This window comes from Schistocerca gregaria, chromosome 2, assembly GCF_023897955.1.
Source record: "Schistocerca gregaria isolate iqSchGreg1 chromosome 2, iqSchGreg1.2, whole genome shotgun sequence".
In the NCBI taxonomy this organism is placed as follows: domain Eukaryota; kingdom Metazoa; phylum Arthropoda; class Insecta; order Orthoptera; family Acrididae; genus Schistocerca; species Schistocerca gregaria.
Genome location: NC_064921.1, coordinates 822,274,811 through 822,418,989, shown reverse-complemented (window position 1 = coordinate 822,418,989; position 144,179 = coordinate 822,274,811). Strand labels below are relative to the sequence as shown.

The 144,179-nt window shown below is 40.1% G+C and overlaps 1 protein-coding gene across 1 annotated transcript; it reads left to right on the top strand.

Annotated features, from left to right (window-relative positions):
• The first annotated feature begins 53,967 nt into the window (after positions 1-53,967).
• LOC126335163 (juvenile hormone acid O-methyltransferase-like) lies at positions 53,968-98,264 on the top strand. The gene is made up of 6 exons (XM_049998137.1): positions 53,968-54,005; positions 56,853-57,051; positions 61,436-61,656; positions 65,556-65,688; positions 80,153-80,300; positions 98,030-98,264. The coding sequence occupies exons 2-6, from the start codon at positions 56,899-56,901 to the stop codon at positions 98,212-98,214; spliced, it is 840 nt and encodes a 279-aa protein (XP_049854094.1). The 5' UTR covers positions 53,968-54,005; positions 56,853-56,898; the 3' UTR covers positions 98,215-98,264.
• Positions 98,265-144,179: the final 45,915 nt, after the last annotated feature.

Below are 144,179 nucleotides of genomic sequence, written 5' to 3'. Positions count from 1 at the left end.
ACCTTTAGTCGTTCTTCATGTCGACAAGGGTGGCGAAAGAGGATATATATTGTTAAGAAGAGTTGTAATTTATGCCTTCACTGGTATTCACTGAGAGATGCAGCTCAGATTATTACTAAAGGGGTTACTATTGCATAATTTATTCTCATGGCAAATTTTGTGAACCTTGCAATACCAGCAATTCCACAAGCAGAAAGTTTACCCCGCAAATAGTGTGAACTAATAGGGCGTACGAAAAAGTAATGTCTCCGATTTTCTATGTGAAAACTCTTTACAACTTTTTAAATAATCCAACCTTATGAAGATAATGCATCTTCATTTCTCATGCCTACACATTTATTTCTGAACGTAGGCAGCGCGGCGAATAGCACATTTCTTCCAACGAGATACATATTTGTTAATATCGTCACTACAGAACATTTTACTTAGTTGACGGAGCCACGCTCTCACCTCTGGTGGCACCGCTTCATCCCTATCAAATTGAAGTCCTCAAAGGTGTTCTTTAAGGTTTTGAAACAGCTGAAAATTGGATGGAGCCAAGTCGACATTGCATCGAGGATGGTCGATAACGGCGAACCAAAGACGTGGTATTCTTGCAGATGTCGCAGGGCTCGTGTGTGGTCTGGCATTGTCGTGCTGAAGGACAGGGTGTTCCATATGCGGACAAACTCTTGGAATTCGCGCTTTCAGGTTTCTGAGTGTCTCGCAGTACACTGACACTGTTACGTTACACATCGCTATGCTCCATACTATAATTAGGATCCCTCTAGCGGCAGAGGGTTGCAACTTGCGTTAGCGATGCGGAAACGTCTACCGGTTAATATCGGTGTAACGTAACAGCCGATACTGAAAACAAAATAAAAGAAATTTCGGAGGCATTACTTTTCAACGCGCCCTCGTAATCGAACAGTGCGATATTTGAAGTTAAGAGCCGATCAGAAATGCAATCTTCAGCGAAGCTCTTTGTTGCACAACATTTGATATCTATGCATATCTAAATGTTTTCAGAGTCGGCAGTAGTGGCATGAATTTATTTAGGTTTGTGAAGAAAGTGCCACTAGAAATCTTAAAGTGTTTACATTTCTAAGCAGAATAAGCTGGAGAAGTGCCACAAAGGAAAATGACGTCAAACCTGTGCATTTACATTACCGCAAATAATGTAAGGTACGAGGGCGAAAGAAATACTTTACTGAAACTTACTGGCAGATTAATTATGTGTTCCGCACCGAGAGTCGAACTTGGGGCCTTTGCCTTTCGCGGGTAAGTGCTCTACCAATTGAGCTACCCAAGTACGACTGATGACCCGTCCTCAAAGCTTCAGTTCTGCCAGTACCTCGTATCCTACCTTCCAAACTTCACAGAAGCCCTTGTGTGAACCCTTCAGAACTAGCACTCCTGGTGGTGGCGGTGGTGGTTAGTGTTGAACGTCCCGTCGACAACGAGGTCATTAGAGACGAGTGCAAGCTCGGTTTAGGGAAGTATAGGGAAGGAAATCGGCGGCGCCCTTTCAAAGGAACCATCCCACCATTTGCCTGAAACGATTTAGGGAAATCACGGAAAACCTAAATCAGGATGGCCGGAGACGGGATTGAACCGTCGTCCTCGCAAATGCGAGTCCAGTGTGCTAACCACTACGCAACCTCGCTCGGTAGCTCTGCTGGAAGAAAGGATATTGCGGAGACATGTCTCAGCAACAGCCTAGGGAATGTTTCCAGAATGATATTTTCAATCTGCTAAAACAGGTTTTTATAAAATGAATTAATGTGATTAAATGGTCTTTATCAAACACCGAACGTGGAGAGTCACTACATCTACATCTACATGGATACTCTGTAAATTACATTTAAGTCTCTATTATTCCAATCTCGTACAGCGCGTGGCAAGAGCGAACATATATATCTCTGTATACGAGCTCTGATGTCCGTTATGTTATCATGGTGTTTGTTTCTCGATATCTAGGTCGGCGTCAACAAAATATTTTCGCCTTCGGAAGAGAAAGCTGGTGATTCGAATTTCGTGAGAAGATTGCTACGCAACGAAGACGCCTTTGTTTTAAGGTCTCCATTCTAAATCCTGTCTCATTTCAGTGACGCTCTCTCCCGTATTTCGCGTTAGTATAAAAAATGCTGCTCTGCTTTGAACTTTTTTATGTACACCGTCAGTCCTATCTGGTAAGGATCTCACACCTCACAGCAGTAGTCTAGTAGGATGGACAAGCAAATCTGTTACATTTTCTAAGTGTCCTGCCAATAAAACGCAATCTTTGGTTAGCCTTCCGCATAACGTTTACTATGTGTTCTTTCCAATTTATGTTGTTTGTAATTGTAATTCCCAGGTACTTAGTTGAATTTAATCCATTTAGATTTGACTGATTTATCGTGTAACCGAAGTTAAACGAATTGCTTTTAGCACTCATATGGATGACCTACGTACCCCTGGTCTAGGGGTAGCTTCTTTGATTCATAATCAAAACGTCTACTGTCCCGGGTTCGATCCCCGCCACTGGCTAAATTTTGATAAATAATCAGCATTGGTGGCCGAAGACTTCCGGCATAAGAAGTGATCCTCATTCTTCCAACGGCCTTGTCAAAGAGGGCGGAGGAACGGATAGAGGTTTAGGGCACTCTCTTGTCCTAGGGGTGGGAAATTGCCCCTAAAAGGCGTAAGAATCAGCAATGATCAACGACATGAGGATGCAGAAGGCAATGGAAACCACTGCGTTAAAGACACGTAACGTGTATCCACAGGACATGTGGCCTGCAGTTGAAGAAGTGTCATGAGGATCTCTCCATTGGCCAAAGATTCCGGAATAGTCCCCCATTCGGATCTCCGGGAGTGGACTGCCAAGGGGGAGGTTACCATGAGAAAAGGATTGAATAATCATCGAAAGGATAATGTTATACGAGTCGGTGCGTGGAATGTCAGAAGCTTGAACGTGATAGGGAAATGGTATAACCGGTGTAGGAGCGGATAGAGGTTTAGGGCACTCTCTTGTCCTAGGGGTGGGAAATTGCCCCTAAAAGGCGTAAGAATCAGCAATGATCAACGACATGAGGATGCAGAAGGCAATGGAAACCACTGCGTTAAAGACACGTAACGTGTATCCACAGGACATGTGGCCTGCAGTTGAAGAAGTGTCATGAGGATCTCTCCATTGGCCAAAGATTCCGGAATAGTCCCCCATTCGGATCTCCGGGAGTGGACTGCCAAGGGGGAGGTTACCATGAGAAAAGGATTGAATAATCATCGAAAGGATAATGTTATACGAGTCGGTGCGTGGAATGTCAGAAGCTTGAACGTGATAGGGAAATGGTATAACCGGTGTAGGATTCGTTATGAATAGGAAGGTATGGCAGAGGGTGAGTTACTGTGAACAGTTCAGTGACCAGGTTGTTCTAATCAGAATCGACAGCAGACAAACAACGGCAACGATAGTTCAGGTATACATGCCGACGTCGCAAGCTGAAGATGAACAGGTGGAGAAAGTGTATGAGGATATTGAAAGGGTAATGGAGCAAGTAAAGGGGGACGAAAATCTGATAGTCATGGGCGACTGGAATGCAGTTGTAGGGGAAGGAGTAGAAGAAAAGGTTACAGGATAATATGGGCTTGGGACAAGGAATGAAAGAGGAGAAAGACTAATTGAGTTCTGTAACAAGTTTCAGCTAGTAAGAGCGAATACCCTGTTCAAGAATCACAAGAGGAGGAGGTATACTTGGAAGAGGCCGGGAGATACGGGAAGATTTCAATTAGATTTCATCATGGTCAGACAGAGATTCCGAAATCAGATACTGGATTGTAAGGCGTACCCAGGAGCAGATATAGACTCAGATCACAATATAGTAGTGATGAAGAGTAGGCTGAAGTTCAAGACATTAGTCAGGAAGAATCAATGAGCTGATAAGTGGGATACGGAAGTTCTAAAGAATGACGAGATACGTTTGAAGTTCTCTAACGCTATAGATATAGCAATAAGGAATAGCGCAGTAGGCAGCACAGTTGAAGAGGAATGGACATCTCTAAAAAGGGCCATCACAGAAGTTGGGAAGGAAAACATAGGTACAAAGAAGGTAGCTGCGAAGAAACCATGGGTAACAGAAGAAATACTTCAGTTGATTGATGAAAGGAGGAAGTACAAACATGTTCCAGGAGAATCAGGAATTAAGAAATACAAGTCGCTGAGGAATGAAATAAATAGGAAGTGCAGGGAAGCTAAGACGAAATGGCTGCAGGAAAAATGTGAAGACATCGAAAAAGATATGATTGTCGGAAGGACAGACTCAGCATACAGGAAAGTCAAAACATCCTTTGGTGACATTACAAGCAACGGTGGTAACTTTAAGAGTGCAACGCGAATTCCACTGTTAAATGCAGAGGAGAGAGCAGATAGGTGGAAAGAATACATTGAAAGCCTCTATGAGGGTGAGGATTTGTCTGATGTGATAGAAGAAGAAACAGGAGTCGATTTAGAAGAGACATGGATCCAGTATTAGAATCGGAATTTACAAGAGCTTTGGAGGTATATAAGGCAGAAGGGATAGATAACATTCCATCAGAATTTCTAAAATCATTAGGGGAAGTGGCAACAAAACGACTATTCACGTTGGTGTGTAGAATATATGAGTCTGGCGACATACCATCTGACTTTCGAAAAAGCATCATCCACACAATTCCGAAGACGGCAAGAGTTGACAAGTGCGAGAATTATCGCACAATCAGCTTAACAGCTCATGCATCGAAGCTGCTTACAAGAATAATATACAGAAGAATAGAAAAGAAAATTGAGAATGCGCTAGGCGACGATCAGTTTGGCTTTAGGAAAAGTAAAGGCACGAAAGGGGCAATTCTGATGTTACGGCTAATAATGGAAGCAAGGCTAAAGAAAAATCAAGACACGTTCATAGGATTTGTCTACCTGGAAAAAACGTTCGACAATATAAAATGGTGCCAGCTGTTCAAGATTCTGAAAAAACTAGGGGTTAGCTATAGGGAGAGACGTCTCATATACAATATGTACAATAACCAAGAGGGAATAATAAGAGTGGACAATCAAGAACGAAGTGCTCGATCAAGAAGGGAGTAAGACAAGGCTGCAGCCTTTCGCCCCTACTTTTCAATCTGTACATCGAGGAACCAATGATGGAAATAAAAGAAAGGTTCAGGAGTGGAATTAAAATACAAGGTGAAATGATATCAATGATACGATTCGCTGATGACATTGCTATCCTGAGTGAAAGTGAAGAAGATTTAAATGATCTGCTGAACTGAATGAACAGTCTAAAGAGTACACAATATGGTTTGAGAGTAAATCGGAGAAAGACGAAGGTAATGAGAAGTAGTAGAAATGAGAACAGCGAGAAACTTAACATCAGGATTGATGGTCACGAAGTCAATGAAATTAAGGAATTCTGCTACCTAGGCAGTAAAATAACTAAAGACGGACGGAGCAAAGACGACTTCAAAAGCTGACTTGCTATGGCAAAAATGGCATTTCTGGCCAAGAGAAGTCTACTAATATCAAATACCGGCCTTAATTTGAGAAAGAAATTTCTGAGGATGTACGTCTGGAGTACAGCATTGTATGGTAGTGAAACATGGACTGTGGGAAAACCGGAACAGAAGAGAATCGAAGCATTTGATATGTGATGCTATAGACAAATGCTGAAAATTAGGTGGACTGATAAGGCAAGGAACGAGGAGGTTCTACGAAAAGTCGGAGAGGAAAGGAATATAGGGAAAACACTGATAAGGAGAAGGGACAGGATGATAGGACATCTGCTAAGATATGAGGGAATGACTTCCATAGTACTAGAAGGAGCTGTAGAGGGCAACAACTGTAGAGGAAGACAGAAATTGGAATACGTCAAGCAAATAATTCAGGACGTAAGTTGCAAGTGCTACTCAGAGATGAAGAGGTTAGCACAGGAAAGGAATTCGTGGCGGGCTGCATCAAACCAGTCAGTAGACTGATGACCAAAAAAAAAAAAAAAAAATGCATGACCACACACTTTTCATTATTTAGGGTGAATTGTCAATTTATGCATCATTTAGATATCTTTTCTAAATCGTTTTGCAGTTTGTTTTGACCCTCTGATGAGTTTGCTAGTCGATAAACGACAGCGTCATCTGCAATATTAATTTAAGGTATCTGTCATCGATTCTGTATCGCATAACTGTGGTTTTCCTCTTTAGTCGCTTTTCGGCTATTTAAGCACACGACGCTGTGGGGAGAGATGTCATCTCCTCCAGTTGGCTGATGGCACCGCCTTCCTAGCCCTTTATCCTAACCTTCAATGGCCCCAACGTACCCTCCAAATTGACCAATTCACTGCTGGTGGTACCTCCTTATCAACCCCTCAAAGACCCAGGCGATCATCATAGGTCGAACCAACCGCTATTTCCATCTCCATGATCTCTACCTGATCATTTATGGCCGTCCTATCCCGTCCTACCATAAAATACCCTGGCCTCATCCTCGACCGCCCCCTCACCTGGACTCCCCATCTCCTTACCATCCAACTTAAAGCTCTCAACAGACTCCGCCTCCTGAAACTGCTCTCCAGCTGGACATGGCGTCTGCATCCTTCCACCATCCATCACACCTACAAATCCTTGATCCACCCCATCCTCTGTTACGCCAGCGTGGCTTGGATTTCCGCCCCTCCCAGGTTCTATAAATCCATTCAAATATCCGAACACCATGCGCTCCACCTTGCCTTCTGCATCGGCATTCCATTCCCCATGCACATCCTCTACGACCTCATCCCCTTCCCCCACATTCTCCTTTTCCTTGAACACACCTGCACACTTTATATTGTCTACCACATTGATCCCCCTCACCTCCTCGTTTCTCCCTTCCTCTCCATCCCCAGCCTGTTGCTGTGCCTTTACCGCCATGTCCCACCCTCTGTCCATCTGCACACACTCTGCCTCCTTTCCCAACCGCAACTTCAACCATCTACCCCTTCCGGATGATGAGCTTCGACCTGATATGTACCCTTCCTACCAACTCTAACCCCATCTTCCTCCTGGCTCCTCCTCAGGGCTCCCTCTTCTCCCTCTCCATTCTTGTGTGTTTCCCCTCCTACATCCCCTCCCTCTCTTGTGCTACACCTTCAGTGCCTGCATTCCCTCCTGCCTTATCTTCCTCTCTTCATCTCCTGCCCCACCAGTTTCCTGCCTCTTGGTGTAGCCGCTGACACCCCTACTCTTCTCATCCCGCCCCCTCCCCTGCTGCCCCTTGCACTCCCCTCCTTTTCCATGCTCTCTGGCCTCTCCCTCGACAGGTCCCACCTGTCAGTTTTATTCTTCATCGTATGTGCTCCAGGTGGATTTAAGGTGTTTTGTTCTGGAGTGTTTTTAACACTGTGGCTGACTTTTAACCTGTGCGTTTGCCTTCAGTGTCTTCTTAATGTTTTGAGAATTGCCAACAGTGTTTTTTAACTTTATGTCGACTTTTTTAATTCTCCCCCCATGTACGTCTCCATGTCAGTGTAATTTTACCTCCATTATCTTCCCTTACTCTGTCCCCCTCTTTTATCGCCTTATATGTAACATTTTATTCTCGTATTATTGTCATGTCACTCGGCTGAAAAGCGGATTGTGCCACTGACAGCCCTCCCCTGGCCATATGGCACAGGGGAATAAAATCACAATAAAGAAAAAAATGGGGAGATGGCTGGTTTTGGCCAGTTGGTTGCCGCTCCGGTGTGCAGTCTGGTTATCGACGGTCGCTCTCCGCGCATTCTCTGCCTGTTCGTGTCACGTGGGCAGTGGGGCTCTGGATAGAGACTTGGGTGCGGTCAGAGTGTGTGCATTGGGTCTTGTGAGAGGGCGATGTTCTCGTCTGTGCTGCTAAACAATGTGAAGATTTGAAAGTGCCTTTCGTACACATCAGCCTACAACCAGATACGCTAAAGAATCAAACGGTGGGAATTATTCAGGTTCTTAGAGTTCTGCTGTATACATGTTTATTGAGTTTCGTGCTGTTTGCAGTTAAGGGATCTTACAGTGTTTGGACTCCCTTGTGGTCTGTTTCGTATTGACCATTGGTGCACAACGTTTTGAACAGTGGTTATCTGTCTGAATGAGGTTTGCCTGTTTTGGTTTTATGTTGGTGTTTCCGTGGTGCGCGTCCTCTGTTGTAGCTGATCGTTTAACTGGGAGACGATGCCTTGACGGCATCCAGTTTGAATTGTAACCAATAGCGCGGTCGCCGTGTTTGCTAGTAGACACCAGTTCTTCGTTGAATGTAAGTTGAGTATTTCATTATTTGTTCCCGGTGACGCCGAGGCATCCGTCTTTCCTTCTTCTCCGTTCGTTTCAGCTTTCATTCAGGCTCGATCTGAGTTGTAGTTTCCGCAAACCCCTGAAATGGTACTACTTGTCACTGAAATTTTGTAATATCTAAAAGATGCCTTTCATTCTCCTGTGTTTTTAATGTCTTACTGCAGTTATATCTTAGAAAGGTGTCTTGCTTCTGTGGGAGTGTTTGTCAGTAAACCATTTATTGTTTGTATAGTTCTTAAGATTTATCTAAAGAGGGTTCAGAAATAATTTGTTTGGGATGGGCTTTGACGCCCGTAGACATTTTGTCTGTTTAGTACTGTTTCAATTTCTAGGATAATTATGTATATTATTCTGGGGTAACAGCAGTCTGCTGTTTCCATGCAATTGTTAAACAAAATATGTTGGAAATTATAAGCCAGGGTGTGTGATTCATTGATAATTAATGCCTTGTCTTTATTGGGTTGAAGTATGTTTGAGCGGGTGTCCTACGTCACAATGACGTTGATGGTAGAATCAAAAATTTAAGATAGCGTTGGTGGAAAACTAAAAATTAGAAGATGTGAAATTAACCAAGTTGTGCTATTGGGCAATTAAAAACAATTAAATCAGAAAAATTAAAAAATCCAAAAACGTAGAAAGTATGCCAGTTATACGTTGCAAGTCTGCTGACACTACAGTCGAGGACGGCGCTATGCTCAAAAGTATCTGAACGATTTGGATTTTGTGCCGCATTCAAATGCACTCGATTATACAAGCCACTATGATTTTTCATTATGTGAAATTTTCACTGTTCATGGAGAACGTTTTAGTACTGATTTCGGATCTGTTATTAATTTTTTTGTATCGTGTACAGCTTTTTCACAAGCGAAGGAAACTCATTTTTCATTTAGATTTATGTTTCACCAGAAGAAATTTTGTTGCAAGTAAGGAAAGTTGTATTTTAATAACATGGAGTAGCTCGCTACACTTGTGACAACCATCTGACTGTTAGTGGGGAAGCATTAATTGATTGTGGACATGGTACAGTGTCGTGAGACTACACTTGTATTGTTATATGTACTTTTCCAGTTTCTTAGAAATGAGTTTCAACAAGTGTTTGCATAACAGAAACGTATTCTGTTATGTCTGTGTTAACTATGTAATTGGTAAGAAAAGACTGGTCATTAATAGTTTTGTGAACAATATCTGCTAAACTAACTTTTTTTCGTATAAGGCTTGGCAATCAAGACAAAAACTGAGCACAACACAAGATGCGCCGTATATATGTTGAGGGACTGAGATTGTGGAATAATGTGAAGAGGAAATCAGTGCTTTTTGCAATTCGCATAGTGTAGAGGGAGCTGCAAAAACATATATATCGTTGTTGTTGTTAATGTATGGTTATTGTTGGACAGAAAGAGAAAGAAGGATATAAAATATCCTAATATTTCTTCGCCCTTACGGCCAGTTATGCACTGTGAATCTCTCCCTATTCGAAACCTACATACGATTCTTAAGCACTTGCGAGAGGAGAGCAGATCCAAGAATGAATGCGATGATGGTGATAATTACAAGCTATGAAAAGATTATGTATCATAATTATTTAGTTACTACGATCTAAGTGATTTAACTCGTGACTTCACTCTGAAAAGAGATCTTGCCAAACTGTACAGGCTTAGACTCGAAGCCAAACACCTCTTACCTGGAGACTCATTCTCTTTGTACGGGAACAGAGAAACAGAATAAGTTAAATTATTTATAGAAGAACATATGGCTCTTTGTTGTGACACTGAACGTTTATGATCGAAATCAGTGGAGGTTATTTATAGTCTTGTCAAAACATAGCTGAAAGATGTACTTTCATGTAATGGAAATTTGTTTTGCTCAGTAAGAAGATGTACTGTTCCGTATGCGGCAGTATTGCCTAGGTTTGCATTAGCAGCCCAAGGCCATCGGGTACCTATACTGCCTACTGTTTTCTGCTCTTTCCTCTCTGGTGGCAGAGGTGGTTAGTCTCAGCAGCCAAGACACAGACGAGATCAGTCGTCTGGATCTTGGTCGGAACCACTTGTTAGCTCAAGAAGAGCTTTCCCACAAGCTCTCAATGTGGTTGTCTATGGGCCCACCGCACACACTGAGTGATTGCTGCCCTGGTGTAGTGTGACTTCTGGGAATGGAGCCGCCTGAATTTAACGGCAGCTATTATAGCGCGTTTACTCAAGTTCGTAGTAAGGAATGAATCCATGTATGCTTCTGTTTGAATCAGATACTTTGTCTTGGAGTGGCCATATCGCCATTTTCTAGTTACTATTTAAACGGATTGTGCACTGATAGAGTTTGAAAGTTGGACGTTCATAGCGTCATTTGGAGAGTTGGCTATTGATTCTGCTGCTGTGTGCATACAGCAACTTTGAGATATTGTTATTGCGAGTGGTAGCGCACGAACAGCTAGCTGTTGGTAGCAGTGGGACGCAGCCTGGCGTGGGGAGAAGCCGCGCGTCAGGAGAGGCTGCAGCCCGCCCTGACCGTGATGGTGGCGCCGGGGAGAGATCTGTATTAATCGAGGATTTCCGGTAATTTGCAATTTGGTGTGCCTAGTTGAGCGCTGAAGGGATTTTCTCAATTTTGTGTGTGCATACATTGAAAGTAATATTCATATCTTTGTTGTCAGCAGATACATAATTATTCTTCAAGGAAAAGAAAGGTCTGATTGAGGTTTGTCGGTGTGTGAATCGTCAGTTTTCGGAATACAGCGAATTGAACGTTTTTATTGATTCTTTTAATTTTTTTCACCACTTAAGGGTTTTTGACTAAACCACTCCTTACATTTCATTTCTATGAAAAAAGGGGAGTGGTTGCATCATTAGTTGTGAACTCTTCATGGGTCGTCGTATTTCTTTTGAATTATTTTAGCATGTTGCTGGATGCAGAATATTCAAGCAGTTGCAGCGGAAAGACGAGGTAAGTTGTCTGTTGCGTGCAGGAACATTACAATATAACTGAATATTTTAAAAATTGCGGTCACATACAAATGACTTGATTTTTCCTGGTGTAGCGGGAACGGCATCAGTCTCGAGTTCGAAAACTGCCACAGCTTAAATATTGATTGATAATGACCATTGACAGCTGAATATTTTGCAGCATAGGATGTCACCCTCATTCTTCCAGCAGCCATTTCAAAGAGGACGTGGGAAGACACAGAGAGTCAGGGCACTCTCTTGTCCTTAGGATGGGAATCTGCACCTAAGGGTGCAAGTATCAGCAAAGAACAACGGCAAGAGGATACAGAAGGCAATGGAAACCATGCATTAAAGACACATAACGTGTATCCACAGGACGTTTGACCTGTAATGGAAAAGGTGTCATGATGATCTCGCTATTGGAAATGATTCCTGAATAGTCTCGATTCTGGAATAGTCTCGTATCTCCGGGAGCGGACTGCCAAAGAGTACGGGACAATGAGGAAAAGATTGAATAACCAACGAAAAAATAACATTCTCGAGTTGGGGCGTGGAAAGTCAGAAGCTTGAACGAGGTAGGCAAGCTAGAACATCTGAAAAGGGAAATGTAAAGGCTCAATCTAGATATGGTAGGGGCCAGTGAAGAGAAGTGGAAAGAAGAAAAGGATTTCTGGTCAGATGAGCATACGGTAATATAAACAGCAGCAGAAAATGGTATAACGGGAGTAGGATTCGTTATGACTAGCAAGGTAGGGCAGAGAATGTGTTACTGTGAACAGTTCAGTGATAAGGTTGTTCTCATCACAACCGACGGCAAACCAACACCGATATCAATAGTTAAGGTATACATGCTGAGGTCACAAACTAAACATGAATAGACAGAGAAAGTGTATGGTAATATTGAACGGGTAATACAGTACGCAAAGGGAGATGAAAATCTAATAGTTATGGGGGAGTGAAATGCAGCTGTAAGGGAAGAAGTAGAAGCAAAGGTTACAGGAGAATGTTCTGTCATAAATTTCAGTTTGTAATAGCGAATAATCTGTTCGAGAACCACATGAGGAGGAGGTACACTTGGAAAAGGCCGGGTGATACGAGAAGATTTCAGTTTGATTACATCATGGTGAGACAGAGATTCCGAAATCAGATACTGGACTGTAAGACGTACCCAGGAGCAGATATAGACACAGATCACAATATAGCAGTGATGGAGAGTAGGCTGAAGTTTAAGACATTAGTCAGGAAGAATCAATACGCAAGGAAGTAGGATACAGAAGTACTAAGGAATGATGTGCTACGCTTGAATTTCTCTAAGGTTATAGGTACGGCCATAAGGCATAGCTCAGTAGGCAGTACTGTCGAAGAGGAGTGGGCATCTCCAAAAAGGGCAATCATAGAAGTTGGAAAGATAAACATAGGTGCAAGTAGGATATCTGTGAAAAAACCATGGGTAGCAGAAGAAGTACTTCAGTTGATCAATGACAGACGGAAGTATAAATACGTTCAGGTACATTCAGGAATACAGAAATACAATTTGCTGAGGTATGAGATACACAGGATATCAGAAATGGATGCAGAAAAAGAGTAAAGGAATCGAAAAAGAAAATAATTGACCGAAGGACTGACTCAGAATGTAGCAAAATCAAAATAAGCTTAAGTGAAATTAAAAGATGTTAAAAGTGAGACGGAAATTCGACTGTTAAATGCAGAGGAGAGAGCGGAAGGTGGAAAGTGTACATTGAAGGCTCTATGAAGGAGAACATTTGTCTGATGTGATAGAAGAAGAATCAGGAGTCGATTGAGAAGAGGTAGCGGATCCAGTATTAGAATCAAAATTTAAAAGAGCTTTGGGGGACTTGAGATCAAATAAAGCAGAAGGGATGGATAACATTCCATCAGAATTTCTATAACCATTATGGTAAGTGGTAACAAACCGACAATTCACGTGTAGAATGTATGAGTCTGGTGACATCAACACAATTCCGAGTACTGCAAGAGCTGAGAAGTGCGAGGATTATCGCACCATCAACTTAACAGTTCATACATTCCGTTAACTGAACAGAATAATATATATTTAAGAATGGAAAGGAAAATTGAGGATGTGTTAGATGACGATCAGTTTATGATAGAAACAGGACTAAAGAAAAAGCAAGACACCTTTGTAGGATTTGTAGACCTGAAAAAAACGTTAGTCTATGTAAAATGGTGCAAGAAATTCGAAATTCCGAGAAAAATAGAGGTAAGCTATAGGGAAAGACTGGTAATACCAAGTATGTACAAGAGCCAAGAGGGAATACTAACAGTGGACGACCAAGAACGAAGTGCTCGGATTAAAAAGCGTGTAAGGTAAGGATGTAGTTTTTCGGCCCTTCTGTTCAATCTGTACATCGGACAAGCTATGATGGAAGTAGAAGAAAGGTTCAGCAGTGGGATTAAAGTTCAAGGTGAAAGAACATAAATCATATGATTTGTTGATGACCTTGCTATCCTGATAGAAGGTGAAGAAGAGTTACATGTTCTGCTGAATGGAATGAACCATCTAATGAGAGTTTATGGTAACGATAATAAAGTTTCTCTAGATAGCCCAGCAACTGTAGGAGAAAAAGTGTAGATAACGATAATACTGTCAGAGAGAGCTTTACACATTTTCGTGTATGTGTTTCCATAATAATAATTTTTGATGTTGAAGCTATCACTAGCCCTACAACAGTAATAATTTTTGACAATGTCTTTCAAGTTATTTAAACTGTGTTAACAGATTCCGATGTAAGCTAAGATGATTTAAATATGATACAGAATGACAATATTTGTCTGTAGGCTTGAAAGAAAAAGAGTAATTCTTGCGAAAAATTGTAAATTTCAGAGAGTTTGCTTTAAAATAAATGTATTTAATTCTTTTAAGTTACAAATGCAGACTATAAAGAATAAAAACTGTGTATCACTTTCGTGGACTAAAATTCTTAGACATGGTACGTAGTTCCAATACATAATATAAATGTGATATGGGTATGTACACAGAAGATGAAAATTGATATCTTAAATATTAGTGAGAGAATCCACAAAATGGTACATAAATGCAAATGGTATATTCCTATGGGGCATATTTCTAGGAAATTTATGGCAAGAAATATATGTGAGACTTAAGTACAGAATGGTCTATTTCTTTTTCCTGTTTTAATGTGAGTACTATATAGTCAACCAGCAATGGATAGGAACTGTTTACAGTAGAACTGACTATACTGACAGTAATACAAAAATAGGATATTCTCAAAAGAAAATCACTGTTTTACATCAACAGGACCGTTAAACATGAAGCAGGTCCCTCGTATAACATGTTTACAACCCATGTAGGGACATTAGAAATCGCCAGTTTCCGTATCAAATCAGTTTTATTAATAAGAGATATTTATTTTACTCTTTGTATGCTGTAGACATATCTGTATCTGTATGCATTCATCTTTCCACGTCGAAATTTAGGCAAGATACAACGTCCTCCAACAATATGGTCTTGATCTGTCATTACAATAGGAGCCAGTGTGGATTCTCCAAATGGGTTGACATTATCTAAGCTGTCATCACTCTTGAAAGAGATGTCAGAAACAGAATAAGCCTCCTTAGTTTCTTTTATTTTTTGTGTACTTGTCGTAACTTTGGTCCAAACATAGCTTTCTATATTTCTTGACCAATTTTTTAAACTTCCTGGCAGATTAAAACTGTGTGCAGGACCGAGATTCTAGGTCCTCCACTGTTAGGAGGCATTTCTTTTTCAGCAATGAGTTTACTGCTTATGGAACGGCGACAGCTCACGGTACACCGCTGTAAGGCTGGGTGCTGTGTATTAGTTGACAGTGTATCACTTTTTGAAATGAACTGTGTCATACACCGAGATGACATAAGTCACAGGACACCTCCTAATATTGAGTCGGACCTGCCGTCACCTGGCGTAGTACAGCAACTCGGCGTGGTATGGACTCAACAAGTCGTTAGAAATACTCTACAGAAATACTGAACCGTACTGTCTCTACAGTCGCCTATAATTCCTAAAAGTTTGGCTCTGCAGAATTTTGTGCACGAACTGGCCTCTTGATTATGTCCCATAATATTCGATTGGATTCATGCCGGTTGATCTGGGTGGCCAAGTCATACGCTCGAACTGTTCAGAACGTTCTTAAAAACATTAAGGGACAATGTTGGCCCCGTGATATGGCGCTAAGTTATCCGTAAAAACTCCATCGTTGTTTGGGAACATGAAGTCGACGAATGGCTGCAAATGGTCTCCAAGCAGTTGGACAAGAGGACCCAATCCAATCCCTGTAAACACGCGTCTCACCTTTATAGAGCCACCAACAGCTTGCACTGTGCCTTGTTGATGATTTTGGTCCATGGCTTCGAGGGGTCTGTATCACACTCAAACCCTACCATCAGCTCTTACCGACTGAAATCGGGTCTCATCTGATCAGCCCACGGTTTTCCAGTTGTCTGGGATGCAACCATTATGGTCACGAGCCCAGGAGAGGCGATGTTGTGCTGCTACCAAAGAAACTGACGCCGGTCTTCTGCAGCCAAATTTCTTCGTACTGTCATAATGGATACGTTAGTCATTGGCCCCACATTGATTGTTAGCACTGACAACTCTACATAAACACTGCTGCTCTCGGTTGTTATGTGAAAGTTTCGGTGACACCATTGTTCCTGGTAAGAGGTAATGCCTGAAATCTAGTATTCTAGCCACACTCTTGGCACTGTGGATCATGGAATGTGGAAATCCCTAATGATTTGGAATGTCCCACAGTTTAAATCCTACTACCATTGCTTGTTCAAAGCCCCATAATTCCCACTGCGAGACAATAATCACATCCGAAACCTTTTCACATGAAACAGGTGGGTACAAATGATAGCTCCGCGCTTTTACACCTTGTGTAATTTATACTATCGTCATCTGTATACATGGATATGGCTATCCCATGACTTTTGTCACCTCCGTGTATTTTGGAATGAAGGGTATCATTTTTAAGTTTTATAGTGGTTGCTTGACAATTATCTCATTATAATAAATGTGTAAATAATGAATAATCCAACCTACACAGCACAATTTTTATGTAGCACAAATTTCATTAATTGCGTAAATCTGGCAAGTATTTTAGAACTGTGTGCATATTCATTTTCAGTATTTTAATTCAAAAGTGATGTTTCTGTTGGAAAAGCAAATTATGATTGCCTATACCTAAATTTTGGCTGTATAACTGACAATAGGAATGTTTGTATTAGGTATAGTTTTCTTATTAACAGACTCGATGGACCAGATAGTTGGAAAATTTTGGCTATATCATGTTTAGGGCACGTGACCCTACGTTGTGTCGTCTGGTTCTAATAGCGATAGACTTTGTGTGAGTGTGTGTTGTGGATAGACAGTTGTATGATTACCTATAGCCTTGTATGAATCGCACATATATTTTAAAGCTGTTCTGTAACTTTAGCCTTGTAGGACGGCACATTGTCCATGTGCAGCCAGATTGTGAAACTTGCACAAAGTGTTGTTATACTCTCTTCCGCGCCAAGAATTCCTAGTTTAGTTTTGGTACCACTCAGCTGTTTCTGGGTAGCCTTTGACATATCCTTATTTGTGTATTCACTAATGGACTGTGGCTACGGTACCAAGGCCTGTGTAACACGTTGATCTCCTCCCAATGAGAGCTTTGTGTTTATTGTAATTATTACCTCATTATTCTTAATTGAGTGATTATTAACAAAATGAAATCGAGTCCAGACCATTCTGAACCTTACAGAACCTTATTGCCTCGTATGCTATGACACTGAAATGTTTTAATTAAACGTTGTCATAAGAGTCTTGTTATATCTTGAATTTTGGAGCAAAACAATGTATTTAACTGATGTCCTAAGTTCGCATGGCCAACATTTTGTTTATTGCTACAATATTAAACGTGGTGCTAGAATTTAAATTAAATTCTTTTGTAGTTATAATTTTTGAGGCTAATATTTTCATAGGCTTAATGACTGTACCTTGTTGTAAGTCCATACATATTATAAAAGTGCAGTGTGTATGTGTGCGTGCGTGTGTGTGTGTGTGTGTGTGTGTGTGTGTGTGTGTTTGTGTGTATGTGTATGTGTATGTATGTAAGTTCCACATTTTTTCCAAGCCACTGGATCAGTCTAGTACGAGTAGCCCTTACTATCAGGCAACAATCGCTGTGGGGGTAAGAACTGACTATATATTATAGTTCAGGAAATAAGTAATGACGTCTTAAACACTGAGATGCGTGAGAAACTGCCATGTCGTGTGTGACGTATTGAATTCGCAATACGAGGCAGTATCCACGTATGCTGCTAAATGTACTTTAAATACTGCATCATGGAAACACGTATTTTTCAGCAGACATGACGTCATAAACACTGAGATTTATGAAAAACTGCAGCATTGCGCATGAAATTTAAATTTATTACTTCTTTTCTACTACTTCTTTGCGCAGCAGATTTTGTAGACAGTATCCAATATACCACTGAATGTATTTACGAAAGTTTATCATTATAGGACATATAGATCAGGAGATATGACCTCGTTAACACTGAGACGTGCAAAAACTACCGCATCGTGTTAAGACGTTTAAATTTTTTACGGTTTTGCTACTAACTCTGCCCACAACATATTTCGCTGTCAGTATCCACATATGCCGTTGAATGTGCCTACACAAATATATTACTATACGACATATAGTCCGAGAGATGTGACGTCAAAAACATTGAGATGTGTGAAAAAAAAAAAAAGCTACAACGCTCATGAAATTTTAAAACATTTACTCTTGACTGATAACAATGAGGCAGTCCAACAGTCAGTCAACTTAAAGAAATCCCTGACACCTTGAAACGCCTTTGACAGCTTTCAACTATGCAGCGCGAACGGTTGTAGGCGGTAACGACGGCCATCTATTGAGCTATGAAGAGCTGTTGCCATGGAGACGTTTACAGAACCGTTTTGTAGACACGCGAATAGCTGAGTCGAGTGTACAGAAACTATCCGTGATCACGTTTCTTAATCTGAATACTGTACTTATACATCGGTTCATCGTACACATTTCTTTGATACGACTGTTTCATAACTTCAAATTTGTTTTCACGAATACATGGAAATGTATGTTTTCGATACTTCACTACAAATACAGTTCATTTTTTGTTGCCATATGTACCAGAAAATTGGAAAAATGAGTACTCGGGTAATTCCAGGTTTGTCAGCTAGTCAAATTGTAATTTTAGTGTTTTCAGTAGACGGATATTATTTTACTGGTAACTCAACTTATAGATGTCAGCCTTTTATTTGTCCTTGGGCCTTCCTGCTTCCCAGAATATGAAAACCTCGAAGCTGTGTTGAAGTACAGGAACTATGAGAAATATTTTGGCACAATATGTGGGGATTTGAAAGCAGTTAGCACGGTACAACGTCAACAATCCGGCTTCACAAAAATGCCTTATGTCATTTGTGAATGGGACAGCCAAGCGAAAAACAGGCTTTTAGGGGCAACTAATGGGGGTGAAAGAAAAACCCTCCAACTGAATTCATAGAATGTAATAAATGAACTAGTTGTTCAACCATCCAAGGTACAATGACCTTTTCATATCACGCTTGGACTCACGAAAGAATTAACTAAAGCATTTCCAAGAAATGGTGACTGCTTCATGTAGCTGGTAACAAGATTTCCAAAAGTATCGTATGAGAAACATAAATAACGGCTTCTTGTGGGGCCACAGAAAAAAATTTAATGAAAGATAATTTGTCTCAAAGTACAATGCATCCAGTGGAGAAAAGGGCTTTGATTCTTTTTGAAGAAGTAGTGACCAATTTCGGGAGCAACAACAAACACCTAAATTGCAAAACCACGGTTAAAACAATGTTGCCAGATTTCATGAAATGTGAGTGTAGCATGAGTGTGAAGGTTCATTTTCTGCCTTGACATACTGATATTTTGCCTGAAAACCTGGGTACTGTTACTGAAGAACAAGTAGAACGGTTTCACCACGAAAGGTGAAACGCAAACATTATGCAAAACAGGATTTGCGAAGGCAGAGAATCAATGACGAGAAGTTTTGCCCCTTGTCAGAAGGAACCTAATGCAATGGAACCACCGAAGCGAAATTAAATTACCGCACATGTGTTGTGCTTTGTAACAATTATTAGCTGGTTCAGATGGCTCTGAGCACTGTGGGACTTAACATCTGAGGTCATCAGTCGCCTAATTATTAGCATTTTACGTTAACATATGCTGTTATCTATTCTAACGCAGTGTGTAATAATCATACACATGATACAAAATTAGTAATTTTAATGGAATAAAAGAATCTCCTTTTAGAATAAAACGTGATTTCACCTAAAACATTAGATGTCATATGTACGAAAAGCTGACGCGGTACAGAAAAACAAAAATCAGAATGGAAAATATTTCAAATAACACCTTACAGTCACAAAACATTCAGCTAAAAATGTTAAAGTCCAGTATAATGCTATTAATTAATAACAGATAAAAGTGTGAAAATACTGGGGTAACTAGGGATTAAGGATCTAACTTCCACGTTGAACAACTCATGTGAATAAGCTTATTCCGATTAATACACCACACACTTAATGTAAGATGAATTAAATTCACACACGCAAACACAGCATTTCAGTTTTAAACATTATTCAGGCAGTGTTACGAAGACCACACTTTGGATGTAGCTCAGTAATGCTACACCTTACAAAGCATCATTTTAGGGGGGAAGAAGATTAGTTCTGAACTAGAAAAACGTGATCCCACTTTAAAAAACACATGTGGCTAAAATAACTTCCTAAGCAGACTTAAACGAGCTTCTGCCCAAACACCAACTGACCAGGCCTGTAACAGTGCGAAACACATGTTGCTTACAATAGAAATCTCAGCATGCAAACATGCAAACAATAGGCAGTCCGAATCACTGTTCTGTAACTGTCAGCAAATGGAACAGTTCAATTAATGTGCGATGCCTGACACTTGACTGTTGACTCTAAAATTAACTGACAAATTGTTATTGCCATGCCTAATTGTCATATAACAACATATAGCACATATTTCTAAAAAAACGTGCTTAGCAATTTGTTGATACTTCGTTTTTGGGTATAGATAAGGCTGTGCACGAATATGATCTTTTAAGAAAGGCTGCGATATTTATTGATTGGAACTACGGTGCAGAGGGTTTCCAAAAACATTTCAGCGTGTTTTCCTTTTTCTTTCCCTAATCAACTGCCAATAATACCGAGATCTAATCGTGACGAGCAAAACCAAATATGTAAACACACAAAATGATCAAAGAAAATGTAGGACAAGGTTCCACACAGAGAGGAAAGTCTGTTCCATGTCTAAATTTTCTGTAATGTGTAGGCATACTTGGAGCTATTTTAGTTGTGGTACACAAATCCATTGCCTTGACTTTTCAGAAGTTTTTCAGTAACGCAAACATCACCTCACAAAGCACGATGAATAAGGTTCATGTTCTACACTAGAAATATATAATTGGTGTTACTGACTAGCTAATATAGATTTCGTCACATTTCAACTAGAGCCTACCTGTGGTGGCATGGTCAACCACCAAAGTTATATTTTCCGACACTTTAGCAGACGGATTCTTACTAAAAATGTTGCATTTTGTTTATATAGTTAACAAAGTGTATCACTTAACTACACATTTTCGTAGTACAGATATATGCCTTCTTAATGTTCCAGATATGAGCTGTAAACACACAAAATGCCCACAACACCAAAGGCATTGGTGGAACAAACTTCCACACTGAGGTGAAAGTTTGGTATCTGAAAAGACGATCTTTGCATCACTTGTCGACGAAAGTTCGATCTTGGTAGACAACTTCAATAAAACCAAAAGTGTGTGTATTGTTTATCGAAGTACATAGAAGTTTGTTCTATAACACGACAGAACACTTACAGGTAATACTACTGATGTAACGTATAGCTTAAAGTGCACTTGTCGACAAGAATAGTTTGACCTTTACACAACAGTCTAAGTCTAAACTGTCTGTATTATTTTGTCAAAAATATATTTTAATTCCTTTAAAATCTAAAAGTGAGTCAAAGAGTACAGTGACCGCAATGAATAATCATTATCGTTATCTTGTACAAAACCCCTGTCATCCTCTGCTAATAATGCTAACATTCTTTATCACACAGTGGAGACTAAAAGGCGCTTAAGTGAAACAGTGTAACGAACCAGTGTGATCTCACAATGGTAAGCCACATTTTCATATAGCTAGCTAGATCGCGTCATTTTTTAGTCATACCATCAGATTATCGTGAATTTTGCCTACGTTATGGGGGCTGTTACATTGTTTCTCCCCTGATATATGGCTGTCGAGGGGCATGAAAGGGAAGCAGTGGTTGGGAAAGGAGTGAGACAGGGTTGTAGCCTCTCCCCGATGTTATTCAGTCTGTATATTGAGCAAGCAGTAAAGGAAACAAAAGAAACATTTGGAGTAGGTATTAAAATTCATAGAGAGGAAATAAAAACTTTGAGGTTCGCCGATGACATTGTAATTCTGTCAGTGACGGCAGAGGACTTGGAAGAGCAGTTGAAACGGAAAGGACAGTGTCTTGAAAGGAGGATATAAGATGAACATCAACAAAAGCAAAACGAGGATAATGGAATGTAGTCAAATTAAATCGGGTGATGCTGTGGGAATTAGATTAGGAAATGAGACACTTAAAGTAGTAAAGGAGTTTTGCTATTTAGGAAGTAAAATAACTGATAATGGTCGAAGTAGAGAAGATATAAAATGTAGACTGGCAATGGCAAGGAAAGCGTTTCTGAAGAAGAGAAATTTGTTAACATCGAATATAGATTTATGTATCAGGAAGTCGTTTATGAAAGTATTTGTTTGGAGTGTAGCCATGTATGGAAGTGAAACATGGACGATAACTAGTTTGGACAAGAAGAGTATAGAAGCTTTCGAAATGTGGTGCTACAGAAGAATGCTGAAGATTAGATGGGTAGATCACGTAACTAATGAGGAGGCACAACTTGACTAGAAGAAGGGATCGGTTGGTAGGACATGTTTTGAGGCATCACGGGATCACAAATTTAGCATTGGAGGGCAGCGTGGAGGGTAAAAATCGTAGAGGGACACCAAGAGATGAATACAATTAGCAGATTCAGAAGAATGTAGGTTGCAGTAGGTACGGGGAGATGAAGCAGACTGCACAGGATAGAGTAGCATGGAGAGCTGCATCAAACCAGTCTCAGGACTGAAGACAACAACAACAACAACATATGGCTGTGCTGTTAAGTCACATTTTATAAAAATATTTAATAACCTTAACAACCTGAGTATCAGGTGATAAAAATAATTACTAACACATACCTCTTTCTTTTTTCTTCCCTGTGCAAAGATGAGCGTGTATCTTGAGATAGGTATTATCAGCTATAACGATTTGAAAGTGCAATAGACGGCCAGAGTGGCCGAGCGGTTCTAGGCGCTACAGTCAGGTTCGAATCCTGGTTCGGGCATGGATGTTTGTGATGTCCTTAGGTTAGTTAGGTTTAAGTAGTTTTAAGTTCTAGGGGACTGATGACCACAGCAGTCCTATAGTGCTCAGAGCCATTTGAACCGATTTTTAAAAGTGCAATATTGGTGCTGACTAACGGTCGCTAGATAGTATCATCATCAGTTCAAGAGCTGACAATATATGGGTCTGCCATCATCATGAAAAAATAACTTACATCACAGAATAATTTTCTTAAATGTAATATAAATGTTTTTTGCATTGAAATCTATACACAGTGAAGGCTGTAGTTATCATATCTGTGGGTTCTGTCGTGTTAATCGATTGCTGATCTTCTTTCACTAAATATTTCGTCTGGAGACTGATGGATGTTGTTCTTATTCAGAATGTGTTGCAAAAAAGTAATCTGTATTAGACATTCAACAAGATTGATTGGCTATTTATGGTAGCAACCAATTAATTATTTTTGTAATAGGAATTTATTTATTAAGCGAACTGTTTTATTCGTTCTGTGCAATGCCTATTGTCTGTACATAACTGGAAATGCGGTATGTGCTACCTAGCTCTCCATCAATAAGAAAAGGACACACAAGCATAGATTTCTTTCTTATTTGCAGATTTTCAGGATACTTAATTTATTCTGACTGAAAATACTTCAGAGATTAGTTATATTTATTACTTTTATTATCACACGACCGGTTTAAGGCTCTTACAAGCCCATTTTCAGGTGTCGTAACTTGGTGGTGTGACCCCGAGCGCCGCGGTGAAAGTGTACCACCTCGGCTCTTGGGTGTCACAGCACCAAGTTACGACACCTGAAAATGGGCTTATAAGAGCCTGAAGCCGGTCGTGTGATAATAAAAGAACTTTACAACTGTAGCGGGATTTTCAGCCTCTGGTATATTGCTCAGTTGGGAATGTTCCACCAAAAGAATTGTTTATAATTATTACCTTGTAATTGATATGAATCCTCGGAATTACTTTTGCATCAGATGCTAGTAAAATATTGTATGATTACTAAGCATAACCAAATTACCAGGGGAACATTTCATACTAGTGCCGTATTTGATCTAGTGTTCAATCAATAACATGATTTGCAGTCTGCATACTAACACTCTAAGTACGACATATGTCCATATGAAGTTTTTGGTTTCAAATGAGAATTCCTGTAATATTCCTAAATGTTGACTATTCCTCCTGTGACACCCTGTACTATGTTGCGAATAATGTGCTGAAATTCCTATTCTGTAAATTAATAGTAATAGGAGTTCATAATCGCTAAAGGGTTTTCGTTTTTGAATCGTGAATACAGAATTTGTTCAATAACTTGGAAAACAAAGGAAGTAATTCAACAAGGTTACAGAAGAACGTTTCCTTTCTAAAACCATAAGCTGTTAAAACTTAATGTTTGTGATTTTTGTATTTTGGTGGAACTCAAAATTACGAAAATACTACCTTTTAGTACTCCATTATATATTACTTCCTTTTTGTGTATGTTAAATGGCAATAATTCTAATGATGTGATATTGCACGATTGTTGGTCGCTAAGCATGGACTACATTCATACACAGGCTCCAGGTAGAGCAAACAGTATGAAAAAGACACTATACTAATTTGCAAATTAGAACCTGTAGCAAATTGGTAGATCATATACATATGCTCACTTTGTATCTTTTAACTTACAAACTCGATTGAGTGAACCTACTATTAGCTCAAAAATAATTCTCATACTTATGAGTGATTTTTTTTAGTGCTGAAAATAGTAGAAAATTTAAATGAAATTAATGAGAAGGCAAGGTTTGGGAACATGATTGATGTTGTGCACACATTCTTACTTGTTACTGGTAGATGTGCCTACAATTAAGCACACGCCTGTAGTAGTTTATGAACTTGCATAGATGTAATTACATGGCTTTGTACCTAGTGTTGACTAAAATCAATTCAGCTACGATGCTACATTTGTACAATTCTAATTACAGCTGAGGTAATTCATTCTCTGTAAGTGGCAAGTATGATTGTCTCCGCAGCAGAAATTGTTTCCCTGAGCTGCTGAAATCTGGCCCTTAGGCATGGTATGAAAGGAGTGGGACAAGCAGCATGATTGTGATTTCCCCTGCAACAAGCAGCGCAAACTTGGTTAGATGTAGTGTCCTGGTTGCAAGCATTTTGGGGGGCATTTGCAATTAGCAATATCAACGTCCAGCACCGCGTGCACATGTGATGGAGCCCAATTTCTGTTTCTCGAGCGTTCAGGGAGCTATGAGCTATGTCTATTGAAAAAATTATCACAGTGGTACAATAAAGGCCAGAAATTTGGCAGTCTAGTCACTGTCAATATAAAAATAGGTCGATTCTAAGCATTTAAGATTAATGTTAACAGTAAATAAACATTGTTATTGTGTCACACTGGTTTGACAAAAGTAATTCACAAACATTTCTTGCTATTAGTGACAAACTATTATTTCGTCTACCGAGATCGCTATGTAGAACATTACGAGACTGATGGATTATCTCAACCCAAAGCTTACTCATTGGCTTCTACAAAAAGGAAGCAATAAGACATGCTGGCATTCCAAAATCACAAACTTTTACTGATGGAGAAAAGTTCAAGTGAAAATAAACCACATTAGAAATTAAAACAAGATGAGGGTCATATGTTTCTCATGAGTATTTTGTCTTCTGTGAAGAAGTTATCTGCAATACAGAAATAGTGTTTTCAGGGGAAAATGGCGATGAGTGGTGGACTGAAGCTGCGAGTGAGAATCAGATTGGTTATTCTTTTCTTCCCAGACTATGACAGTATCAGACAAATTAGTCTTGATAATTTACACATCACACATTACTCAAATTACCTCTGTTGTGCTTGACTTTACACCATTAGATGTTATTAGTAATTTACATAATAGTTTTCTACGTATGGTGCCGCGTCATAAGGTATAAAACTACTACTGCTGCTGGAGAAAAACCAACGTTTCGGCCACGGTTGCAGCGGCCTTCTTCTGGGTTTACTGGTGCGTTCTAGCTATGTAGAGTCTCTTATATTGTATTGTTACTGTTCACTGGGCATGCCATTACGTCATAATTTTAAAAAGATAGTTCGTTACATTGGTCACTTAAGGAAGAAGGAGAGGGAACTTAATTTTAATAGGTTATTGCGGTGGAGGGAGAGCGTACCCTCTTTGGCTCTTGTGTTATGTACCATGATTGGTGGTCACCGTCCAATGAGATTGCCTGCTGTTTACCAAATGCTGGAAGCCGGCCGCATGGCGGCAGTTACTCGCCGGTGGTGCTCGTGCCTCGTGTTGGCAGTGCGGTCTGTTGGGCTCCGATTGCTGGCAGCCAAGATGTGGCAAGCCTGAGTCCATCCTCTCTATTCATGTTCTTAAGGTTTTATGTATTTCGATGGCCTAACTGATTTTGCGTTACCCTGTGTATTCATGGAATTTATTGGAATCTGATCGTAAACTCACGTACAATGTATTACACTCTCCAGACAATTCGTTCTGTTTCACTAGAATTCTTGGACTCTTCCTTATAGTGGATAAATTTTTCATGATAGCTCTGTTACTGTTTTCCTTGTAAGTCATAAGGATTCCTGAATGCTGGCCAGTCATGAGTCATTTTCGGCATCTGACATCAATACATACAGAATGAGAACTCTCAGACAACCGCAGTTAACTGTCGAGTTGAAACTGAATGTCACGCGCCCCCAACCGACCTGCTATCTGTCTCAATCGATTATAAGGACATTATTTGGTAAAAAAACGTGATTTTCACACATCTCACAGCTTAATAATTAGCTTCATGATGATCTGTCTACCGTTTCGCTAACTGTCATAGTTACTGTGATATATACAGATAAAATAAGCTACTGCATGAAGTTTTTAAATTTGCCATGAAAAATAGGTGACACTATGAATTTGCGTTTGGGCATGTTAAGTCATATTTGCTTGGTATGAAATGTATCTGACAACACTGAATTATTCTTTAAACTTGGAAGAGTATCGCTAACTGTCTCCACTCTCGAGAAGGTGGATGTATGTAAAGCACTTCATCTCAGACAAGCACGCCAACAAAAAGGCTAGAATTGAATATTCGCAGCATTCCTCATATCTCATGAACAGTCTGAGATATCGAAACAAGAGTTTGGAAAATTACAGTACACATTTTTCCATATGATGATATTGAGAAACTTACACATGTATAGCGACAGTCAAGCCGATACTGATTTTTTGTGTGAAATAATGCAATTTTTAAGAACCATCAATAGCTGTAGAAACGAAAACTGCTGTGAGTTTGGGATAACACATGTGAAGAAATTACAGTTTACTTTTATATGGAGAATGGCCATTTTCACATACTACTAACTTGTTTTTTGAAGGGAAAAATGTACATGAACTTTGGGGAAGAAGAACTACTACTTGTGTTGCAATTTCGGCGTAATTCTGCGCCCCAGAGTATTTTTGATAATGATCGACTGGTAACGAATCAGTGTCGCGAAATGTAAAATATTCAATAGTAACGTATTCAGCTTATGTTGGTAAGAAAGTTGAAAAATCGTTTCTTGAAGATAAGACGTGAAATATTTGTGTGACGTGTTAGATGCCGGTTTTATCAGCTAACAAGAAGTGGAACGTCCCTTCGCCAGCAGCGAGCTAAGCAGCTTGACCCTTGAACTGTAGCGGTACCAGCGTCGACAAGCATACGTCACAAAAGTATGGCGGATGTCATGCGGCAACTCCATGACGATCCCAATCGGCACAATCCTCAGTGAACACACGACACGGGTGGTGCAGTGTGCAACTGCTCCTTACAAATAGGCCAACCACCGACTGCAGGGGGAGAACAGATCGGTAGTTGTCTGGGGCACTACCTCTGTGTCGCTCGGGGCCGAGGGTTGTACATGTATTATTTGGAATAGGCAGTATTTAGAAAAATTCTAGAGGTTTAGCCGCAGTAGGACTTGTATTTGAATGGTTTATTTCAATAGTGGTACAAGTCCATTTTTGTTCAAGTTTGTGTACTTGAATATTTCTAGTATCTCAACTGCAGATTTTTGAGCGCTCATTTAACTTCAGTACTCTGTATCTCAGAATGAACAAAAGTGGACTTGTACCACTATTGAAATAAACCCTTCATTTGAAGACAAGAGTAGGACAGTCTAATATGGCCACTTCTGCATACTTGTAAATAGGGGAGGTGCCAGGGGAAACTTCCAGGGAATATATTCCTTCCTACCAATATTTTATTTACATCCAGTTCCCGACCGAATCCTACCGAGTTCCGTGCTCTGCACTACTCATCAGTCTACTTTCAGCCAAGATGGCGGCAACAGTAGGCGGCGCACAAGCAGTTCCTTATCAAAGTCTTCGTGCTTTGCGCGTGTCTTTCTAACTCCCTCTCAGGACACGGCAACAGGCCAGAGGATGTTATTTATGTATTTCAGTTATCTGAGAAATATAAAAACAACGAAAAAGCACATAGTATACGGTCTTTTAGTCACTATCCCTACACAGAGTAAAGAATTGTATTTTTTCACCACAAAAATCAAGGTTATTGACAATCCCGTTATACCTTAATGTGTAAAAAGCAAGTGTGTGCAAACTGAAATGTTTTCATATTTTTCAAAGAACTGAGATATACATATACAACCCATCATCCAGTTTCAGTACCAATCATTCATTAACAGAAATACACTGCATTATAAGATTATACCAAAATTTCAACAAAAGTGGCAATTTATTTTCGCCAGAGCTTTCTCCTTCATAGAAATGTCGTAAGTGACAAGTTTTGAGTTATACATAACTTCTCTTGTTACCATGTTTAAATCTATTTTTCTTGCCAAAACACAATATTGTTTAGAAATATTCATGTCATTAAACTTTTAATGAAGTCAAAATTATGACGGAGTCCTAAGAGAATGCATTATCAAACTAGCAGCTTAGGGTAAGATAGGTAAATAGCTTATGAAAAAACCCATAGTCTGTGTTAAAATAAACGTGACATGTCTTCACTTATATTGCAGCAAAACACACATCATTTCTAGCTATCGATGGTTTTAAAATTACATTATTTCATTGAAAAGCCTTTAGTTCCCTAAATATTGTGGAAGTTACAGATGTTTCACATATCAGTTATATACAAAATACTCTCCTCATTGCGTGATATCATTTACCAAAATCTTGTTTCGATCTCTCAAACCGTTTATTAGATACAAGGAATTTGTAAATATTACATTTGCCTTTTTCGCTGTCACGCGTGTTTGGAACACAGTGCTTTACGTATATTCCATTTTCTAGACACTGTAGACCGAAGGTGATATCCTCCAAAGTTTAAAGAATAATTCATTAGGTTAGCTACACTTCGTTTGTAGCGACATACGATCAAACATTGATCAAACTAAATGGCTTGCGACCCTTTTTTTTCATTGTAAATCTTTCGAATTTGTTGCAGTATCTTACTTATTCTCGAATTATCTCGACAACTATAATCATTGAAAGAACGATAGGCAGTTCACATGAGGCTGATGAATGAAACTATAAGATGATTAAGAATCAAATTTTCCTTACCGAATAGTTTCTTTCATAACTTTTGAGAAAGACTGTAGGTCGGCCACCTCGCGAGCGTTGATGTTCACACAGTCAACCGAGTCTGCTGGCCTACATGACAAATTTTACACCGTCTGAGAGGTTCAGCAAACGAGATAGCTATATCACCGCTCCCTGAGAGCCGGCAGTCAAGCGCACCATGTACCAAACTGACGGCTAACATGTAACCTCCCTCCTCCTAATCGGCCTGCTGGATTGCATTATAACTGACCGTGATCGCATATGCCTAATAAAGTTTTACAGTGAGTAACGTTATCGTTATCGAAGGAAAATGACACCGATTAGTTGGAGGAAATTGTACAACAGACCCTTCTGAAGGATGACTCTAGTCTAAACTTCAGCAAATTACTGATGATAATTTTGGAATGGGTGGAATTGCGCACGAACCACACAGTCGGATCCGGTGGGGGAGGGGGGGGGGGGGGAGGGTACAGCGTACCAAGTAATATTAAATACAAATAAATACTAATAACACAAAAAATACTGGTTAACTGAAAAGGGGATAATTAAACGGTCGCCAGCACTCAAGGGCAATGAGTCTCCAGAATCTTAAGAAAGGTAATAGCAAAGAAATGCCACTGTCGTAGAAACAGAAGACTTAACACGCCCGGGAAGAGAAGGTGGTAGATATGCAGTCCGAATAAAAGCTAGCCTTTAGCACTCGAGCCTGTACAACACACCCTAGACAGAGGAACGGGGCTGGATATTTAACGACCGTGTGCCTAAACCCACGTACACGGTCCTTCCCATGGCGGTTGATCTGCTGCTCTCTGCACTGCCTGCTGCGATGTGTCCTGTAATAATTGTTGTCTAGCATGGAGAGGAGACATTCACACCAACAATACCAAGTTGATCTGGTGGAATTCGTTGTATTCTGTTAAACATTCGCACAGCGTGTGGCTGCACTGTTCACAACTAACATTATTCCAGGATGGTCGTGATCAGTATTTGTACTCCAAGTAGGTGTCGGTTGTGATGTGTAAGGTTGCTGTCTAATTGATGGCATCCAATGCAAAAACACGGTGCACAGAACCAAAAGTAATCACTGTTCAAAGGATGTTTTATCAGTCGACGATTGGCACTGTTCTTCCTAGAGTGCTAAACAATTGAACAGCTAACAACACTACCATGAGCGTGACCGAATCGCTACGCGGATGCTCCGTAAATCTTCGCGTCCGATCTACGAACGAGAAAGTACCTGCTCTCGTGATATTCAGCCAGTCAAAAAGATGTGTGTTTCTTTCACTTAGAACTTGCAATTAGGATTATACCAGTCCACATTATTTTTTCGTAACCGTCGTGTCGCGGTTGATCGTTTTTGTTCCTACACGACACACGGAACCGAGAAACAGCACCTTTTGGGTTAGTATTGACACTGCGTCGTAAACACTGAAAGTAAACGCAAAATTTGTGTGGCAAACCTTTTCAATTATTTCACGGTAACTTCTAAGATACGTGTTGCAGCCACGGTATCAATACAACACTCCGACTACGCTCCAAGAAAGCTACGCCACACTCCCCACCCCTGCTCTGCGCTCGTCAGAGAGGCGACTATCGATAGTCAACGATTCAGTTCTATGCTTACAGGCTGTCACGCTTTTCCAAAGCAGAACACTTCACGTAAATATAAATGAATCAGAAAACACTGAGTTTGTAGTTATTTATTCTGAAATACTAAATTTTGAAAGTAAAGTAAAGGAATCTAGTTGTTAAATAAATGACTGGCTTAACTTCAACTTTACTATGTAAAAAAATGACTTTCAGTAACCTCAGTTCAACATAATGCAAAATTTAGAAAAATTCGAGCAATTTAGTTTTGATTATTGAAATATTTAATTGACCTTATCTTAAGCAAATGAGTAACTGATTTAAATCTAAAATAACAACAATAAAATACATACCAAGCCAGAAGAAGTCACTCGCTAAGCTAAATACTGAATAAACGAAATTGTGCTCTCTTAATTTGTGCTCTATCCGTAGTTACTACTTTTGCCAGTGAAAGTTTGCGTTTATTAAAATGAATGAAGTTATTACTCAAAATTGCAAGTTAGTTAAGCCTCTATTATGCAATACGAGAATGAACAGTTACTGAGGCACAAAATTTAGACTGAAACTGAGTACAATGACAATAGAGGTACCCTACAAGTTTTAGCTATTGCAGGTTATTATTCAGGTTAGCGATACTTTGTGACAGAAATGCCGATGGGTAATGCCTACATCTGTTTAAAATTGTAGCTGTGTAAACGACGGTGAATGCAGCCGACGACAATACTGAGCTGTCGCTGTTGCTGGTTGGTAACACCGAGTCGTCTCCAGAGCCACAGGTAATTATAGGAAAGGCAATAGATACAGTTGCAGCTTCCTCCGCCTGTCCGCTCCTACCGTACTGTCAATACTCGCGTATCAACGAAATTTGTGCGCATACACAGGCGCGATTATAGCGGAACACTGTGTCTGCGGGAGTGGCCAACAAACACTTCCGCACTCTTTCATGACTCAAGCTACTTTGCTTCCTCTTTCCTCCTAACGCTACAGAGACTCTCCATACGCAAAGATAAACAATGGGACAGCTACTACCACTTTGCCGATGCTATCGAATTAGTTAAATAAAATTCCCCTGGACACTACCCAGCAATTTACAGTATTTTTATTATAATTACAATCAATTATACATACATCAAAAAAAGTTTTGCATCACCCCAGTTCCAAGAACTCCTGAAGACAAACGTTGACTGTGGATATTGTATGACAGACACAGTCCCTTTGACTGTTCAGAGATGTCACCAAACCCGCCCAAAGATGTAAACAACTATGCACGAACATCGGATATTAGACGGAAGGGGTCCGACAGCCGATCAGTTCATCATTCCACAGCAAGGAGGTACACGGCTCGTGTTGTCTTTAGCTCAACCATGCGTAGACGGTAAATACCGCTGTTCCATAGCGTCTGCATTGTTATTTTGTGCAGGAATGGCTCTCAACAAGGGAAGTGTCCAGACTTTCTCGGAGTGAACCAAAGCGATGTTGTTCTGACATGGGGGAGATACAGAGAGATAGGAACTGTCAATGACATGCCTCGCTCAGGCCGTCCAAGGGCTACTACTGCAGGGGATGACTGCTACCTACGGATTATGGCTCGGAGGAGGCCCGATAGCAAAGCCACCATGATGAATAATCCTTTTCGTGCAGGCACAGGACGTGTTGTTACAACTCAAACTGTGCGCAATAGGCTGTATGATGCGCAACTTCACTCCCGACGTCCATGGCGAGGTCCATATTTGCAACCACGACACCACGCAGCACGGTACAGATGGGCCCATCAAAATGCCGAATTGACCGCTCAGGCTTGGCATCACGTTCTCTTCACCGATGAGTGTCGCATATGCCTTCAACCAGATAATCGTCATAGACGGGTTTGGAGTTGACTCGGTCAGGCTGAACGCCTTAGACACATGACCAGCGAGTGCAGCAAGCTGGACGTTCGCTGCTGTTTTTGGGTGGCATTACGTGGGGCCGATGATCGCCGCTGGAAGTCATGGAAGGCGCCGTAACGGTTGTACGGTACGTGAATGCCATCCTCCGACTGATAGTGCAACCATATTGACAGCATATTGGCGAGACATACGTCTTCGTCGCTCCGCTATCGTGGACATCTTGTGAATGACTTCTTTCAGGATAATGACATCGCTCGACTAGAGTGGTCAGCATGTTCTCCAGACATGAACCCTATAGCACAAGCAAGGGCTGTTTGTGGACAACGTGACCCACCAACCATCCTGAGGGATCCACGCCGAATCGCCGGTGAGGAGTGCCTTATTGAACTTGTGGATAGTATGACACGACGAATACAGGCATGCATCAATGCAAGAGGACATGCTGTAGGGTATTAGACGTACCAGTGTGTGCAGCAATCTGGATCACTACCTGTGCAAGTCTCGCTATATAGGTGATACAACACGCGATGTGCGGTTTTCATAAGCAATAAAAAAGGCGGAAATGATGTTTATGTTTATCTCTATGCCAATTTTCTGTACAGGTTACGAAACTCTCGGAACCTAGGTGATGCAAAACTTTTAAGATGTGTGTAGACGGTAAGAAATAAATACGCCTTAAATAGATTATGTATTAAATATAGTTTCTGTAATAAAGCATACACATTCAGAATCAGACATACAGCACATGTTATCAACGGATATTAAAAGGCCAAAAATTTTATATGGTACAGAAGGTATTTTATCTACATTTTTGGTGTTACATGTGCCGTACATTCCATGAGTTTTTTCCTAAGGGGAAAAAGAATCGGGGGAATGTCTGGAAAATAAAAAAGGAAACGCAGATGGGTAAATGCATTCAATTTTGTCTACATAAAATTTTCTAATCATTTATTAAGATTCTCATTAATTACCATAATTAAGTGTGGACATTTAAATAGCATGACAACACTGTGTCATTATAACTCTAATCATCATAGTATACCATAACATTTTAAAAAATCATTACATCTGAAACGAAAACTTCACTCAGTGCTGTACAAGAATACGTAAGGAACATAGTTAAAGGTATACAAAAAAAGACTGAAAGGATAAGAAGCAAAGTAAGAAATCTCTAATTACAATGTTTACTTTAAACAATTTTTCATAAATATCACAATTAGTAACAGATTTCGTTTCTCATTATGAGATTTTGTTTCAAGCAAGCGTCCTGAGAAAACTTAAATGTCTACAAGAAAGGTTTACAGAGGTTGTGCTGAAAAGGGAAACATTGCGTTCCACACGCCTATTTACAAAGGACGCCACAGCGTTTCAAGAGCCCGCAGCGTCTCAGTGGCGACCTGGCGTTGTTGCGTATGGCGCAGTGGCACGTTTGATTTCTCAGTTTGTTTTGTGACATTCGAGAACGTCCACCTGCTTTGCATGCTTCGGAAACTCACTCTAGAGTAATCTAGAAGAATCCTCATATTTCTGTCTATGTGGGTAACTCAACATTGTCCATATTCACACGTATACACAGACCTGAAACTCACATTTTCTGAGTGCAACGGTATTCGCTTACATAATAAATGGTATCAAAGAATTTTTACTACATATTATTCACAAACATTCAGATGATGCAAATACCAGGGTGACATTTACACAGATTGGTCACAGCTTGGGTTTCCCTTTTATTTCAGTTACTTCCAGAACATTTACTTTTTATGCTAAATTTCTCTATATACTTTTTTTAAAATTCGTTGATGACAGTCTGCTCCAAGAAATAAATTTGGAACAAATTTTGAAAATTGCAGTTTCAATTAGATCTTTACTGGAAATTATTTCTCAGATTAATCAGTTCTTGTCTGATACAACTTCAGGCCAACAAAGTTACGTACACTTAACAGCTTACCAGAATTACGAAAAGCTAAGCAGTAGGCGTTATTGTGAGGTATACTGACAATCATAAAAGGTCCACGTTAAATAAATTTAAATTTTTGAATCTCATCATCAGTCTCGCTTGATTTCTCGTTATCATTAACGAGAACTAGGCCATTTGCGAACTTAGCAAACTGCGATTTCGCGTCATGACGCCGTATTCGCGCGTCAGCTTTCTTTTTCATTCCCTCTCGTAAGCGTTCCTTCTTCACTCAATCTCACTACTACACTGAAGCGTCAAAGAAACTACTATAGGCATGGGTACATTAATACAGACATATGCAAAGAGACAGAATACGGCGCTACGGTCAGCAACGGCTATGCAAGACAACGAGTGTCTGGTGCAGTTGTTACACCGGCTACCGCTGCTACACTGGCAGGTCATCAAGATTTAAGTGAGTTTGAACGTGGTGTTGCAGTCAGCGCACGAGCGATGGGACACAGCATCCCCGAGATAGCGATGAAGTGGGGATTTTCCCATACGACCATTTCACGAGTGACGGTGAATATTAGGAATCCGGTAAAACATCAAATCTCCAACATCTCTGAGGCCGGAAAAAGATCCTGCAAGAACGGCACCAACGACAACTGAGGAAAATTGTTCAGCGCGACAGAAGTGCAACCCATCCGCAAATTTCGGTAGATTTCAATGCTGGGCCATCACAAGCGTCAGAATGCGAACCATTCAACGACATCAACAATACGGGCTTTCGGAGCAGAGAGCCCATTCGTGTACCCTTGATGACTGCACGACGCCAAGCTTTACGCCTCGCCTGGACCTGTCAACACCGACATTGGACTGTTGATAACTGGAAACGTGTTGGCTGGTCGGCCGGACGAGTCTCATTTCAAATTGAATTGAACGAATGGACGTGTACGGGTATGGAGATAACATTATGAATCCATGGGCCCTGCATGTCAGCAGGGAACTGTTCAAACTAGTGTAGGCTCTGTAATGGTGTGGGGTCTGTGCAGTTAGAGTGGTAAGAGACCCCTGATACGTTTTGGTACGACTCTGACCAGTGACACAAATGTAAGAATGGCCCGCCATGTTGATTTGCAGCGCTTCTACTAGTCCTACTTAGTTTCACGTGACCACCCGAGGCGCACCGCACTGCGTCCATGGCGACGAGGCGAACCCCAGATCTTGTCAAGTCTTCATGGTGACTTAGGACTTAAGTACCGCATTTTTAAAACCGTGACTACGCCTTTTGAGACTGCTTTAGTTTTATTTATAGATCATGACCTCCTAGACAAATTATAGATTTAGGTATATCTTCTGAAGAAGGCTCAATTATTTGGGCTGAAACCTAGATAAAGGTTGGATTCATTACCGCAGTCGAGGGTGATAGTTTCTTATATTTTTGCAAAACGATTCTGTTGGAGATGTAAGCATGTTTTAGTTCATCCTGCTAAAGATCATAACATCTTCGATTCAAATTGCATTACCGATGTTTCTTAGCAATATTGTTTGTAATCTCTAGTATTAACAACAAACCAACGCATCCTGCCTCGCCTATCACTCCTCCTTTTACACTCTTAAAGATCTACAATGAATGAACATGATCATCCCAGTTCAGTTATTTGGAATGCTAGGTGTCAGTTTTACGGAGGGTGACAATCCTTTCTTGAGTATTACTCCTAAGTACAAGACAGAATAGCACTAAGTCAGACCGTATTGTATCGTACCGTCCTTGAATGCACCCAGTCCTTCAAAACCACGTATTCTACAGATGCAATGCATGTGCTTATTTTTCTGTATGTGTATGTCTATGCAAGTGTCATGGATGGCTGCCATAAATCTTACCTCGTCCTTTAGCTGGTGGCTCCACATTCGAACCCTATCCCAGACACACTGGTTTGCCAAAAATCCTCTTGACACAACTCTGGATATAATGCGTGGTGGATCCACCAGCGGGAAGACCGGGTCGGGTTTATTGGAGTCATATGCAACAACCACACGGACACAGACATACAGAAAATAGAGGTAATACATAGCTTCTGTAGAATATTTGATAGTGAGTGGCCGCATTCGAGTACAGAGCTATACTACACCATTCGACTAATGTTCTGTTCTACCTTGTACATAAGAATAATACTCACGAAGGACTCTCCATCTATCCAGCGGACATCTAGCACAAAAATAGCGAAATTTGGTTGGTAAAGTGCCTTCATCGTGCATCTTTAAGAGCTGTGATAAGCGTAGCAGGATGCCTTTGTTATTACTGGAGAACATAGACAATATTGTTACGAAATCTTGGTAATATAATTTGCATTGAAGATGCTATGTTCATTAGCAGAATGAACTAGAACCGTTTTGCGAAGAGTTTTTCGCTATTTGCGGGACTGTAGCAGTGTCTAAAATAACGTACTTGCTGCTGAAACCGATACTCCCCAGTTGTTATCATGCATGCATGGATGGAGAGCTGTCAGCGGTGGATGGATGCAGTACAAAAGAATAACTTGCTGTTTGTATATAAATTACATTGCCAGGGTTGTGTACTCTGTAAGTACGAGGAAGGGAAATTCTCGCATTCCAGGATACTCAGTGCAGTTGACACACTGTCCGCTAACGGATAACATATTACTAGGATAAAAAAAACCAACTATACAGTTTGTAGAAGTCCTGACATGGTTGTCGGGACGTATCAACGGTAGAAGGAGTAAACAAAGGTAGCTAACCTCGTCTGGTAAGATATAAGAGCATATACTTATGGGAAAAGATATGAGAGCAGCAGCTGAAATCAATTCTGTGCACATGTCAGCTTCCTGTTTCATATCCCTACACGACAGAGGGAGGATCAGGTGAATGTGTACAGCATTGTCAGACTTTGAGTTTCCACCAAGTGCATCGCTACATGAGTCTGCAAGAAATCTCTCAGATGTTTCATGGCAGTACACTGATTTGTTCCCAAACTACGAGTTTCCAATCTATACCATTCGTTGAGTCTGATTTAGGTACGAGGCGAGTATTACCAAACTTTTCATGAACTTCGTATCCAAAAATGCATGCGCTTAGATCACTGGAAAGAGGGGAATTCTTAACATTTCTTAATAGGTTGGTGTACAGAACACATAAATATCCTCGTATAAATCAAGCGGCGCATGGATACGCCAGCAATATGACCAAATACATACGGAAAAATATGAAGCAGATGGCATAAAACTGCTAAAAATCGAGGTAAACTTTATATAATTATGACAAATAAATGAGGAAATAAGTAAAATATAGGGACATACGACGATATTTGTAAAATCGCGAAAAAAAGCTTTCAGAATTAGTTAAACAGACTGAAGATATACAAACTTACAGAAAAAATAACATGAAATGCAAGGAATTGAGGTGGGTTGGTAGTATCAGGACACTCAAGACTGAGAAAAGCTTAACAATTACGCTCTCGCTGCGTTCAGTTTCAACCCACCCCTCCCTCTGTAAGCTATGCGGATTTTCGTAGCACATACTTCAACAGAGGCGACGTAAGAATTACACAAATTCGTTATTTTAAAGCAGGCGAAACATATATATCCCAATCCATAGCTGTATTCTCACACATGCTGTCAAATGTAGATATTACTGAATTGTAGTTGGTTCCCACAATCAATGTTATTCCTTAAATATTGAGAAGAACAATCAATGCGTTCATCAGGCAGCCCATTCCCTAGAGTATTCTATAGGAGAGTGGACTGAAGCCACGTATACCACCCTCATTAGTGTGATAAGATTATACTCAAGATACGTGGTGTTAGGACGAAATTGCTATATTATCCCACATAAGCAAAACTACCTAACATCCGACCAGTTTTTCTTTGTGCAAGAGGAATGGTACCAGAGCTGTGGTGATGCTAATGTAAACAGCAATAAGACAGTTACATTTCCTTTGGTTACTGTTCGTGGTGCTTAGTCCCTCGTACGAAGCAGCTGCTTCTTCGTGTAGCAGGGTGTGGGTTGTACCACAATGTATCAGCTATCGAAAATATTCAAGTCGGTTTTCCACACTCTGTTTTCTAGTGAATTATACTAATAATAACCACAACTGAATGGACAAATCTCAATCAGGGTACATACTTTACCGTCTTAAGTCCAGTTAGGAGGAATTTTTTTTCATATTTTCAGATTTTTATCTCATTATAATATTTGCAAAGTTCCGAATAAAATAATATATATATATATATATATATATATATATATATATATATATATATAATCTACACCGATTGTGTTAAAATTTTTACGTGTATTGCTTCAAGATCTAATTAAGTCGATAATTTTGTATGTAGAAAGCTGTGGCTTTCTGTGTTATAAAGGTTAAATTACGTATTTGTAATGGTAGCACTGTCAAAAACAGTATTGTATCGTTTCATAGTATAAACACGCGTCGTGTATCGAAGTGCTAACGTATTTCCGAGGAAAAGTGACGAATATATTGGTAAATCTCTATAAAGTAAAGTATGATTCCAAAATGAAGTGTTTTTAAGAAACGTGGGTTTCATGATAATAGTAAAGTGAATGAACACCAAGTACGCCACCTTTGCCCTCCTGGACCTGAGTCATGGTGCAGTTACCGCAATGCCCACTACACAAACAGTTCATACAGCCATAATCTTTCCCTCCAAGCAGCAGTCATGGGTATCATAAAACATATTTACAGATACCTGGAAAATCCAGGATTACTGAAGTGTGCATGGTCAGACTCAAAATCCCAAGGAGTCGTTAAATAATCTTACATGGACTCCCTTACCAAAAAACTTTTTTGTTGGAATGAAGACACTAAAGTGGGGACTCAGCGCTGTTGTTATTGCTTTTAGTGATGGCAACATTGGTACGGTGAAAGTGCTACAGCATGTGAGAATTAATGCTGGAGGAAACTGCATCAGAGAACCTGAAAAGTGGCACGTTTTACATTGATAAGGCACTGTATGCAGCACACTTGGCCACTAAGGAGTCCAGAAAGAAGAAAAGAAGAAAAAACTCGCAAAAGATATCAAGAGTATGATACACTCTATGGTGCAGGATGCTTCTGAATGGCTAAAAATAAAAAAATTAGCATATATTAAGTGAGTTACAGTCTTTCGAAACTTCAGAAGCCGTTCATGAGAATTTACGTTTTCTGTTGCATTTTTCTCAAAAATCATTTTGAATGGAGTATTCAAATTTCAGGGAGTAATAACATGCGGCCAGGTTTACATTAGTAAGGCAGTGTATGCAGCACACTTGGGCTGTAGACTCAACGCTATAACGTAGCGTTATGTATAACTAAAATTGTTTGGGAAAACGTACAAAAAAGTACACAAAATTTTAACTGTGTAATTAAAAAATTTTATTTCCGAAAGCAGTGGCTGAAATGCAATTATTGTAGTTCAGAAAACTCAGAACATACAGTTTAATGTCCTCTAGATGTTTCAAGACAATGGCAACAGGGGTTCCGGAAACGCATTGAAGCCACGTGACTAAATTTTACGTTGTTCGGATATGGTCTAACTCCCTTTAAAGAGACATACAAAAACCATTAATTTCATAAGAGACAGGCAGCAGTGTCCTGTCTTCGCTCTAGTTGGTTTGTAAGCTGCTCGAGCAGTGGTTATACACTGACGATGCCTTCCTAGGTCACCAGAGTAGTGCAAAACGAAGTAGTTTTACCATTTTAAAGTTTGTCGAATTAGTGATTGAGACAGTAAACTTGCGGGGTAACTGTCCGATGTCACACAAATATATCGTGCATTGGAGTGTTAAGAGCGTTGCATTCCACATGATTAATACTTCAGAAACCATATGGCTTTAACAGTATAGCATTTTTAGGGGCAGAACGTTGTAGCTACAGAAATGAGTGTTTATGCCCTATAATCATTTCTCTCATACTGGTACCTTCCTGGTAATGACTCCAGACAGTGCAATAATACGTCAGAATTGATAGCACAGTTGATATACATGAAATGTTTCAAATTCCTCTGTCTGGAGCTCCATCGTGTATAAACTACACGTTTATTCTTAATCATCCGTTATATCATTGAAACACTGTCTGCTCTACTATACACCGATAAGAGGTGCTACGCTCCTCGATATGCACTGATCTGGAGACATCTTGTGCATTTGGATGGATGCCGTGTGTAAGACTGATGCGGAACAGTCTTTACTGAATGGCAGTTACTGACACAGCTCGCCCTGTTTCTTCACGAGAAGTGGAATGTAGTAGGTGTCAACTGCAGATTCACAGGATAAAATTAAAACCATGTGGTTAGTTGAGAACGAATTGTCTGGTCAGTACCACAAGGTCGACAATATCAAGTCAGTTCACAGTAAAAATATTTCTGTTACTGACAAATAAGATACATGTACAGTATTTAACAATTTTTCTGAGCACTGCTGGTGAATTAAATAAAAATTTAGTTTATACAGGAAATCATATAACTTTCTTGGCAAACGCATTTCCAAGATTTATGCCTGAAATACTCCTCTGTGATTGAGTCAATAATTAAATCACTGAAGACTAAGGACTCTCATGGTTATCATGGAGTGTCTAGCAGAATATTAAAGTAATGTGCTGCACATGTTAGCCCTGTATTTAGCCATCTTTGTAATTTTTCCTTTAGGAACTTTCCGTTTCCTGAGCGATTAAAGTACTCAGTAGTAAACCGCTTTATAAAAAGGTAGAAAGGAAAATGTAAATAATTTTAGACCTTTTTCCATGCCATCAGTGCCGGGATGTGAAGTCAAGCGGTTCTAGGCGCTTCAGGCTGGAACCGCGCGTCCGCTACGGTCACAGGTTCGAATCATGCCTGGGGCATGGTTGTGTGTGATGTCCTTAGGTTAGTTAGGTTTAAGTAGTTCTAAATTCTAGGCGACAGATGACCCTATGTTAGGTCCCATACTGTTCAGAGCCATTTGAACCATTTTTTTATGCCATCAGTGTTCGCAAAAGTTATTGAAAAGGCTTGTATGTAAGGATATGTGATCATTTTATATCACACAATTATGTATCAGATGTACAGTTCAGCATTAGAAGTCGTTTAACAACTGAAAATGGTATACTCTCTTTTCTCTGTGACGAACTGGATGGGCTAAACAAAAGGTTTCGAACGCTTGAAATATTTTTTGATCTAACTAAGGCATTTGATCGTGTTGATCACAAAATATTGCTCCAGAAATTGGACCAATTTGGCATACGAGGAGTAGCTCACAATTGGTTCACCCCTTACTTTAGCAACAGGCAGCAAAAGGTCACTATTCACAATGTTGATAACAGCTGTGATGTGGAGTCTAAGTGGGGTACTGTCAAGTGGGGGATGCCCCAGGGATCAGTGTTAAGGCCACTCCTGTTCCTTATTTATATAAATGATATGCCCACTAGTATTACATGTATCTCTAAAATCTTTCTGTCTGCTGATGACAGTAGCTTGGTAGTAAGGGATGTTGTGTGCAACATTGGCTCGGTTTCAAATAGTGCACTACATGACGTAAGTTCATGGCTAGTAGAAAATAAACTAATGCTTAGTCACAGTAAGATTCAGTCTTTACAGTTTCTAACACACAATTCAACAAAATCTGACGTCATAATTTCACAGAACGGGCATATGATTAGTGAAACTGAACAGTTCAAATTTCTAGGTTTCAGATAGACAGTAAGCTCTCGTGCAAAGCCCACGTTCAGGATCTTGTTGAAAGACTTAATACTGCCACTTTCACTATTCGAACAGTATCATAAGTGAGTGATCGTTCGACACGAAAATTAGTCCACTTCGCTTACTTTCATTCGCTTACGTCGCATGGTATTATATTTAAAAGGATGATTTTGGCTCAGAAACGTGCGGTTCGGGCAATAAGAGGAGTAAGTTAACGAACCTCATGTTTACCCCATCCACGAGTCTGGGTATTTTAACATTGGCCTCTCAATATATATATTCCTTACTGTCCTTTCTTGTTAACAATCTTACCAAGAATAAGCAGCTTTCACTCACTTAATACTCGGCATAAATCAAACCTGCATTTGGATAGAATTCTCTTAACTCTTGTGCAAAAAGGTGTGCAATATAACTGCTGCATCCATTTTCAATAAGCTACCACTCGAATTCAAAAATCTTAGCAGTAATCCAAGCTCTTTCAAATCGAAACTAAAGTGTTTCCTGATGGGAGACTCCTTCTGTCGAGAAGTTCCTTGAAAAATTAAGCTGATTCTTATTGTATTGTTGATTGCGTTTACTTAAACTTGTCGACTGATTTTTTTCGGGTTCATGACCATTTATTTTTATCTGTTATTAGTTTAAGTTGTTATTTGATGGACTAACACATTCCATGATGAGCAGTCGTAACTATAAATTCTGCACTATGATCGATGTGGTGGAATATATAAATAACCTACCTGGATCGGTATGGAACACTGTCTGATATACTTTGGTGCATATGACCGAATGAATGTACAGCACAGTCATCTACTTGAAGTCAAAATTCAGTATACGGTACTTGCATTGTAGTGGACGGGTGGTTTAGCGATGATACAGAATCTGGTAATCGTTGTACTGTGTGGCGTCGAAACTGTGGAACAAGTGGTATAGTCTGGTGTATGTGACTGAGTGGACATACTGTACAGTCATCTATTTACTTTCGCAATCTAGTATGTGGTGTATATGGCCGAGTGGACTTACTGGGTAGTCATATATCTGCATTCAATATCTGGTATAAGGTACTTACAAAGTATTGGAGGGCTGATATAGTGATGGTATAGAAACTGGGAAGCGTTATGTTGTGTCACTGGCTGGCATTGAAATTACGGAACGACTGGTGAAACTACCAAAATTCGCACACCGTCAACTGCAGGGTGTATTACAGTACATCATCCCATATTGAACGACTTTTGACAGTCCAATCCATCCACTGATAAGCTTTTCAGTGCCACATAATATTGCCTGACACCATTTGGTTGAGATGGAAAGAGCGTAGGCGGAACACTGGATATATGCTACTTGTCACTGTGGAGTATGGTATTAAACGTTGGGGTCATCACCTTCCCAGTTATTTGGATGCGTTCCTCAATTCTGCAGACTCATCCTATTTCTATATGCTGCAATGGCCTTCAGATGTTTTTTTCTACCAGTAAGATAACAGTACCTTTTTTATTATTACTTCCTCACATGTGCTGTGAAAACACCTTCCGGCGAGGGTCAACACTAGAACAGTAATCATGTACATGACTGAAAAATGAGGGAACAATGCTCTTCGATACAGAACGCTCAGATAGCCGTTATCCCATCACTGTGGAAGGTGATATTAACTGTACAGTGTACCACCTTCAGATAGCTGTTGGAAATGTTCTACAATGCCACCAGCTCTTCCAATTTCAACATGTTGCGATGTATTCCCGACTTTTGTCAGTGGGTAACATCACCTGTGCATTTTATTTCTACCAAACTGTATGTGGTGGTAGCTGCATAGTTACACCATGCTGTGTTCAGATTTCTGTAAGAGCCAATGGGTTGAAACGTAATAATGTCGGTTTAGCACGTGACACTGACCTTGAGGGCAAAGTAGCAAAAGTGACAGCGCACAAAGCTGTAGTTGTATACTGCTTGGAACTGTTAAACAACAAAAAAGACAAAACGATATACTAAATTGCTTATGAATGAATAAGAGAGAAACCCTCTCTTGTGGTTGATAGTCTGTTGGATATGGTCTTCCTCCAGTATAGTTGAAAAAATTTGTGCAGATCTGTGCAAGAGACTTCGACCACTGCCCATCAGCTCCAATGGAGTGATACGTTTATATGTAATGTGCTTGGTGTCAACACAAAGATAACATTTGTTTCTCGAAGCATAAGAAGACAGAGAGATGTGTTAAAATCTTATAGGAGGTTGTATTATAAGGAGTGGTAAAACTGATTAAAATTTGGATGCATATAGGTCTCTCAAAACTATACCATTTTTTCTCATAAAACTAACAGATCTCCACTGTATCTATTCTCATGGAACCACAACTGGCCGGCCGGGGTGGCCGAGCGGTTCTAGGAGCTACAGGCTGGAACCGCCCGACCGCTACGGTCGCAGGATGGAATCCTGCCTCGGGCATGGATGTGTGTGATGTCCTTAGGTTAGTTAGGTTTAAGTAGCTCTAAGTTCTAGGGGACTGATGACCTCAGAAGTAAAGTCCCATAGTGCTCAGAGCCATTTGGACCATTTATGAATCACAGCTGTTTTTATTATTATCATCACGACTGCGTGTTTAAAAATATGTGTTACCACAAGTCCTATGTCATTTCATACTTCATCATCTCTAATTATAAAGTAGACACCACCTTAATTACAGCTCATTGTAGAACATCGAAACGATAGTGTTTTTCCCGACATATGAGTGTATTGTGTGAAACAAGATGACATGATCAAATTGCTTACAAAACTGGAACCGAAAAATGTGCTGGTGTTGCAAATGATAGTTGCTCTATGACAGAAACCTTGCAGATAGGTCAGTAGACAGGAATTATGGAGCAAAAATGTCATATGTAATCACGCAGACAGTATGTAGCAATGTATCGGAAGAGATAGACACAGTAAAATCTTATAGGAGGTTCTATTACAAGATAGACGCAAATTAATTGTTTCTAAACGCCAGCGTGATATAGCATTACACTGGCAAAACGGGTCCTGCCACAGTGTACAAAAGAGGCACTTCAATTATAGCTTGTTATTATCGAATGTAAAATGATTGTGTTTTCTCTGACGTGGAGCAAATGGAGTGAAAGACTGTATTCTGTAATGTTATTTAATGTGTCTGAAATGTTTGTAATGCACACACACACATGACAGTTTTTTTTACAGGCACTGATTTGAATGTGAGATACGCTCTCAGCTTGTGGAATTTGTCGAGCAAGCTGAAAAACATTGCTTAACATAGAGGATTTTTCTTTGGAGTTAAAATTATCGATATTTCTTTACTCCAATGATTGTTTCGATATAATGAGGACATTCTGCGGTGATCAGTAGTTATCGCAGCAACGTAGTAGAAGTATTTTTTTCCTCAGTCTTATGCAGGGTGAACATGTATAGGCCTCTGCACTCTGGTCATCTATGACCGATGGCGGTGCTGTAGTTTTTTTTTTCACTTCGTTAGGTGTCGCAAAATAATAAGATGGGCATTGCATCCTGCAGCAAACGTAAAAGCTATACTGAGTGTGTTTTTCTTTTTAAAATATGCACACATACAAGAAGTGCTTTGACGTTAAATACTATTGTTTCAGTGAAGCGTTTTCACGTTAAGAAAGGTGGCCACTTTATGGAATGGGCCTTCTGTGTGTGAGGTCACCAGGGCAGCTGTCCCACAACCGTAGGGGCAGAGTGACGGGCATAGCAGTGCAGTTACATTTTAGATGAACAAACAGTTTTCACTTGGGTGATCCTGAGTTATCTCATATTGTTTAGTTGGCTTTATATCTTCTTATGTTGGCGAAGGGCCAATACGTAGACCATTGCGTTAAGGCTGTGTGCAGCAAGCGACCAAGGGGGATGGCAGTATGCCACAGATAAATGCACGGCACACTGTAGCAGTTGACCACTTGAAAGCGCCTGTGCCCCCCCCCCCCCAAACAAAAAAGGTGGAACGAGGGGGGGATGGAGGTAGGGGAATGAATTAAGGGGGTGGGGTGCCTTTGCTAGTTCAGCCGTACTATGAGGAAAATGCGTGTTCAACTGCAACCCCTCTGCCATCTTTCGGAACTACATTTCTTCCTATTGATTATAAGTGCTTGTTTTTTTCACGACCAATTCACTGTGTAATTAGGACAGTGAAACGATTTCCATCAGCTGTAGTAGCATGTATTGGCTTCGATTATCTGGGCTGTAGGGTGATTGTTGAGCACGCATCTGTAGCGAACTCTGACGTCAAAAAGCGATAGACACAGTCATCATCTGCATACGTACAGGTAATAAACTTACAAAACTCCTCTCTGTTGAGTATTATTGTGAAATCTTTCCCCAGAAGGTTAATATCAGTTGTATGACAATTTTTGAGACCTGTCGCTATTTTATGCATTACGTATGTAGTGCTATGTATATAGTTGGGTAATTAGAACCGATGTCTACAATTAATTACATAATTAAGACCAATCTGTAGTTCAGTTTCCCAACCAAAATAAGTAATGTACACTAACCTAACCTTATTCTCCTGCAACTGGGCAGTTTTTCTGTGTTGGGGGTACACTTGGGATTTCTGTACAAAAAGACCAGGCTTTGAGTCCTGGAAATAGCACCAGAATTTTGAATTTCAAGCCACTTCCTGGGTGAGATGGAGAGTGGGGTGAGGTGTCAAGATAGCGGTGGGACAAACAAATTGCCATCAAATTCGAACCTGCGACCGTAGCAATCCATCTGTTCCAGAATGAAACGCCTAGAACCGCTCGGCCACAGAGGCTGGCGATGAGGAAAACACATGTCATCTGGGGGTGGGGTGGGTTTAGGGTAGAGGTGTAGGTGGTGGTGGGTGGTGGGACTCTATAGGGTTGGGGGTGGCAGAAGTAATTGATCAACTGAATTCATTTACATATCAATTTGATATCAAAAGTGTCCTGGGAGCCTTGGTACCCTACTGCTCATATACTAGCATCTTATGTGTGTTACAATTGCAGTTGCGATGACCTGAATAAAATGCACAAAAGCAACGACTCACACGTAGACAGTAGGGTGAAACAAGCTGCAGCGATATGTCCATGCCTTCTGTCTTAAAGTATCTGTGTACCACTAGTCGCTGCGACTGTTTTATCAGTATCTGCAATGTTTTCTCATTCTTTGTTAGGCATAGTTTGAGCAAATGATTCCTCATCGGATAAGTTATCCATGGTTTTGGTTTGTGATCTTAATTTCGCCATTGCTGTGAATAGCCGTAAATCAGCTTGCAGCTGAACTTCGATACTATTGCGGCTCGTACTACATGTAAACAAATCACAGATGACGTCGTGCTCGTTCGTGAAATTCAATGTAGTAAAATATGTCTCTGGTGAAACGGAAGACCGATAAGTGACTTCTATGCGCGCAATCAATGAAAATGGCCCACCATCTTGTGATGTATCCTCATGCAATAAAACTACTAAATTTTACGCAAATTCAAATCAAAAACATTTGAAAAATTAATGTGTTTTACGCAGTGGGTGTCAGAAAAATGAAAACTAGCTCAGATTTATTGCCAAAAGAAGCGTAACAGTGCTGTTATCCTTAACGTCCGGTATCCCCCGTGTCGGTCAGTTCTTTTGGTCGGTAAAAGTTAAAGAAAAGTTCTTTTCCAAAATTGTTTTCTGTTTACCTTCCTTTTTAATTTGGTTTGCGTACACGGGATTAGTTAGTGATTTCCTTGTACTGTACACGGTTGGCGTAATATGCAACAAGAGCAAATTTATTATAGGCTTGACAATGGTTGCATAAAATGACTTAAATACTTCAGTCGAATAATTATTTATGAATTCTGCAATAACAATGATCGTGGTATTTGGTCGCCATTGTAAGTTCTCCCTTTGCTTCTACTAATGTACGACAAATCGCGTAATAAATTCCGCCGTAAAGCGGCGGTGCGATTAATATATGGAAGAGAAGTTACTAAAAGCGGCACCGGACTGGCTCTATGAATAAGAGAGAACGTAAATTCGTGATAAAATGAAATAAATAAAAAATAATCCAATGTTTATCAAATATTTATACTGGTTTGCTACGTGTCCCTATATGAAACTCGCGAATGTACATTTCGTTCAGAGGCACGCACGGCCTGTCCCTTGTGGCCTATATAAAGAAAACTAGGGGAGAAATACAGACATTTATTTTATCTTTAAAGAAATACACTGGATCAGATTTCGTGAAAGGAAAATAGTTACAGGTTCCTGGTCGCGGCTTACCATGACCTAAGACAAAATGAAATATGGTGGCCACAAAGGGAAGTAGGTAAGTGAATTCACGTACCTCATTTAATATGCAGCGTCGTATCGAAAATCGGCGCCCAAACTTATATGAGAGTTTGGAAGGAAATTTGGCAATAAATAACTTCGCGGGGTCCAGGGTTGTGGATTCGTTGGACCGTTTTTGTATGGTAATTATTCAGCATTTTGAACACAACTCATTCTCATACGTCTCTACAATCGACTCACAGATAACGAAAGACGACTCTTCATCGAGAAAAAACCTGAAGGTGAAGTGGTTCTTCGTTTTTACGTGTTATCCTTTCCTACAGCTTACATACATCTTTGAAAGTAAATCTGTATGAAGGTTATTACAAAATTTGCAGATAAGAGAAAAGACAACAAATAAAAGTCACAATTTAAATTTTACCTCTTCAGTGACAAGATTTGACTTCGTGGTGGGCGGGCACTGTGAGGGTAAATGCTGATGAAATCGGCGCGTTTGCAGAAATTAAAAAACGGGGAAGTTGGCGTGAAGTGTTCGGAGAAATACGATATGTTGCATATCAACTTACATACAATAGTAGTGGCATTACCATTGTTAGCAAACTGGTTCTCGCCAGACGTGAACGTGCATCGTTTTACTTTCAAATCTTTTCCCTAAGAGGAATAAGCAGGCTGTAGCTTTTCTGATGTACAGAATATCTAATAATAAATCAATACTTACATATACAGCTATAAAACCGGCAGTGTATTTACAATGTGCTGCCGATATTTTTATAGGCCGTTGCGATATATCGGATACCCGATGCTTTCAAAAATAGCAACAGTCCTTGTGTGGGGCTGCCAGCGCCGGTGCATCCATCTAAGGGCTTTGGGAGCACACGCCGAGAAAGATGGCGACACGTATTGTTGACACTGCAGATCAGGAATGGGCAACTTTTGATGATGTGCGGGCTTGATTCACGTACATGTCTCGCGGGCCTGCCCGTCACATGATGCGACAGCTGCGCTTTTAACGTATAAAGGCAGAACTATAGCTTCCCTGACGTTAATGTACATGGCCATCAGTGCTCTCGAGTCTCGACCATAGACGCATACAAACCGTGTACGATTCTACCTCTAACGTGCCAAATTTAGAAACTAAATGTAAGAAACGTGACTCAGGGTGACAAGTAGTGTTTCTGTCATTCTGACTGTAGGAATGTAGCCGACATTAACCGTTTTTCTCGTTTATGGCTGAAATATAACACAGATTTTAAGAACTGAAGACCTGGGGGAATGTTTTCAGATGGATTCTCACTCTACAGCAGAGTGTACACTAATTCGAAACTTCCCTGCTGATTAAAACCGTGCACGTCACCGGGACTAGAACCTAGTTCCTTTGGTTTCACGGACAATTGCTCTACCTACTATGCTACCCAAGCACAACTCACGACCTATCTTCATAGTTTTACTTTTGCCAGTACCTCATCTCTCACTTCTTTCCGAACTACAAATGGTTTGAAATGGCTCTGAGCACTATGGAACTTAACATCTATGGTCATCAGTCCCCTAGAGCTTAGAACTACTTAAACGTAACTAACCTAAGGACATCGCACAACACCCAGTCATCACGAAGCAGAGAAAATCCCCGACCCCGCCGGGAATCGAACCCGGGAACACGAGCGTGGGAAGCGAGAACGCTACCGCACGACCACGAGCTGCGGACTTTCCGAACATCACAGAAGGCACCAAATGGCAAGTGGGACGAACAGTGGGGGGGGGGGGGGGGGGGGGGGAAGGGGGGTTAGCTGCCTCACATCCCTGTTCAGCCACCACTTTCGCTCTTTCCTATGAAGGGACTCACACTACTGTGTTTAAGGGTGCTGGCTGGCTTAACGGGAGTGGCAAGAAGAGACACCACACAATAAATTCAGTTTCGGTCTTGGGAACAGAAGGCAGAGACCACGGTTGGTTTGCTTTCCTGATTAAAACAAATCTAATCAATCTATATATTTGTCGTGTATTTCGTTAATTCTTGTCGATTAACCTTCGTGGAACCCAGGGGGATGTAGGCGGTATTTTGCATCTATGTTTTGAAAGTATTGTAAAGTAGCCAGGTAATTTATATTCTGAAATTTTGCTTTAAATATTTATCGTTTCTAATGAACCCATATCCCAGATTCTGTATTTGTTTTAAATCCATCAGTTAAACATAACCCGAAAACTATCGTTGTAATAGATGTAATGTTTCACAATGAATATCATATTTAGTATTTCCAGCTTCATGACCATATGCACATATTAATATCTCTTTAAAAAGTATGTAGTTAATAAAAGTAAACTATAATTAATGAAATGTGTATTTTTAATTTTGTTTGTTGAGGTAATAAAATAACCCTCCACCCATTAATTGTACACATTAAAAACGGCATTGATTTCGCTAAGTGTGTGCTTCAAAGTTGTAGAAAGTAGTTATACATCAGTACCCTTAATAAACTACGTTGTTGGTATGAGTCAACAACAGTTAGAGAATTTTTTTTCTAAGGTTGGCAAAAGTATCCCCCTCCCGAAATCGGTAATAGACGTTACTGAAAATGCATTGCTATTGCTAGGGCGAAAGTGTTGAATATCAAAATCGGCGGTGATTGAAGCTGTGTTGAAAGTAGTAGAAATCGGATTGTACCAGCAGAAATAGTAGCTAACTTTACATACGGTTGATGTGCTCCTTTTATTGGTAACTATGAATTGTAGGCCCTGATGGTAAGTTATTGAAATTGCGATATTATAGTAGTCGATTAATTTTTAGATACGAACGAATTATTCAACATGCAGCATCCTGCAATGGTTCATTTAATCAGCTCGAAAACGTGCATCTGCAAATGTAATCTTATTTGATCACAAGTATATGGACATCTATATGTGATGTGGAATTGAGCACCAAATGTCACGAGAAGCGTACCCCCCCCCCCCATCCCACCCCCAGTATAAATGCAGGTGGTGAGTATTGTATTGCCAGTAGACGATCAATAACTGCAGAATGGATCAGACACGAGAACTCAGTGACATTGGATGTCGACTGAGGACTGCTGGTACTGCAGCTGAGAACTGGAAACGCGATGCAACATTTACAACTAAAATATGATCATGCATGCCTCATGTACTGACAGAGAAGGATTACCTTGTGTGGCTGTAAAAAACTACATGAAATCGGAGGAAGGAATCACTCCTGAATTACAAAGTGCTAGTAACAGTCCACCTAGCACAATGACTGTGCATAGGGAGTTAAAAAGGAATGGGTTAAAATAACCTCGCAGGTCCTCATGAACCACAAATTCGTGTAGTCAATGCTGAGCACCTCTTGGGATGGACGCACAGCAGTTTACGCGAAATGAGTGAGTCGGAGCAATGAGAAAATTTTGCTGCCATCATGTCTAGAGCAAATATTAAAGTTTGGAGGAAGTGTTGTGATCGTATGGGGCTCTTTCTCTTGGTTAGGGCGTGTTCTGCTAATTGCGCTTAAGTCAATGCAAAATGCGGAATGATATGAACGCATTTTACAGCTAGTTTGACAGCATTATGTGTTCGATCAGCAACGACTGGTCATTACGGAAAGTACAGCTCGCGGCTATATGAGGCCGAACATAGGCTGCAGTCGAACACTACTACTTATGGACATTTAACTGCCTATGGATAACAGTAACACAAAAAAATGACAAACACTGGTGAATCCCTGCAGCACAGCAAAATTAACTGCCACTACCAGGTGCAGACTAGCAAACCATGCGGCAACACGGGGAAGCCGAACTGCACAATAAAAGCAAACAAAACCCAACCTAAGCCCTTACACCGTCACCGCTTTACGACCAATCGATCACCTGGATGACAGTCTTGGCCTGTCACAGGCACAGACACTGCAACTGGCCCAGGATACCTCGCAGGTGTCCAGCCCTGTGGCACCCTTCCTCGAACACTCTATATGTCGACCTAAGCTATGGCAACAGTACCGGGCATTGCACGAGACCCAAAACTAACAACCTATCTTCGCATTCTCTGTCACTGATAGCAAGCAATTCGCTACTGCTCTTACTACCTGACCAAACAATCGCAAATATTTTCTTCCCTTGGCGCTTGCCTTGGCACATTTCTCCCCCCCCCCCCCCCCCCCCCCCTGCCGTTAAAACTGCTGACGCCGTTAGCACGGTTTTCGTCCACCACCTATCTCCTCGATGCGACAGTATTGGTGGGTAATCGTGCCCAGATTTACGGATCACAACACAGCCCCATTTCCATGAAGTCTTCGGTTAGTAACTAACAAATATGGAGGTGACAGTAGATTTTATGAGATGGTCACCACGTCAATGTGGGCGTGAACGGGCTCTACCCTTTGCGTCATCAAAAGAAAAGAAAATGCAGTGGAACTTTCAGTTTGGGACCACGAATTTGGCAGGATCCATGTCCGTTCGCGTGTCACTCAGCAGCACCTTCCCGGCTGGCACACTGTCGTACATGTGTGTGCTCTCAGCGCTTGTAAATTTTTCAGTGACCTAGTTCAGTCTCCGATAATATTTAACGGGTTTTTCTTTCCTCACCCCGGTTATGAGAACTAGCGCTGTTATTCAATAGTAATTGCTGGTTAGAACTTTGCAGCTTTTCAGGAGTCGCAACCTTGGTTTAACGAACAGAGAGCACTTTTTGTTGTCGTGAATGAACGACACTCGAAAGATGCGGTTAATTTGAAATTTAACTATGATTTATTATGAGCTTTATCACCCTTAATGTGACAGTGATGAGTACTCTGTATAGGGACTCTCGAGTCCGTCTACAGACTTTAACTGTTATGAAGCACCCTGGGTGCTGATCTGACAGTTAGGACTCACTATATGTGCCAGTAACATGCAGTAGCGTATGGACATTTTAATAAAAAAAATTAAAAAATAGTTCAATAGTGTAAGCGTAGGCTGTTGCAGCCGCTGTCACTCTAAAGAAAATTCTTTATTGCTGTCGACAGCACTGTTAATACGTAAAACTGTCCGACGTTTCAGTCACTACTGCAAAAGATCTTCCTCAGGACGTTGTATCAAGCTATACTGTTGAATGTGAGAGACTTTAGATCTTATATAGCAGCGGAGGAAGCTGCTTTACGTAATTTGATGGGGCACTTGACGGTAGAAGGGGTGTTAGGCGTTCGTTATTGGTTGGTCCTTGTCATTGGTGGGTAAAGACGTATCTCACTGGTGTTTAGATCACTTCTTGCCATTGGTGGAAACAGACGAATCAGAAACGGACGGTAGTTGTGACGTAGCACTGCCTACTCGTTGTCAGGTGCTGGCAGCGGCGTGCCCGCGCTCAGTGTGCGTACGACCACCGCGGTGCCCCGCTCGCAAGTGTAAGTCGCTTTGCGCGCTGTAAGCTAGCTAAAGTGTCTCTCTCATTAGACAGTGTAGCCCAGCACAAAGCCCTGAGGAAGCCGTCTACAATACCGGCCGAAACATCGGTCACTTTATGTATTGACAAAGCGGGCAACAACCCAGAACAGTTTGATTGACAAAGTTCAATAGTATTAACAGAAATGGGTTCGTCTTGGCTACATAGATTTGTCATCGCTTGCATTTCTATCACCAGCCTAATGATATAGTGTTCTCTTACAGGTATTGTGCCGCATCAGAACTCCCCAAATTGCGATAATACACCTTCCGATCCTTCCGATAGGTTTCGTACTTTTTATGTACCGTTTTGATCTTTATATATTCTTGTCTAGTATCCTCCACTATCAATTAGAAGCTCATGTGAGCGATTTTATTTCTGAGGCCGTTTCATTTTCTCCAGCAACATGAAAAAAAAGGAGAGGCAGCTGTTAATTTTCCTCTGGTAGACTTGGAGCTTATTGGATATAATATTAACGTGCCATCGTATGTGTAAAATATTTGCCAAAGTACGAGGGTGAGTCAAATGAAAACCTTAAATTTGTAATAACAAATCGAAATTTCGAGTCGTTGTTCTGTATGTTGGTAAGCCTGCTAAAAAACAGCGTGCAGAATGGCCTGTAGGTCGTAGCATAATGCAGATGTAGGCATAGCGTCGCAGTATCATTATAAAAATGGCCGCCCCACTTGTGACTTGCACCAGGGAAGAACAGCGTTCTGTTATTCGGTTTTTGCCTAGTGAAGGTGTGAAACCTATTGAAATTCATCGACGAAAGAAGGTTCAGTACGGTGATGCATGTTTGTCACAGCAGCAAGTCTACGAATGGAGTAGGAAGTTCGCAAATGGTGTGACATACCTAGAGGGAACACTGTCACCAGTGCATCATACACAGCTCTCCTAAAAAATCATCTGCGGCCTGCAATCAAATCAAAGCGATGTGGATTGCTGTCAGCAGGTGTCCTTTTCCAACATCACAATGCAAGGCCCCACACTGCCTGTAAAAAAGTTGCAACAATCATAGATCTGCATTTTGAGTGTCTTCCTCATCCACCATACCCCCCAGACCAGGCCACAAGTGATTTCCATATGGTTGGATCACTCAAAGACGCAATGGGACGTTCTGATGAAGAGGTACGCCACGCGGTACATGAGTGGTTGCGCGGACTACCAAAAGAATTTTTTTCTAAAGGAATTTATGCACTTCGTAAACGCTGGAGGACTTGCATTGAGCGTGGGGGAGATTATGTTGAAATGTGATCAGCTTTGTACCACTTCTGCACAATAAATAATATTTAAAAAATGTGTAAGGTTTTCATTTGACCCACTCTCGTAATTGGTGGGTCTCAGTACAGGTTGGCGTGAATTGCGTTATTCATTTAATCAGGCGAGTTATATTAAATTTGCATTAAAGAAGCAACCAAAAGATTTCTTTTGGCAGTCACAAGGAACGACCACAAATTATACGAGTCTATGTAGGAGCAGCTTATATGCCACTTAAAAAGAACTGACACTTAACTGATGCAGTTTCTCCCCCTCCATCACCACCATCAGATAACGAATGGCCAAACGCTTGGTGACATTTAGAGTACAACCGTCGAAGGAACGTTACCTACGTTTCTATGAGACCTGAAACGATCAAAGTTTGTGGAGAACTTTATGTTGATTTTTAATATAAAATTTGTCTTGATCGCACGTTTATAAAAAGATGCTCTGTTTCGATTGCTAACTCATGATTTTCATATTTAAAATAGGCAGAAAAAATATTGTTCGCAAATACTTCTACCTACTTACAAGATTTGCCTTATAAAAGGAAAAGAAAAGGACTGAGCATAGCATCATTATTTCGTTACAGTGAGTAACTCGTCAAATGTAGTGCAAACATGTACAGTGTCATAAAAATTACTGTGCGGTCTATGATGCTACTATTTAACATAGAGACAAGTGCGCATGTGCTAGAGAGCACAACGGCGTGCACGGTCGCATGATTAAAGTTATCGTATAAAAAATGATACTAAAACACAGGGAAAGACTATTTGAAGTTAAATTATGGGCAGTTTCATCCACTAGGGACGTTTCCCAAATGATTATGAACGCAGTGCCGTTGAGATACACAGAAAAAAGAAAACAGCAACTCGTATTATAATCTCTATGCAATTAGTAACCAATTTGCCACGACACATGTAAACGTACTCGTACAGTACACTGAGGTGTATATTATAAAATTCAGGCTATTCTAACCGTGCACCACCAAAGACAAAATCGGTTCACAATACTTACATATACTGATCACATTACGGGTCTGAAGATGTACAGAAGTCTTATTTTACGAAAAGCTCGTGTTATTTGTTGTTATTAATATATACAAAGTGTCCATCAAAAGGTTCTAGTAAGAAATTCAGGAATGAAATACAAGCATTGGGTCACCAATAAATCCCTTAGGAACCTCTTAAACTGGACTTTACTATTAAGTCGTAATGGCTGCTGGAAACATATTGTTAATGCGTGCTTCTGAATAATGGACAGCTTTCTGGACCGGAGTAGGTGACCTTAAACTTTTGTCAAGATACTTAAAAACTGTTCTCATGGAGCGAACTGTTGGTATGAAAAATGAGGTATATTATTTGCGATAAGTTTCATTAAATCGTAAGTAACTGGGAAGCAGTTGTCAGTTTCTTTCGGTTTTGGTTTAAGGACCTCTTACAGAAACTGACTAGTATTCCGTCACTAATGGCAAAAGGTTAACGGCCACTTTCCCATTAAACTGTATCTGATATGGAGGGACATTTCTCTAAAAACATCTTTCTTCCAGGCATCAGCATCTTCCTGTCTGTGAGGGGGATAGACTTCTAACCAGCATGGATAAGCCGGACTTGTACAACCTCGGGTGTGCTCCCATCACGCTGCTGGCCGCCAAACAGGTTGACGACCTGTGGTCGGTCTTCACGTGGCCGCGGCAGCCGCTGCCGGTGCTCGACATTGGCTGCGGGCCCGGTGACGTCACCAAGAAGGTGGGTTCTTCACTTCCAGTCACGTTACTACTCCATGAGACCAATCGACTGCTAAGCAACTCCGTTGTATTCTGAAAAATACGGTCGCACTTGTATATCTTGGACCACTGAGAAAAGGAGATACACAGTGTGTTCATTGTAACAGAAGACACTGAAGTAGCTCGAAACTACATTTCGGACCAGAAAATTTCACATTCCAATTTGCTTGTCTCGGAGCGGGACATCCAGTGATATCAAACTCAACCCGCCACCCAAACCCGTGCGTGGCTGGTATGGGAGACTTTGAAATCTTCAATGGGAACGCCCGTTCTTTATGGCAGACTACGATTATACGGCCAAATCTGTATACTTTTGTCTGAAGCATATCTTTCCTTTCGACACAGATGACGCTGTAATCAGAGGAACAGAAATGGGCCACCATCGTAATTTATGACATGATACTCAACGGCCCTTGAATATCGAATGGCATCTCGGACCCCAACTCTATGCTGTGAGGTTAGGGCAGGCCAGTATTTCGTAACTTCTAATTGGATACCCCCTCCTCCCCATAGAACATGGGAGTACTTGACGGGCCACTGTGATAATGGCTCGCGACGAACTCTACTCTCCTTTTCCATTTCGAGTAAGTATTCAAAATTAGTATCACCATCTTCAGTACACTTAATGATCCACTTTTCAAATGACCGTACACAGGACAGAATCATAAATGCGGCAATAGCAGCATAGCCGTTTCTGATGCTGTGGACCATGTCTTCACGGCCTGTTGACACTCGCTGATGCACTTTTAAATATCTTTTAAATATCCCCACAGGAAGAAATCTGGTGAAGTTAAATCGGCGACCTAGCAGAACAATTAACTGGGCCATTCTCCCTATCCACCGACCAGTGTAAAAACGGTTTAATAGCTCCGGTGCTTCAGTTGCGTAATGCACTGGGCAGCCGCCATGCTGAAACCACATACGTTGTCGAACGTCCTGGGCAATATCTTTCAGTTGTACCCATAGTTCCTGATTGTGCCCTTTCTACATGCTGTCGATAAGATTCGGACTAATGAGTTTGTTTCCTATGGCGTCACACCATATGTTAACCTACCAAGGACGCTGATAGTCAACTTGCTGTACCCAGTGACGATTGTCGTCACCCCAGTAATACATATTAACCCGATAACGCAACCATTGTTTGCGAATGTAGACCCACGGGAAAATAATTTTCGGCAAATAACGTGGAGCTAGATTGCATTTGTTGACGTGTCCATTTACAAACCACTACCCGGTTATGGAAATCGGCCCCATGAAGTTCTTGATGCAGCCACTTGTGGTGTGGATAATCCTTCTGACAATGCAATATGGTGGCGATACTACCCACTAACGTATTAGAATAGCGGTGTAATTGCTTATCCGTGGGCTGTTGTGCACTGCCGCTATTACAGCTACTTCATTATCTTCTGTTTCAAAAACAATTTGATGTGCCAGATTACGAGTAAATGGTAGCTTTAACGCGTCGCTGCGCAGATTGAGTAAATGAGATAACGTACTGTCCATCGCGCTCACAAGGAACTCATCACTAGTAGCAGCAAAGGCTTTACATTTATCACACCCATTAATGAATTTTAATAAAGAAAGCTATACATAACATCCTATGTACGACAATAGATTTGAGACTTGCTGTGGGATTTCTATACTACTTGCATATTCCTTCTTCATCTCCTGATTTACACAACAGGTGCACCAAATTTCAGGCACCTGTAATAATTAACAATAAAAGGATAGTTGCTACTCACCATATAGCGGAGACGGTGAGTCGCTGACAGCCACAACAGAAAGATCGTCAGAAGGTGATTTTTTTTTTGTTAACAAGGCCTTCGTCGAAAATAGGCAACGTACACATACACACACACACACACACACACACACACACACACACACAAACACACACTCGCAATCGCAACTCACACATACCTGATCATAACCTACCGACTATTTTCGATGAAGACCCTGTTGGCCGAAAGCTCATGTTCTGACAGTATTTTTGTTGTGCCACTCGGTACCTCCGTAAAATAGTGAGTACCAAATACCTTTTTCGTAGTACTGTTTGTTACTTTCTGTCTTGAATTTTCCATTGCGTAATAAGTAACAGATCGATATATCCCTTTCGAAAGCAAGAAAAACATGGTGCTCACGATTAAACAGCGATTATTTCTGCAAGATGTTACCTAATTATCCCATAATTTGAGAGGCGATGCCAACGGCCTTGCCGCCGTGGTAACACCGGCTCCGTCAGATCACCAAAGTCGGGCTGTGCTAGCACTTGGATGGGTGACTATCCGGTCTGCCGAGTCCCGTTGACAAGCGGGGTGAACTCAGCCCTTGTGAGGCAAAGTGAGGAGCTACTTGATGGAGAAGTAACGGCTCCGGTCTCGTAAACTGACTTACGGCCGGGAGAGCGGTGTGCTGACCACGTGCCCTTCTATATCCACATTCAGTGACGCCTGTGGGCGAACGATGACACGGTGGCCAGTCGGCTACGGTCTATCAGGGCCTGTTCGGACGGAGTTTTTATTTTTGAGAGGCGATAGTGTGGTCCAAACCAAGACAAAAATATCCAGTAAACATGGCTTCTAAAACGTATATATTAGGAGCTGTGACCATTTGTTCAGTATTAGAAAATTGTTTCACACGAGCCTATGTGAACAAATACTCATAGCACTTAAGGTATACATTTTATAGCCCGTGTATACTGGAGTTTTTTTTTCTTGCTTTAGTTCATACTGTCACCTTTGAATATACGGTACGATTTTTTTAACTTCCAGTATAAATAAAAATTGGCCTTTGCGTTTAGGTCCCGCGCTGTGAGGGTTCGATACAATCTTAATTACGTATATAGACACTTCATCCGTACCGGAAAACGAGAATATCGACAACTTTTGCCTGTCATCACCATTGATACTGGCAAAATATTGGTCTCAGGAGTTGCAGTGCTTTAGAGAATATTTTAATTTCAAGTTTGAAGTCGGATATCAAACGACAAAAAGATATTTTTATAGTGATACAACTACAAATTTACTTAAACTGTGCAAGTTTGCTTCTTGCCTAAATTCATGATTCTAGGTGAACTGGAGTAACTATAGTTTTGATGAGAGACTTCGGGAGTGTCCAAATATGTCATAAATGGCCGTACCTTGTGATTTCACTGTCTTGGAGCTTCACTTTCTACTCCGTCAAGGGACCGTAGATCGTAGCATGTGACATAAATTTTCTCAGTAAGGCAGACATACAGACAGAAAAGTAATCCAACAGAGGTTCGATTTTTACCGGCTGGAGTAAGGAACCCTAAAAGAAACGAATTGTACGTACATTGTGTTTTCGCCAGTTTGTGGGCAGTGTTCTTACACAAAGACACATGAATCTGGAAACGAATCCAGCCCCAATAGATCCCAAACGCAGCCGATGTTTCTCACATAAGTGTTCAACGCTCACTGAAGGCGTGGACCCGACAACCACACCCTGTGTAGTTAAGCAGGCCACCGATGCGGTTTCCAAGATACCGGCGGGTTTTCAAATAGACTTCGGTTGATAATGCGCCGCTTGAACTATCTGTCAGTTGTCGCAGGGTTGACAGAAACAGTCTGAAAAGCTTGTAGGGGGTTTGAAAGTTAGGCTGTACTGAGAAATTACTGTTGAGAACCAAATTCATACGTTGCGGCAAGTCCAATTTAATTAGCAATTCAAGTATTTGTACTGGCAAAAGTGCGGCAATGCACAGACATCTGTTAGTCCGTGAGTTACCACTTCTTCAAATGCTTATTACCAGCTACAATGTGCCTTTTCCGGAAGTTATAAGTTTAAAATAGGAGAGGAGAAGCTACGTTTGTGCTGTGTGAGGAAACGAACGAAGAACACATCTGGCAACAGCTTCTCCGGTACACTGCTTCAATTCACGCGTACAATTACTTGTTTAGCTAACTTCAATAATAACAGAATCGGGAACGATTTATAATTAATTGCCAGTGCAACCTACCCTGCAACACCCTTACAAGCGTTTCAGGCCGTTCCCGACCGCCCGATACAACTCTCAGGCTTTAGCTGGCCCGCTGAGCTATGCTCCGCGGACAGCACGGCGAGCCGCCGCCATGTACCAGGCCACGACACACGGAATGGACGCTCTGTAATCTGCACCGTGTTCTCCATTCGTCAACTGTGGCCTCTTTCTTCACCCTCCTCTTTTCTCAATATTCGACGACTGGAAATTGCACAGCACGGTTGTATCAAAGATCTGCAATACCTGTGGATCGCTTTGTCTCTTCAAAGAAGCGGAAGCACTGATTAACTTTATATGCTGTATAGCTTAGAAGAGCAAATCAGAAAGTATATTTCTGTACTGGCAGGTTTTAGCCCCGCGGCTGCCACCGGGTACGAAGCTGGTGGCCTGCGACATCAGCACAGAGATGCTGGAGTTCTGCAGGCAGCACAACGCGCTGCCAGGCACCATCACGTACGAGCAGCTGGACGTGGTTCAGCCCGACCTGGAGAACTCCGCCGTGTGGCAGTACGCGCCCTTTGGCAAGGTGTTCTGTTTGTTGCTGCTGCATTGGGTGCCCGACAATAGGTGTGTACTCATTTTGTCGCCCTATCAACTACTGTGCAACAGCTGGCCTGTCTTAATTCTCCGATTGTAGTTCAACAGGGGTAAAACTTGAACACTCCAACTATTTCTGTTGTGGTACTTCCAAGAGTAAGAAATGCCTTAACAATCAGTCATACATTTTCTCCAATAACATTTTTAGTTTATCGAGATTTATATCTTATGTTACTGATAAAACTAGATTATGCAAGGCTTGTTGCCAGACTGGCAGAAGAATGTATTAGCCGGCAGCTGTGGCCGAGCGGTTCTAGGTGATTCAGTCTGGAACCGCGATGCTGCTACGGTCGCAGGTTCGAATCTTGCCTCGGGCATTGATGTGTGTGATGTCATTAGTTTAGTTACGTTTAAGTAGTTATAAGTTCTAAGGGGCTGAAGACCTCAGATGTTATGTTCCGGAATGCTTAGAGCCATTTTAATCATTTTTGAATGAATTATGTATTAAAACGAAGTGACAAAGCTCCATACAACTACGAGGGGAATTCAAAACGTAAAGATCACTGTTTAAAAGAGAAATAAACTATTTTATATTCAGGCCACCCGAAGCTTTTGAAAGGCATGACGTTAGGAAGAAGTCCGCTACAGATAGTTAAATTGTTTTTCATTAAAACACATTAAGTTTCGCTGGTGCAACATACGCGGTAAAAAGCTAAGTACAGTGTCACCATTTTTTTGTGAATATTAAAATTAATAAAGGAATGTCTAAAATATAGTCAGAACTTAAAAAGATTTTAGGCATACCCGTCGCTCCTAGTCGGGATTTACTGTTCAGTGAATATCGTCATATGGCGTGCTCTTAAAAGTTGTTGGTATCAAAAAAGCCGAAAGAAACTATTTTATACTGAGTCACCGCTAAAAGTTTTTAAAAAAGGGCCGGCTCAGCGTTAAAAATTGTCACTACTAACATGATTCGTCGCGACACTACGCAGATTATTATGTGGAAAGTGTCGGTTGGCAGTGTCTTGCGAGTGTGATAGAAGGGCAGCTCAGTGTAGGACAAAGCAAAAGCGCCCTGCATGACCGACAAGGAGAGACTAGCTGGCTGGCGGAACGGAAGCTATCCATGTGGACCGAGGCCCACAAGAAAGACAGGCCGCGGCGCGTACGTCACGAATGTAGGCCTGCGGTCGCTCGGTCGCTCAACTCAGCAGACAAAAACTACGTTTCTACATCTGTTAAGTCGTAACTAGGTGAGCACGGTACGAATGAGAATTGCATCTTTTACAGGAATCCGCTATTATGGATTACTACTGTTATTAGTCCTACAATGATAGGAAGCCCTTAGGCCTACTCATAATTTATTGCGGCTGTACTAGCGTACAATAAAATTAAAATCATGCCAGACAGATTATCAGTTGCAGAAGGAACCACTTCTTGTATGAAATGAGGACTGTTAAGCAGACAAAATGCTACACACATTTATATCGAGCATTAAATTTTGTTATAATACAGTTAATCAGTAAGACTTCGTAATAGCAAATTCCAGAGATGATGCAATTCTCGTTAACGTGTACACACCCAGCTACGAGTTAACAGGTCTAGTAACGCATTTTGTCTGCTGCGCTGAGCGAGAGAGCGGGTTCAGGCCCAATTTCGCGCTTCAGTCTGGAACCGCGCGACGGCTACGGTCGCAGGATTGAATCCTGCCTCGGGCATGGATGTGTGTGATGTACTTAGGTTAGTTAGGTTTAAGTAGTTCTAAGTTCTAGGGGACTGGTGACCCTAGATGTCCCATAGTGCTTCGTGACGTACGCGCTGAGACCTGTCTTTCTCGTGGGCCTCTTATGGACAGTGTGACGTCATGTGCTCATGACCATGAGCGTTGCGTCTATCTCTACACACGAGAATAATACAGAATTTTATTACGCTCTAAAACCAAGTCATACAAACAATCAAAATTAGCGAGAACGATAAGGTGCTATAATTCCAATTGGTCATTCGACGTGAATTGAGCGTTTTCGTTTTCATATCTAAAAATTTCTACTCTCTTACATATTCAAAATGTGGCTTTTTGCTTTGTTATGGAATGTTTTTAAATTTTCTGAAGGGCTTGTGATGCTGTTTCCCTCTTCGCTAAGTGCGCTGTTAATTTAAGTCGTGGGTTATTTAAGATAAGGTGTTCCTGAAATCTTATTTGAAATGACCTACCGGTTTGTCCTATATATTTCTTACGGCAATCATTGCATGTAAAATAGTATCCAGCCGCTTCATTATATTTGTTTACCAGAGCGTTTTGTCTGTGTTTACTGCTTATATCCGAAAATGTAAAACACGCTGAAGTAATGTTTTACATCTCGTATGACTGCATTTTTTTTCACGTACTGCACCCAGATATGGTATTTTAAAAGAAATAGAGCGTTCCTTTGCCTTCTTGGGTGGTGTTTTGCTTTGCCTTTCACCGAGCTGCCCTAACTCACACCGGAAAGACGCTGCCACCTTATACTTTCCACATAGTAACTTGGGTACTGCCGCGATGTGTTAGAAGTGACGATAGTTTATTGCCAATCCACCCTCTTTTTTAAAACTTTTATCGTCCGCTCGTTATAAAATGTTTTCTTTTTCTTTTTAGATGAAGACAAATTTTAAATGATGAAGCACGCCTCTGGTCTCCCGTTACAAACAACATTTTTTTTATAACAGGAGAGGACATGGCACATGTTCTACAAGTCAACTGGAAGAAAAATAAAAGCTGCAAAGGCGTAGTGTTTACTGAATATGTTACTTCTCGATATGCTTAAAAAACCACGAAAGTTCATGATTCGCTACAGGTTGTTCTGCAAGTATCTTTGTACGAGAGACTACGGGGAGAGTAGTATAGATTTAGAAGCTATAAAACTACTTCGGAGGAAATAAACCCTCTGGACGCCACGAGACATGAAAAAATCTCATTCACGCTTTCAACTTAACGGAAAAAGAAGGAAAGGACACTGTAGATGGCTACAGGGGAGAAACTGCTATGTTCATTAAAAATAAAACGGCATATCCCGTTGTGGACTCTCCCCCACCTCTCCCCGCCGTCCACAGTTTCGGCATCTATTCGAGCTATGTTATACAGCAGAAGAAAATGAAGACAACATGGTCGTTATGAAATAATATTAGGAAAGTTGTTGGACGCGAAAACGTATCCCTTTCATAGTGCCAGAATGAGAATTTCAAAACAATCACAATGGGATGCAGTGATAGTAAAAAAAGTGACGTCGATAGCGCATTAGCTGCAAAATTCAGTCCCTAAGAGTCCGTTAGAAGAACATGTCGCTTTAATACCGGGCTATGTACAATAGTGGTATATTCGTAAGATAAATTTAAAAACTCTGTCATTAATCGGTTGGAGGATAGACGTCCTAAATTTTTAGAAGAACTGTTCTTTGTCCCTAAAAAGTAGTAATGTTACAATTAGTCTATAATTTTATGTAAGATTTGAAGCAACAGGAACAAAAAAGCTGTAGTCAGTAATTTTTTTATGGAATTAATGAAGTGCCATTTTGAAGATTCACCAAGGTGTGCTCAATCTGCTGGTTTTCAAATAGCACAAGATATCAACAGAGAGCAAAGAATGATTACGTTGAATACCTATGACGACACTGAATTTACCGTAATTTCATTTTTGTGCTCACATTTACAATGTTATCGTTCTCATAATGTGTTCGGCGTTCTGAACAGCAAGTTCAAGCCTGTTAATTTAACTTCGTTTGCATAATGTGAAATTAAAAACACCTTATTATGTGTGGGTTTTTAGTGTTATTGTTGTACATTTCACCACAAAATATTTTTGTTGTAATTCGTTCATTTGATTCTTACAAAAATTCAGAAAGTCTTATGTGACCTCCACTTTGGCAATGCCACCTAATACATTAATATTTTCACAGGCGCGCTGTCCAGAACATTCACAAGCTGTTGGTGCCTGGAGGAGAGGCTGTCTTCAGCATAATCGCTAACATGGTGTTTTACACAGTGTTTGAAGAAATGGCGAAAGACTCGCGTTGGGCTCGGTACATGCAGGTAACCCTTAGGTCTACCCGATATTCCCTTAGATCTTAGAAATACTTGGGAAATTATGTTTAATAATTCTAAAAAAGCCCTACGTCAGGAAAAGTCGACTTGTTTAGCCTGCCACCCACTTTTGTTTCTGTGTTAGTTGTAAAATTTTCTAACCGTCCATCGAATACATAGTAAATATGATTTATGAAGTAGGGATAAATTTACTTTACAAAATTTAGAAAGCCGAGCTGCATCAAGTTAAAACATACAATAGCCAGTCCCTTATTGTCAAAATTTTTCTCTAAAGCGTAATAAAAGTATTTTGAAAATCCCTACCGGCTACCGCCCACCACGAAAGCTGAAACGCCCACTTGTGCGTGGGAGGGACCATGTTGACCGCCACTGCATTCTGCCTTTTCCTCAAACGAAACTAAAGTTACTAACCAGGAAGAATTTTCTTTTATAAATCGGAGGGCTGTCGTACCCATTACGATTGGCTTTAAGATTCTCAGAGTTGTTGAACGTTCTCGAGTACTCGACGTTTCGACCCATGCTGCGATCATCAACAGGGGTCTTCTGGTGTCGCATGGTTAATGAACAGGGCTAATCATAGCGCAGAGAGAGGCATCCGAGCACTAAGTCTTCCCGAGTTTCATGTACGATAAGAATCGGAAGATGTGGTATTACCGGCCAAGCTGATAACAACAAATTATACTGCACTATCCCTTGGAATATGGCAGAACTGGAATGCAATAACACTACTGTCTATGGCTCTACGTTGTCTAGGTGTCTGATTGCATCAGCCGGTTCTTGTTCAATTGATAATTCAAATGAACGCAGTTCCCTCGAACTGTACAAACAAATAAGTTACAATAAATTTTGTGGCCAATGCAAAGAGTTGGCAATAAATTTAAAAATATATTTCAGCAGATTCCATAAACACTTTTTCCTGGCGCCTTTTGTCCGCATCAACTGGTATTTAAAGCAAAATCGTGCACCAGATGTGCTTAAAAGAAAATGTGAATGTCCATAGATCGTGTCGTGTACCTCCATACAACGTAGGTACCAATGTAAAATTTCTAACTTGTGAGCGCTGATGCGTCAAGTAAGTCACTGTTCGACAGATACGAGGGCTTGTAGAAAAGTAATTTCTCCGAATTTTTGATTCTGTTGTTGCGTGTATTTTTTGAGGAAATAAATGCAGATGTTTCCAAGTGTTTGAGTGACAATTTGCCCATTCTTTCATTTCTCCAGAGAGTGGAGAAATCAGCGTACGTCGTTTGTCCAGAACATCTGCTACCAATTCCGCCTTGATCATTAATAATAAACTTTATCATCATTGCTTTTTCAAAATTCTATTACAATATGTATATTTTATTTTAGTAAAACGGATTGATCTGCATAACCTCACTTCGAGAGCCAAACTGTTGATCAGACAGCTCTCACAACGGAAGCACTTTTGTCGCTGAGGTTTCATCAAGAGCAACCACTCGTGACAGACGAGACTTGTTACATTAGTACAACGCCAGAGGTCCTGCAGTAGACTCACTTGTCACCAGTAGTCAATGGAGACAACAAAATCGTTTACGTAAAATGTGCTTTAGACACACTCTGGCGAGACTTCCCAAAATAACCAGTTGTTAGGAGCCGAATCTGCACCAGTATATCATTACGACTTCTACAGGGTGAGAATTATTGAAGTATTTGAATAAAACGCAAATTAGTTACAAACTACGGCGTGCACACAATTTATTCAACATATGAACGTCACCACCAATATTCAGATTTAGATTACGACATGTTCGATATTGTAGCCATCATTGAAGATGATGTGGCGCAGACGAATAACGTAATCCTGCATGACCCGCTGAAGTGTCGGAACAGCGATGCTGTCGATGACCTCCTGAGTGGCTGTTTGCAGCTCAGAGATGGTTTTGGGGTTATTTCTGCAAACGTGTCATTAATATAGCCCCACAAAAAGGTGTCGCATGTGTTCCGATCCAGAGAATATGGCGGCCAGTTGAGGCCCATGCAGTGGCTTTTGAGTACGTGAAAGCCATAATGTGTGTCCCCAAAGTGCTCTTCCAGAACATCAAACACTCTCCTGTTTCGATGTGGTCGAGCTCCGTCTCTCACGAACCATATCTTGTCGAAATGAGGGTCACTTTGATTAATGGAGATGGAATCATCTTCCAAAACGGTTACGTGCCGTTCGGTAGACACCGTGGCATCAACCATCAACAAATATCGAACCGACAATCCGTGACTGGGCATTGCCCACCACAGAGTCACCTGCTGAGAGTGAAGAGACTTCTCGATCGCGAAATGCGGATTATCAGTCCCCCAAACGCGATTATTTTGGTTACTGACGAACCCATCCAAACGAAGGTGGGCTTCGTTGCTAAGCCAAACAACAATGCCCATGCTAATTCCCAACATGCTACGCAGCCAACAGTGCAGTAACAGTGCAGTTTGAACTTCCTAACGCAAACCATTCAGAGAAGCTGTGACGATTTTATTTCATGTAGTTCAGTAATTGCCCCCCCCCCCCCCTCCCTATATCACTAAGGTCACCTGATTCTAGTGTGCGCTTTTGTGCTGATTAATTCAAGATGTTACATTAAGATGTGATTGAAGTGTTTCCCACTCGAGATATTTCCACACTATCACAAGTAGACATAATTTAACTTCGTTTATTTGAACAAGTAAACTTCGAACACAAACAGTCACTGTTTCTGAAGCAGCACAACAGAAGAAAATAAACGTTTTTCAGCTATTCTTCCTAGTATTGTATAGGATAGTTTCATCACAAATAACTGTTCTTAAACAAAACCGGAATAGATTCTTGAGAGCTTAGATTACGTTCTTGTGAGCAATGCAAAGTCTGTCTTCAAAACAAAGTACGTATTCAAAGTTGTATCTCACGGGCAGTACGACTTGTCCACGGCGCGGAACACAAAGGCCCAGAGCGCAGGTCACGGGCTACGTCCCATCTGAGGCTGTATCCAAATAGTGGTGGTATTTGAGTCGCTGGCTGGCGAAGACAGAACTGGCTCTAGCCGGCTCCGTGCTGGGAGAAATACTCCCGCGGCGGAACGTTATAATTTCCCTATTGGCTAGCGAAGCTGCAGCGAATGCAGGTAGAGATACGTGTCTGGGGCGATGACTGTTTTGCGCCCTCTAGCTGCTTACCGGGACGCCCTCTGTGGATTGAACAAGATACGGAGGGATCCAGCATGACCACAGGTGTTGACCTGACGATAACCCGCTGAACAGAGATGCGTTGCGGGTTGGCCTCGTCGCAGGCGAATCCGAGATAGACACCAGTTTACATGGAAGTTCTCGCATAAATGATAACAAATATAACTAGAATGATTGCACAGTATCTCTAAATCATTTGAACTACCTGAAAAAAAAGTCGTTCCATTCCATGGCAAATTACGTCCTTTTCTGTTAGCACAGCGTCTTGTAACTAATGCATCTGATTCCTAGATTGGTATTTTATCATGTTTCGTTGACAAGCTTTCCAAGATTTATGCGTTACCATTTTCTTCGCCTTAACGAATCTCTGTTAATTTTATATGCTACTGATAAAATTATAATTCAAATATTCAGCTTTTCGGGCTCTTTAAGAGGATATATTATGCTTCTATGACCTTTTATGGTGCAGCAACACAAACACAAAAGTAAATCGTTTCGAATACAAGCAACGCACGGTATCAGATGACCAGTACATGGACGCACCAGCCACGCGTAAGTCTGACATTTCCGCGTCGCTACCAATACCTGTCCATCGCGAGGTGAGTCTTCTTTGCAGTGACAGCTTTAAGCGACTGTGCCACGCCCCCTATACTACCAAGGGCGCCATGTTCGTTTCAGTCAGACGTTGCCGACTCATCGCTACTCGGGACAGCTTTTCGTGTGGCAGAGAACCCCTAACGTGTGCTACAACACTAATTAACCTTTGCCATGCTTTGTGCAGTTTCTTGCAGAGTATGTGTCTATATGTCACGTAATCTCACAATTTCGCTTATTATCGAAAGTACTATCACTTAGGATATAATGTGATATTTGACATGACATCAGAATTAAAGTTGGCGATCCAAGATTGGAGACCTGGGAATGCAAACACACTTCCTAGGTCACTTTTCATAACTTGAAAGTGGTGGGAAATAAAAAAAATTAATTCCTAGCAAATGAGAAAAGTTAACATAATTCAAATGTACCCAACGAGGGTACAGAGATTGAAATAAATATTTATGTCTTCATCCAAACTATGCACAATTTATGGTGAACTTAAGAACTGTTATTGCTAATCCAGATGAATCAGAATCGTATTATCCAATGTATGATGGAAAATCCAATAATAATGTAACAAAAATTTCATTTGGTGACTGAAAAGGAAAGAAATATGATTTTATCTAGAATGATATTTACTATTAAAAATAGCCTTGATCACGATCTATTTATCAAGGTGGCCGGTTTCGACCACGACTGTTGTCATCTTCAGACCCACAGGTTGTATACAAAGCTTTAATTAGAGGGCTACATACATTAAAGAAGATACATAAAGTTGTAAAGCTATAAAAAGATGAATTACCATTGGGTAGGGACCTCTTTCTGTTGAAGAATCAATACTGGAGAAACCAGTGCACGTCTTACTATACATAATGGAGGCTCCATCCAATTCAGACGGCATGATGTCATTACTAACCAATGAGTTATAAGTCGAATTACAATTTAAAATTTCTTAGTTAAAAGAACATTGTCAAGAATTAAAAATAAATACACACTGAACTTAGCTTATTAAACAGCTATTGCCAATTGAGAAGCGTTAAAATATTTAACTATGTAGTAAAAATGAACTTCAGTTTGGCTGTACATGGGTTGCCCTCTCAAGGCCTGTTAGTGAACAATTTATAACCATGGGTTTCCATGGTGAAGTTGGACGCCGTTGCATATATGAGGCAGCAGGCTTCTTTCCACTGATAGTTGTTGTAAAGTCGATAGTCGAACTAGTGGTTGCCATGGTGAGGACAAACGCCAGTGCCAAAGATTTGGCAGCAGGCTTATCTCCAACGAAGTTGTTGTGAAAGTGAAATGGCAAAGACTGTCGCATCAGATGATGTATTATTGAGCAGCAACATTTCTTTATTGAAACGATTTTCAATGAGTAAGCTCAATAATCTGTAGCTTACATGTATACTACACACTGCACAGAGACAATACGAAGTACTTGTCCGTATGTTTGAAATATTGTCTATGACGTTGGTATGTAAATTACATGTGGCAATTTTGAAAGGCATTGCTATTCCTCAAGTCATATTCCAGTCTTATAAGCAAATAAAAATAATGAAAAAGGAAGAAAAATTACAAAATTATAAGCCATACTGTCAAAAATAAAAGGATGTGAATTAGCAATATGAAGTATAAAAGCATATGAGCAAAAATTCTAAAACTGACAGTCATAAAATAATGTTTGGTGAATAAAATTACAATGTAAATATAAAATATTTCCTAAAAGACTAAATAATTTGTTTAAAATAAAAAAAACAAAGGATAGGAGAGTAAACATTCTAAAGAATATCATCCTAAATGCTCAAAAAATGTTTGTCTTAGAACTGAAATTGTTCATTTAAAACATATAATGCATTACTTTTGTAAAGTGAAAAGATTTCAATTTCTTCTAAGGTATTTAGCAGTGGTCCTTTTGGCACAGTATGTAATATTTTCAAACTGTTAGAAATGCAACCCTCAGAATGATTGTAGCTATTAAGATGTTGACAAAATATTGAATTGGTACGTGCAGAACCAGTAGCACGTTCTGTGAAACGTGTTAAAAAGTTACAGCCAGTTTGGCCAATATACTGTTTCTCACAGTCATTACATGTTATTTTGTAAACGCCTCACTTTTGGTATATATTTGAGTCTCCAATTGTGTGTCTCAGTTTCATCTGTAGGGGGGTATTTGCTTTAAATAAGAATGGAAAACATAATATTTATATTTATAGAAAACCTACATCAACTGACATCTTAATAAATGCTAAATCATGCCATCCATCAAGATACAAAATGTCAGTTTTTAAAACTATGATACATGGGATACTGAAATTTCATCTCCAATATGATGCAATCCACAAAGAAATTGATACATCAAAACAGAAAGCAGTTGCTATCAATTATAATTCCCATCAGATTGACCTGTTATATCAAAAATTACAAGAAACAAATGATACTGTTACAAATTCCAAGAAGAGATTTACAAAAATGACATATATGGGACCTATTTCAGATAAAATAAATAAATTATTTAAGAACACAAGCGTGACAATAGCATTTAAAACTAATAACCCCCTTACTGATGACACTGAAACACACAATAGGAGACTCAAATATATACCAAAAGTAAGGTGTTTACAAAATAACATGTAATGACTGTGATAAAACAGTATATTGGCCTTGAGAGGGCAGCCCATGTACTGCCAAACTGAAGTTCATTTTTCCTACATAGTTAAATATTTTAACGCTTCTTAATTGACAATAGCTGTTTAACAAGCTAAGTTTAGTGTGCGTTTATTTTTAATTCTTGACAATGTTCTTTTAACTAAGAAATTTTAAATTGTAATTCGACTTATAACTCATTGGTTAGTAATGACATCATGCAGTCGGAAGTGGGTCTAGCCTCCATTATGTATAGTAAGACGTGCACTGGTTTCTCCGGATATGGATCCTGTACATCTCCCAAAAACTTGATCCCCCTCACCCGTTTCTCTCCCCCATCCTCTCCACCCCCACCAGCTGCCGCACATGTATTCTCATGTCCCACCCGGTCTCCATTTCTCCACCCTCCTTACCCTCTCCCAAGGTGGCTTCCTCCAGCTCCCCCTCCCTGGTGATGTCCTCCTCCCCACCACCTACCTCTCCTATCAACTTTGATCCTCCCCTCCCACTTCCTGTGAATTTTCCTTTGGGCACCCTCTCTCCCTTCACTGTGCTTTTCCCCCATCCCCCGTTCCTCCACCCCTCTTCAACCGGGCTTCCACTCCCCGTTCCTCCCTTCCTAACTCTCCCTCTCTCCCCTGCCTGTGGCATCTCTGCTCTCCCTTCTACCTCTCCCACCCCCATTCTCCTCTCTTGGCAGGTCCCCGGACTCGTAAACTCTCAGTGGACATTCGCGCGCCGGAGATCATCGCCATCAGTGTCTCGTTTGTGTGCCTTCGTTTGTGTTTAGTGTTCTTTAGCCATCACGCCACCACTGTTCACCTGTGCCGTCGCAGTCATCCGTGTTTTGTGCGCTGTGTCAACGGGTTTTATTGTTTTGTCTCGTCCAGCGTGAACGGCTTCGTGTTTATTGTTTTTTATGTCTACAGTTTTTGCCCGCCGTTTTTATTGTATTACCTGTACCACCTTTATGTCATGTTTCTTGTAATATGCTGCTGACAACCCACTTTCTATCAGGTGATTAAAATAACAATAAAGAAGATAAACTGGTTTCTCCAGTATTGATTCTCCAACAGAAAGAGGTTCCTACTCAATAGTAATTCATGTTTTTATAGCTTTATAGCTTTATGTATCTTCTTTAATGTATATAGCTCTCTAATTAAAGCTTTGTTTACAACCTGTAGGTCTGAAGGCGACCACAGTAGTGGTCGAAACCGGTCACTTTGATAAATAAATCGTGATCAAGACTGTTTTTAATAGTAAATATTTGTAAGTGTAGCACATTCTTTGATTTCATCAACAGCTCTGTTATATTTGACTTCATCTGTTATTGATAAAATAAGCTTAGAGGGACATTCTAGATAACAGTAAAATAAAGAGTAAGAAAAATATAGTACCTTATCTGTTATCAATTCTTGGTGGATTTTTTAAATGTAATAAAGAAATTGCGTGTGATAACGTAATTTTTACTATGTCTTCTAGTTCTGGAGAGGCAATTGTTAGATGACCTGGTTATAATGTTGCTGGAATGAAATTAAAGATAGACTTCCGAAGGAAGGAAAAATTGTAATAGAATTGATGGAAATTCGTGTACTAACGATTAAATATGAACCAACTTACAAGTTAGAACAACGAGAACATATTCTGGAAAAATTGAAAGTTAAGATATCTTTTTATGAAGTACAACTGTAGAAGTAGCAGAATTGAGTAGTAAGAAAACTTTCGAACTAGATATCACATAACTCTGCAGAATTTGATATGCCATATTTCGAATTTATTACATTTCAGACATATAGTAAAAATAATCAGTTACTTCACTGTTCGTTATTCGACCACATTACATGGAACAAATGAAATTTTCCCACAGGAAATCTGGAATATTAACCCACCAAATAATATTCTCAAAGCATACAATCCATTTCTCGATTTTAAATGAGTTACACTACTCATATCAGATGCTGACGTAATTCCATGTAATTTCATAACAAACTATCCTATCTATGTGATTAACGTGACATGTAGAAGTAATATTGTAAGTTCACGGGAAAGGACTAGGAATAATAATTTTATCTTGGAACTCTTCCATTTGGTTCGTGTTTGCATAGAAAAACAACAATAACAGAAGTTGCGTCCGCCTTGATGCAAAACACCTTGTTATATGTTTAATTTCTTTATTTTCACATACTAGTTTCGGCGACAAATATCACTATCATCAGTGGGCTTTTTTAATCTTATTTATTGCAAGTTACATAATGCTCAAAAACATTATGTAACTTGCAATAAATAAGATTAAAAAAGCCCACTGATGATGGTGATATTTGTCGCCGAAACTAGTATGGGAAAATAAAGAAATTAAACATATAACAAGGTGTTTTGCATCAAGGTGGACGCAACTTCTGATATTGTTGTTTTTAGGACTAGGAATCTTTGTGTGGGACTTTTAATGAACAAATTCCTTCAGATACTTCAACGTATGTAGGAATGTATAGTAAGGAAAAATTTAACTTACAATGTTTGGCACAGAATTTTACTGAAAGTTTTTAACTATATTAATGAATAAAATATAAGAAAAAGTTAAAGTAATTTGAACATTATGTTTTCATTTCATTTTAAAATATTTTCACGAAGATAAAGAAAACAAAACCGAAAAATTTAGTATAATAATTAGAAAATGATTACTCATTGTATTTCTTGTGTATAGCTCTTTTATGTAGATTACATAAGCATTTTGAATTTTCAAAATGAATTAAGATTTGTGTGAGATCGATGGAAAGCGCTGGCTGCAGGACAAGTATGCTTCAGCTGAACTAGGAGTTTGCAACTCGTATTTTATCCGGTGGCAGGTGGCCTCTAGGTAAAGATAATAATCACCTAGAACAACAATTTCCGTCAGTGAAAGAATGGTTGCACACTGAGTGAACTTACGTATACATTCATTTTCTCTATTTGTAGTATGACTTACGTGAAACATTCTCTTGCGCCAATCTAATGCAGTTCAATACTTCTTTCAGAGATGGCGCTGATGGACGATCAATTGAAAATAGTAGCGGACCATGTTTTACTTTAAACATAAATTAATTGTTTTTAAAGTTATCTTCAGTATTCCTACTATCATTTACATGTTATTCACGTTTCTTCACTTCCAATAAAACACGAAAATGTGAAGAAAATAACTTATTTGCATCCAAAATGAACTGATGGAAGTAGTGCTTGTAGAATGTACTTTGTCACTCGAGTACCTAATGTATATACCATTTTAGAGGATATTTACTGTGTCAAAGCTCTAAACCGAGTATGAAGACTGAAGGATTTTGACCATTATCTCATGAAATCATCAAAGCGTCAGTGGTTAGAGAAGAAATAGCTATTTGACAAAACTTTTTCTATTCTCGCTTCTGTACGATCTATCACCATGCAAAGGGCAAGTTTAAGACCCATACTAAGGAGCGGGTGGTGTGTTTCATCCAAAAATAATGGAGCCCTCTGTTATCTCAGAAGCATGATGCACTGACGTACTGGAGGTCAAAGCCCAGAAGCTCGGTTTATAGGACTAACACAGTGGAAGGTGTTCGCTAGCGAACGTTTTGCACTTTTTATTAATGAACTTAATTTTGTGCTATTATATTACATAATCTGTAAATGGAGGATATCAAACAGCTAAAGCAGTGTGGTGACTGTGTAGAAATAGAAAGTGTACCGAGACATCAGTAAATTAAAGTTACATGTGAATGTGGTAGAACTGTTTGTAAAACAAGGACACTAAAAAATCAAGTACAATCGACAGTTCATAAAAATCGTATAGCTGCTCAAGAAGAAAGAATTAGGAAAATTTTGAGCAAAGGATAGATTTCTTATATTCACCATAATTCATTACGTTTCACTTTCTTATGTTCACTTTTTGTAAAGAAATATTAAATTTTATTTTCTTGTAATTACGTTTTATATGAAATATTAAATTCTATTTTCTTGCAAACACCTTTCCTATGAAAAATATAATCGATTGAAAATTTCTGAATGTAATACGAAAAAATGTTCAGATTTATTAACTTTTCTAAGCAATTTAACAGAAATTAAAGGATTTAGACCTGAAAAGTAGATGTTTTGTTAAGTTCTGTGTAAGTTCTAATCAGCTAGCTCACGAGGAACGAATCAGCTGGGAGCTAGAACTGAGATACAATCTACCAAAACGTACTACTCTCGTTGTCTATAGAAAATATGACTCCCAAGCAGATTGAACCACACGTGGAATATTTTTAAGCTACACTGAAGCGCGAAATAAACTGGGAGAGGCATGAGTATTCAAATACAGAGAGATGTAAACAGGCAAAATACGGCGCAGCGGCCGGGAACGCCTACATAAGGCAAAGAGTGTCTGGTGCGTTTGTTAGATCGGTTACTGCTACTACAATGGCGGGTTACAAAGATTGAAGTAAGTTTGAACGTGGTGTTATAGTCAGCCCAGGAGCGATGGGACGCAGCATCTTCACGGTAGCGATAAAGTGGGGATTTTCCTGTATGGCCATTACACGTGTGTACCGCGAACATCAGGAATCCCGAAAAACTTTCAGTCTCCGACATCGCCGCGGCCAGAAAAAGATCCTGCAAGAATGGGATCAATGACGGCTGAAGATAATCGTTCAGCATGACAGTCTTCCACAAATTTCTGCAGATTTCGATGCTGGGCCATCAGCAAGTGTCAGTAAACGAACCATTTAACGAAACTTCATCGATATGTGCTTTCAGAGCAGAAGGCTTTCTCGTGTACCGTTGATGACTGCTCAACACAAAGCATTACGCCTTGCCTTGGCCCGACAACACCGAAATTGCACTCTTGATTACTGGTAACATATTGCCTGGTCGGACGAGTCTTGTTTCAAATTGTGTAAAGCGGATGGACGTATACGGCTATGGAGACAACCTCATGAATCCATGGATCCTGCATGTTAGCTGGAGACTGTTCAAACAGGTGGAGCCTCTGTAATGGTGTGAAGCGTTTGCAGTTGGAATGATGTGGGACCCCTGATATGTATATGTTCGACTCTGGCAGGTGACATGTACATAAGCATCCTGCCTGATCACTTGTTTCCATTCATGTCCATTGTGAATTTCGACGCACTTCGACAACTCCAGCAGGACAGTTCCACACCCCACACGTCCAGAATTGCTACAGAGTGGCTCCACGAACACTCTTCTGAATTTAAACACTGACGCTGGCCACCAAACTCTGCGGACATGAACACTTTGATCATAACTGAGATGCCTTGGAACGTGCTCAGAAGAGATCTCCAACCCCTCGCACTCATACGGAATTATGGACAGCCCTGCAGGAATCATGGTGTCATTTTCCTCTATAATGGGATCGATGATGGTGCTGACTAGTTGTTCCTGTTATCGTTATTGGTATTGGCAAGATATCGGCAACAGGGGTTCCGAGACATTCGATAATGTTTTACCATCAAATTTGAAGTCGATAACAAATGACAAAAGGAATATTTTTCTTCGTGTTATATAATTAAAGATTAATAATTTCGGATTTTTGCTTTACTTGTTCTGTGAAACCTTGATTCTTAGCAAATTTCTTGGTTCTAAGTCAATGGGAAGTACCCTACAGGTTTTGGTGAGTGAGGTTTCGAGTATCAAAATATGTGATAATCGGCCATTTCATTTGATAGTATTGACTTAGAAGCTTAAATTTTTACACTGTGAAGGGGCCATAGAACTTGAATATACGCTGGAATGTGTGCATGCAAGGGGCTAGACAGTAGGACAGTTGAGGCCAGGAGGGTTACAGGAACGTGGAATATACTGCAGGGAGAGTTCCCACCTGAGCAGTCCAGAAAAGCTGTTGCTGGTGGGAAGGATCGAGGTGGTGCAGGCTGTGAAGCAACCATTGACATGAAGAAAGTTGTGCTGGCAGCATACACAGCAATGAGGCGGTCCAGCTGTTTCTTGACCACAGTTTGTCAGTGGCCGTTCCTGCAGACAGACAGCTTGTTAGCAGTCACGCGCACATAATTGCAACACAGTAATTGCAGCTTATATTTTGGATCACTTGACTGGTTTCACAGGTAGCCCTGCCTTTGATGGACTGGAGTAGGTGATGGTGGAAGTGTGACGCTACAATGCAGTCCTTGCTATGAATTTTTTCGCTTACGTAACACATGGAACGGTTTGTATACGATATATTGTCTAGTGTAAATATGTATTGTAAATACTATGTTTAAATTATGTAATATTTAACATTGGCAAGTCAGGGCATATTCAGTAATCGTTGAAGTCAGAGAGATTGCTTTGTCGTGCCGCTAGGCGCGGGAGCGCGCCAGCGAGCAGTAGTAGCAGTGACGCCGAGCTCGGAGTAAGATGTACATTCGAATGCTGCTATTCCTAGCTATATTACATCTAACGGCTAGTGTGTGGATCTACGTACGACGGGAAAGTAATGGTCGGTATATCTGGAAGCATGGCCGGGCAAGTTATTATGGATCAATGGGCATAGGGCTGAAGAAACGAGGGCTTAAATGTGAAGCGCACTGTGGGCCCAAGTCGCAACAGTAAAAGCCCACTGCCACATTGTGTCGCCGCCGTGGACTTCCGTCGACAACGAGGGAAGTAAGATCTACGTAATTTTTGTAGGATAAAATTGTAGACGGCTTGCCAGTGACTGTGGTTTTCTCTGGAGTTGAACAATTAATGACAAGCATTGTATAATGAAGTGTTGCATTCCTTCCAACAACAACACCAAGTAGGCTCCTTCCGGTCCTTACTTATCTTATTGAACCGAGTGTGTCACGCCATAATCAAGAGAAAATATGTTATTCGTCAAATTATTAGCATAGACGGAGAAGAGTAAATTTCAGACTGTTTTGAACGATTGGTTATTATAGTTAATTGTTGCACTTAATAAGCTTATGCCAACCGTAGTAACTTAATAATCGACTGAAGTAATAAAAGTGATTAGTAAGATTTATTTCCATGCATATTCAGCTGAAGTGGCCGGCCGGTGTGACCGAGCAGTTCTGGGCGTTTCAGTCTGGAACCGCTCGACCGCTACGGTCGCAGGTTCGAATCCAGCCTCGGGCATGGGTGTGTGTGATGTCCTTAGGTTGGTTAGGTTTAAGTAGTTCATAAGTTCTAGGGGACTGATGACCTCAGATATTAAGTCCCATAGTGCTCAGAGCCATTTGAACCATTTTTTCAGCTGAAGTTAGTTCAAGGATATTTCATGAAATTATAAAGCTTACTCCACCTGACAATCGCCCAGTTAATGAATTATTATCATTCAAAACATAGTTAATCAATTATTGGCAATATATTGCATTATCAGTAGATTTAACTGTGCAAAGTACGTAATTTTAAAGACAGAATGAGAGTCCATTATTCAAAATCTAGATAGATAATTATCTGTCAGCATTGCACTTAGCTGACAAATTATGAACAAATTTACTATCAAACTACTTACTGAAAGTTAACCACTAATGTTTAAGTGTAGTTAGATTGTTATGACATTATTTTATATGACTACTGAGGGTGACACAGACCTCACGTAAAGGTTCACGTTCCACTTGCTGCGCTACAAACAGGTAAACTTTATCTTTGACACAATTATTCACGTACTTAACAGAACTGTCGCTAATAAGTTGAGCTGGCGAACGATTTTTTAATTGCTTTAACAACTTAATCATTTCTTTCGGCAAAATTTATTTCCAATTTATTTCCATTATTTCCATTATTATGAAATTACTCCTTCAATAACGATCAATTTATAACGCCTCCTGTTTCCCACGGAATAATCATTGTTTACTTTGGATTCGGATGCCTTATCCCGACACGGGTCAAAATTCATAATTCAGGGTCATTGTTAACTTGTAATTTCGCAAATCCCGGGAAGTTGTGTTGTGTTATAGAAGGACTTATGGGACAGTTGTTGCATCTACGTCTGTTACGGGGTTGGGAGTAGAATGTGATGTATTCTTTCCTGAAGACAAATCGTTTGCAAGCGTTGTAGTGGAGCGTTGATGTTCACGGATTTTGCCGTTCCTCTCAGGACGTGGAGCAGTTCGTATCTCCGTACCAGCACAGTGAGGACCCAGTGAGCGACTTCCGCCAGCTGCTGCAGAGTGAGGGCTACCAGGTGCTGCGCTGTGACGTAACGCCGGAGGTGATCTTCTTCCCGAGTGAGATGCAGCGTAGAGGTGAGTAGCTCCTTTATCTTTAGTGTCAGCCAGTGTCTCAGAAACAACGCTTTACGTGTGCCTGGGTGCAGCTTACGCTGAAACCTCCAGCTGTCCGACACTCAGACCTGTACCAATCGTTGTACGTCGATAGTGTGTCAACCAAAGCAACATGAGAACTATGGAGCACACCAAAAGCATTACGATCAGTAACTATCAGGTATAGTTTCCATGGGGAACTTGGTAGAGCGTTAGATCGTTGTACTAAGCATACTGGGCTTAAAACCGAATGACTGCAATTTTTCTTTACTACATTACGAGTGAAAATGTTATATGGAACTACGTCGTGTTATAGAACTGTGCACCTGGAAGTCTGTTTTCGCTTCGTTTCATTGAAAGCACGCAGCAAACCTACAGAGTACATTTGCAATTTCACAGAAAATACAACCAGAACAAAAAGGAAGAAACAGTTGCATCGCATGTCCAGAAGTAATACTAATAATAATAATGCAATTTCACAGAAAATACAACCAGAACAAAAAGGAAGAAACAGTTGCATCACATGTCCAGAAGTAATAATAATAATAATGGTCACAATAATAAAAGTAATAGCCCTAATAATAAAGAGCGTGATCCATTAAGGAATTAAGGCTTCACAGTACTGGCTGCTTAAGAAGAAGTGTATGAAGAAAATTAATTTTGTTCACCAAGCACATTTGATAAAACTTACATTTGTGCATTCACCCTGAAGATTGTCGAATGAAAGGTTGTGCCTGAAACAGAACTTTGTCGAAGTTTTTAAGCCATTATCCACCGGTGACGGTGTGAAATATGCAAATGTGGAGAACCAAACTGACTGTATGTGACGTGCTGCAGCTTAAGAAGCTTTTTCCGTTTTTGCTGACTAATATCTTCCGAAGAATATAGAGCACCATCAGATATTTTACGCGTCATATGCTTGTACACTCTGAAGAAATGACTATCAGACGGTTGAAAAATGAAGGTTGTGTTTGCTGGAATTACGTGAATTGCGATTTTGTTTCCTGGTAGGTTATTTTGTGCATGCTTGTCACGAAGAACACTAATGTCTTCGTGGGGTCCATACGAATCCAGTATTGGCAGAAGTTTCTCCCATATAAATTTCACGCTTAAACACTTAAAAGAATTTTTAATCAAAGGTGAGCGAACCCGGGACCTATGGTACGACGACCTCACACTATACCAACTAACACACCCCAAGATCTACAAAACAATCGCTCACAGATACACTTTTCCAGTGATCCGTAGTGTTACTTTTAATTGCCGTTTACGGATCTTTCACCAGATGACAGCACGTAGCTCGAACTAAATCGGTGTTTTGGTTGATGCTCTTTCAACATACAATATGTGGTACCGATCTGAGTGTGTGACATCTTGGAGGTTTGGGTGAAAGCAGCAAAAGTGGGCCCAAACTGTAAATCAAATGCTTTTACAGACCCCCTGTCTCTATAGTCGCTAATCGCTTATCTAGTGTGCATTCCTTGCTCAGTATGTGTGCAGGTTAAACATTAGAATGTTATTCCTCATGAACCCCTCGATGTTATAACTACCAGGATTTGGTAGACTGGCCTCAGGGGATATGAAGATACTTGCCCTCCAGCTGCTGCGGAGAAATTTTCTCTCGCAGCAACATTGACCTCTGCTGATGCGAAGATGAGGTGTCCTCAGTCCTTTTTGGAGAAAATTATTCTCGCATCAGATCCGGAAAATGTCTCGTAAGCCCGGCAGTGTTCTTGGTGGCCCAGTTCCAGGACGAGCTGGTTGCAGGTTTGACCCAAATTCTCGTAGAGCGAACCATAGGAGCAGATGTGCAGATTGTTTCACAGTGTCGTTGTTGGTTGGTTTTCTTGTCATAAGGAGAGGCTTCAATTTAAATGAGATATTGAGTGATAATTATCCTCCCTCCATTAGGGGTGAACAATATAACTTCACAGAAAGAAATGGTGATGAGTGGGTGGGTTGAGGGGGGGGACGGAGGCCTGTACTACTTTACACACAGGTTGAACATTAAATTACATATTTATTTGAGAATACAAAAACATTAACCTGAAGACAATCTTCATTAGTAAATTTTTGCTCTGTTTAAATATTACAATGCAATCATTCAACTGGTAAACCACACTCATAGGATTTAATGTCTGCAGAATTAAAGTCTGCTGCAAGTCAAGACACCGTTATCAAAACACAAGCTCATTTAAATATTGTTGTCGGCATCGTGTTGTCGTGTCTTCTCGGGGATTCCGAGCTACGCGTACTGTAGCTTATAGCAGACTGACTGCCTTACCTGTTTCATTTTTGGATATGTTGATTCTTGTACTTCTCTTCTCGCAGGTCATCTTGTTGCATCCCTTGCTTGTTTTTCTTGCTGTTGTTGCGTGGGGTGCTCGTAACTAATGAAGCAGAAGGTCCGACCACCTCGTAGTCGTTCGCCGGTGCACCTGGTTGCCCAGGCTACTGACGAGACAGTTTTCCGAGTTACGCGCTGACGCTCAAAATTTCCTCGCAAATTGCCCGAACCGATCTCTTAGCATCGGAATTCAGGCAATCCTGTGAAGCTGTCCGTCAATATTTATTAGCTCAGACATTTAGGACAATATTCATCAATTCTGTAAAACATCTTGTTCAATACAGACATGTTCCAACATCTACACTATGGCCTCCAATTAAACAAATGTGAGCAAATTCTGACTGCCGTCATATATGGTGTACTGCAAAGACGCAGATTGAACCTTCAATAGCATTCAGTTCCCTTACTCTAATACGGTAATTAATCCATCAGCAACAAAAGGAAGGCAGGTTAACATTTAGAAGGGCACTCTCAAAACGAACATGTATTAATACCACGGAAAGCAGTAACTACTGCAACCTACAACCTTCTGAATCTGCTTTAGGTATTCATCACTTGATCTCCCTGTGATTTTTATCCTCCTAGGACTACTGGATGGAGGAGGTGGACAGAAAGAGGTGGAGAAAAGACAGACAGAGAATAAGGAAGAGGAAGACAGAGATGAGGAAGGCAGAGATAAACCAGTAGAGGAATGGAACAAATACATAACAGGGAAATGCTGGATACTCATCATTTAAACATTAGTACAGTTGCTGTTATTAGTCAATTAATCGTTTGCTGACATACAAGACAACAACACTTCGTCACTCAATTACAGTGTGACAACTCTGGGGTCGATGAGGGTGGCAGTAGTCTCGAAAAGAGAACGGTCGACTCAAAGTGTTCGAATGGTGCCAACTTCTAACGATCAGAAGTTTTTCTTTTTTTGGGAGGTGGGGGGTGGGGTGGAAGGGTTGCATCCAACTCATCATGCCCTTTCTACAGCTAGTCTATTGTAGGTGTGTAACGCGTAGGTTACTGATTAATAATAATATCAGTACATATGAGGCCCCAGGTGCCACCTGTGAAGGAAACGATTCCTGGAGATTCACTATGACCGTGAATCTGTAATCAGAAAAGGTTTAAAGAAAAACTACATGAAATAAATTAATATTATGTAAACCCCACGAACCCGTTTTACTTCCGGAAACTTCAAAAGCACACCTTTATATGAGAAGTTTCCGAACCATGTTAAAATTCTGATGTTGGAAAACAGTAAAACAATCTGAAGTTAATTTGATAAATAATGAAACAATGTACTATAACTTTGCTTACCAGTAATAGTCAAACCCATATAAATACGCATCTAAACATGAATGAATGGAAATATTATATTAAGCTCACGTACTATGACAGTTGTCAGATTCAAAGTTTCTTCTAATACGCTAACTTGAACCAATGGCGAATAGGCCACATCTTTGTAATTGGTCGGTGTAAATAACTTCAATGGCAGATGCCTCAATATACACATCTGGCCGCATTTCGCCAGTGCAACACATAAAATCTCCTGACTAAATTACTGTAGATACACATCGAAGCACACCCTTCCAAAAGACACATACAACGCTTGTAACGACTTGTACAAATACACTGAAAAGCAAAACCAAATAGATGATGGAAGTAACTGCTGTTAGGGATCGGGTCAACAATCACTGAAGGTGAACAATCTTTACAATACACTACTTTTATTTACAGACATTAGTCTGCTACAGAGTATAAAGCAATTAAATGGCTTACAATTGTGTTTCTCGAAGAGGGGAATGTTTTTTGAGTCTTATCTGTTCTGGGTCGTCGTGCTGTGGCGACGGCGGTGTAAGCAGTGTGAAGTTGGTGATATGACTATTGTAAGTTCATCCAGTCATGTCCCTGGCATTAAAATATCCTCGTTCTTTTCATGCTGTTTTGGCTGGCAGTGGTAATAAGTGACGTAGCATCCATTTGTCGTAGACCGGAACAAAGTAACTGCTGCTGTATCACCTGAAGATCGTATTAGTTCACCTGCAAGTTTCACAGGGGATAGTTTGGCACAGTCCACATCGTGTTTAAATTAACCTTCCACTTGCTATACTTTTCCAAATGCGAAGCTAGACAATCCATCTACCGTTAACATTCATGGTTCATATAACACTTTTCTCACGAAAACAGTCACTAATATAGCAAAACAGTTCACAGTTTCCACATTGGCAGTTAGTATTTTAGCACATGTCATACATCGTAGTCAAGAAAATGCGCAATATTAAATTCACAATTTATGTAGTGCTGCTCAATTCTAAACCGACGACTATACTGTCTGTTCACGAGTGCATTGTCACTGCCAGAGGCATCGTTCTGCAAAACCAACAGCGTTTGCATAATACAACGTCCGTTTAGAACATCCACAATAAAGTCAGATTTCAAACCGGTGTAACACAGGAAATGTCCGGTATAGGCACATACACTTCATGTGCTACAGTATATAACCAAACGAAAAATATGCTACGTCATCAGAAACATAACTATGGAGTACAAGGTAGTAAAAGAGAGAAAATAAATATATATCGTTATTAGTCATGGCATCATATACCCGACAATGCTAGTATTAGCTATTCTACAGAACAGTATAACGACCACTAAAACAGAACCGCCCAACAACGTAAGTATTGGCTCTTAAACAGGAATGTTTGCGACCACTCATCTAGAATTAAGTGAAGGAAATATCTTGAGGAAATGTAATTCATTCACGAAGCGAGTACTTTACAAAACACTCTTAAGGCTTACTCGTGAGTTGTGCTCATCAGTCTAAGATCCTTACCAAGTTGGGTTAACAGATGAGATAGAGCCAGTAAGGAGCAGCGCGTTAAGTAGATGAGAGAGCATTGCAGAGACGCTAAACAAACGCCAGTGCCTGACATTGCAGGAAAGCCGTTGTTTATTTAATCCATGGTGCTAACATTCCAAAATGAATGGCATCTCCCCTTTGAATATTCCCTGTTATTTGTATTTTATACTTCATTGTTATTACTCTTTGAACATGGTTGTGGTCTCGTTAAAATAAGTGTACCTTTCCAATTATATGGCCGTGTTTGGTTCATTTGATAGGGCATACATGTAATATCAACAGGTCCGTTATGGCAAAGGCCTTGCAACTCTTGTTGTTATTGTTGTGATCTTCAATCTGATGGCAGGTTTGTTGCAGTTCCCCACACTAGTCAATGTTGTGCAAGTCTTTTCATCTCTGCGTGATTACTACAGTCTATGAACCTGCTACCTCTATTGTAAATAAAGCGTCTACTATTCCAACCGTCTCTACCTGTCCTATCATCATGAATCTCGATGCCACCACTTCCCATTACAACATCTGTTTCGTCGTCAATATATTGCTCGCGATCGAAATTTCTAACCCACTTGTAGACTTCAGTCAAGGTACACAGACTGATTATTGCTTCTTCCAGAAGCATTCTCATCACTATTATCTAATTCCAATATCTGTAATAAACTCTGACAACATAAGTCATCTTTCACTCAAGCAGCTAGAATAATTTGATGTAAATGTGAGAAAAGTTTCATTACACAGATACGAATCGACGTTGCAAGACTATAAGGGCTGAATAAAAATTGATTTTTCAATAACATATGTTCAAATAATCAAACAGGTTTGTATAAACCACAATTGCAAAAATTTTACATCATTACAAGTCCGTGTTTAGGTCAGTGTTGTGTTGCCTCAGACCAATAAGAAGAAAGGCACATAGGCCAAAAACCTCATAGGATTCACAATTTCTAGTCAATATATGTATCTGCACAGCAAATTCACATTCGAAGTAGCCGTACACAAATTCAGTCTTGTGGCCAGCGGGAAGACTAGGCAGAAGTATAAAATCAAATTGCTCCAACAAACATGACGATGAATGACAACTGCTGTATTCCTGACAGGTAAGGAATTGCTATAAGCAAATTCAGACACACCCTCAGAAACAGCTTGAAGCTACTTTCCTACAGTTCCACCCTCAAACAGCCCACGGGAAAAACGAACACTTAAATCTTTCTGTGCGGACTCTGATTCCTATTATTTTATTATGGTAATCATTTCTCCCTATGTAGGTGTTCGCCAACAAAATATTTTCACATTCTGAGGAGAAATAGGAGACTGAAATTTCATGAGAAGGTCCTGGCGCAGGTAAAATTGCCTTTGTTTTAATAACTGCCACCACAACTCGTTTATCATATCCCTGGCACTTTCCCCGTTATTTCGTGATAATACTAAACGAACTGTCCTTCTTTGAACTTTTTAGATGTCCTTCATGAATTGTATCTTATGCGAAATAAATCGTAATCTTTGGTTTGGTATCCCAAGAACATTATCTGTGAACTCATTCCATTTTAAGTTATTTGTGTTGTAATCTATAAGTATTTAGCTGGTTTACAGCCTGTTGAATTTTGTGATTTATCCTGCAACTGAAATTCAGCGGATTCTTTTTAGTGATCATATGGATGATATAGATTCAACTGCCACTCTTTTCACAATACAGATAGCTTGTCTAAATCATTTTGCAATTCGATATGATCATCTGGCGACTTTATGTCACTGTAAATGACAGCATTAACTGCAAAAAATCTGAGATGGCTGCTCTGATATCTCCTAAATCGTTTATGCGTATTAGGACCAACAGAGGGCCTAATACATTTCCTTGGGGTACGCAGAACGTTACTTCTGTTTTACTCGATGACATTCCGTCAGTTATTACGAACAGTGACCTTTCCGACAAGATATCACGAATCTAGTCACACAACTGAGACGATACTCCATAGGGATGCAATTTAATTAGAAGTCACTTGTGGGGAAACGGTGTCAAAAGCCTTCTTTATATCTAAAAATACGGAATGAATTTGATGTCTCCTGTCGATAGTACTCATTGCTTCTTGCGAATAAAAAACTAATTGTGTTTTACAAGAACGAAATTCTTAATCATTGTTGACTGTTTGTCAATAAATCGTTGTTTTCGAGGTGATTCATAATGTTCAAGCACAGTTTATGTTCCACAATTCTTCTGTAAGTTGCCTTAGGGATATTAGTCTGTAATTTAGCGGATTACTCCTATTTCCTTTGTTGGGTATTGGAATGACATGTGCAACTTTTCACTCTTTGGGGACGGATCTTTCCATGAGAGCGCGACTGTATATGATTGCTAAGTACAGAGCCATTATGTCAACGTACTCTGAATGGAATCTGATTGGTACACAATCTGGAGCGGAAGATTTGCCTTCCTTAAGTGTTGTAGGTGCTTCGCCAAACCGATGATATCTGCTTGTAAGTTACTCATGTTGGCAGTTGTTCTAGACTGCAATTTTGGAATATTTACGTTGTCTCCGTTGGTATGCTAGGTTCGGAAAACTGTGTTTAGTAACTCTACGTTAGCGGCACTGTCGTCAGTGACGTCAGCATTGTTATCGCGCAGTAAATATATGGATTGCGTCTTGCCACTGGTGTACCTCACATACGATCAGACTCTCGTTGGATTTTCTCCCAGGTTTTAAGACATAGTTTCTTTCGGGAAACTATGAAGAGTTGAAAATACGTTAAGGAAAATGCTTGTAAAATTGAAATAACTAACAACATTCTGAAAGGTGTTTATATGAAGCGCTGCCTGATTGTAGACAATAACTCAAATACTCTACACGATCCTTCAGTATCCTTAACATCACACCAGAGCCTAAATCCTATGCAAAGCTTGATAAGTTCTAGATGGCTCCAACCTAAAATTAAATGAGGTAAATTTAATTAAATGAGATGAATTTAAAGTAACCAATAAATTTAGTATCATTTAAATTATTAGAAAATCCCTCTTCCATCAGTCTTCTACACTGAAGAGCCAATGAAACTATTACACCTGGCGAATATCGTGTTGGGACCCAGCGAGCATGCCGTAACAACACGTGGCATGAATTCAACTAATATCGGAAGTAGTGCTGGAGGAAACGGACATCACGGAATTGCCCAAGTCAGTCGAAGTGCACAATGAACGTGAATGGATGCAGGTGATCAGACAGGATGCTTCTGTACGTGTCATCTGTCACAGTCGTATCTAGACGTATTAGGCGTCCCATATCACTCCTACTTCACACGACCCACACCATTACAGAGCTTCCACCAGCTTGAAGAGTCACCTGCTGACATGTAGGGTCCATGGATTCATGAGGTTGTATCCACGCCCGTACACGCACATTCACTCGATGGAATTTGAAACGAGACTCGTCTGAGCAGGCAACACGTTTCCATTCATCAACATCCCAATGTCAATGTTGATGGGACCAGGCGACGCGTAAAGCTTTGTGTTGTGCAGTCATCAAGGATACAAGAGTGGGTCTTCTGCTCCGAAAGCCCATATCGATGATGTTTCGTTGAATGGTTCGCACGCTGACTCTTGTTGATAGCCCAGCGTTGAAGTCTGCAGCAATTTACGAAAGCGTTGCACTTCTATCAATCTGAACGATTCTGTTCAGTAGTTGTTGGTCCCGTTCTTACAGGTTTTTCTTCCGGCTGCAGCGATGTTGGAGATTTGATGTTTTACCGTATTCCTGATATTCACGGTATGCTCGTCCAATGGTCGTACGGGAAAATCCCTACTTCATCGCTACCTCGGAGATGTTGTGTCCCATCGCACGTGCCGCCACTATAACGCGACGTTCAAACTCACTTAAATCTTGATAACGTGCCACTGTAGCATCAGCAAGCGATCTAACAACTGCGCCATATACTTGCTGTCTTATGTAGCCACTGCCGACCGCAGCGCCGTATTCTGCCTGTTTACGTATCTCTTTATTTGAATACGCATGCCTATACAAGTTTCCTTGGCACTTCCATGCAGAACAACTGCGATAAAGGGGAAACTTGGGGCTGGGGTGGGGTGGGGGGGGGGGTGCCCTCGAAATCGACACCACAGTCACTAAAAACTGAATCAACCATTTGTAGTACTGTCTATGCTATCATAGAATCAACTGCTAAAACACATCACAGAAGTTCCATATTTGCTTCTCTTTATGAGCAGACGACTTTCAAAATGATTCAAATCGCTCTGAGCACTATGGGACTGAACTTCTGAGGTCATCAGTGCCCTAGAACATAGAACTACTTAAACCTAACTAACGTAAGAACATAACACACATCCATGCCCGAGGCAGGATTCGAACTTGCGACCGTGGCGGTCGCGCGGTTCGAGACTGTGGCGCCTAGAGCCGCTCAGACGACTTTCCAAGTTGAACAAAACAAATAGTATATCAGCACCAATATTCTACACAGAATACACACTTCCAAAGAACAAGCATCCAAATCCAGAAAATCAGGTCACATGCCAAAATACACAATGATTAAGAATGAAAATTTGCAATGCAGGATCCAGTTCTTCAGACACAGTGCAACACTTCAACACACGGTAAGAAGAAAATGTTTATCAGTTTAACATTACAAAAAAGTTTGCAAGAAAAGGAAATTATTTCACTCTGCAACAGTCGTAAACATCCTGATGCTTAACATCTGCCTATCTTCTATCTGAAAAAAAAAAATATCACTACAAATTTAAACTTAAATAACAAAATGCTTTTAATTCGAGGAATTTTTCACCAGTTTCGACAATCTCTTGTTTCAGTATGCAGAATAGTGCAAGAAGTAATCATTAACAACCGTCATTCGTGTTTAGACCACAAACAGCAAAAAATTACTTTCCATATTGTCCTTACATATCACAGTAATTATTACATAAGCATGACAAAGTACTCTTTGCTATTCTCCCTCACAGTGAGTTTGTCAAGAATGAAGAAACTCTTTTCAGCCACTCCAAGTATGCACTCATTACTGATCAATTAAGTGCTTAAAGAAGGAGAGAAGATAACGTGTATCATATGCTTTAACGCAAATTGTCCTGTGTTCATAGCATAAGCAACGATATTCTGTAATAAAACGTATGCCAAACTGTTAACTGTTTCAGAGAACAAAATGTTCAACAAATAGATGAAAATACTTCTGAACATTAACAAAAAAACTCATTCGATAGGTAAATTATATTCGTTAGACAACTCTGGAAACTTACGTTCTTTCATCTTGGCAGGGTCGCCAATATGTACATTGGTTGTCGTGTTGTAGCTTTCAAGTGAGTCATCCTGATGAAAATTCCCCCTTTCAATCATAAATGTTCACACAGGAAATAATATTACGACATAACCTGAAACGAAGAGCAAAGCTGAGTGTTGGGAAGAAATGACCTGAGGTCACATGGTCAACAACGGACGATGACGTCAGCTGTCTCAAAACTTTGTACCTGAGAAACTTTAATGTTGCCTTGATGTGATGTTTCCTGATGGTTAGTGTGAATGCTATTATTTGAAGTGGAATATTTTAACATGACATGACATGATGGGAAGTGCGACTTGGCCTTAAGAGGTGCGTGAAATACGATATCTGAAAGTTGACAAATTACAAGACAACTTTCAAACACAATGTGAATGTTCGACCAAGTTCAAACGGTGTTGATGACTGTGGAATCAAGTGATTGCCTGATCTCATTAAGTGCCCCTAAACTATCAATAATATTGGGCAGCAATATTGAGCAAGATATCAACAGTTGGTTCTAGACAATGAATCGATATGGCACAATTTGGTGTCAAATCCCGGATTTGCAAACATGGCAAATACTGATTCCAGCTCTTATATGGCTCTTGGGCTGGTTTTGCACTCATGTAAGAAAAGAGAAAGCGTAGACGAATAAAGGAGTGATATAATAAGAGAGGAGAATTGACACATGTAAACGTCCTAAGTGACTTGACAAAATGCGAGCCAAATGAGTATCGGAAATTTCTGAGGATGGACGCTCGCTCATTATATACACTGTTTCACGTGATTACATCTATAATTCTGATTATATATGATTAGTATTTATTTATTTACATCCAGTTTTGAAAACAATAAGTGCACATAATTTTACTTAAACTGCGTTAAAAAATTTCTTGCCCTTGCATAAAGCTCAAGCCACCAACACAATAAATTGGTCGTTCCAGTAGCTCGGAACCACCAGCCTCGCTTTTCGATGCAATTGTAATTCTTTTCAGCTCTTTGCCATATGTTTTAAACAATGAATTTAATTTCTTTACTAAATAAATCTTATGTGCTCCCAGGTACGTTTCCCTATATTTCGACAACAACTGATAGAATTGCTCCATTTTCTCATAGGGACTGCTATATTCGTTCCATTGATGTTGAGATTTGGTGAACAAAAGATTTGTTATGTGTATTGGCAGTCAGTTAATGTTTATGGACCTTTTCACCTATTATATGTATTATTACCTATCTATGCTAGATGATGCGTTGTATGCTTTTGTGTGTTTGCCTTTGCAAACTGCCAGGAGCAAATTAAATATAATACATAAAATCTATTTTCGTGATCAGTATTTCTCCGCATATATTATTTTACTGTACAGATATAAAATTCAATTTGTTATGGTCCTAGGAAAAACGAATTGAATAACTTTGACCAGTAAATTGTGGTATACTCAATATTACTTTTGAGAAGTCCCTAACACAAAGTACTTGTATTGCAACTGCTTAGAAGAAAATGGGGCTCTAAATTTGAAAATCATATTTATTGGAAATTGTGAAGATTTCTAAGGTTAATGAATCGTAAAGCCTGAATCAAAAACGGTACTAACTAGCAGAGAGGTAACATTTTTATGATTGGTGAGAATGAAACGTATAGTGAAAAAGTATGTGCACATATTAATCTGAACAATATGTCCAAGAGCGTTCAAAAGCACCAGAAAAGTTTGGATTTAAAGTACATGAAAGAGCTGTTCAGGTACCATCAGATATGTTGACTGAAGATGAAAAGTATAATGAGAACCAGGAAACTACAGCAGCAATGGACTTAAATTTGCGGCGTTCATCGTGTACAATATAATCTAAACTGTATCCAGGATATAGAATGTGTGTGGATGCTCAAATATTAAACAGTTACCTCCTACAGTTGAAGAAGCCTTGGTTAGCCCGAGTGCAGTTCATTGGAAGAAAGCTACAGAAAAGGAATTAGAGTGTTTTTCTACTCCGGCCGGTGTGGCCGAGTGAATCTAGGTGCTACAGTCTAGAACAGCTCGAACGCTACGGTCGCAGGTTCGAGCCCTGCCTCGAGCATGGATGTGTGTGATGCCCTTAGGTTAGTTAGGTTTACGTAGATCTAAGTTCCAGGGGACTGATGACCTCAGATGTTAAGCCCTATAATGCTCAGAGCCATTTGAACCATTTCCTTTTTCTACGAATGCACCACAAGGAAAGAAACCACACGAGTGAGATGGGGACCGTTCACTCCTTAACTATGGAGCACGTGATTCGACTGCGTAATGGCGATGAAACAATGGACGCGTGAACAGACAAAACCGATAACCGACTTCCCACCCGCTGTGAGCCGTGTGGTCGCTACGTAACGATACGGGTGGTGCTGTCTAATAGATTCAGATCGCGCTGTGGGGAACTCAGTTTAAGTTCGACACTTTGGTCCAGAGCTCGACGCTTTGGTTTGCGGCAAACAGAATTATACACATGGATGCACGTCTATACTGGTCCGTTGCTCAGCTCACCCTCTCCTCCACTTTGTCTTGTGCGAGCCCGTGCACGTCGCACCATTCCCAAAATTTGGCCAAATGTTAAATCTGCGGGTGTGGTGGCGGCGGGCACCGCTAGTTTGGGCCGGCACTAGCTACAGCTCGAGCATTTCTCGGCACGGCTGCCACAAATCTGTAAGTAGAAAATGAAGGTAGAATGTGAAAAAGCAATTCCCTTATTTGCAGGCAGTGGCAATCCTTTTATAATCAGCTCAAACTTCCACACCAAATAGTGCCTTCACTACTAATATTGTGAACAAAATTTGTTAAGACCATAGAATTAATCGTTGGGTTGCAGTTAAAAGAAAATTTATATATTTAAAAGGAACCGTTGATTACCAATTAAGTAATTGTTAGAGAGTTAACTAGAACCTGGCAATTTATACTGATGCAGACTAGGGAAAAGAACTGCATAACAGACATTCTATTACAGGCAGCTGTTTCAAGTTGATGGGAGGATTAATATCCTGCTCTTGCAAGAAATAACCAACAGTGGTTTTGATTACTGTTGAGGCTGACTATATGACATTGTTTTTCACCATACCAGTAGAGTTATGTTTAAGAGCTCTAATAGGTGAAACTGAGCCACATACGATTATTGAGTCTACCAAAGTATTTTCCGACAGCAAGGGAACTGTCAAGTTGTCTCAGAAGCAAATAACAAGTGAACGATTGAAGCACATTGATATTGGGTACCATTTTACTAGGTATGGCCTTAAACAGAAGGATACGGCTATAAACTGTGTACGGAGGAAGCGGGTCTGATTTATTGACGAAGGCTCTCAATAAAGACAAATTCCAGGTGTTTGAAAAAATGTATGGTTTAAAAACATAGAGTACAATGCGTAGTGCACCGAAACGATGTAGTGTTCATGATTATTGTGAGCACATAAAACATTTGTTCAACAGGAAGTGTTGAATGTTCGGGCTCGAAATGTGTGTTATGTGTGTCAGCATTGAGTTGACATGTATAGACCTCCTGGCCCAATGTATGTAATCTTGGTATATATGCTAGATGTTACATGTTCCATTCTTGTTGTAGTATGTCTTTGTAAATTACGGGGAATACATCAAATATAATAAAAATATGTTCCTAAATAGCGTTTCTCCATCAATATTATTTTACTGTGTAAATGTGCAATGCAACAATTAAGTACTTTGTGAGACTGGAAACCACTAAATATTTTCATTAATAAATGTCCGTTCATCTATTTCGAACCCATTTCCATTTCACAACACATCAAATGCCCAAAATAAACACCGTAACAGACTGCTCTGACAAGCATTCAATATTAGCCAGCGCCATTAGCATGAGACATTTTACGTAAAATCTAATTTCAGTAGGTCCCTCAGTGTGCCGTATAATATATTACACAACTTTCAATCTTACCTACAGACAGCCAATAACATTGGGCAATATGAAATATTGAGTCTTTCTCTGACATTTAGTTCCCACAAGTATACCGTGAAAATGTTAGCGAATAATATGTATGCGCGCACCCAGAAATGTACTCATTACGTGAAATACACTAATATGCACAACCCTTAAATTTAACATTATGTTGTAAACTAACTAACCTCAAACGCATGTACACCAGCTGTCAGATTTGAATATTGCGAGGGCTACAGTTCTCGACCGGTCAGATCTAAGTACACTTATAATAGGTGTGTCAGCACACAGTGTAATGGATTTGTACATATCTTCATATCATTAAGTTTTTTATGTATTACGTCAGGAACATGACGCAATACAACGTGGTTAATCCCATGTATGAACGAGAGCAAGTATGGCTATTAATTTACTAAATAGTAAAAAAATAATAAGGTGCGGAATGGAGCGAACAGTGCATTTATGTGTTCGTACTGTTCCAATGACAACATTGTCTTAAAAATTAAATAAAAACAGTCCTGATCGCGTTTCCAGAATTTTCATTTGCTAGCAACAGGTTTCGGGATGTTCCTCGAACCATCTTCAGGCTTTTTCTGCCGTTATGGGTGCTGGTGACCGCAGACGGAGCGAGATCCATGTAAATACGGTTCTTCAGCATTTTATACCGATCGCTATGCTCCATCTACAAATTGCTTTCAAAAATTTTGAAAACATTGTCGTAGATTGACCAAATATTATGACTGGAGCAAATTTTGTTTTAACAGGAAACCAGATTGACAAAATATTATGACCACAGCAAATTCTGTTTTAAAGACAAACCAGATACCGTACAGCATTGAAACTTCCTGGCAGATTAAGACTGTGAGTCGGACCGAGTCTCGAACTCGGGACCTTTGCCTTTTGGAAGGTAGGAGGCGAGGTACTGGCAGTAGTAAGGTGTGAGGAGGGGGCGTGAGTCGTGCTTGGGTAGCTTAGTTGGTGCAGCACTTGCCCGCGAAAGGCAAAGGTCCCGAGTACGAGTCTCGGTCTGGTATACAGCCTTTATCTGCCAGGAAGTTTCATATCAACGCACACTTCGCTGCAGAGTGAAAATCTCATACCGTACTACATTATTTATGCAGCTAAGGACCTTGTTAACGTAGCAGCCTTTTCAAAAAACCTCGCTGTGACTGCAGCTCACACGGCTGCAGTATTCCAAGATGGTATGGCGAGTCTGGTATTGGACGATAATATGATGAAAATGTTTTTAGGTCCGTTATACATCTGAGGTAGAGACAGGACTCCGATACTGGCGCAGCTGTAGGCGTGAGCTTGATGTCGTGGAATTGAAGGTCCAGATATGCATAATTTGAAACATTTGGTCATATGTTCGTATATTCTTCTGCTCAGTGGAACTTGTGATACAATTTCAATTTAGTGACTTACACGACACAGTTTTAGATTTACTCACGTAAAAGTACAGACTTCGAAACTCTCAAACGAGGTACCATGCACACTCATTGTTCCACCAGTGACCTACCGATTTGTGCCCAAAAGCTGTCTCAGTTTATTCAAGAATAAAAGTGCGACACACTGTTCACATTATATTACTCGCTCTCTTTCTGCAATTCCCATCAATACGCACACGTACTAATTTAAATGATTTATCCGTGAGGTAACGCACGAAATCCAACGCACCAGCCATGCCACATGTCTGCAGTCCGCGTTCTCATGTTTCTCACCGCCACACAACTCGATTGTTCAGTGTCCACAGGGTCTTTTTTGTTCACCATGTACTGAGAGTATACTGAAAAAATGTGTAATGAACATACGTCTGAATGTGCATGGTTTTCACGCTAGAGATCATTTATTCAATCATACTTTGATACAGAGACTGCGGTCTAATACGCGCTGCAATACCATGCAGCCACACTTACAGTATGCATGGTTTTCTCCTAGAGGATGGTACAGTTCCTCAGATGTCATGCCCTAGAGCCCTTTCCTGCCATAGTAATTGGTGACGTTGTGTCCGGTTCACTTCTCTATGTGATTCATGTTGAAGTGTGTGTGATACAGTGTTGTACACAATGGTTCCGACAAAGTGTTCACTTGCGGAAAGGCAAATAGCAAAGGGGGGGGGGGGGGGGGGGGAGAGCAGCAAGTTTGTCTCAGGAGAGCTATCCTCACCGACAGTAGCCACAGCATTCAATATTTGCAACAGTTTATCGCCATCTGTCTGATACAGGGTCGTTTCAGTAAACAGGAAACCCTGAAGAACGTACCCGAAATGTTCGAACACCAGAGTTGGAAGAAAATATGATTAACACATCAGGAAGGCGACCGTACCATTCGGTTTGCCCGCCAGTAAGGAGTAAGCCAGACGACCGTGTGTAACTTTCTCTATATGAGTTGTTACTACCTTTATCACTTCAGACGTGTGCAGGGCGTTCTAGAGACAGACTTTCCACATCGGGAGCAGTTTCGTCACTGGTTTCTTCACCAGGCAACCACGATTCTGGGATTTGTGCCCTATTCACAGCTGAGACCACCTTTACGAGGAGTGTTACGTTCAACTTTCTCATCAGTGATCTGTGCTATAATATGCAGAATATGGTATTCTGACAGCGAATTATCAGCATCAGAGCAGCCGGAATGTGAGGGCAGGGATAATTGGCGATCGTCTTTTGGCACCAGTCTTCCTTCAGCGTCGCCTAACGGGCCGGAACTATCGGCGTTTCTTGCGGGTGACTTTGTGACTTTGCCTCCCTTACTGGAAGAAGTGCGTTTGATGATACGAAGGGATACGTGGCGGCTACATGATGGTTATCCAGCCTACTGGACGGATCTTAATCGTGTCTTGCCAGGTCGGTGGACCGGACGAGGGTGTCCAGTTGCATGGCCTCACCTTCACCGGATCTCAACCGGTGTGGTTTCTGGTTATGGAGCCACCGCAAAAGTATCCTGTACACAGAAACCCGTTCCACATCTTGACGTTAACTACTAAACACAATGAATAAAACAGAACAATAAAGGGAAAATTTAATTATGTAGGCTCCCTAGAGCTATACCTTCAATTTTTTAAAATTGTTTTGTATTTCTACTAAGATGACATGTATGACACTGTCTGAAAATGCACTATGGATGAATAAACAACTAATTAACAGTGCCTCGGTAATAAAGTCTGAAGCTTTGAACATACTGTAGAACATCCTTCTTTTGCTTACTTTGTCTTGATAAAATGTTGCTTTCGATGTCTTAAACCATTATACAAATATAATATTTGTATGCTTTGTGATTTTTCATCGTAACCTAATATTTGCCTTTTTATTTTTTTAGATTTTATGAAGTCAGTATGTCCATTCCTGAACCGAGTTCCGGAAGACCAGAAGGATAATTTCTTTGATGATTTGATACAGCGTATGAAGAAACTGAATGGATTATCAAAGGACGTTGGAAGCAGTGAAGAGCCGAAATACTACTTCCACTTTAACATAATGGTGGCTATGGCCAAAAAACTGTAATTGGGAGTTTTGCACCACCGCTTGAACAATATTTAATAACGGAAATGACAAACAACACAGAGCACAGACACATTTATATGTAATTATCTTCCCGTAATCTATCTGTTTGGAAAAGCCTGCCAGGTTTAAATGGCAATATAAGAGTATCCTGATCTGTACAGTTTTGACGATATTCTTGTCAAAGATATCCCAACTGTGCTAGTGTTCCGTTTTTAATTACCAGGATGTCAACATGATGCTCACCTGCCCCCTTAATTTCTTGGCTTCTCTCTCACTTGAACATCAGGGGCATAGATGATTCGTTTCGCACCTCTGTCGAAATAAAGATCTACTAAAGCTTTGCTGCTATAGTATAAACACCAACAGAAGTGAAGGCAGAAAGCTTACCAATCGAACGGAGTGAAGTAACCGAAGAGAGAGACAACTAAAGGTCTGCACCTTTAGTCGTTCTTCATGTCGACAAGGGTGGCGAAAGGAAATATATTGTTAAGAAGAGTTATAATTTATACCTTCACTTGTATTCACTGAGAGATGCAGCTCAGATTATTACGAAAGGGGTTACTATTGCATAATTTTTTCTCATGGCAAATTTTGTGAACCCTGCAATACCAACAGTGCCACAAGCAAAACGTTTACCCCGCAAATAGTGTGAACTAATAGGGCGTGCTGAAAAGTAAAGTCTCCGATTTTCTACGTGGAAACTCTTACAACTTTTTAATTAATCCAACCTTATTAAGATAATGCATCTTCATTTTTCATGCGTACATATTTATGTCTGAACGAAGGAAGCCTGGCGAATAACACATTTCTTCCAGCGAGGGACATGTTTGTTAATATCGTCACTGCAGATTGTTTGACTTCGTTGACGGAGCCACACCCTCACCTCTGGTGGCACCGCTTCATCCCTATCAAACTGAAGTCCTCAAAGAAGTTCTTTAAGGTTTTGAAACAGCTGAAAATCGGATGAAGCCAAGTCGACATTGTATCGAGGATGGTCGATGACGGTGAACCAAAGAGGTCGTATTCTCGCAGATGTCACAGCGCTCGTGTGTGGTCTGGCATTGTCGTACTGAAGGACAGTGTGTTCGATATGCCGACAAACTCTTGGAATTCGCGTTTTCAGGTTTCTGAGTGTCTCGCAGTACACTGACACTGTTATGTTACACATCGCCATGCTGCATACTATAGTTTGGAGCCCTCTAGCGGCAGAGGGTTGCAAATTGCGTCAGCGATGCGGAAAAGTCTACCGGTTAATATCAGTGTCATGTAACAGCCGATATTGAAAACAAAATAAAATAAAATTCGAAGGGATTACTTTTCAACGCGTCCTCGTAATCGGACAATGTGGTATTTGAAGTTAAGAGCCGATCAGAAAATCAATCTTCAGCGAAGCTCTTTGTTGCGCAATATTTGATATCTATGCAAATCTAAATGTTTTCAGAGTGGACAGTAGTGGCATGAATTTATTTAGGTTTGTGAAGAAAGTGCCACTAGAAAACTTAAAGTGATTGCATTTCTAAGCAGAATAAGCTGGAGAAGTGTCACAAAGGATAATGATGTCAAACCTACACTACCAATTGCACTACCAATTGAGATTTCCAAGCACTCTTGGTGGTGGTGGTGATGGTTAGTGTTTAATGTCCCGTCGACAACGAGGTCATTAGAGACGGAGCGCAAGCTTGGGTTAGGGAAGGATTGGGAAGGAAACCGGCTGTGCCCTTTCAAAGGAATCATCCCGGCATTTGCCTGAAACGATTTAGGGAAATCACGGAAAATCTTAATCAGGTTGGCCGGAGACGGGATTGAACCGTCGTCCTCCCGAACGCGAGTCCAGTGTGGTAACCACTGCGCCACCTCGCTCGGTAGCACTCCTGGAAGAAAGGATACTGCGGAGACATGTCCTAGCAACAGCCTAGGGAATGTTTCCAGAATGATATTTTCAATCTGCAGAAACAAGTTTTTATAAAATGGATTAATGTTTTTAAATGATCTTTATCAAACACCGAATGTCTTCCTGAACGTGGAGAGTCACTACATCTACATCTACTCCTACATGGACACTCTGCAAATCACATTTAAGTGTCTGGCAGAAGGTTCATCGAACCACTGTCATAATTAACTATTATTCCAATCTCGTACAGCGCGTGGAAGGAGCGAAGATCCATATCTCTCCATACGAGCTCTGATTTCACTTATTTTATCATGGTGTTCGTTTCTCCCTATCTAGGTCGGCGTCAACAAAACATTTTCGCTTTCGGAATAGAAAGTTAGTGATTGGAATTTCGTGAGAAGATTGCCACGCAACGAAGACGCCTTTGTTTTAATGATGTCCATCCTAAATCCTGTATCATTTCAGTGACGCTCAATCCCCTATTTCGCGTTAGTACAAATAATGCTGCTCTTCTTTGAACTTTTTTATGTACTCCGCCAGTCCCATCTGGTAAGGATTCCAGACCTCACAGCAGTAGTCTGAAAGAGGATGGACAAGCGTAGTGTAGGCAGATCTGTTACATTTTCTAAGTGTTTCTATGTGTTTTTTCCAATTTAAATTGTTTGTAATTGTAATTCCTAGGTACTTAGTTGAATTTAGTACCTTTAGATTTGACTGATTTATGGTGTAACCGACGTTTAACGAATTCCTTTTAGCACTCATGTGCATGACCTCACACATTTCGTTATTTAGGGTGAATTGTCAATTTATGCACCATTGAGATATCTTTTCTAAATAGTTTTGCAATTTGTTTTGACCCTCTGATGAGTTTGCTAGTCGATAAACGACAGTGTTATATGCAATATTCATTCAAGGTATCTGGCATCGATTCTGTATTGCGTAGCCGTGGTTTTCCTCTTTCGTCGCTTTTCGGCTATTTAAGCACACTACAATGTGGGGAGAGAGGTCATCTCCTCCAGTTGGCTGATGACACCGCCTTCCTAGCCCTTTATCCTAACCTTAAACCTCCCCAACGTACCTTCCAAATTGACCAATTCACTGCTTAGTGCAACCAGTGGTTCCTCCGTGTCAACACCTCCAAGACCCAGGCGATCATCATAGATCGAACCACCCACTATTTCCATCTCCATGATCTCTACCTCACCATTTATGGCCGTCCTACCCACCTCAAACACCTTGGCCTCACCCTGGACCACCACCTCATCTGGACTCCCCATCTCCCTACCATCCAACACAAAGCTCACAACAGACTCTGCCTCCTGAAACTGCTGTCCGGCTGGACATGGGGTCTGCGTCCATCCACCATCCTTCACACCTACAATTCCTTGATCCACCCTATCCTCTGTTACGCCAGCGTGGTTTGTATTTCCGCCCCTCCCAGCTTCTATAAATCCATCCAAATCTTAGAACACAGTGCGCTCCAACTTGCCTTCTGCATCGGCATTCCGTCCCCCTTGTACATCTTCTACGACCATATCCACTTCCCCACGTTCTCCTTTTCTTTGAACACGTCTGCACACTATTTATTGTCCACCACATTGACCCCCTCACCCCTCATGTCTCCCTTCGTCTCCATCACCAGCCTGTTGCTGTGCTTTTACCGCTGTGTCCCACCCTCTGTCCATCTCCACACCCTCCGCTTCCTTTCCCAACGCAACTTTAACCATCTACCCCTCCCGGATGATGAGCGTCGCCCTGACATGTACCCTTCCTGCCGCTGACAGCTCTCCCCTGCCCATATGGCGCAGGGGAATGAAATCACAATAAAGAAAAAAATGGGGAGAGGGCTGGTTTTGGTCGGTTGGTTGGCGCTCTGGTGTGCTGTCTGGTTGTCGACGGTCGCTCTTCGCGCACTCTCTGCCTGTTTCTGTCACGTGGGCAGTGGGGCTGCGGACGGAGACTTGCGTGTGGTCTGCGAGCGTGTATTGCGTCTTGTGAGAGGGCGATGTTCTCGTCTGTGCTGCTAAATAATGTGAAGATGTGAAAGTGACTTTCGTATACATCAGCCTGCAACCAGATACGCTAAAGAATCAAACGGTGGGAATTATTCAGGTTCTTAGGGTTCTGATGTATACATGTTTCTTGAGTTTCTTGCTGTTTGCAGTTAAGGGATCTTATAGTGTTTGGACTCCCTTGCAGTCTGTTTCGTATTGACCACTGGTGCACAACGTATTGAACAGTGGTTACCTGTCTGAATGAGGTTTGCCTGTTTTGGTTTTATGTTGGTGTTTCCGTGGTGCGCGTCCTCTGTTGTAGCTGATCGTTTAACTGGGGGATGACGCCTTGACGGCATCCAGTTTGAATTGTAACCGATAGCGCGGTCGCCGTGTTTTCCAGTAGACACCAGTTCTTCATTGAATCTAAGTTGAGTATTTCAGTATTTGTTCCTGGTGACGCCGAGGCATCCGTCTTTCCTTCTTCTCCGTTCCTTTCAGCTTTCATTCAGGCTCGATCTGAGTTGTAGTTTCCGCAAACCCCTGATATGGTACTATTTGTCACTGAAATTTTGTAATATGTGAAAGATGGCTTTCATTCTACTGTGTTTTTAATGTCTTACTGCTCTTATATCTTAGAAAGGTGTCTTGCTTCTGTGGGAGTGTTTGTCAGTAAACCATTCCATTTATTGTTTCTATAGTTCTTAAGATTTATCTAAAGAGGGTTCCGAAATTATTTGTTTGGGATGGGCTTTGACGCCCGTAGACATTTTGTCTGTTTCGTAATGTTTCAATTCCTAGGTTAATTATGTATATTATTCTGGGGTAACAGCAGTCTGCTGTTGCCATGAAATTGTTAAATAAAATATGTTGGGAATTATAAGCCAGGGTGTGTGTTTCATTGATACTTAATGCCTTGTCTTTATTGGGTGGAAGTATCTTTGAGTGTGTGTCCCACGTCAGAATGACATTGATGGTAGCATAAAAAATGTAAGATGGCGTTGGTGGAAAACTAAAAGTTAGAAGATGTGAAATTAACATAGTTCTGCTATTGGGCAATTAAAAACAATTAAATTAGAAAAATTAAAAAATCCAAAAACGTTGAAAGTATACCAGTTATACCTTGAAAGACTGCTGACTCCACAGTCCAGGACGGCGCTATGCTCAAAAGTATCTGAACGATATGGACTTTGTGCCGCATTCAAAGGCACTCGATTATAAAACCCAATATGATTTTTGATTCTGTAAAATTTTCACTGTTCTTGGAGAACTTTTTCGTACTGGTTTCGGATCTGTTATTAATTTTTTTGCATCGTATACAGCTTTTTCACAAGCGAAGTAAACTCATTTTTCAATTAGATTAATGTTTCACCAGGAGAAATTTTGTTGCAAGTAAGGAAAATTGTATTTTAATAACATGGAGTAGCTGGCTACACTCGTGACAACCTTCTGACAGATAGGGGGAAGCATTAACTGATTGTGGACATGCTACAGTGTCATGAGACTACATTTGTATTGTTAGATGTACTTTTCCAGTTTCCTAGAAATGAGTTTCAACAAGTGCTTGAATAACAGAAACGTATTCTATTATGCTTGTGTTAACTATGTAATTGGTAAGAAAGGACTGGTCATTATTAGTTTTGTGAAAAATGTCTGCTAAACAAACTTTTTTGGTATGAGACTTGGCAATCAAGACAAAAGCTGAGCACAACACAAGATGCACCATACATATGTTGAGGGACTGAGATTGTGGAATAATGTGGAGAGGAAATCAGTGCTTTTTTCAATTCACATTGTGTAGAGGGAGCTGCAAAAACATATATATCGTTATTGTTGTTGTTGTATGGTTATTGTTGGACACAAAAAGATAGAAGGATATAAAATATCCTAATATTTCTTCGCCCTTACGGCCAGTTATGCATTGTAAATCTCTCCCTATTCCAAACCTACATACGATTCTTAAGCATTTGCGAGAGGAGAGCAGATCCAATAATGAATGCGATGATGGTGATAATTACAAGCTATAAAAAGATTATGTATCATAATTATTTAGTTACTACGATCTAAGTGATTTAACTCGTGACTTCACTCTGAAAAGAGATCTTGCCAAACTGTACGGGCTTATACTGGAAGCCAAACACCTCTTACCTGGAGACTCATTCTCTTTGTACGGGAACAGAGAAACAGAACAAGTAAAATTATTTATAGAAGAACATATGGCTCTTTGTTGTGACACTGAACGCTTATGATCCAAATCAGTGGAGGTTAATTATTGTCTTGTCAAAACATAGCTGAAAGATGTACTTTTATGTAATGGAAATTTGTTTATTTCAATACCAGTTGCACACTCAGTGTACCATAAGAAGATGTACTGTTCCGTATGCGGCACTATTGCCTAGGTTTGCATTAGCAGCCCAAGGCCGTAGGGTACCTATACTGCCTACTGTTTTTCGCTCTTTCCTCTCTGGTGGCAGAAGTGGTTACTGGCATCTGTCAAAACACAGACGAGATCAGTCATCTGGACCTTGGTCGGAACCACTTGTTAGCTCAAGAAGAGCTTTTCCACAAGCTCTCAATGTGATTGTCTATGGGCCCACCGCACCCACTGAGTGATTGCTGCTCTGGAGTAGTGTGACTTCTGGGAATGGAGGAGCCTGAATTTAACGGCAGCTATTATTGCTCGTTTACTCAAGTACGTAGAACGGAAAGAATCCTTGTACGCTTCGGTTTGAAACAGATACTTTGTCTTGGCGTGGCCATATCGCCATTCTCTAGTTACTATTTAAACGGATTGTGTACCGATAGAGTTTGAAAGTAGGATGTTTATATCTTCGTATGGGAAGTTGGCTGTTGATTCTGCTGCTGCATGCATACACCAATTTTGAGATATTATTATTGCGAGTAATAGCGCGCGAACAGCTAGCTGTTGGCAGCAGTGGGACGCAGCCTGGCGTGGGGAGAAGCCGCGAGTCAGGAGAGGCTGCAGCCCGCCCTGACCGTGATGGTGGCGCCGGGGGAGAGCTCTGTATTAGTCGAGGATTTCGGGTAATTTGCAATTTGGTGCGCCTCGTTGAGCGCTGAAGGGATTTTCTCAATTTTGTGTGTGCATACATTGAAAATAATATTCATATCTTTGTTGTCACCAGATACGTAATTATTGATGTACGAAATTGTAGAATAACTGATGTTTTCAAAATGATCAGGGAAAAGAAAGGTCTGATTGAGGTTTGTCAGTGTGTGAATCGTCAGTTTTCGGAATATAGCGAATTAAAAGTTTTTATTGACTCTTCATATTTTTTTTCACCGCTTAAGGTTTCTTGACTAAACCACTCCTTACATTTAATTTCTATGAAAAAGTGGAGTGGTTGCTTCATTAGTTGTGAACATGCGTTGCACTCTGCATGGATCGCAGTATTTCTTTTGAATTATTTTAGCATGTTGCTGGATGCATAATATTCAAGCAGTTGCAGCGGAAAGACGAGGTAAGTTTTCTGTTGCTTGCAGGAACATTACAATATAACTGAATATTTTAAAAATTGCGGTCACATACAAAAGACCTAATTTTTCCTGGTGTAGCGGTAGCGTCATCGGTCCCGAGTTCGAAAACTGCCACAGCTTAAATATTGATGATAATGACCGTTGACAGCTGAAGATTTCCAGCATAGGATGTCACCCTCATTCTTCCAGCAGCCATTTCAAAGAGGACGTAGGAACAGACTGAGAGTTATAGCACTCCCTTGTCCTTGGGATGGGAAACTGCACCTAAGAGTGGAAGTATCAGCAATGAACAACGGCAAGGGGATACAGAAGGCAATAGAAACCATGCATTAATGACACATGACGTGTATCCACAGGAAATCTGACATGTAATTGAAAAGGTGTCATGATGATCTCGCTATTGGCAAAAGATTCCGGAACAGTCTCAATTCTGGAATACTCTCGTATCTCCAGGAGCGGACTGCCAAAGAGAACGCAACAATGGGAAAAACATTGAATAACCAACGAAAGGATAACGTTTACGAGTTGTGGTGAGGAAAGTCAGAAGCTTGAACGAGGTAGGCAAGCTAGAACATCTGAAAAGGGAAATGCAAAGGCTCAATCTAGATACAGTTGGGGCCAGTGAAGAGAAGTGGAAAGAAGACACGGATTTCTGGTCAGATGAGCATACGGTAATATAAACATCAGCAGAAAATGGTATAACGGGAGTAGGATTCGTTATGACTAGGAGGAGGAGGAGGAGGAGGAGATTAGTGTCATTAGAGACGGAGCGCAAGCTCGGGTGAGGGAAAGATGGGGAAGGGAATCGGCCGTGCCCTTTCAAAGGAACCATACCAGAATTTGCTCGAAGCGATTTTGGAAAATCACGGAAAACCTAAATCAGTATGGCCGGACGCGGGATTTATGACTAGCAAGGTAGGAGATTGTGTTACTGTGGACAGTTCAGTGATAAGGTTGTTCTCATCACAATCGACGACAAACCAACACCGATAACAATAGCTCAGGTACACATGCCGAGGTCACAAACTAAACACGAATAGACAGAGAAAGTGTATGGTAATATTGAACGGGTAATACAGTACGAAGACTTCCGGCATAAGAAGTCAGCCTCATTCTGCCAACGGCCTTGTCAAAGAGGGCGGAGGAGCGGATAGAGGTTCAGGGCACTCTCTTGTCCTAGGGGTGGAAAATTGCCCCTAAAGGCGGAAGAATCAGCAATGATCAACGACATGAAGATGCAGAAGGCAGTGGAAACCACTGTATTAAAGACACGTAAAGTCTATCCACAGGACATGTGGCCTGTAGTTGAAGAAGTGTCATGATGATCTCTCCGTTGGCAAAAGATTCCGGAATAGTCCCCCATTTGGATCTCCGGCAGGGGGCTGCCAAGGGGGAGGTTACCATGAGAAAAAGATTGAATAATCAACGAAAGGATAACGTTCTACGAGTCGGGGCATGGAATGTCAGAAGCTTGAACGTGGTAGGGAAACTAGAAAATCTGAAAAGGGAAATGCAAAGGCTCCATCTAGATATAGTAGGGGTCAGTGAAGTGAAGTGGAAGGAAGACAAGGATTTCTGGTCAGATGAGTATCGGGTAATATCAAGAGCAGCAGAAAATGGTATAAGAGGTGTAGGATTCGTTATGAATAGGAAGGTAGGGCAGAGGTTGTGTTACTGTGAACAGTTCAGTGACCGGGTTGTTCTAATCAGAATCGACAGCAGACCAACACCGACAACGATAGTTCAGGTATCCATGCCGACGTCGCAAGCTGAAGATGAACAGATAGAGAAAGTGTATGAGGATACTGAAAGGGTAATGCAGTATGTAAAGGGGGACGAAAATCTAATAGTCATAAGCGACTGGAATGCAGTTGTAGGGGAAGGAGTAGAAGAAAAAGTTACAGGAGAATATGGGCTTGGGCCACGGAATGAAAGAGGAGAAAGACTAATTGAGTTCTGTCGTAAATTTCAGTTTGTAATAGCGAATACTCTGTTCAGGAACCATAAGAGGAGGAGGTATACTTGGAAAAGGCTGGGTGATACGGGAAGATTTCAGTTTGATTACATCATGGTGAGACAGAGGTTCTGAAATCAGATACTGGATTGTAAGACATACCCAGGAGCAGATATAGACTCAGATCACATAATGGCACTGATGGAGAGTAGGCTGAAGTTTAAGACATTAGTCAGGAAGAATCTAATGTTATAGGTACTGCCGTAAGGCATAGCTCAGTAGGCGGTACTGTCGAAGAGGAGTGGGCATCTCTAAAAAGGAAAATCATAGAAGTTGGAAAGATAAACATAGGTGCAAAGAGGATATCTGCGAATAAACCATGCGTAACAGAAGAAGTACTTCAGTTGATCGATGAAAGACGGAAGTATAAAAATGTTCAGGTACATTCAGGAATACAGAAATACAATTCGCTGAGGAATGAGATACACAGGAAGCGCAGAGGAGGTAAGGCTGCAGGAAAAAAGTGAAGAAAATCTAAAAAGAAAATAATTGTCCGAAGGACTGACTCAGAATATAGCACAGTCAAAATAACCTTTAGTGAAATTAAAAGTTGTAATTATGTAATAGGCGTATTTAAACTGTTTTAGCATGTAATTATCTGAACTGTTTCTTATTTAAATTGTTTTGTTAATTAAATTGCATTGTGTATTATTGAGAAAGAGCGGGAAACCGCGCATAGATACATTTTGAGAAAGAGCGGGAAACAGCGCGCAGTAATACATCTGTAATGGTAGCAGGGATTGTCTGCACCAAAAACCATTGTTGGCGGCGAGACCGCACTTTTGTAGCATTGAGCGTTGGAAGCGAGCAGTTGCGAGTAAGATGTGAGACGAGGCAGTCGTAGCTAGCGAGACATGAGAGGAGGTCGCTGTAAGCGAGGTATGAATTAACACTTTGAAAGAAGCGGTGTGCTCGCCAGCCACTCGCTATATGTAGCGCAATGCTAGTTTTTAAGAATTTTTGTAAAGAACTATGCCCCTTGTAATTGTTTGTCAAGATCGTTCTCAGAATATAGTTATGTAATTTTGATGGAAAATTAGGTATGTAGCGCAACGCTACTTTTTAAGAATTTTTGTAAAACCATTGTTGGCGGCGAGACCGCACTTTTGTAGCATTGAGCGTTGGAAGCGAGCAGTTGCGAGTAAGATGTGAGACGAGGCAGTCGTAGCTAGCGAGACATGAGAGGAGGTCGCTGTAAGCGAGGTATGAATTAACACTTTGAAAGAAGCGGTGTGCTAGCCAGCCACTCGCTATATGTAGCGCAATGCTAGTTTTTAAGAATTTTTGTAAAGAACTATGCCCCTTGTAATTGTTTGTCAAGATCGTTCTCAGAATATAGTTATGTAATTTTGATGGAAAATTAGGTATGTAGCGCAACGCTACTTTTTAAGAATTTTTGTAAAGAACTATACCCCTTGTAATTGTTTGTCAAGATCGTTCTCAGAATATAGTTAACTTCTACCAGATTAAATGCATTAAGAATTTTCTATCCCAAAATCATTCACGTAAATGCTTTACGGAATTTATTGTTATCTTAAAAGAAAAGTCTAAACTGAGCTTCAGCTTTTATCAAATCTAAATTAACTTAAAGAATTCCAGTCACAAAGTATTATGAAACTCCACCAGCAGCTTATAATTATGTTAAAGAGAAGTAAGTATATTCATTCCACAGTTTGCTGTAGCAGTCAGATGGCGATCCAGTATAAATAATTAAAGGTAAGAATCAGTCTTAATAATTTCAGGTAACGACTGAGGGTCACGGCGACAACACATTTTATGTTTCGTCGTAATAATCAGCAGGTAGTCTTGACAGAGCAGCAGTTAAAAGATTTTAAGAGACGCAGCGTTCAGTCAGCAAGCAAACGTTCATCCAATATTAGACGGGAAGGTTTCAAAGTGAAACTGAAATTCGACTGTTAAATCCAGAGGAGAGAGCGTAAGGTGGAAAGAGTACTTTGAAGGCTCTATGAGGGAGAAGATTTGTCTGATGTGATAGAAGAAGAAACAGGAGTCGATTGAGAAAAGATAGCGGATCCAGTATTAGAATCAAAATTTAAAAGAGCTTTGGGGGACTTGAGATCTAATAAGGCAGATGGGATAGATAACATTCCATGAGAATTTCTAAAATCATTATGGTAAGTGGTAAAAAACCGACTATTCACGTGTAGAATGTATGAGTCAGGCGACATCAACACAATTCCGAGTACTGCTAGAGCTGACAAGTGCGAGGATTATCTCACCATCAACTTAACAGTTCATACATTCCGGTACCTGAGCAGAATAATATATATAAGAATGGAAAGCAAAATTGAGGATGTGTTAGATGACGATCAGTTGCGGTTTATGATAGAAACAGGACTAAAGAAAAATCAAGAGACGTTCGTAGGATTTGTAGACCTGAAAAAAGCGTTCGTCTATGTAGAATGGTGCAAGAGATTCGAAATTCCGAGAAAAATCAGCTATATGAAAGACTGGTAATATAAAGTATGTTCAAGTGCCAAGAGGGAATACTAACAGTGGACGACCGAGAACGAAGTGCTCGGATTAAAAAGCGTGTAAGGTAAGGATGTAGTTTTTCGCCCCTTCTGTTCAATCTGTACAGCGAAGAAGCAATGATGGAAGTAGAAGAAAGGTTCAGCAGTGGGATTAAAATTCAAGGAGAAACAACATAAATGATATGAATCGCTGATGACCTTGCTATCCTGATAGAAGGTGAAGAAGAGTTACATGTTATTCTGAATGGAATGAACCATCTAATGAGAGTTTATGGTAACGATAATAAAGTTTCGCTAGATAGCCTAGCAACTTTTGGAGAAGAAGTGTAGATAACGAGAGAGCTTTATACATTTTTGTGTATGTGTTGCCATAATAATAACTTTTGATGTTGAAGCTATCACTAGCCCTACAACAGTAATAATTTTTGATAATGACTTTCAAGTTATTTAAACTGTGTTAACAGATTCGGATGTAAGCTAAGATGACTTAAATATGATACAGAATGACAAAATTTGTCTTTACGCTTGAAAAAAGAAGAGTAATTGTTGCGAAAAAATTGTAAATTTCAGAGAGTTTGTTTTAAAATGAATGTATTTAATTCTTTAAAGTTACAAATGCAGACTAGAAAAAATAAAAACTGTGTATCACTTTCGTGGACTAAAATTCTTAGATATGATACGTAGTTTCAAAACATAATATAAATGTGATATTGTTATGTACACAGAAGAGGAAAATTGAGATCTTAATAAGAGATAGAGAACCCACAAAACGAAACATAAATGCAAATGGGATAATCCCATGGGGCGTATTTCTAGGAAATTTATGGCAAGAAATATATGTCAGACTGAACTACAGAAATGTCTATTTCTTTTTATTGTTTTAATGTGAGTACTATAACGTCAACCAGCAATGGATACGAACTGTTTACAGTAGAACTGACTATACTGACAGTAATGCAAAAATAGGATATTCGCAAAAGACAATCACTGTTTTACATCAACAGGACCGTTAAACATGAAGCAGGTCCCTCGTATAATATGTTTACGACCCATGTAGGGACATGAGAAATCGCCAGTTTCCATATCAAATCAGTTTTATTAATAAGATATGTTTATTTTACTCTTTGTATGCTGTAGACATATCTGTATCTGTATGAATTCCTCTTTCCACTTCGAAATTTAGCCAAGATACAACGTCCTCCAAAAATATTGTCTTGATCTGTCATTACAATAGGATCCAGTGTGGATTGTCCAAATGGGTTGACATTATCTACGCTGTCATCACTCTTGAAAGAGATGTCAGAAACAGAATAAGTCTCCTTAGTTTCTTTTCTTTTTTTGTGTACTTGTAGCTTTGGTCCAAGCATAGCTTTTTATATCTCATGGTCATTTTTTGAAACTTCTTGGCAGATTAAAACTGTGTGCAGGACCGAGATTCGATGTCCTCCTTCTTTGTTGGGAGGCATTTCTTTTTCAGCAATGAGTTTACTGCGTATGGAACGGCGACAGCTCACGGTACACCGCTGTAAGGCTGCGTGCTGTGTATTAGTTGACCCTGTATCACTTTTTTAAATGAACTGTGTCATATATCAAGATGACAAAAGTCACAGGATACCTCCTAATATTGAGTCGGACCTGCCGTCGCCTGGCGTAGTACAGCAACTCGACGTGGTATGGACTCAACAAGTCGTTAGAAGTACTCTACAGAAATACTGAACCGTACTGCCTCATCAGTCGCCTATGATTCCTAAAAGTTTGCCGCTGAGGAATTTTGTGCATGAACTGGCCTCTTGATTATGTCCCATAATATTCGATCGGATTCATGCCAGGCGATCTGGGTGCCCAAGTCATACGCTCGAACTGTTCAGAACGTTCTTAAAAACATTAGGGAACAATGGTGGCCCCGTGATATGGCTCTTTGTTATCCATAAAAACTTCATCGTTGTTTGGGAACATGAAGTCCAAGAATGGCTGCAAATGGTCTCCAAGCAGCTCATCGTAATCACGTACAATCATTGCTTGATTCAGTTGGACAAGAGGACCCATTCCAATCCCTGTAAACAGACGCCTCACCTTTATGGAGCCACCAACAGCTTCCACTGTGTCTTGTTGATGATTTGGATCCATGGCTTCGAGGGGTCTGTATCACACTCAAACCCTACCATCAGCTCTTACCGACTGAAATCGGGAGTCATCTGATTAGCCCATGGTTTTCCAGTCGTCTGGGATGCTACCATTATGGTCACGAGCCCAGGAGAGGCGATGTTGTGCTGCTACCAAAGAAACTAGCGTCGGTCTTCTGCTGCCAAATTTCTTCGCACTGTCATAATAGATACGTTAGTATTGATTGTTACCACTGACAACTCTACATAAACGCCGCTGCTCTCGGTCGTTATGTTTAGGTTGTCGGTGACACCATTATTCGTGGTAAGAGGCAATGCCTGAAATATAGCATTCTAGCCACACTCTTGGCGCTATAGATCCCGGAATGTTGAAATCCCTAATGACTTGGAATGTCCCATAGTCTAACTCCAACTAACATTCCGTGTTCAAAGCCCGTTAATTCCCACTGCGCGACAATAATCACGTCGGAAACCCTTTCACATGAAACAGGTGTGTACAAATGATAGCTCCGCCTACGCACTGCCCTTTTACACCTTGTATAATTTATACTATCTTCATCTGTATACATGAATATCACTATCCCATGACTTTTCACACCTGCGTGTATTTTGGAATGTAGCGTATCATATTTAAGTATTATAGTGATTGCTTAACAATTATCGCATTATAATAAATCTGTAAATAACGAATAACCCAACCCACACAGCACAATTTTCTATGTAGCTCAAATTTCGTTACTGGTGTAAATGTGCCAAGTATTTTAGAACTGTGTGCATATTTATTTTCAGTATTTTAATTCAAAAGTGATGTTTCTGTTGAAAAAGCAAATTATGATTACCTATTCCTAAATTTCGGCTGTATAACTGACAGTAGGAATGTTTGTAGTAGGTATAGTTTTCTTATGAACAGACTCGATGGATCAGATAGTTGGAGAGTTTTGGCTATATCATGTTTAGGGCACCTGACCCTACGTTGTGTCGTCTAGTTCTAATAGCGACAGACTTCGTGTGAGTGTGTCTTGTGGATGGACAGTTGTACGTTTACCTACAACCATGTACGAATCGCACATGGATTTTAAAGCTGTTCTGTAACTGAAGTCTTGTAGGACCTCACATTGTTCATATGTAGCCAACTTGTGAAACTTGGAAAAAGTATTGTTATGCTCTCTTACCGCGACAAGAATTCCTAGTTTAGTATTGGTACCACTCAGCTGTTTCTGGGTAGCCTTTGACATTTCCTTATTTGCGTATTTACTAATGGACTGTGGCTACGGTACCAAGGCCTGTGCAACACGTTGGGCTCCTGCCAATGAGAGCTTCGTGTTTATTGTAATTATTACCTCATTCTTCTTAATTGAGTGATTATTAACTAAATGAAATCGAGTCCAGACCATTCTGAACTTAAAGAACCTTATTGCATCTTATGGTATGACACTGAAAAGTTTTAATTAAACGTTGTCTTAAGAGTCTTGTTATATCTTGAATTTTGGAGCAAAACTATGTTCGCTAGACCAACATTTTTTTTAATGCTACAATATTAAACGTGGTGCTAGAATTTAAATTAAATTTTTTGTGTAGTTATAATTTTTGGGGCTAATATTTTCATAGGCTTAATGACTGTACCTTGTTGTAAGTCCATACATATTATAAAAATGCAGTGTATGTGAGTGTGTGTGTGTGTGTGTGTATGTAAGTTCCACATTTCCTTCCAAGCCACTAGATCAGTTTCAACCAAGTCTAGTACACGTAGCCCTTACTGTCAGGCAACAATCGCTGTGTAGGTAAGAACCAACTACCTATTATAGATAAGTAGATAAGTAGTGACGTCTTAAACAATGAGATTCGTGAGAAACTGCTATGTTGTGTGTGACGTATTGAATTCGCAATACGTTTCTTAGGCAATATCCACGTATGCCGCTAAATGCACTTCATCGATCCACGTATTTTTCAGCAGACATGACGTCATAAACACTGAGATTTATGAAAACCTGCGGCATCGTGCGTGAAATTTAAATTTATTACTTATTTTCTACTACTTCTATACGCAACAAATTTTGTAGACAGTATCCAGTATACCACTGAATGTACTTGCTAAAGCATATCATTACAGGACATATAGATTGGGAAATATGACATCGTAAACACTGACACTCGCAAAAACTACCGCATAGTGTTAAGACGTTTAAATTTTTTACGTGTTTGCTACTAACTCTTCCCACAACGTATTTCGCTGTCAGTATTACATGACATATAGTTCGACAGATATGACGTCAAAAATACTGAGATGTGTGAAAAAACGTTACAACACGTATGAAATTTTAATACATTTATTGTTTACTGATAACAATAAGGCACTCCAACAGTCAGTCAACTTAAGGAAATCCCTGACACCTTGAAACGCCTTTGGCAGCTTTCAACTATGCAACGCGAACGGCTGTAGGCGGAAACGACGGCCGTCTATACAGCTATGAAGAGCCTTTGCCATAGAGACGTTTCCCGAACCGCTTTGTAGACACGCGAATTAGCTGAGTCGAGTGTACAGAAACTATCCGTGATCACATTTCTTAATCTGGATACTGTACTTATACAGCGGTACATTGTGCACATTTCTTTGATACGAATGTTTCATAATTTCAGAGGTGTTTTCACGAATACATGAAAATGAAATTTTTTCGATACTTCACTACAAATACAGTTCATTTTTTGTTGGCGTATCAACCAGAAAATTAGAAAAATGAATACTCGGGTATTGCCATGTTTGTCAGCTAGTCAAATTGTAATATTAGTGTTTTCAGTAGACGGATATTATTTTACTGGTAACTCAATCTATAGATGTCAGCCTTTTATTTGCCGTGGGCCTACCTGCTTCCTACAATATGAAAACCTCAAAGCTGTGTTGAAGTACAGGAACTATGAGAAATATTTTGACACAATATGTGGGGATTTGAAAGCAGTTAGCACGGTAATACGTCAACAATCCGGCTTCACAAAAGTGCCTTATGTCATTTGTGAATGGGACAGCCAAGCGAAAAACAGAGTTTTAGGGGCAAGTAATTGGGGTGAAAGAAAAACCCTCCAACGGAATTCATAGAATGTAATAAATGAACTAGTTGTTCAACCATCCAAGGTACAATTATCTTTTCATATCACGCTTGAACTAACGAAACAGTTAACTAAAGCATTTCCAAGAATTGGTGACTGCATCATGTAGCTGGTAACAAGATTTCCAAAAGTATCTTATGAGCAACATAAATAAGGGCTTTTTGTGGGGCCACAGAACAGAAATGTAATGAAAGATAATTTGTCTGAAAGTACAATGCATCCAGTGGAGAAAAGGGCTCTGATTCTTTTTGAAGAACTAGTGACGAATTTCGAGAGCAAGAACAAACACCTAAATTACAAAACCACGGTTAAAACAATGTTGCCAGATTTCATGAAATTTGAGTGTAACATGAGTGTGAAGGTTCATTTTCTGCCTTGACATACTGATTTTTTGCCTGCAAACCTGGGTACTGTCACTGAAGAACAAGTAGAACGGTTTCACCACGAAAGGCGAAACGCAAACATTATGCAAAACATAGATAGCAGTTGCGAATGCAGACAATCAATGACGAAAAGTTTTGCCCCTTGTCAGAAGGAACTTCATGCAGTGGAACCAGCAAAGCGAAATTAAATTGCCACACATGTGTTGTGCTTTGTAACAATTATTAGCTGGTTCAAGTGGCTCTGAGCACTATGGGACTTAATATCTGAGGTCATCAGTCCCCTAATTATTAGCAGTTTAAGTTAATATGTGCTGTTATCTATTCTAATGCAGTGTGTAGTAATTATACACACGATACAAAATAAGTAATTTTAATGGAATTAAAATCCCCTGTTAGAATAAAATGTGATTTCATCTAAAACATTAGATGTCATATGTAGAAAAAGCTGACGTGATACAGAAAAACAAAAATCAGATTGGAAAATTTGTCAAATAACACCTTACAGTCACAAAACATTCCTCTAAGAATGTTAAAGGCCAGTATAATGCTATTAATTAAAAACAGATAAAAGTGTGACAATAGTGGGGTAACTAGGGATTAAGGATCTAAGTTACACGTTGAACAACTCATGTGAACGAACTTATTCCGATTAATATACCACACACATAGCGTAAGATGAATTAAATTCACACAAGCAAGCACAACATTTCAGTTTTAAACGTTCTTCAGGCAGTGTTACGAAGACCACACTTTGGATGTTGCTCAGTAATGCTACACCTTACAAACTACCATTTTAGGGGGGAAGAAGATTAGTGCTGAACTAGAAAAACGTGATCCAACTTTAAAAAACACTTGTGGCTAAAATAACTTCCTAAGCAGACCTCAGCGACCTTTTGCCCAAACACGAACTGACCAGGCCTATAACAGTGCAAAACACATGTTACTTACAATACAAATCTCAGCATGCAAACATGCAAACAGTAGGCACTCCGAGTCACTGTTCTGTAACTGTCAGCAAATGGAACAGTTCAATTAATGTACGATGCCTGACACTTGACTGTTGACTCTCAAATTAACTGACAAGTTGTTATTGCCATGCCTAATTGTCATACAACAACATATAGCACATATTGCTAAAAGAACATGCTAAACAATTAGATGATACTTCATTTTTGGGTATACATGAGGCTGTGCACGAATATGATCTTTTAAGAAAGGCTGCGAAATTTACTGATTGGAACAGAGGGTTTCCAAAAGCATTTCATCGTGTATTCCCTTGTATTTCGCTAATCAACTGCTAAATAATACCGAGATCTAATCGTAACACAAAATGATCAAAGAAAATGTAGGACAAAGTTCCACACAGAGGAGAAAGTCTGTTCCATGTCTAAATTTTCTGTAATATGCAGGCATACTTGGAGCTATTTTAGTTGTGGTACACAAATCCGTTGCCTTGACTTTTCAGAAGTTTTTCAGTAACGCATCATCTCATAAAGCACGTTGAAGAAGGTTCTAGTGTAGAACAAGAAAAATATAACTGGTATTACTGACTGACTACCTAATATAGATTACGTCACATTTGAACTAGGGCCTACCTGTGCTGGCATGGTCATCCACCAACTCTTACATTTACCGACATTTTAGCAGAGGGAAGCATACTAAAAATGTTGCATTTTGTTTATATAGTTAACAAAGTGTATCACTTAACTACAAATATTCGTAGTACAGATATATGCCTTCATAATGTTCCAAATATGAGTTGTAAAAACACAAAATGCCCACATCACCAAAGGCATTGGTGGAACGAACTTCCAAACTGAGGTGAAAGTTTGGTATCTGAAAAGACGATCTTCGCATCAAACTAAAAGTGCTTATCATATACCTAATGATTTCTAGAACATACCACACATACAGGTTGCTTGTTACAGTATGTAAGTACAATTTCAGATCTCTAATGGTGAACCAAAATAAGATCTTTGGACTAAAATAAAGTTATTTATCAAAATACGTAATATTTCGAGTACAAAATCGACATAGCATTCCCACCAAGTCTGATTGTTCGGTACTGTTAGAAAAATATACGTGGCCCACTCAAAGCACTATTAATTTAACCTACAGGTTAAATGACACCTGTCGACGCACTTAGTTCTATCTTGGTACAAAACTTCAATAAAACTAAAACTTTGTGTATTATTTATAGAAATAAATAAAAGTTTGTTCTATAACACGACAGAACACTTACAGGTATTACTACTGATGTAACTTATAGCTTAAAGTGCACTTGTCGACAACAATAGTTTGACCTTTGCACAAAAATAAACAACGTTAGTCTAAGTCTAAGCTGTCTGTATTATTTTGTCAAAAATATAGCTTAATTCGATTAAAATCGAAAAGTGAGTCAAGGAGTACAGTGACCGCAATACATAATCATTAACTTTATCTAAAACACCTGTCAGCTTCTGCTAATAATGCTAACATTGTTTATCACACAGTGGAGACTAAAAGGCGCTTAAGTGAAACAGTGTAACGAATCAGTGTGATCTCAAAATGGTAAGCCACAGTTTCATATAGCTAGCTAGATATCGTCATTTTTTATTCTTACCATCAGATTATCGTGAATTTTGCCTACGTTATAGGGGCTGTTACATTGTTTCTCCCCTGATATATGGCTCTGCTGTTAAGTAACATTTTATAACAATATTTAATAACTTTAACAACCTGAGTATCAGGTGATAAAAATAATTACTAACACGTATCTCTTTCTTTTAACTTCCCTGTGCGAAGATAAGCGAGTATCTCGAGATAGATATTATCTGCTATATCGATTTGAAAGTGCAATAGCCGGCCTGAGTGGCCGAGAGGTTCTAGGCGCTACAGTCTGGAACTGCCCGACCGCTACTAACGCAGGTTCGAGTCGTGCTTCGGGCATGGATGTGTGTGATGTCCTTAGGTTAGTTAGGTTTAAGTAGGTCTACGTTCTAGGGGACTGATGACTACGGCAGTCCCATAGTGCTCAGAGAAATTTGAACCATTTTTAAAAGTGCAATATGAGTGCTGACTACCGGTCACTAGATAGTATCATCATTAGTTGAAGAGCTGACAATATATGGGTCTGCCATCATCATGAAAAAAATAACTTACATGACAGAATAATTTTGTTAAATGGAATATAAATGTTTTTGCATTGAAATCGATACACAGTGAAGGTTGCAGTTATCATATCTGTGGGTTCTGTCGTGTTAATCGATTACTGATCTTCTTTCACTAAATATTTCGTCTTGAGACTGATGGATGTTGTTCTTATTCGGAATTTTTGCAAGAATGTAATCTGTATTAGACATTCAACAAGATTGATTGGCTATTTATAGTAGCAACCAATTAATTATTTTTGTAATAGGAATTTATTTATTAAGCGAACTGTTTTATTCGTTCTGTGCAATGCCTAGTCTCTGTACATAACTGGAAATGCGGTATCTGCTACCTAGCTCTGCATCAATAAGGAAAGGACACACAAGCATAGGTTTCTTTCTTGTTTGAAGAAAATAAACAGATTTTAACCATATTTAATTTATTCTGACTGAAAATACTTCAGAGATTAGTTAGGTTTATTACTTTTATTATCACACGACCGTTTTCAGGCTCTTATAAGCCCATTTTCAGGTGTCGTAACTTGGTGGTGTGACCCCGAGCGCCGCGGTGAAAGTGTACCACCTCGGCTCTTGGGTGTCACAGCACCAAGTTACGACACCTGAAGATGGGCTTATAAGAGCCTGAAGCCGGTCGTGTGATAATAAAAGAACTTTACAACTGTAGCGGGATTTTCAGCCTCTGGTATAATGCTCAGTTGGGAATGTTCCACCAACAGAATGGTTTATAATTATTACCTTGCAATTGATATGAAGCCTCGGAATTACTTTTGCATCAGATGCTAGTAAAAGGTTATATGATCACTAAGCATAACCAAATTACCATGGGAACATTTCATTCTAGTGCAGTATTTGATCTAGTGTTCAATCAATAACATGATTTGCAGTCTGCATAGTAACACTCTAAGTACGACATATGTCCATTTGAAGTTTTTGGTAACAAATGAGAATTCCTGTAATATTACTAAATGTTTACTATTCCTTCTGTGACACCCTGTACTATGTTGTGAATAAGGTGCTGAAATTCCTATTCTGTAATTTAATAATAAAATGAGTTCATTCGCGAATACACAATTTGGTCAATAAACTTGGAAAATAAAGGAACTAATCTAACAAGGTTATCAGAAGAACGTTTCCTTTCTAAAACCATGAGCTGTTAAAACTTCATGTTCGTGATTTTTGTATTTTGGTGAAACTCAAAATTACGAAAGTATTACCTTTTAGTACTCCATTATATATTACTTCCTTTTTGTGTATGGTAAATGGCAAAAGTTCTAATGATGTGATATTGCGCGATTGTTGCTCGCTATGCATGGCCTACATTCATACACAGGCTCCAGGAAGAGCAAACAGTATGCAAAAGACACTATAGCAAATTCGTAGATCATATACAGATGTTCACTTTGTATCTTCTCATATTTTTTTAACTTACAATCTCAACTGAGTGAACATACTATTAGCTCAAAAATATTTCTCATACTTATGAGTGATTTTTTTAGTACTGAACATAGTAGAAAAGTTAAATGAAATTAAAGTTAAGCCGGGGTTTGGGAACATGATTGATGTTGTCCACAGATTCTTACTTGTTACTGGTAGATGTGCCTACAATTAAGCACACGCCAGTAGTAGTTTCTGAACTTGTATGGATGTAATTACATGGCTATGTACCTAGTGTTGACTAAAATCAATTCAGCTACGATGCTACATTTGTATAATTCTAATTACAGCTGAGGTAGCTGTAGTTAATAAATTTCAGACTAGTCAAAAATCTAAAGTTTTCATTAAGAACATTTTCGTGTATTATTAATGTATAATTCATTGTGCTGTAAGTGCCAGGTATGATCGTCTCCTTAGCAGAAATTGTTTCCCTGAGCTGCTGATGTCTGTCCCTTAGGCATGGTCTGAATGGAGTGGGGCAAGCAGCATGATTGTGATTCCCCCTGAAACAAGCAACGCAAACTTGGTTAGATTTAGTGTCCTGGATGCAAGCATTTTGAGGGGCATTTGCAATTAGCAAAACCAGCGTCCAGCAGCGCGTGCACATGTGATGGAGCCCAATTTGTGTTTCTCGAGCGTTCAGGGAGCAATGAGCTATGTCCATTGAAAAAATTATCACAGTGGTACAATAAAGGCCAGAAATTTGGCAGTCTAGTCACTGTCAATATAAAAATAGGTCGATTGTAAGCATTTAAGATTAATGTTAACAGTAAATAAAAATTGTTTTTGTGTCATACTGTTTTGAGAAAAATAATTCAGAAACACGTCTCACACATTTCTTGCTACTAGTGACAAACTATTATTTCGTCTACCGAGATCGCCATGTTGAACATTACGAGACTGATGGATTATCTCAACCCACAGCTTACCCATTGGCTTCTACAAAAAGGAAGCAATGAGACATGCTGGCATTCCTAAATAAAAAATTTTTACTGATGGAGAAAAGTTCAAGTGAAAATGAAGCACATGAGAACTTAAAACAAGATGGGGGTCATATGTTTCTCATGAGTATTTTGCCTTCTGTGAAGAAGTTGTCTACAATACAGGAATTGTATTTTCAGGGGAAAAAATCGATGAGTGTTGGAGTGAAGCGGCGAGTGAGAATCAGACTGGTTATTCTTCTCCTCCCAGACTATGACAGTATCAGACAAATTAGTCTTGATAATTTACACATCACACATTACTCAAATTACCTCTGCTGTGCTTGCCTTCAAACTATAATATGTTATAAGCATGTGACATAAACGTTTTCTGGGTATGGTACCGCGTTATAATGTGCAAAAGTACTGCTGCTGGAGAAAAACCAACGTTTCGGCCACGGTTGCAGAGGCCGTCGTCTCGAACTACTCGTGTGTTCTAGCTAAGCAGAGTCCCTTATATTGTGATGTTACTGTTCACTGCGCACGCCATTACGTCATAATTTTAAAAAGATAGTTCGTTACATTGGTCACTTAAGGAAGAAGGAGAGGGAACTTAATTTTGATAGGTTATTGCGGTGGAGGGACAGCGTAACCTCTGTTGTCTGTTGGCTCTTGTATTATGCGCCATGACTGGTGGACACCGTTGAATGAGAGGTTGTCTCTTGCTTACCAAATGCGGGACGTCTTCCCCTCGTCGGCAGTTACTCGCCGGTAGTGCTCGTGCCTCGTGTTGACAGTGCGATCTGTTGGGTTCCGACTGCTGGCAGCCAAGATGGGGCAAACTTGAGTTCATCTTCTCTTGCCTCTGAGCACTATGGGACTTAACATCTGTGGTCATCAGTCCCGTAGAACTTAGAACTACTTAAACCTAACTAACCTAAGGACATCACACACATCCATGCCCGAGGCAGGATTCGAACCTGCGACCGTAGCGGTCACGCGGTTCCAGAATGAAGCGCCTAGAATCGCACGGCCACACTGGCCGGCTCATCTTCTCTATTCATGTTCTCACGGTGTTTAAGTATTTCGACGGCCTCTCTGATTTTGCGATTCGTCATAACCGGCTGCTTCAGCGAAGCCTTTGTGTAGGCCAAGCAGCCGGTTATGACGAAACGCAAAATCAGAGGGGCCATCGAAATACTTAGACACCCAAAGAACACGAATAGAGAAGGTGGACTCAGGCTTGTCTCTCTTGGTTGCCAGCAGTCAGAGCCCAACAGACAGTACTGTCAACACGAGGAACGAGCACTACCGGAGAGTGACTCCCGCCGCGGGGAAGACTCCCAGCATCTCCTTCTTCCTTAAGTGATCTACGAAACGAACTATTAAAATTATGACATAATGGCACGCGTAGTGAACAGCAACAACAAAACATAAGCACACTGCATTTCTAGGACGCACCAGTAGACCCAGAAGGCGGCTGCGGCAACCGTGGCCAAAACGTTAGTTTCTCTCCAGCAGCAGTAGTTTCATACGTATGACGCGGTACCACATCCAGAAAACTTTTATGTCGACTGACTCCGGCAGCGGAAGCGTACGCAATTGTGTTACAAGCAATTGTTTAAACCAATTTCGTTAAAAATAAAATTGTGAAAAACCAACAAAAATTTCAGATCTACTTATCTCAAGGTAACCATAAGCTTTTCCTCTGGCAATATAGTTGAATGGAAATTGGTGCAACTACTCTCAAGTGTCCACTGAGCTTTTCCAAATATAATCAAATGTAGGCTCTGATGTCCCCGTGTATTCATGGAATTTTTTTTGGAATCTGATTGTAAACTGATTGTAAACTCAAGTACAACGTATTAAACTCTCCAAAAAATTCTCTCTCTTTCACTAGTATTCTTGGAAACTTCCTCACAGTAGATAAATTTTCCATGATAGCTCTGTCACTGTTTTCCTGGTAAGTCCTTATAAGGTTCCCTGAATACTTCCTGCGCTGGCCAGTCATGAGTCCTGTTCGGCATCTGACATCAAAACCTACAGGGTGAGAACTCTCAGACAACCGCAGTTAACTCTCGAGGTGAAACTGAATGTCACGCGCCCCCAATCGACCTGCAGTCTGTCTCAATCGATTATAAGTACATTATTCGGTAAAAAGCTTGATTCTCACACATCTCACAGCTTAATTCGTTAGCCTCATGTTGATCTGCCTACCGTTTCGTTAATTGTAGTTACTGTGATATATCCAGATAAACTAAACTACTGCATGAAACAATTAAACGATCGCCAGTTCTCTAGGGCATTGAGTCACCAGAATCTTAAGAAAGGTAATAGCAAAGAAATTTAAGCAAATAATCACTGGCGTGGAGACAGCAAATTTGTAACACGAATGGTAGGAAAAGGTGGTAGATATACAGTACAAATAAATGCTAGCCTTTGGCACTCGAGACTGTACAACACTCCTTACACACAGGAACGGGGCTAGATATTTAACGACTGTATGCCTAAACCCACGTACTTGGTCCTTCCAGTGGCGGTTATCTGCTGCTCTCTGCACTGCCTGCAATGATGTTTCCTGTAATAATTATTGTCTAGCACGGACAGGAGCCATTCACACCAACCATTCACACCAACAGTACCAAGCTGATCTGGCAGAATTCGTTGTATTTTGTTAAACATTCGCACAGTGTGGGGCTGCTCTGTTCACAATTAACATTATTCCACGATGGTCGTGATCAGTATTTGTACTCCAAGTAGGTGTCGGTTGTGATGTGTAAGGTTGCTGTCTAATTGATGGCATCCAATGCAAAAACACGGTGCATAGAAAACATAATCACTGTTCAACGGATGTTTTATCAGTCGACGATTGGCACAGTTCTTCCTAGAGTACTAAACAATTGAACAGCTTATAACACTAGCATGCTCGTGACAGAATCGCGACGCGGATGCTCCATAGAATTTCGGGTAGGTTACACGAACGAGGAAGTACCTGCTCTCGTGATATTCAGCCAGTCATAACGATATGTATTTATTTCACTTAGAACTTGCAGTTAGGATTATACCAGTCCACATTATTTTTTCGTAACCGTCGCGTCGCGGTTGAATGTTGTTCTCCCTACACGACACACGAAACCGAGATACATCAACTTTTGGATAAATAACGATACTACGTCGTGAACACGGAAATTAAACGCAAAATTTGTGTGGCCAACATTTTCAATTACCTCTCCATAACTCGTAAGGTAGGTGCTGGAGCCACGGCATCAACACAACACTCCGCCCACGCTCCACGAAAGCTACGCCACACTCCCCATCCCTGCTCTGCACTCGGCAGAGAGGCGACTGTCGATAGTCAACGATACAGTTCTATGCTTACAGGATGTCACGCTATTCCAAAGCAGAATACATCACGAGAAAATAAATAAATCAGAAAACAATGAGCTTGCAGACATTTATTCTGAAATACTAAATTTTGAAAGTAAAGAATATGATGCTACTGGTTAAATAAATGACTGGCTTAACTTCAACTTTACTACGTAAAAAAATGACTTTCAGTAACCTCAGTGCAACATAATGAAAAATTTAGAAAAATTCAAGCAAATTACTTATGATTATTGAAAAACTGAATGGAATTTACTGTAAGCGAGTGAGGAACCGATTTTAATTTTAAAATAACAACAGTAAAATACATACCAAACCAAAAGAAGTCACTCGCTAAGCTAAATACTGAATAAACGAATCTGTGCGCTCTTTATTTGTGCTGTATCTTTAGCTATTAGTTTTCCATTGAATTTTTGGGTAAATTTAAATGAATATATACTCAAAATTACAAATTAGTTAAGTCTCTGTTATACAATATGAGAATGAACAGTTACTGTTACTGAGGCAGAAAATTTAGACTGAAACTGAGGATAATGACAACACAGGTACCCTACAAGTTATAGCTATTGCACTTTACTATTCAGAAGAGCGATACTTTGAGAAAGAAATGCCTCTAGGTAATGTCTATGTCAGTTTATAATTGTAGCTGTGTAGAAGACATAGAATGTAGCCGACGACAATGCTGAACTGCCGCTATTGCTGTTGAGGCTGGCTGGTAACCGCGAGTCATCTCCAGAGCCACGGGTCATTATGGGACAGGCAATAATTACAGTTGCAGCTTCCTCTGCCTGGCCGCTCCTACCGTGCTGTCAATACCCGCGAATTAACGAATTTGGTGAGCATACACTGGCGCGATCATAGCGGGACACTGAGTCTGCGGGAGTGCCCAACAAACACTTGCGCACTCTTTCATGACTCAAGCTACTTTGCTTCCTCTCTCCTCGCAACGCGACAGAGACACTCCATACGCAAAGATAAACAATGGGACAGCTACTGCCATTTCGTCGATGCTTTCGGGACAGTTAAATAAGCGTCCCTTGGCTATTACCCAGCAGTTTACAGTATATTCATTATAATTACAATCAATTACACACACATCAAAAAACGTTTCGCATCACCCCAGATGCAAGAACTCCTGAAGATAGACGTTGACTGTGGATTTTGTATCACAGACACAGTTTCTTTGACTGTTCAGAGATGTCACTAAACTCGGCCAGAGATGTGAACAACTATGCACGAACAGAGGATATTAGACGGAGGGGGTCCGACAGCCGATCACTTCGTCATTCCACCAGGAAAGAGGTACACGGCTCGTGTTGTCTGTAGTTCAATCATGACTAGACGGTAAATACCACTGTTCGATGGTGTCCGCGTTGTAACTTCATGCCAGGAGGGGTTCTCAACAACGGAAGTGTCCTGGCGTCTCGGAGTGAACCAAAGCGATGTTGCTCGGACATGGAGGAGATACAGAGAGACAGGAACTGTCGATGACATGCCTCGCTCAGCCGCCCAAGGGTTATTACTGCAGTGTATGACTGCTAAGTACTGATTATGGCTCGGAGGAACTCTCACAGCAAAGCCACCATGTTGAATAATGCTTTTCGTGCAGGCAGAGGACGTCGTGTTACAACTCAAACTGTGTGCAGTAGGACGCATGATGCGCAACTTCACTCCCGACTTCCATGTCGAGGTGCATCTTTGTAACCACGACACCATGAAGCGCGGTATAGATCGGTCCAACAACGTGCTCAATGGACCGCTCAGGATTGGCTTTACGTTCTCTTCACCGATGAGTGTCGGATATGCCTGCAACCAGACACTCGTCGGAGACGTGTTTGCAGGAAACCCGGCCAGCCTGAACGCTTTAGACACATTCTCCAGCGAGTGCAGCAAGTTGGAGGTTCGCTGCCGTTTTGGGGTGACAGTATGTGGGGCCGAAGTATGTCGCTGGTGGTCATGGCTGTACGATACAGGAATGCCGTCCTCCGAACGGAAGCGCAATCATATCGGCAGCATATTGGCGAGACATTCATCTTCAGACATTGCTCGACTACAGTGGTCAGCATGTTCTGCTGACTTGAACACTATCGCAAGTGCCTTGGATAGACTGAAAAGGCCTGTTTATGGAAGACGTGACCCACCAACCATCCTGACGGATTTACACCGAACTGCCGTTGAGGTGTGGGTCAATCTGTAGAACAGTGTCCTGACGAACTTGTAGTATGCCACGACGAATACAGGTATGCATCAATGCAAGAGGACATGCTAGTGGGTATTAGAAGTACCGGTGTGTACAGCTATATGGACAACTACCTCTGCAGGTCTCGCCGTATGGTGGTACAACATGCAATTTGTGGTTTTCATAAGCAATAAAAAGGACGGAAATGCTGTTTATGTTTATCTCTATGCCAGTTTTCTGTACACGTTACGAAACTCTCGGAACGGAGGTGATGCAAAACTTTTTTTGATGTGTGTAGGCATTAATAAATACACTGTTAAATCGATTATGTATTAAATATGGTTTCTGTGATCAAGATTACACATTCAGAATCAAAAATACAGCACAAGTTATCAACGGATATTAAACGGTGAAAAAATTTGTATGGTACAGAAGGTATTTCATCTGCACATATGCCATATATTTTTTGAGTTTTTTCCTAAGGTAAAAAAGAATCGGGTAATGTCCGACGAATACAAAAGGAAATGCAGATGGGTAAATGCATTCAATTTTGTTTACATAAAATTTGTTAATAATTCATTACGCTTCTCATTAATTGTCATAATTAAGTGAGGGCATTTAATTAGCATGACAGCATTGTGGCATTATAATTCAGCCTGTCAGTGTGGGCGAGCGGTTCTAGGCGCTTCAGTCTGGAACCGCGTGACCGCTACCGTCGTAGGTTCGAATCCTGTCTCGGGCATGGATATGTGTGATGTCCTTAGGTTAGTTAGGTTTAAGTAGTTCTAAGTTCTAAGGGACTGATGACCTAAGATGTTAAGTCCCATAGTGCTCCGAGCTATTTGAACCATTTGAACCATTATAACTCAAATCATCAGAGTATACCATAACATTTAAAAAAATCAATACATTTGAAATGAAAACTCCAGTCACTGATGTACAAGAAAACGTAAGGAATATAGTTAAAGGTATATAAAAAAATGACTAAGAGAATAAGAAGCGAGACACGAAATCTCTTGTTACAATGTTTACTTTAGACAATTTTTCATAAATATCATAATTATTAACAGACTTCGTTTCTCATAATGAGAGTTTGTGTGTTTCAAGCAAGCGTCCCGAGAAAACTTAAATGTCTACAACAAAGGTTTACAGAGGTTGTGCTGAAAAGGGAAACACTGCGTTCCACACGCCTATTTACAAAGGACGCCACAGCGTTCCAAGAGCCCACAGCGGCACAGTGCAGAGTTGGCGTTGTTGCGTATGGCGCAGTGGCACGTTTGATTTCTCAGTTTGTGTTGTGACATTCCAGAAGGTCCACCTGCTTTGCATGCTTCGGACACTCACTCTCGAGTAATCTAGAGGATTCCTCATATTTCTGTCAATGTGGGTAACTCAACGTTGTCCATATTCACACGCATACACAGACCTGAAACTCACACATTTTCTGAGTGCATCGGTATTAGCTTGCATAATACATGGGATGAAAGAATTTTTACAACATATTATTTACAAACTTACAGATGATGCAAATACCAGAGTGACATTTACACACATTGGTCACAGCTTCGGTTTCCCTTTCATTTCATTTGCTTCCAGAACATTTACTCTTTATGCTAAATTTCTCGTTATACTTTTTTAAAATTCGTTGATGATCGTCTGGTTCAAGAAATAAATTTGGAATGAATTTTCAAAATTACAGTTTTAATTAGATCGTCACTGGAAATTATTTCTCAGAATAATCAGTTCTTTACTGATCCAACTTCAGGTCAGCAATGTTACGAACACCTAACAGCTTGCCAGAATTAGGAAAAACTAAACAGTAAGCATTAGTGTGGGGTATACTGGCAATATTAAATGGTCCAGCATAAATCAATTTAAATTTTGGAATCTCAATATCAGTCTAGCTTGATTTGTCGTTCTCATTAACGAGAACGAGGCTGCCATTTGTGAACTTAGCAAACTGCGATATCGCGTCATGACGCTGTATTCGTGCGTCGGCTTTCTTTTTCATTACCTCTCGTAAACGTTCTTTCTTCACCTCAATGTCAATATTACACTGAAGCGTCAAAGAAACTACTGTACTATGGGCATGCGTACTTTAAAACAGAGATATGTAAAGAGGCAGAATACGGCGCTGCGGTTGGCAGCGGCTATGCAAGACAACGAGTATCTGGCGCAGTTGTTAGGCCGGCTACTGCTGCACTGGCAGATTGTCAAGATTTAAGTGAGATTGAACGTGGTGTTATAGTCAGAGAAAGAGCGATGGGGCAAAGTGTCTCCGAGGTAGCGATGAAGTGCGGATTTTTTCTACGACCATTCCATGAGTGAGCCATGAATATCAGGAACTCGGTATAACATTAAATCTCCGACATCGCTGCGGCCGGAGAAAGATCCTACAAGATCGGGACCAACGACAACTGAGGTAAGTTGTTCAGGGCGACAGAAGTGCAACACATCCGCAAATTGCGGCAGATTTCAATGCTGGGCCATCAACAAGCCTCAGCAAGTGAACCATTCAACGAAAGACACAAGCGCTTTCAACTACTCAACTGCTACAGTGTGCCATGCAGATATCTGTAGCACACTCCCAGTCTCCTTGGTCGCTGGCTGTACCCAGCCTTGAGGTGATGGTCTAGGCATCGGCCCTTCGCAAACATAAGATGATGTAAAGCCAATTAAACAGTATGAGGTAACTGAGGACCATACCAAGTGCAAACTGTTTGTTCATCTAAAATGTTGCTGCACTGCACTGCCCCTCATGCTGCACCTTCGGTTGTGGGGCAGCTGCTCTAGTGACCTCACACAAAGAAGGCCCACCCCAGAGTGTGGTCACCTTTCTGAACGTGAAAACGCTTCGCTGTAACAATAGTATTTAATGTCAAATCACTTCTTGTATGAGAGCGTCTTTTAAAAAGGAAAACACACTCAATATAGATTTTACGTTTGCTACAGGGTACAATGCGCATCTTATTATTTTGCGACACATAACGAAGTGAAAAAAAAAATGCATCACCGCCATCGAGAGGCCTATACAAGTATACCTTGCATAAAACTGAGGAAAAAATACTTCCACTACATTGCTGCGAGCATTACTGATCACCGCGAATGTCCTCATATCGAAACAATCACTGTTTTGTCTTTTTTGTTGGTGTAACAGTTCCAAGCAGTATACAACTACAGCTTTGTGCACTGCCACTTTTTCCACTATGTCCTCAAGGTCCGTGTGACGTGCTAAACGCAATGCCCACTACTCAAACAGTTCATACAGTCATAATCATTCGCTCCCAGCAGCAGTCAGGGGTATCATAAAACCTATTTACAGATACCTGGAAAATCCAGGATTACTGAAGTGTGCATGGTCAGACTCAAACTCCCAATGAGTCGTTAAATACTCTTACACGGACTCCCTTACCAAAAAATGTTTTTGTTGGAATGAAGACACTTAAGTGGGGGCACAGTGTTGTTGTTATTGTTTTTAGAGATGGCAACATTGGTATGGTGAAAGTGCTACAATATGTGGAAATTAATGCTGTAGAAAACTGCATCAGAGAACCTGAAAAGTTGACAAGAGTATGATACACACTATGGTGCAGGATGCTTCTCAGTGACTAAAAATAAAAAAATAGCATATATTGAGTTACCGTCTTTCGAAACTTCCGAAGCCGTTCATGAGAATTTACGTTTTCTGTTGCATTTTTCCTTAATCTCAAAAATCACTTTGAATGGATGAATGGATTATTCAAATTTCAAGGAGTAATAACAATATATATATATATATATATATATATATATATATATATATATATATATATATATACTGAGTCTACTGAACTAACAGAAGAACATAATGTTATGTACAGCTAAAATTATTTAGGATAACGTAGAAAAAAGTACACAAAATTTTAACTGTGTAATTAAAAAATTGTGTACTCGAAAGCAGTGGCTGAAATGCAACAATTGTAGTTCAGTAAACTCAGAACATACAGTTTAATGTCCTGTAGAAGTTTCATGTCAATGGCAACAGGGGTTCTGGAAACACATTGAAGCCAAGTCACTAAATTTTACGTTGTTGGGATATGGTCTTACAACTCCCCTCAAAAAGACATACAAAAACCATTAATTTCATAAGAGACAGACAGTAGTGTCCTGTCTTCGCTCTAGTTGGTTTGTAAGCTGCTCGAGCAGTGGTTATACACTGACGATGCCTTCCTAGGTCACCAGAGTAATGCAAAACGAAGTAGTTTTATCATTTTAAAATTTGTCGAATTAGTGATTGAGACAGTAAACTTGCAGGGTATCTATCCGATGTCACACAAATATATCGTGCATTGGAGTGTTAAGAGCGTTGCATTCCACATGATTAATACTTCAGAAAACATATGTCTTTAACAATATAGCATTTTTAGGGGCAGAACGTTGTAGCTACAAAAATGCATGTCTATGCCCTATAATCATTTCTCTCATACTTGTACCTTCCTGGTAGTGACTCCAGATAGTGTAATAATACTTCAGAATTGATAGCACAGTTGATATACATGAAATGTTTCAAATTTCTCTGTCTGGAGCTCCATCGTGTATAAACCACACGTTTATTCTTAACCATCCGTTATATCATTGAAACACTGTCTGCTCTACTATACACCGATAAGAGGTGCCACGCTCCTCGATATGCACTGATCTGGAGACATCTTGTGCATTTGGATGGATGCCGTGTGTAAGACTGATGCGGAACAGTCTTTACTGAATGGCAGTTACAGACACAGCTCGCCCTGTTTCTTCACGAGAAGTGGAACGTAGTAGGTGTCAGCTGCAGATGCACAGGATAATATTAAAACCATGTGGTCAGTTGTGAACAAAGTGTCTGGTCAGTAGCACAAGGTCGACGATATCAAGTCATTTCGCAGTAAAATATTTCTGTTACTGATAAATCAGATATGTGTACAGTATTTAACAATCTTTTCTGAGCACTGCTGGTGAATTAAATAAAAATTTAGTTTATACAGGAAATCATATAACTTTCTAGGGAAATGCATTTCCGAGATTGATGTGTGAAATACTCCTCTGTGATACAGACACGAGAGAGATTGAGTCAATAATTAAATCATTGAAGAGTAAGTACTCTCATGGTTATGATGGAGCGTCTAGCAGAATATTAAAGTACTGTGCTGCACATGTTAGCCCTGTATTTAGCCATATTTGTAATGTTTCCTTTAGGAGTGGTCAGTTTCCTGAGCGATTAAAGTACTCAGTAGTAAAGCCGGTTTATAAAAAGGTAGAAAGGAATAATGTAGATAATTTTAGACCTATTTCTACGCCATCAGTGCCGGCATGTGTGGCCGAGCGGTTCTATGCGCTTTACTCTGGAACCGCTCGACCGCTATGGTTACAGGTTCGAATCATGCCTCCGGCATTGTTGTGTGTTATGTCCTTAGGTTAGTTAGGTTTAAGTAGTTCTAAATTCTAGGGGACAGATGACCTCATATTCGGTCCCATAGTGTTCAGAGCCATTTGAACCATTTTTTTATGCCATCAGTGTTAGCTACAGTTATTGAAAAGGCTTGTATGTAAGGATAATTGATCATTTTATATCACACGATTATGTATCACATGTACAGTTCAGCATTAGAAGTCGTTTAACAACTGAAAATGCTATATTTTCTTTTCTCTGTGAGATAATGGATGGGCTAAACAAAAGGTTTCGAACACTTTAAATATTTTTTGATTTAACTAAAGAATTTGATTGTGTTGATCAGAAAATATTGCTCCAGAAATTTTACCAATTTGGAAAACAGGGAGTAGCTCATAACTGGTTCACCTCTTACTTTAGCAACAGGCGGCAAAAGGCACTATTCACAATGTGGATAACGGCTCTGATGTGGAGGCTAAGTGGGGTACTGTCAAGTGGGGGGTGCCCCAGGGATCAGTGTTAAGGCCACTCCTGTTCCTTATTTATATAAATGAAATCCTCTCTAATATTACACGTAACTCTAAAATTTTTCTGTTTGCTGATGACACTAGCTTGGTAGTAAGGGATGTTGTATGCAACATTGGCTCGGTTTCAAATAGTGCAGTACCTGACGTAAGTTCATGGCTTGTAGAAAAATAAACTAATGCTAAATCACAGTAAGACTCAGGTTTTACACTATCTAACACACATTTCACCAAAATCTGACCACCAGTATGATAACAGTACCTTTTTTATGATTACTGCCTCACATGTGCTGTGAAAACACCTTCCAGCGAGGGTCAACACTAGAACAGTAATCATGGACATGACTGAAAAATGAGGGAACAATGCTCTTCGAAACAGAACGCTGATATATCCGCTATCCCATCATTGTGGAAGATTAGATTAACTGTATGGGGTACCTCCTTCAGATAGCTGTTGGAAATGTTCTATAATGCCGCCAGCTCTTCCAACATGTTGCGATGTATTTCCGACTTTTGTCATTGGGTATCATCACCTGTGCATTTTATTTCTACCAACCTGTATGTGGTGGTAGCTGCATAGTTACACCATGCAGTGTTCAGCATTCTGTAAGAGCCGATGGACTGAAACGTAATAATGTCGGTTTAGCACGTGACACAGACCTTGAGGACATAGTAGAAAAAGTGGCAGTGCACAAAGCTGTAGTTGTATACTGCTTGGAACTGTTACACCAACAAAAAAGACAAAACAATGATGGTTTCGATATGAGGACATTCTGCGGTGATCAGTAATGTTCGCAGCAATGTAGTGGAAGTAATTTTTCCTCAGTTTTATGCAAGGTACACTTGTATAGGCCTCTCGATGACGGTGCTGCATTTCTTTTCACTTCGTCATGTGTCGCAAACTAATAAGATGCGCATTGTATCCTGTAGCAAACGTAAAATCTATACTGAGTGTGTTTTCCTTTTTAAAAGATGCTCTCATACAAGAAGTGATTTGACGTTAGATACTATTGTTACAGTGAAGCGTTTTCACGTTCAGAAAGGTGACCACACTCTGGGGTGGGCCTTCATTGTGTGAGGTCACTAGAGCAACTGCCCCACAACCGAAGGTGCAGCATGAGGGGCAGTGCAGTGCAGCAACATTTTAGATGAACTGAAACGTCCCCTTTGAACAATTTATACACGACTGTGCTTAAACTGACACACAATAATTTTTGGCGCAACGCAATTTGACTATCAAAAATCCCTACAAAAGAATGGCCCTAACTAACATTAACCTATACCTTTCACAAATCACTTACCTCACAAAAATCTTCGTTACTCGAGCTACTGCAATACAGTGAGCACCACTACTGCCAGCTAAATAAAATATTCAAACTACTGAAGGCACTAACTACTGACAGGCATAGTTAGCAAATGAAAGATTTTAATACAGAACAGACAATGTATTTACCTTAATAGTCATAATATATAAATCAGTTCATGACACCAATTCTTACAAATTTTAAAGCTCCGCCATCTCTCTCCCCACGTCCACCACTGCTGGCGGCTCACCTCCAACTGCGCAACGCTATGCGCTGTTAGCATCCAGCTGCCGCTGCCCAACACTACAATGGCGAGTATTACAACAATGCCAACCAGCCACAGACTGCACACGGCACAGCCAGTGATTTTCATACAGAGCGCTACGTGGCGGCGGCGTTACCAATTAAAAAAAAACCTATACATCCTACTTACATAGCCCCCATGCTCCCCACAAAAAAAAATTACAAATTGTTTTGGGCAGTGGCCAATACAGATTTGAAAATTTTTTTCATAATTACAATAACAAAGAAATGAAATGCACACACTTATCGATACAATGTTGGTCAAGAGCTAAAATATTCTCACAGTCCATATAGACAGTCCTGATCATTCATCACAGTAAAAATGCAGTGTTTTTTTTTTCAAAGTTTGAGCAATAAAAGAAATTGCACTTGGAAGTAGTGGATTTCTAAGCAGTCTTGAAGAAGTAGTGTTGTCCTTCCAACGAAAGACAGTGCTGACTCTTGACATGCAGACAGGTAATGGGCTACAACAGAGTCAGTCGACGTTGAAGACTATCGGTAGGTAGGTCATCACAGAGCAGACCCACTGTAGTCCTGGTAGAGATTACGGTAATGGTGGGCCACCAGAGGTGCAGACCCATTGCAGTCCTTGTAGAAATAATGGTATTGGTGGGTCATCAAAGGTGTAGACCCACTGTAGTCCTTGTAGAGATGGCCAGCAGCCATCTGTTTGACTGTGCAGGCGCACAATCACCACTGAAGAGTCTTGCGGATTATATAACAAGTCCATAACCACCACTTGTGCACTCAGAAAAATTGTTTTTGAAATGTCCTTAGAACCAGCAATGCTGTTATCCAGTCCCTTACTGAGTTATTAACACATGTGCAAACACTATCAGTCCCTACTTCTCACATATTGTCCATATACTATGACAAACAGAAACTTGTGCAGTGAAATGTAATTTACAAGTTACTTAATTTGATGAACTGGTGTCAATTACAATTTTATAACATGAGAATACAATAACAAAGGTAAAAAATACATCATTAAAGAACATAACAACACCGATAACATTTGCAGTAATACAGGCTTTACATAAGAATCGTAATAACAAATATATCAGTGTTACAAAAATTATGACATAAGTACATACAAAAAAGATAAAAATAACTTTTGAAACATCAACTTCACACATGAGCATTAAAACAAAACAGAATAAATAATGTTTAAACATCTTTACGAAGTAAATAGCATGTTATTAATGCAAATTATATTTGAGGATAACAATATTTCTCATCATAGTGAATGTAGCTTAGTATTAGAAGAGAAAAAATTCTATGAAACAGTACACAGAGACACGAAGAAAACAAATACACAAGGGTACACAAACAAATAGTGGGATAACACAAGGAAAGGACAGGGTTTGTTTTACTGCAGTATTTTGCAAACAAAACTTTCTTTACTTTTCGGAGATCTCACTTCGTTCTTCATTATTTCCAAAAAGTCATATCTATACGTGCTTTCTGTACTTTTCTCATATAACCTCTCAGTGCATTTCTTCAAATCCATCGCAACTCATTCTCTTATATAGGCTACCCCCTCTTAAGCTAACTTAAATCTACTGAGCTCAAATGCTTAACTAAGGGACGAGGCAATGCAGAAGCACAAAACAATTAACACAAACAGAAATGATAAAAAAACGGAAATTGGCAAAAAAAGGCAGCAATATTACAACTAATATAAGGCAATGCGCAGCAAACAAGAAAAAATAAATCCGTAGTAAAACTGGCTTAACAGAGTAATACAAAGTCAAATTCAGTAACATTGTGCCTGGTAAACAGCAGCAGCAAATGCAACAGCTTATAACTAAGCATGACAAAGCTCAAGCAGAAAAAATGTTACACTAAAGACAACAATGCAGATAAGGACAATGTCTATTCACATCTTAATATCTATGCAATTAAAGTGGTGCACCACAAAAATTAATGCTACAACAAATTACCAAGTACTTGAAAAGAAAATTATATATACAGTTACTGTTATTAGTCGCTTCTTATTGCTCTTTCCATTCCAAGAGCTCCTTTTTCGCAGAATGTGGATCATAAAATAATTATTTAATAGATCTGTCGACAGAAAGTGTTCACATTAGCAAATGCATTTAATTTTATAAAACCAATGCTGTAACACAGCTGGAAAACAGATATCAAATGAAATAAGCAACTATGGACAAAGCATAAAAATAAATTCAATAGTCATGTGACATTTCATAAGTTAGTAGAATTCTCTCAACTCTCGTAGAAAGACGTTTGTTATAATCAGGTGTCAGATGTAAGTATCTTTCTCAGTAATGAGCGTGTCGTATTTGCGGTGCTTTCTACAAAGGAATGGCAATAGAGAGGATAATGGCCCTTTTTTTTCTCCACCTGTGCCTCTGAAAGGCACACACTAATGGCTCTCTTTTGTCAGGTGGTTATCGCGCAGCTGGGTGCCCATGACGCATTACGTGCAGGTGGTCACTTAATTGTCTTACCGAAATATTTACGACACCAGTTTCCGCTACAGTGGCAGTCTCATATAAAAAATTTCACAGGTCAAGAATTTGCGTTACAAATCTGTAAAAATATAATCATTTAAAATTAATAGTGTTCACAAATTTTCGTCGGCATTGTAATACATTCACGCATTTACATACATTTCATAACTCTTAAAGTACGATTCTTGGTTTCCAACAACCTTTTTCACAAATCAGAGTCCCTAACCACTACTCATTATTCCTTACCTTATGACACATATGTATATTCGTCGACACTTCTTCAATATGTCATCATAACAGATACGTAACATAACCAAATAACTCATATAGCATCAGCTTAAGCATACGTCAGCAGCATAATTCACATCGTCGTCGTAATAATAACATCATAACACCACAGTCAAATTCTCAAAATCGTCGTAGCTTCCTCCACTAATTTAAAAACCTAAAAAAATTCTCTGCTCATGTCAAAAGTGTCATCTACCTCAAACGTACTTTAAAAATCATGATCCCATACCAAATACATCATTCAAAGCTCTCATAATATCACAATGGTTCCGAAAAAAATGAACTGTTCACAAAGTACAGACAAAATACAATTTCATAAGTGTGAAATTATCCAACTGTGTAATTACGTAAACATCTGTCATTGATGCAGTAAAAAAAAGTTTGTCTCTCAGTTAAATTATCAGATAGCTGTGTAATTTATGTGTTAGAGAAATATGGTACCGATGTGTAAAGTTGTATAAGTAAATACCATATTAGCTAGGGCTCCTTGTGCTTGCCAAACACATGGTACACAAAGTAAGCATGTACCCCCCTGAGGATTAATGTAATTATATCCTCAGGTGTTGCAGATTAGAGCAATGGAATGAAATGTATCATGGAAAACCTTTGTATCATTGTACTTCAAATATCTTTAAGAACAAATGTTTAAGTACAAAATTAATCACTCAAATATGTGTAAGGGTAGCGCTAAACTGTGCGTCTTGTTGTAAGATAATCTCTGTGGAAGTGTCGTAGTTATCGTCTTCCGAAAACTAAGTTCTGCAGAAGTCAATGTACTTACCTCATGATAAACAAAAGTGAAATGCTTTGCGTATAGATATCGTAGTTACTACGCTTATTGCCATGATGAAGTAAGTACTGTACTGTAATGTATTGTTATGCTACAGAAAAGGCTGTCTCATTGTAGCTATACCACAAAAGTTACTAGTAAAACATGGTTTACTTTCCAGAATTATTCAGAAAAACTGCAGATATAAAACAGATACACCGCAAAAGCAACATTGTAAATTGTCACTCATTAGTAGCGTCGTGATATAATCGTGTAGCTGTCACATATACTAACCACTGTGTCATCTGGTATCTCACAGAAAGTACTTTAAATCCAGAATGTATTTGCAAGTAAACCAAAATGTTGCATTAAAATCTCATTAGTAGTACTGGTAAATGTTCTAAGTATGTCAGCCTTATGGTCGTTACATAATCGTGCCACTAACAAGCAAGAATGTACACACACACAATGACACTGTGTCATCTGTTCACTGTGACAATGCATTCGTAATTTCTGTTTAGATAAGTTCTCTTGGTTCTTGATTGGATATTTAACTTAAATATTGCTGCATGTTAAGAGATTATAAGTCTGACAAAGCATACTAGTAATGTGAAGTGAAAAGTTATATGGCAAATACAAAGTTAAAAAGCAGATTATCTTTCAATAAACGGTTTTACATGTGAAATGTGGTGTAAAACTTTACTCTTCCTAGTACGCAGAGTTTCAACTTCAACGCAATTATCATGTGGTATACGTCGGATTCTGTAAGGTCCATTATAAACTAGAAAGAATTTGTGACTCAAGTGTTTCTTCTTATGTGACAATGGATGAGCTTTAATGAGAACTTTCTGACCAATATATAATTTCTTTGCATTTGCTTTACCGTGTAAATTTTTCCTTTTGTCTGCAGCAGAATTTATATTTTTAATAGCCAAATCAATTATGTCTTTGTGTCGAAGTTTACGTGTATTCGGAAAAGGTACAAGCTCTCTGATTCTGTTTGGTGGTTCTTTATTCTTCAGTACAAGAACAGGTGGTAAAGCAGTGGAGTCATGAGGCATTTCATTCAGCACGTTTTGAAATAAGTGTAAATATCTGTCCCAATGCTGATGTTTTCTGTGACAATAAAGTCTGCAAAGCTTATTGATTTCTTTCATAATCCGTTCAGACGGGTTACAATGTGGTGAGTACAATGAAATAAAAACAGATTTGATTTTATGGTTACAAAGCATGCGTGACCAAACAGCAGATCTGAATTGCGGTCCGTTATCTGAAATTACTTTACTAACGTGTCCAACTTCACGTAAGAAATTTCTAACAAAGGCGTTGGATACAGACCGTCCAGTGGCTTTACGTAACGGAGTGAAAGAAACAAATTTTGAAGTTAAGTTCAACAGCGACTAGAACGTACGAAAATCCATTAGATGTTCTGACAAGCGGTCCCAAGAGATCAACAGCAGCAAATTCTTTTAATTTAGAAGGAATGATAGGAAACAATGGAGCACGATGAGAGACAGTAGATGGTTTCGCCTTTTGACAAAGTTTACAAATAGACAAGACTCTTCGAATTCTCTTTTCCATATTGTTAAAATAACAAGTCGTTCGAAGAATATGATAACATTTTCGTGGACCAAAATGTGCATAGCTGAAATGAATGTACCAAATGAGCTTATTAACAAAATCGTCTGGAATGCAAAGTACCCATAGCTTGTCATCAACAGTGCATCGTTTGAACAGTATGTTGTTTCGAACCAGATAATAATGCCGAATCTGTGTGTGTGTCTTTTCATGCCATTTACTTTTGATGTCTTTCCAAATCGGATCTTTATCTCGTTCATGAGCAATGTCCTTTAAAGATGTGGTGATGAAGTTTTCAAAGGCGACTTTCTGGATGTAAAGAATACTGAAATTTCTCTCGAGGTTGCTTTCAGTGTTACTTTTCTCAAGCCCAGCCGGTGCACGTGACAGTGCGTCCGCAACAATGTTCTCCTTGCCGGGAATGTAGACTATTGTGAAGTGGAATTCTTGCAGAAACAATGCCCAACGTTTTAACCTGTCATGATTTAATTTTGAAGGCATAAGAAATTGTAATGCACGATGGTCACTGTATACTTTTACGTGCTTACCATAAAGAAAGAAACGGAATTTGTTAAATGCCCAAACGATAGCTAAAGCTTCTAATTCAGTAACGGAATAATCTTTTTCAGATTTTGTTAGCACTCGGCTAGCAAAACCAATGGTTTTCTGAACAGTAATGTCATTTTCTGTAGCTTCTTGAAATAAATGGGCACCAAGACCGACTTTAGAAGAATCCGTGCTAAGGCAAAAATCTTGTGAGAGATCTGGATGAGCTAGTATTGGCGCGTTAAGTAACGATTCTTTCAAAGAATTGAATTCCAACTGTGCTTGTTCGTCCCAGTTCCAAATAGTATTTTTTCCAGTGAGAGAACAAAGTTTTGGTGTAACTAGAATTTGCATATTCAGAAAACGACGGTAAAATTTTACGATACCTAGAAAACTGCGGAATTGTTTTTTTTGTGGATGGAATTGGAATGGCTCTGATTGCTTCTAACTTTTCAGGATCCGGCTTGATGCCTTCAGTAGAAATAATATGTCCCAAAAACTTCACTTTTGTCCTACCGAATTCAGACTTTTCCAAGTTAACTGTAATTCCAGATTCTGCAAAAATATGTAACACGCTGTTGAGGATGCGATTATGTTGTTCCCATGAGGCTTCTGCTATAGAATATCGTCCACATATAAGGTGATGTGACGTTTTAAGAATTCAGGTAATATGGAATTTAGCCCGCGAATGAATGCTGCCGAAGAAATGTTCAAGCCAAAAGGAAGTTTCCGAAACTGATAACAAACGCCGAAACAAAGGAAAGCTGTGTATTTTCTACATTCTGGATGAAGTTCGATCTGATAAAAGCTGGATCTGAGATCAATGGAAGACAACACTTTTACACCATTAAAATTTTGAAGAAGTTCTTCCAACGTTTGCGGCCTGTGTTTCAGGAATAATGATAGTATTGATTTGTCTCGAATCCAAGACAAGCCTGATCGACCCATTTTTCTTCTCAACAATATGTAATGGATTGTTGTATGAGCTTACTGCAGGCTCAATAATGCCCTCGTCAAGCATAGATTGTATTTCTGTTCTAACACGGTCCCTATAATGTGCTGGAATTACGTATGGTCTAACACAAAATTTAGTATGCTCACGAACACGAAATTGGTATTGAAATCCCTTGATTGTTCCTGTTTTGTGAGTAAAAACTGTGGAATGTGCTTGTAAAATCTCAAAAAGGTCCTGCCTATCAGTGTCATTACAATTCTCAATTGTTTGAATTTTATTCTGAATTAACTCATTAGTTTCAATTGTGCCGTCGATATCATCCCTGTCAGTACTTGCAGAGCGACTGTTAGTGTCTAGTTCCGTAGAAAATTCCGAACTGTTGTCAAACAGAAGGTGAAGCCGATTAATTTCCTCATCATGGTTTGCGAGCCAATCTTCAAATTTCAAAGCTATTGACTTACCTTCTTTCTCTAAACTTATTTCAGCATCGTGAAAATTTAAGATTGCTTTGTTTTCATTCAAAAGGTCTACTCCCAGTATAATTTCCGTCGACAATAATGGAACAATAAGAAAACTCATAGAGAAGCTGTGGCTTTGACAAAAGAATTCTAAGTTGGTTTGTTGGCGTACATCTACACTTTTTCCAATGACTGCACCTTGTAATTTAATCTTGCGTAACGGAAGTGTGGGGCAATCTTTCGATTTGCTGCATTTACTAAAAGCTGTTTCACTAATTACTGAAATGGGACTGCCTGAGTCAAGTACTGCCGTAAATTTTACGTCATTTACTGTAATGTGAATCACAGGATATGCAATTTTGTTATGTTTTACGTCCTGTTCCTGGAGTAAGATGTCCCTAATGTCTTTCATTTTTACGTAATTACTAGCTACGGCAGCTGCGTCGTCAGTTTCATGCGTAAGTTTTGTGGCTGCCAGCGGTATGAGTCATTGCCTATTGTGTCTTTGTTGGCGCGAGTCGTTAATGGGATTAGGAGACCTAACTTCTACAAATTCACCTTGTCGAGAGGGCCCTGCTCTGTTTGATTCCCGCCAGTTCTGCTGCAATTCAGGTCTGTCGTTACGATCATGTCGTGTGTCGTCATGTCGGTAGATTCCATAGTTTCTTTCTTGTCGGTCACGTGGTGAAGAATTTCTCCCTGAATCGTAACTGCGCGCTGGACCATTGCGTCTTAAGTTATTCCGTCTCCCTTGATAATAATTATTTTGGTTTCCATATTGTCTGTTTCTCTGATTGTCTCTGTGATAGTCATTACCGCGGAGAGGTGATCTTTCCCTGTAATAATTACTACTCCGCCAACGGTTGTCATACGGGTGGTGTCCGTTTTGGTCACGATTTACGTTGTACGAATAGACTTGTCGTGTATTATTTCTGTGATAGCGGAATTGTGACAGGTGTGACCTGTAATTGTTGTGTTCCTGTTTTCGCGTTCGATTGTCAGTGTCAATTTCCAGTTCTTGTAACAGTCCCTGAAAAGCTTCAGTGTCGTCTGTGCATCGTCCTGCTAAAATAATCTGTCGTAAATGTTCAGGTAATTTGATTAAGCAAATGCGGATGAGTTCTGAGGGGCTGTATGGGTTTGAAAGATACTGATTCTTATGTAACATGTCTTCAAAATATTTGACAAGACTGGAAAATTCAGATTGTTCGAAATGTTTCATCATTATGATGCTATGTTTTACTCGGTCTTGTGTGGCTTGGGACCAATATGCTGAGAGGAAGGCATCGTAAAATTCTCCTTCACTGTGGCAATCGTGAATGACCGATCGCATTCTGACAGCTGGTTCATTCTCTAAATAGCCACACATAAATTCTAATCTGTGCTCTAGTGACCAGTTGGGAGGAAAACAATGAGAGAATTGATAGAGCCACGCTTGTGGATGAATGTCGTTGCCAGAATTCTTAAATGTTTTGAATTTACGTGTAGTAATGAACAGCTTATAGTCAAAATCATCGTGTCGGCGGATCGCATATCGGTCATTGTTACGTCGTTTCGGCGGTTCCATCTCAAAATTCAGTGTATTTTGCCAATTACTTTCATGATTTCCAAAATGCCCTGTGTTATTATTTTGTGGTTGTTCTGTATTGCTATGTCCCTCTTCCCATACTGGGGCGCGAGTGTCCTCTGAAATATGTAATTCTTGTATTACTTGAGCGAACTGATCTTGTACTTCCCGCATTTCTCTTTTGTACTGTGTGTTGATTTGATTTTGATTCTGTTTGAATTTCCTAATTTGTTCATATTCTTCAGTGTCAGTGAAGGCTACAGGTTTTGTGTCATTCAGATCATCATCTACCTTCGTAGATAAGTTAGTGAACTGATCTGAAAGTTCGGCTACTTTCTCCGATAGTGAATACATTTCCTCAGTGTGTTTTTCTGAACCAAGTTTCAGAGTGTCCGTTTGTGTTGAAATCGAATCTACTGTGACCTTTAAGTTTTCCTGAGTTCTTGCAAGTTGCGTAACCGAATCGGTGGATGCAACTGAGTCAATTTTAGCTTGCAAGGTCTCATGATTTTCATGAACAATTGTTTGCAGTTCTTTTATGGCTGCTTCGTGATTCTGTAATGCATTTTCATGCCGCGAAAAAATAGGTTGGAAATGCTCAAAAATTCGTGTTTTTACGTCATTACAGACTTTTTGACATTTCGATTCGATTTTATGTAATTCAGTAGTTAAATCTTCACGTGTTTGTTCAAGCATATGTTCCACTGTGTCTAACTTTTGAAGCTTTTGCTGTGTTTGTCTCTGATTTTGTTCCATTGTGTCCAACTTTTGCTGTGTTTGTCTCTGATTTTGTTCCACTGTGTCTAATGTTTGAAGATTATGTTCCATTGTGTCTAACTTTTGAAGATTTTGTTAAATTGTGTCTAACTGTTGCTGTGTTTGTCTCTGGTTTTGTTTCATTTGTTGCATTAATTGCAATAAAAATGTATTAGTGTCTGGAATCTGATCATCTATGCTTTTCGGCAGTGCATTTGCACCGGCAACATTCACAGTTTGACAAGCAGAAAATGTGTCTCGGCTTATTTGAGAAAAACGGTGAGGACGCAAAACCTGAATGTACAGTATTTGCAAGATTGTGTCCTGTCATATCGGATTCCTTGCGCGAGCTGTTGCCGACCAATCGATCGATAATGCTTCCCTGTTCACTAATTGTTTCACTGCCTACACCATTATTTGCAACCCGCTCCATTTCCCTATGCACAATTACCAAATTACTACTTTGAACA

What these genes read in the sequence shown, in the direction of transcription:
- LOC126335163 (XM_049998137.1), top strand. Translation starts at nt 56,899, where the DNA reads ATGGATAAGCCGGACTTGTACAACCTCGGGTGTGCTCCCATCACGCTG. An exon ending in CATTGGGTGCCCGACAATAG is followed by an intron (nt 61,657 to 65,555) that starts GTGTGTACTCAT and finishes ATATTTTCACAG; the next exon opens with GCGCGCTGTCCAGAACATTC. An exon ending in GTTGGGCTCGGTACATGCAG is followed by an intron (nt 65,689 to 80,152) that starts GTAACCCTTAGG and finishes CGTTCCTCTCAG; the next exon opens with GACGTGGAGCAGTTCGTATC.